Source organism: Oryza brachyantha, chromosome 6 (assembly GCF_000231095.2).
Source record: "Oryza brachyantha chromosome 6, ObraRS2, whole genome shotgun sequence".
Lineage (NCBI taxonomy): Eukaryota > Viridiplantae > Streptophyta > Magnoliopsida > Poales > Poaceae > Oryza > Oryza brachyantha.
Genome location: NC_023168.2, coordinates 10,890,885 through 11,010,518, shown reverse-complemented (window position 1 = coordinate 11,010,518; position 119,634 = coordinate 10,890,885). Strand labels below are relative to the sequence as shown.

The window sequence follows — 119,634 nt, the reverse complement described above, 5'->3', positions numbered from 1 at the left end:
CCTCCCTTCCCCGGCCAAACCCGCGTCACCGCCGTGTCTGAGCCGGACACCGCCGCCACCGCGCACGCGTGCGTGACCCGGTCTCCAATGGTCGTCCCGTCGTAGCCAGCCTCCCCGCGCCATAAAACCCCGCCTCTCCGCCTCGCCGCCACTTTTCCCCTCGCTCGTTCGCCGCCGCACCCTCGCCGCCAATGACCGATCTCGCCGCCGCTCGTCCTCATCAACCCCTGTTCCGTCTCCTCGCCGACCTACTGCCGCCCCCCATCACCGCCAATGAGCTCTCCCCTCTCCTCTCCTTGTCTTTTACCGCCGCCGCCAGGTATCCTCCCACCAGCGTCGTCACCGGGCGAGCACGCCGCCTCCCCGCCGTCGCCGCGTCTCCGCCCGTCGTCGCTGTCGCCGCGTGATTGTTGTGTCGTCGCCGTTGACGCCTGTCCTCGCCTTCCACCGCCACGTGTCGTCGTCGGCTCGGCCATGCGAGCACGCCATCGCCGTCACCCCACGCCGCCTCCTGCGTCAGTGCACCACCGCCGCATCGCTAGTCACCGGTCGTCGCCGCCCTGTCATGTCTCATCATGCACCATCACCGCGCACCGCCGCTGTCGCCGGCCGACGTCGCTGGGGACCGCCGCTGCCGGGCGTCTCTCCTCGCTCCCCTGCCCTCTCTCTCTGCCAACGGGACCCACCCATCGGCCTCACCCTCTCTCCCTTGCCACGTGGACCACCTGGCCGCCGCTAGCTGGCCACCCCCCCTCGGCCACCCCCCCTCTCTCTCCCTGCCGTGCGGGCCTAGCCGCCAGCCGTCGGCCCCTTTCTCCTTCCCGCTGGACCCGCCTGTCAGCCGTCGCCTCCCCTCTCTACCACCGACCGATGGCACCCACCTGTCGGCGCCGCCTCCCCCTCCGCTGACGTCATCGCCTATTTAATTGCGCAATAATTGATTTAGGACTTTTCTGTTTAGTCAAAAAACCCAGAAAACATCTAAAATTCATAACTAATTCATCTAGTCTCCGTTTAGGTCCATCCAAATTTCATTAAATTCATAAAATTGTCAAGAATCCATTAAAAATAATTTATTTCTTTGTTTCAGTAGTTTTATAGCCTGTTTTGCTCTATTTGTCGTAGGTTTTTCGCCCGTCGAAGCGCCGATCGTCCTCGAAGTCGTCGCCGATGTTCCTCGTGGGTCAGAGCAAGGCAAATGGCACCCTTCTTTATATAATTCCCTAGCTTTACATTCAAACATGAATTGTTTTAATCTATTTATTTTATTTACCTATTGGGCAATTACCCTTATTAATACCCCTTGATTCCCACTCATTTTTATTGTCATCCTAGGGTTAATTTGACTAGAATTAGGGTTAGTCAATGCTTAGCCATGCTTAGTTCAACTAGCTCACCGATTATTATTTAATTATTGATTATACTTTGATAGACCGTTGTGATCATGATTAATCTTCCATTGTGGATTAAATACAACTAAAATATTGTTTATGGTGGGCTGTGGGTGCATGGTTTTGAGAGTCGTGCTCATGGCAATTAAGGACTGTTCTCGGAAAACCCTATAAGTCTTACCCATACTAACCACAAGCCGTAAGGTAGGATTTGGAGCATGGCTTCGAGCTATTTAACGTACCAAGGCAAGTGTAGGCGTGATGTAGTATGGACGGACAATCGTGTTGTAACGAAAGCCTCTCCTGCTTCCGGATCTACCAAGGCACAAGAGGGGACTGCCCGACTTGGTGTAAAGGAGGGGGTGAAAGCTGAAATGCGGTGTGATTGAATAGAGAGGGTTATGTGACGGGTCCTTTCGCAGTTTCCTTTCCGTGGTATCATGGTGATACACCGGCGCAGGTTCAAGGGTAGTGGAGCTGTGTCTTGTGGGTAAAGTTATACACCTCTGCAGAGTAAAACTATTCGAATAGCCGTGCCCACGGTTATGGGGCGAACTTACAAATTCACTGGGATTAGTCAAACCTTTTAATAACTTGATAAACTTGGAACTGGTTTGACCCCGCGCAATGTGGTGTAACATTGGCATTGGTTCGGGTCTATCGCAACGTGGTGTAACGTTGGGCAGAGGGTTGACCCTGTTGCAGTGTGGTGTAATGCTGGATAGTGGTTTGGACCTGTTGCAACGTGGTGTAACGTTGGACAGTGGATGATTTTTTTAAATGTTACTTTACTCTTTTTATTCAGTCTATTTTATCTACTGTTTTGCTAAATTACTGCTGCTTTATGCAATTTAACCTTAGTCTGTCCTTAATCCCATGTTGCATTCATTATTTTCCTCTCTTCGGTGAGTACGGTGGTTTGTACTCAGCCTTGTTTAATTTTTTCCCACCAGAGTAAGCGCCAGAGTTTTAGTCAAAAGGTGTTTTCGAAGGTTGAAGTGAGGTTCAGTCCGCCATTAAGAATGCCTGTGGTGTGGAGCTGTCATCGTCAGCTGGAGCTTAAGATTAGATGGTTTAGTTTGTTTTCTTTTTGCACTGCATTTCAATAGATAACTATTTTTATTTGTTTTTAAGCCTAGATGGTTGAGTTTTTAACTGTGTATTAATTTGTCATAGTGTGTACTCGGGCTGATTCCTGGACCGAGATTTAATGCATGCTATTGTTCAGAAATTTAGTGTAAATTTCTGGACGTGACACCGAACTACTAAACGGTGTATTTTTTTGCAAAAAAAATCTATAGAAAAGTTGTTTTAAAAAATCATATTAATCTATTTTCTATAGAAAAGTTTTGCAAGAAATACACCGTTTAATAGTTTGAAAAGCGTGTGCGCGGAAACGAGGGTCTAAGATAACTTAGCCCTTCTGTCGAACTAGGGGTGGTTATCGAGCCATCTCGGCTCGGGCTCAGTCTAGCTCGTTAAGATAAGCTCGTTATCGTAACGAGATAGAAACCTAGCTCGGCTCGACTCGTTGAAAAGCTCGAACTGGCTCGTAAGCTAATGCTCATAAAATTGGTCCCAAACAAATTTGCAGCAAGTTATACAATCAAACATACAAATAAACATGCAAACCCATCAGCGATTCAGCACGCATGCACGTATCGCCATGAACGACCAACCAACTAACCAAACACGCGCATGAATGCATGATCTGCACTTGGAGGAAGCAGTCGTGGTCTCATGGATGAACATGCGGACGATGCCGGCGCCGACGCCGGGGTTCTGCCGAACGGCCTTCCCGACCACGTCCCTCAGGAACCTCACGACGTACTCGGCTCTCAGCCACACCTGGCCGTCGCCACCATGACCAGCACGCACGCCACCCAATCGATCTGGGCCCTGGGAGAGCCGGCAGCAGAGCTGGGGGCTTGGTGCCTGGCCACCTGCGATAGGCGGTGGCGCGCCGGCGGCGGAGGCGGTGGCGCGCCGGCGGCGGAGGCGGCGCCGCTGGTGGCGAAGGTGGGAGATCCGGCGGCTTGTAGCTGTGGTCGCACGTCGGGAGGCTGGGTCTGGGTGGGAGGAGAGGGACGAGCCGAGGAAGACTGGGGCGGCGGCGGCGGTGGACTGCTGGAAGTGTACAAGCGTAGTACTTTGCCTAGGGTTTTCTCTTCCTTATTGGGCTATGACCTCATTGGGCTGTGGCCTGTGGGCCTGTGGTATGTGTGGTGGCTCGTTAACGAGCTAAAATGCTAGTTTAGCTTGTTAGAAAAATAAAATGAGTCGAGTCGAGCCGAGCCGTGCTTGGCACGAGTCGAGTGAGCTAACGAGCTACGAGTTTTCTGTCCACCCCTATGCCGAACGCGGCCTAGGGAGGTCGGTGGACACCCTATTTGTGTTTGGCACAAGGAACATGGGGGAAGCCACAAGATGTGGATTCAGTAGGTTGGTGGAGAAGAAGGCGATGCATGGAAGAAATCCTATGAACTTGATGTTTATACATAGTCAGGTTACACAAAATGTTAGATATATAGTTATATACGTTCAGAGATAATAAAGTCGTATAGAAAATTTAGAGATAAAGGTAGAATCATGGAGAAAAAGATAAAAAAATTTGTCTTGTACTCTAAATTCTCTCATATATAGACCATATATACACCCATAAGGATTAGTGCAATATATGATTGAATGCATGAGATTTTTACCTATCCAAAATTTTCCTCATGGTATCAAAGAGGTATAAATATTTTCCAAAAAAATTACTATCTCTTAGTGTTTTGGCCATTGTAAAAATATGGTAAGAGACGAAAGGCTGAGATACCTTGTGCTGGAATGTTAGAAATTTCCAAGTAAAAGCGTGTTGTACCACCGTCTTTTGGACCATGTAACATCTTAGAGCCTATTAGGGGCACATCTAGGGGACACCACGTCCCAGACATTATATTTAGTTGCTACCCCGCGTTAGGTTTTTGGGTTTTGGTTAGATTTATTTGCTATCATGTGCTCAACAGTGATTGGTAACCGTGATTGGTTCAATTTTGATTAATAATTGTCAATGTTTTTCCTTTTGCCAAAATAAATGCTTTATAAATGTTGTTTGTGTAAATTATCCCTTGAACCCTTTACTCTATAGTCCCAATGTATTATTATTGTATTTGTTCAGTGTATCTTGTTGAGTACAGCGGTTGTGGTAAGCCTTTCAAATTTTCCCCCTTTTCCATGAAATGCTTGAGCTACATCAGATGAAGATTCTTCGGTGGTTTTAGGAGAGTCACTACGCAAGGATTGCCTGTTGAATTTACGGAAAGATAATAAGACCAACTTTCCAATCGATCTAGATGCTATTGAAAATTTTGTCTGTCTCAATGTGAATATCCAGAATCTATCAAGATGCTACATCACTGTCTTTTTCGCCATGGACCTTCTATCATGTTGGAGTCAGATGTGGAGGCGTACAGGGGTCGTTGGCTGAGCTTAAACCCTTCATATTTAATATCCATTGTCGAGTCAGGGTGGGTTTTGTTGAGATTATTTTATTATCGTATTTTTGCTGCTAGATCAGTTTGTGGAACCCACAATTCATGAGATTAATCTTTTATTTGCAATTCAGGTTGGTTTTTCCTTGTTGTTGAATTTTTTAAATTATTTTCTGGAAAACAAAACTTTGTGATGATATTGACTGTGTAAGAGCATGGTTGATGATGACTAGACATGCAGGTGTGGGGCTGCGATGTAATGATCGCTGATTGGAATTCTCAAAATGTGATCGTTTTCACATTGCAAAATCAAAACTATTGAAAGAACAAACATATAATCTCATATCAAAGTTTTATGAATGTCTATACAGTTGTATGTGATGATAAATCTGCATTATTGTATTTTAAATAAGTATTGGTGTTTGTTTGGTTGACATTGAAAAGGTCAAAATACATTTAATATATCTTTCTACGAGTTTAAACTACCTACGTAACAACATTTTTTTTCTGATGTTGTACATCTTGTTTAGTTATTCGAAATGAATATATATTACCATTTTCTTGAATAATTTTTCATGCTCATCAGAATAAACCATAAATTATATATTTTACAAGTTAAAACATAGTCAATATGGGTCTTATGTCATGATTTTAATCTGAGCTAACACAACTTTACAAACTGATCAAAAAAATGGATGTCCAATATAAAATGTTCATGATTCATTGAAGTTTACAAAAACAAACAATATATAAAACACGGAGGAAAAAATAAAGAGGAAAGTGCATTAATGGGATTGTATCATTGTGACGAGCCGAGAGTAGTTGTTGCAACTCCCAGACATGGGAGGTGGAAGTTGATGTTTTTCTGGACCAATGTAATAGAACAATTTGTAATATGGGACCCACCTATTTAATTAAAAATTGAAGGTTAGTGTTTTGCTCTCTTCAAAATATTTAGTATTATTTCTAATTCATAACATGTGAGTCGAGAGATGGCACTGTAATACGTGAAAGCTTAATTAGGAGTTCTCTATAGACATTTAAATCTTTTATCATTTTAACATTCTTAGTTTTAAATTTTAAAACTAAACCTTTAAATGACTTATATTCAAATCTAAACCTTTAGAGTATCCCGGTAACTCATCCAAATTTGATCATCTATATGTTTATTTGAATGATAATCTAAAATAGTTTTGTCCTTCCTATCTTTTTTACTCCAACACATCTTTCATACATGAAACCCCTTTTAGCATGGAGAGAACATAAAAATATTCTCTCTTCTAATATGAATGACATCTAAAAATATAGGGTATGATGGATGTTCTGTTGAATCTTAATTTTTACCCTTCATCGTCTACTTTCTATATGGATGATGTGATGGATGAGGTGCTGGGATACTCTAGGGCCACCTCAGTCCACTTGTGTGGCAGAACTCATGCCAGTCATACGATCCCGCCTTAATCCATTCAAGTTGGAGGGTTTAGTTTTAAAAATAAAATCCTTTAGGAGCCACGAAACAACCTGCACCACCGTTATCGTTCTTCCCGCCTATTCCGTCGGCTGTAAGAGGAGTTAAAGCAACGACTCTCGAGCACTCAATAAAAATCCCGCACATCATACCCACTCATTGCTCTACTGAACAAGCTGAACCACCGTAGGAAGCCCCCTGGAATAATTAACTTTTTGTCACTCTTATAAGCAGTGATAATAAATTTATCGTTGAATTCATATCTCATAGACATACGAGAGCTCACATGTCATAGACAACAAGTGATAAATCTGTTATCTGTCAATTTTAAGTGGCAAAACGTTAAATGCCCCCTAACCTGTGCATTCATTGGCGTGATCAATGGATACGTAAACAAAGCCAATCGGACCCTTTCAAGCCTCCCCACCCTCCACGGTTCCACTCAAAGCCTTTGTGACATATTCAACTACGTATACTTATAAAGTTATTTGTGATGATATCTAGCATTACCATTTTTTTAATGTGCCATTGCTATGCGGATGACATGCAAAAGGTATATATCTGTATTTGTTAGAGAGTAATAAATGGACAAGATCGAAATTATAATATCTCTACATTGTATTTGTACCATATAGTGCACCGACTTATTTTACTAATTCTTCGTCCTTCACATTCTTCAAGTCCAACGTCTAAAATCAACTTGGTCAGATCGAACAACTAGATGGACTTCGCATCTCCTTGCATAGATTTTCTATATATTGAGATTTTATAAAATAGAAATTATCTTACCAATTATAGAGTTTCCATGTGTTTAAAATTATCTTTCTAATTAGAAACAAAGCAAACATTTATATATTAGAGATTTCCTATAAATATAAATATATAAACGTTTTAATCATAAATTTTCTATAAATATGCATTGTATATCTTTAAAATCAAAGTTCAATCATAACATTGACACGCCATGTGCAGTAGCTCAAGTCGGCACAAGACAGTAGCTCAAGTCAGCACAAGACAGTGTCAGAACACTGACAACAATACCAAGACAATAAAGTTTGTGTTTAACACTATGCCACAGTTACACTAATCATAAGATTGAACAAGACAGTAGGTCACTATTATTAGATGCCGAAATAGAAAAATTACTAACGAAAAATCAAAGATAAATATTTGACAAATATGAATGAGTATATGGGGTTCTAAAATTTTGTTGGCACCATCTTTTTATGTGAAATAACTATATTCCTTGATCTATCAAATTATGTATCACTGAAGAATATTTTTTAATCGTTGAAAGATACGTGTACTTCATGATAATAACGAATAGAAAATGCAAACAATGGAAACTCATTAGTAATTTAATTTTGTTAGAATTTTCAATTATTTTTTAAAACTGAAAAGAATTCATTCGATAAATATTTTCTAGATATTATGTGACCAATTAATATTTGATTTAAATATCTTTTTATGTAATAAAAGAAAACACAACGGAATTTGTGTTTAATCTCATAAAAAGTTTCGACTTAGAATTAAGTTTTATTTCAGAGGTGTGCAGTTGTTTTGTCTGTTTGTTATATACAAACATAGCTATTATAGGAAGACGAAAAATTATATTAGATGCAAAATATATGTGTGTAAAATAGCTTCTATTAATTTTAGCTTTATAGGCTTTAAATTTTGTGTTAATATTTGACAATGTTAATCAGTTAGTTAATTAAAACTATCCTTGGAATGTGTGAACTTGATCTTCTTGAGATTCGCAAATTAGTATGTGAATTTATTGTAGCAGTGTTTCTAAAATTAGTGTATAAATATGGACACACAAGTTGTAGAATTACCATCCAAACTGAAAAATTGTAATTACAATGTGTGCCAACATATAATCAATTACATAAAGTTACAATAGTCACTATTAACTAATTGTTCGCTGCTATTAATTTGTCAGACTTTGTTTAATCAATAATAAGATTAACAAATGTTGTATAGACAAACAGGTTCGTTTGCTTAGTTTATGTGATTGTATTTGAAAGAGTTTAAGATATCATATTTGCATTACTAAATTAAGTTGTGTCGTTAGTATGAGTATACTACTAGTGGTAAATAGGTAAACATAGAGAGGGACAAGTGAGGATGTGTGAGGGAGAGATAGAGTGCAAGAGGGAGGGGGGCGAGGGGGGGGGGCATTCGTACTCCTACATGCAAGTGACATGTAAGGAGGGGGTGTAGATGGGAAAGGTAGTTTATCTTTTTAAGATTGATCTAATGGCACATAATATTGGGTTCACATGTTTAAGTGAAAACCAATCATTAGGTGTTCTTTCTCTATTTTAAAGGATTTTTTAATTTAGTAAACCACCAATTGATGACTTATGAATGCTCCATAGTATGTTTAATGTTAATATATATTGCATCCACTTAATAACTTAAGACTTTCTAACTTTATGTAGATTCATACGGATGGTTATGAATGTTGACATATATATAGACAACATACATTCATATATAGATGAATCCTGCCATAGCTAAAACGTTTTCCGTACAAAGTGAGCTATAGATATATAGTTTCATAAAGTAATAATAAAATTAGGGGGTCTAACTGGTTTTTTAGTAAAAGCAACGTTCTAGATGCAAACGAGTTTCTAAACCATACTAAAATGACTCTGTGGTGGCAGTGAATCTGCCACCATCACTAGAGTTAATAATGTGTGGGCCGCGCTTGTCAGTGTCATCAACTCAACCATGCCGGGAATATCGCCGTCGTGCCGTCACGTCGTTGCGCCACCGTGCCGTCCCGGTAGAGGCCTCGGCGCCCCGCAACAAATGGTGCAGAGAGAGAGAGTAGGTGGACGACTCACCGTCATCGGAGAGGAAGACAACGCCAGCCGTCGCGATGTCCCTCAGCCTCGCCGGGACGCCGTGCCATCCCGACGCCACTAGCCCGCCCCGCCGCTGCCAGCCCACCGCCGGCCACCACTCGTCGTCGCTGCGCGCTCGCGGAACTGCCGCTGTCGTCAAATCATTAGAGGGGGAGGGAAGGAGCGAGGGGGAGCGCTGGCCATCCCTCCTTGCGTCGTGGGCCAGGCGCCATCAGCTCCGCCGCCTTGCGCCCCACCGCTGCCAGATCATGGAGGGGAAGGGAGTGATAGTGGAGAGAGAGAGTTAGAGAGTAGGGTTAGGGTTTTTTAAATGGGATTTTGGGATTTTTTTTAAGGTCAGATGCGCTTTTATTTTTACTGGGCCATATATCAGTTTTAAAGTTTATAATACCTCCTCGTTTATTTGTACTTTATTTTTTTAAGAAAAAAATGACCGTGGTTTACATGTGTCAATCACTCCCAGTTATTCTAATTCTTGTGATAAGAAAAAAGACTATGAGTATAATGTGCTTATATTGGTAATAACATATTAAAAATATTTATAAAATATAAAATCCGTTTGCAACGCACGGGCATTTTGCTAGTACTGGTTAATGAAATCAAGGATTTCATGCATTTACATCAGCTAAATATTTTTGCTGAAATCAATGTTTTGGGAAGGCTTAATATTGATATTAATTTTTTGATGAATAATTTGGTTCATATATGCCAGACAACTTCTTTCATATTAATGTTCAGCCGACTGACCATTCCCTCTAAAATTACCTTCAAAATTAATTACTATGAAGTTTTAAATATTCTGACTCTTGGCCCAGAACCGGGGGATGTCGGCCCGGAGGAAGCCTTTTCTATGTCTCAAAAGCTAGCCCAAGAGGTGAGAGACTCACCACTTTTAAGGTTGTTCAACTCCCCATAAACTTTAGATTTGACACAATTTCCAACAATTAATCACCCCCGTTATACATTGGTGCTCCTCTGTACTGACCGCTATACACACGAGCATATATGAGCCTCACACCCGTAGTCCACTGAACGACTCAACACATAGGCACATACGGGCCTCCCACCCGCAGTCACCGGGCTTTAGGCTTGCACCACCCGAGTGTGCACAATACTAAAGATTGTGGACCGAGCTCTGATATCACTTGTTGGACCAAAACAGGGAGACGTTGGTCCAACTAGGAGGAAACATTTGTGCACTCCAAAAGCTAGCCCAACAGGTGAGGGATTTTAAGTTGGTTTAAGTCCCCCAAAAATTTTAACGTTAGACTATTTCCAACACTAACCGGTTTTACTGAAGGAAAAGAATTAAAAACATGATAATACGACATGAAATGAAAGACTTCTGGACTGAAAAGAATAGAAAATTAGTCCTTTTTTTACAAGAATAAGGGATATATATATATATATATTTGTAGGTTTTCTTAGTAATTAAAATTGAGATGAGGGATACTTGGTTGGGATGAAGTGAACAAATATGAAATGATCATCATTGTGATTAGTTGAGATAAAAAATAAATTAGAATGTGGGCATATTACGGAACAAATTTTAACCTAGATGTCCTGGAAAGCTACAGTCTAAAATTAGGAATAATTAAGTTTTGCTACTCTTATATTTGGTTATAACAAATTTGTCATTGGGCCCACATATCATAAACACATAAGGGCCCACGTGTCATAGACAGTGAGTGATAAATCTGCTATTGTCTATTTTTAAAAGTGATAAAAAGTTAAGTGCCCCCTAAAAATGCTACTCCCTCGGTTTCATAACGTAAGATGTTTGACTTTTTTGGTTACAGTGTTTGATTATTTGTCTTATTTAAAAAATTATAGAAATATCATTTATTTTTCTTGTGACTTACTTTATTATCAAAAGAACTTTAAGCACAACTTATTATTTTTTATATTGACACTTAATTCTTGAATAAGACGAATGGTCAAACGTTGCAATCAAAAAAGTCAAACATGTTATATTATATTATGAAACGGACGTACCAGTGTTCAACACACACATACACAAACTTCTGGCACTGCAGATCACGACCGCACAAATGAGTTTGTGCAGGAGGTCATAATGGATCGACGTTAAGTATGGATCATGTCGCGAAGGCACGCAGATCTCATAGATCACCACTGTTGACTACTAAACTGCAGATTAGGGTGTGAGAACGGGCTTGCAGCAAGTAGTACGACACTGTTAGCACAGGTCTAGATTAATATATCATGCAGGTAGATGGTGATACATACTCCCTCCGTTTCGTAACGTAAGAGTTTCTAACTTTGCCTAAAATCATATAGATACTAATGAATCTAGACACATATATAAATTATATAGATTTATTAATAATTGAATTTAGACAAGATAAAAGTCTTATAACATGAAACAGAGGTAGTAGAATAGAACGGATGAGACACATATATACAGATAGATAACCTCTAAATAGTCTCTCAGATAAAATGAGAAAAATCTATATGAGGCATTATCGTGTAATAGAGCTTACATATAGATGATGTATTATATGTGTCACTTGTTTGCTTACCTACAAAAAAATAAAGCAACATTCGTCTTAATTATTAAATTTGCTCTTCTCGCGGTCTTGGACGTGTCCTCTTTAACTCCCGCATAAACTAAAGCCGGAACACTAACACCGATGCCAATAGATGTACTCTCCATGTATGTGTTGCACGCATGTACACGAAATTAACTTTGGAGATAGCGAGCATCTCAGGCTCCCCAGCGTGGATGTATGCTGTACATAAAAGAAATGAATTTACTTATATTGTACAGTACATATCGGTTACTCCATCGTTGATTCTTTGGTTATTATTGAACACAAAACCAGGGATCGCTGGCACTTGGGTGTCAATGGACCTCCTCCCTTGCCTGAGAATCGTATGATCACTAAGTCCAACCCAATCAGACCCAGATGATGGATTTTATGATGCAGCACATGTAACAACAATGACAACAGGCTGTCATTGTTACTGCCGCCAAGAATTATAATTAGCATCAAAACCCTCAACCTCATTCGAAACTACCAGAATTTCTTTTGAGTCCAGCCCCCTTCCTTTCCCAAATCAAGAACAACCAACCCAATCAAGGTGAAAGATTGATTGCTCACCATTGAGAAGAAGCTAAACACGCTACAATATCAAGAGAAGGTCTCTTTTGCTGCACATCAACCATTGGACCCCACCGCTGCTTGGTGGGATAACTTTCTTGTGACTACACCTATTGGCCCAGAGGTCACTTGGGTGGAATTCTGTGAGATTTTCCGCAAGTCACGGATCCATGTTGGGATAGTGGAGAGAAAGAAGTGGAAGTTCCCATGCTTTGGCGCAAGAAAACGGTTCTATCATAAAGTACCGGCATGTGTTCAATCGCCTAGTGCAATATGCACAGGAGGACTTTCCCGTCAACACCGAGTGCCAGAGCAAGTTATTGGGTGGATTTAATGATGAGATCAATAATAACCTAGCCTCGGGTGATTATGCTGACTTTGAGAAGCTAGTTGACAATGCTATTCACTAGGACGATTAGTAGAACAAGGTGGACCACAAGAGGAAGTCTGGCTAGAGTATTAGTCATAGGTCAATGATGTTGTTTGTTCGGCATGGTGCCCCTACAATGATGACAATCTGTCACGCTTATAAATTTATACCAATTTCTAAACAATAGTATGTATTCATTCTCGATCCAGGACCAGCCCGAGTACACAATATGACAATTCGGTATAAATCCATCATCTTAATAGACAAATCAAATAAACAGACTTAACAACGCAATGGAAAAACAAAATTTAATATAGTTTTTCTAAGAAGCAATGGCATTGGCATGAGCCCATAGGCAGCACTTGAGCATAGCAACTCACCCAATTTTCGAATGATTCCTTGTTTGATGCAGCTTTGGCTTCTAGGGAAATGTGGAAAAAGCAACGCCAAATACAAGCACCATGCTCAACAAGCCACCAACAAGTGAAAGAAGAATGCATAACGGGTGTATAAAGGAATAACCTTTAAGGGTCACTTTCGCAAGACAACGGTTAAAACAAGAGCAAAAGAGAATAGATAACTAAATAAACAGCAATCAAATAACAATATTAAACCATCTACTGGTCAGTGCTAAACCACACCGCACCAGAACCAAACACTAATATTATGCTAAATCACACAATACTGGTGTTCGTACTAATACCATGTTAGACCACATGATACAAGCTCCGCTATTCAACGATGTTTACATATTCATTTAATTATGAAAATGGTGAAACTACTCATAGCGAATCTATTTGATGGCCCAATAACCGTTGGTGCGGCTATTTGAATAGTTTTTCTCTAATCAGAAGTGTACAACTTTACAAACAAGACACAACCCCACGTATGTATACGCACGCCAGCATGTCATGATGACATCACGTGAAGAGGCTGTGATAGAACCGTTTACATAACACACTTCTATCCATCCACACCACACTGAGGTTGCATCTTCCATACCGTAACCCTGGTTGGCAAGACTACCCCTTGTGCCATGGCAGATCCAACAACCGATCAATCCATCCCTGGACCGACCCAACTTCTTCACTTCCACCCTTGTCTGGGTGCCTCAGAGAGGATTGATCTATATGTCATGTTCAGTAATTGCCCATGATGGCCTCCAGTAAGTACGGATATGTCTCATTAGGATTTTGTGTGAACCGGTCCTTAATTACCATAAGCACTACTTACAAAACCATTACACTCACAGTCCACCATTGGTCATGTTTTAGTTGTTTAGGGCAAACACATAACTACAAATATAACCAGAATGAGATAAAGTGTCGACTAATTAAATGAGAATGAATATGATGTCCCAACCCAAATTAGTGAAGTATAAACTAAGCACGGCTAAACAAATCTGCTTACATAAAATAAAAACCCAACTATACCAATTTGCTCTAAACCGTAGCATAGATTAACACCTAAGCATGTAATTGTAAAGAAAAAGTTAGTTATGATTTTTCGTAGTAGACCAGAGCTGGGGTTTCGCCAAAATTTAGAACAAGCAATTAAAAACACTCAAAATAGTACAATGGGCAACCGAAACAGTAAAATCAAAACTATTTTTAATGGATTATTTACAAAATTATCAATCCACTTCTATTTTAATGGGCTTAAACGAAATTCGAATCAAATATTTATGATTTTTTGAGGTTATGTTATTTTCTTGCTTAACTGCACAGAGACAAATTAATGACCAATGCCCGAATCGTAGATTTGCATGATGAACTCGTTAACGGCAGGACTCGAAAACACCGGCCGAAACATGAATCAGCATGACAGGACAGAAATATGCACGAATCAATGATTCATAGGACGAATTAGTACCGAAACATGGGTTGTGAACATACGGCAAAAAACAATGATAAGGCTAGCGATAGAATTAGTGACTCGTTAATGACAAGTTTTAACAACCTATTAAACTAAAATTTAAAGACTCGCTAAAAATGGAAAATTAATTACTCGTTAACGGCTTTAACGAAAGATAAACTTACACGTACAAAGCGGAGAATTCGCACTGTAGATTGAAGATCTATTTAAACGACTCGGTAAAAACATAAGTGGCAAACATGATCTAATAGATTAGATCAGTTTCATACAGCTATGATCTGCGCAAAACAGCGACTAGCAAGGGTGATCTAGGCACAAACAGCAACAGTGAGCAGCAGGAGCGAAGCATGCATGAACACTGGTTTTCGCGCGGCAAAATGGGGTGGTGGCAGCAGCCACTGGGTGGCGACCAGGGCCGGGGTGATGGAAGGCTGCAGCAGCGGCTAAACTCCGCACAAAACAGAGTTTCGCATGGCGTAGCACAGCAGCAAGCAGGGTGGCTGCGAAACGCGACACCGCACGGGCGCAAGGGAGGCAGGAGGAGGGCGGCGGCGATGTTGTTGGTTTGGGGCTGGGGTCTCCTCTATTTATAAAGGATTAGGGATAAAATTAGATTAGGAATCCATTCCCTATAAAAAGGGAAGGGATAAGGTTGCGGATAGATTAGATAGAGTCCATATGAGTTTATAACTCGTATGAGGTTAGGTTCAGGTGGGATTTGGGTGGAGTTTTGGCCGGCTAGGGGAAGGAGGCAGAGGCACGCAAGGGAGTGAGGCAGACGTGCATGGGAGGGAATGGCGGCTGGCTATGCCGGGATTGGCCTAAAGGCTGGTTCGGCTATGGTTTTGTGCTGGCTAGGCCAGGGAGGAGGAGGAGGACTTGGCCGGCCACGGCTTTGGGTGAAATCGTGCACGAACTCAGGCTTCTTGCCCAAGAATAGAGAACCAATGGCTAACAGGGGAAAACAACTTGAACGGTTGCCGATTTAACCAAAACTTTGCACGATTTTTATTCGGTGGTTCCTTAATCCGTTTTTTTCTGAAATTTAAGTCTAGTTAGTTGATTTCTACCCGATGAAATACTAAAACACGTATTTGTGGCCTTTTGGATGGATTAATTGAATAAATCTTTTGATTAATTAACTGCTGGCTAAACTGAGACGTTTTTTTGCAATAGGATTTTGGAAAATGATTTATTGAGTTAGGGCAAAACTCAGTATGTTACGGTCTATCGTTAGTGATTATACTATCTAGGGAACAACCAAGGAGGACACCAGCAGCAGCCACCCAGGAGCGTCAAGCCGTGCCTTGTCCTCCCAAGGCACCATCTTCATGAGCACCCCCTCATCCTCAAGGTGGAAGGACCCTTGTGTGCTACAACTGCAATCCACCTGCAAGGGACATTGAGTTCCCCATTGATCTAACCCATGGTATAGCTCCAATCTACCTGAGACTTTATCGATAGGGACCAAATAAATTGGAGAAAGTTAGGAAACAATTGGACGAACTTCCAAAGAAATGTTATATCCGACCGAGCATGACACCTTAGGGTGCTCCTGTTATTTCTGTGAAGAACAAGACCAAGTAGATATGTGTGGAATATCATGCCTTGAATGATGTTACAATGAAGAACAAGTATGCTCTACCAAGGATAGATGGCATGTTTGACCAACTCAAGGGTGTTGCAGCTTCCTCAAATATTGATTTAAGATTAGGATATCACCGGTTGAGGATCCGAGAAGAGGACATATCCAAGATGACTTTTACTGCCCTTTATGCCCTATATGAGTGCACGGATATGTCATTTGGTCGTGAATACGTGTTTCGGTATTTTGTCAGGTCAAAATCCAACAAAGGAGATGTATACTGAAATTTCAGAAGAAATAAATTAAAAATTAACCAAATAAAAGTCGTTTAAAGTTGAATTAAAAATCAGCAAACCATTTGGTCGTTTTTCCTGTTTTTAGCCATAGGTGGTCGCTTCATGGGCTGAAAAAGCAGAGTTTGCGGGCTTGAGGCCGAAACCCAGGCCAGAAAGCCTCCTCCCCTCCCTGGTTTGTTCAATTAAAAATCCAGCACCCCCTTGACCTCCCTTCTCTGTGGCTGATAGTAAAATTGTATGGACTCTGATCTATCTATTTATTTGATATCTATGTTTTCCCCTTTTACAGGAAGAGAATTCCTAAATTGTTTCAATCTCTGAACCCACCCGCTCCATTTTCCCCTCAAATAGCTGACCTCACCCGTGCGATTCCAGGTTTCGCTTATGCCGCTAGCCGCTGCTGGCAGCCCATCCCTGATCACTGCACGCTGCTGCTTCCCACTCCTACCGTGCCTCCCTGCCTGAGCCTCTGTTGCCCAGCGCCACGCCGCCCCTACTGCTCCCTGCACTGCTACACCGCGAGCCAAGACAACCGCTGCCGCACCAGAGCCCCAACCATGCACCTTGCCGAGCCGCGCGAAGTCATTGTTTCGCGCACTGCATAGTTGCATGCTGCTGTGGTTCGAATAGATCGCTAATGGACAAACCCAAACCAATCTATAGATTGTGTTGCAACTTAAGTTCGCGTGTGATTTTTCTGTTTTAAACGCATAAGTTGATTGTTTGTCAAAGCCATTTAGCGAGTTGTTACTTAATCATTTTTAGAGGTGTGACACCCTGATAAATTCACCCCATTTAAAAATCACATTTTAAATGGAATAATAGAATTTATTAAAACATTCAAGAAGTCCCAGACCTAAAATACATCCAAGAAAAATTCAAACGTGGCTTAGACTATTTTTATTAAATTCTCCATGTTCTAAAATGGCTCCTCAATTTTTACTTGAATTTTCAGAGGATAATAATTAATTTCAATGCAACAAAAACAAAGTTCAGATTTATAATAGAAAAATTAAAAGAAAATATCTTTTTTCTCTCTAGGCCTAAAAGTCAGCCCATGACCAACTCTCCCTCCTCCCCTCAGCCCACATTCTATCCCCTCTCCCTCTTAGGCCTTCCCACTCCAGCCCACATGCCCGAGCCGTGGCCTAGCTTCCGCGCACGAGCATGGCCGTCGTCGTCTTCCTCCTCCAGTCGGCTTCCTCCTGTGGCTGTGGAAACCTAGAATGCGCGCAGCCCCTCCAATTCATCTTCTGTGGTCCCGTTTCATCAAAATGATTAGGGGAATAAAATCCCCATTCCTTTCTCCCCTTTTCCCCCATAATTTCCCACTCAGGCCTTGTTCAGTTAGAGGGTAATTGGGCCACAACCCCCGTGGATCCCCCCCCGGAATAACCAGGAATAAATCCTGGCCCATAGAAAAAACAATGTTCGGTTAAACCTAGTCGGGGTTCTAGACCGGCACATCCATTGTGTTGGCCAAGGAATTAATCATCTCCATCGGTGGTCTGGAAAAAATCCCGTCATCTTATGTGATAATGTGTAAAATCCCAACCTGCTACTTTCTATAAATTCTTGCCAAAACAAACGGATGTTTTTATGGAAGAGATTATATGAAAGTTGGGGATTCAAACCCCACAGGTATTGGGTGACATGGGAGGGGTTCACCCAATCCTTCTCACGATAGATTCCTCTTGGGGATTAAATCCCAACTAACCGAACAAGGCCTCAATGGTGACTTTAATCGTCGTATCTCGACTGCCATTTTCCCGCTGGCCATTGATGGAGACAATCAAGAAACTCGCCATCCATTTCACCTCCCCGGCAACCTTCTACCTACCGGGACCCTATAAAATGGAACCCCTCCATCCTCTCCTGAGTTTCCCGGCCATAGCTCGAGCTCCCTCACCTCTGTTCTACCTCCCCATGTCGCCTCTACTCTCTACCTAGTCCCGGCAAACTTTGGCATAGTTTTGCCACTGCTCCAGACCACTTCAGAGGATCTCATCTGCACCGCTGCATTCATCTTGTTGAGGAGAAGACCGACCAAGTGTCTATTTTGCTGCACTATCAACTTTGCCAAGGTTCATCATCATCATCAAGCCAAAGGCCGTCGACCATCGCAATGTCCTTTTCCGCCGTTTTCTCCAGTTCTTATGACCCGCAAGACTTCATCGTCTTCGTCATCTTGTGAAGTCATCGCTCCAACTTCATCTCCTTGTCATGCAAAGATCGTTCAAACGGTCGATTTGTTAAGCTCTTGTCGTCGTCCTTGTCATCCTGTGAAGCTCGTTTGTGTTCGTCAGCGGCCGTCGTCGTTGTCCCTTATTGTTGCGGCCGCTTCGGTGAGTTTCTCGGTTTCATGACAATCCTTCCTGCCTGCTTGCTTGTCGGCCATTCCTTTCGGTTAAGACGTACAATCCGCATTAGTAGACCCATGGGCGGTCTCAGCAAACCTAGTCCACCGTGGTCTTATAGCTATCATGTGGAGCCCGCATGTCGGTAGCTCAGCACACCTCTCCCTTTCAAGAGACTGATGCTATAGTCATGGTTTTCTAGTTGAGAAATAATTCAATATTTCAAAAGTCTCCACTTAAACTACAATTAAATATCGGATGGTCTATCTTGGCCATATGGACTCCAAATTGTCTCGTTAAATTCTCTATTTTAACTATTAAAAGTTAAATAATCCAGTTGTGTGTTTTTGTGTGTTGTTGTTGTCGTTTTCTTATGTCTAGCCTTGTTCCATTCGTCACAGAAGTTTTGGAAGCCCTTTTACTTGTGCAAGGCAAGTCATACCCTATTCCTTGAATATATTGAATCCCAGTATTTTGAAAACTATGTTGTTTTACTCCTATATGCATTGTTTTATAAAATTATATAGCGTTCACTAATTTATTTAGTTATTATTCCTATAACCCTTGCTTTATAGCCAATTTGATATTCTTTATCTCTACCTTGTAAACCGTAGTAAAATTGCAAAATATGACTCCCTATATGATGGACTTACTAGTTGCTTTAGGTTCGGCTTATCGATGATTAGATTCAACATAGAAGCACTCTTTTATAATTAGACCATGCTAACAACTAAAATGTGATTCAGATAATGGAATTATGGCTAGTATAGCCGAGACATGATGGATCTCTTTTTAAAATTGTCAAAATTGTTTTTGGTGGGGCACGAGGTGCATTGTATTGATGGAAGCACCTTGGCCAATATAAGGGCTGGTCGTCGTGTCTCTATCACGAAGCATATCCGTACAACCACATGTCTAATGGTTTTGGATTGATATGGGCCCAGGGGTATCCCCTGCGCACGGTTGGCGCGTGGCAACTGTGGGCCCAACACCCAAGCCCCCAAAGAGGAGGGGGCAAAAGCGGCGGTCCCATCAAGACCGCGCACCCCGTTTCGGGGCCGACCCTAGGGGACAAAAGTGGTGTAGATCGTTGTGTGAATCGCTGTTTCGCATAGATCGTAGCTACACTAAACTGATCTAATCTATTAGATCATGTTTGTCAGTTAAGTTCGTGATTTATTTAACCGATCATCGATCTACCGTGTGAATTCTCCATTTTGTACTTGTAAGTTATACCTTCGTGAGTCATTAAATGGGTCATTAAATCTTGTCATTAACAAGTCGATAATTGTGTCTTTTTTGCATTGTTTTTGGCCATGCATTTCATGACCGTGCATGTTTTTGTCCTTTCGTGCAAGTCATGTTTCGTCCAGTGTTTTCGTGTGCTATCGTTAACAAGTTCATTGCGTTTTGACAAAAAAGATCCGCACGATGAAACTCTTAATGGCAAGACGGAAAAACATTGGACGAAACATGACTTCGCACATCAAGACAGAATGTGCATGGACCAGAGACGAAACACGAGTTGTGAAATGTAAGGCCGAAATAACGACAGGGTTAGCCACATGACAAATGACAGAATTAATGACTCATTAAAAATAGGATTTAACGACCCAATAAACAGAATTTAACGACCACTTGTCATGCCAAAAAATGTCATTTTCCCGAATGCCAGTGTATTTCCTCGTCCTAGAAAAAGCCAGGGTACGCCAAACCAAAATTGATAATCATGTCCATCTTTATTAAATCGATAATATTTATAATTATTACAAAGAACCATAAGGCCTGACAAACAAATAAACAGCAGTGGACTTACGAGCCTACGACTCTAACTTCACAGGCGCTCAACTAGGGTATAAGATGAGACTCCACCTATGACTTTTTCTCGAGAACCTACTTCTAAGCTGGAGAAAATTGAGCAAGGAGTACTATAGACGGTGCTCAGCAAGAACACCCGAAAATGAATTATAATGCAAATGGAAACAAGGAATTGGAATAATAGGGCTTATTTTTGTATAAAGCTCGAGTTGCCATAATTTAATATTTCAAAGCATGGTTATAGATCCGAACCTATTTGAAAGCAATATTATCGTTGCTGCGCTAAACCATGCAATGTCGGCCTTAAACCTTGATGTGACAACGGCTATTATAGATACAACCATGGCTCACTTCAAGATCAAGATACTCAAGTGCTGGAGTCTAATTCGACCACCCGCTACATTGCTGTCTTCAAACGGCCGCCAAATTTTTATACGAGTTCCGTTTTGGCTCCATTAGTACTTGATGGAAAGCAATCGCAGAAACAAGGTGGACCTCGGCCCAAGAGGAGCCCAAGTGAGGTGCGCGCCAACCTAGTGGAGCATGACCCTAGAGATCCCTAGGACGTCCTACTACTCCTATAAATAGTTAGTTACTCCCTTAGAGTTATTCGGGTTTTGTTAGATTGAAAATTACCTACTTGCTACTTCCATGTAATTATGCATCCTGCTAGGATTCCTGATTACAATGGGAAAAAAGACACAATTATCGACTTGTTAATGACAAGATTTAACAATCCATTTAATGACTCACGAAGGTATAACTTACAAGTACAAAATGGAGAATTCATACAGTAGATCGATGATCGGTTAAATAAATCACGAACTTAACTGACAAACACAATCTAATAGATTATATTGGTTTCGTGTAGCTATGATCTATGCGAAACAGCGATTCACACAGCGATCTACACAATTAGCAATAGTGAATAGCAAGACACGTGCGAACAACACTTGAACAGAGGGTTCACACGGTGCAGGACAACCGGGCCCCACCAATGGCAGTAGCAACAAAAGCCCCACGTGAACTGTGGCTTTGCACGACAGCTGCTGGCATTGGGCAAGTTGGCTAAAAGTTGCGACTAGTGCCAATGCCGAGTACAACCACCGTAGTCAATAAGTCACCGACAAACGTTAGACAGGTGCATAACTGTGTACGAAGAAAATATGGATAAAAGCTCACTTTTGCAAAAAACAATAGTTAAAAATAGTTACTTTTGCAAAAGCAGAAAACAACAGTTAATAAACATTAATTAAATAAATGTATTAAACCAACCATTAGTCAGTGCTAAACCGCACCGCACTAGGCCATCACCAATATTGTGCTAAACTACACAATACTATCGCACCAAGTCAAGGATGGATTGATCGTCTACTAGATCTACTATGACATAGGGGGATAGTCTTGGTGTGCATGAGAGATGCAAACTCAGTGTGGTGTGAATGGGTATGGACGGGTTATGTGAAAGGTCTTGTCACGACTTCTTCACAGGAGGTTGTGGTAACATGCTGGCGTGCGGGTACATACGTGGGGCAGTCTCTTGTGGGTAAAATTATACTCCTCTGATCAAAGTAAAACTGTTTAAAATGGTGTAAAACATGTTGAGATGATCGAGCTAGTATTATATGGTTTAACATGGTATAAGTGGGAGCACTACTATTATGTGGTTTAGCACGATATTGGTGTTTGGTCAGGTACGGTGTGGTTTAACACTAACCAGTGGATGGTTTAATAATGTTATCTAATTATTGTTTATTTAACTATCTATTTTTACTTTTGCTTTGAACTGCTATTTTTGTAAAAGTGAGCCTTGCATTTATTAGTGTCTTGTTGATCATGGTTGTTGCTTTTTCCCCGTTTCCCTAGAAACCAAAGTTGCGTCAAACGAGGAGCCTTACGAAGATTACACCAGTTGCTACGCTCAAGTGTTGCCTGTGGGGTTGTTTCTATGTCGTTGCTTCTTTGAAAAGCTACATTAGAATTTGTTTTTTCACTGCATTATTAAGACTATTTTATTTTATTTGTTTTATTTAAGACAATGGATATGTACTGTTGATCATAGTGTGCTTGGGCTGGTCCTGGACTGAGATTTAATGCAAACTAATGTTCAGAAATTAGTGTAATCTCTGGGCATGACACCTAGGCACCCAGTTGAGAGTACGCGTGAACGAGTTGTCTCAATCGGGGGATGGATTGAATAGTTGTCGAGTGAACTATGGCACAAGAGTGTAGTCTACCCAACCTAGGTGAGGGTATAGGGGATGCAATCTCAGTGTGGTGTGAATGGTTATGAGTGGGTTATGTGAAAGGTCATGTCACTACCACTTTGTAGTGTGTTCTGGTGACATGCCGGTGTGTGGATATGTTCATGGGGTTTAGTCTTGTCTTTAAATAAGGTTGTATACCTCTGGCTAGAGTAAAACTACTTAAACAACCACACTTGCGCTTATGGGCAATTGAACGAGATTCGCTGTGAGTAGTTTCACCGTTTTCATAATTAAATGAATATGGTAAAATTTAATTATTAAGATAGATGGGCACTGGTATTGTGTGGTTTAGCATAGTATTGATGTTGGTTGGGCTGTTGTGGTCTGGTTTAGAACTAACCAATCCTTGATTTAATAGTCTTACCTAATTGTTTGATTGTTTTTGTCTTTGCTAAACTAATTGCCTTGTAAATGATGTGTGGAATACCTGTACTAGGGTATCCATAGACTACATGTATACATATAGTCGTAGGGGTACCGAATAGGAAGGAGATTATATCTGTATGGTTTCAACCGGAGTTTAGTTACGGCTGGATTGCATGCCGTCTATGCCGGATCCGAGTTATAACCGAATTAGGATTGATCTTAGTCTCATCAGATTAGGACTCTATCTATAAGACCTATCCCCGACTATATAAGAGGGATGGGGGCACCCCTCAGGGGGACGGCCAGATAGACGGCATATTCAGATCGGCTATCTTCTAATTGATCTGCCCACAATCCAATACAATCGCCAAGTAGGAGTAGGGTATTATCTCGCTGGTCGAGAGCCTGACCCTGGGTAACCCTGTGTCTTCGTCCAAACCATTGATCTTTACGCCTCGCTAGCCACCCCATATATATTGCCGACGTCCCAATTGTCGACAGTTGGCGCGCCAGGTAGGGCAAGCTACTCCGAGGTCTTTGACGAGATCGATGGACCCAAACTCGAAGATCATGAAGACAAAGTTTGTCCCGGGGCAAACCTTCAAGTTTGGCGGCATCAGATTCCTCGCCGATCACGGTGGTGCGCTCTCCTACACGTGTTCAGATTCATCTGGGCTGGAGGAGGACGTGTGCCGCTTTGAACCAAATAATTCAGCGTTGTTTCAAGATGAGATCCAATCTAGATCTCACCTCACTAAGCTGTCGTCTCCTGAGTTGGCACCTCCGCTGCTCGGGATCGAGGTCAATGCAAAGCCGACTACTTAAGTCGCCGCATCAGACACCTACAGCAGCTCGGGAAGCTTCGTCTCCCAGAGAGGTCTTCACCATCACTCAGGCAACAACGAACGGGGCTGAGAAGGAGCGCCAAGAGAAGCAAGCAGCCAAGCTGGCCAGAGAACAGCGGCGGGAAGACGAACGCCATCGACTTGAAGACGAAGCCAGACGCCAACATGAGAATCAACCTCATGAACATCTAGGGAGCCACCCGCGCAAAGTGCAACGCGATCTACTCCACACGGGTTGAGGGGCATGCAGTTTTTAACACCCCTCAACAAAATGTCCAAGTGACGGCAGATCTACTCGGCGACGTCGTTCAACAGCTACCTCAGCGAGATCTACCGATGGTTGAAACCATCAACAAGATCAAGGCGATGGTGACAACAGCTGCGATCCAACACTCGTTGCAACGCAACTCGGGAACACCACCGGTACGGTTGGAAGCTCAGTCATCTAGGTCAACCCGATCTAGATTGAATGTTTTCAAAAGACCATCCAGATCTCGGCCACCGACTGATAACAGATCACGTCGAGCATCTCCCGACCCAGAACAGAGGAAAGACATAGCCAGTAAGCAACGCCGCCTCAATGACGAAATTCGCCGATTGGATAAACAACACCAAGACCATGAGGCCGAGCGTGTCTACCAGGAAGATAGCTTCAACCTCCGCTGAAAGATCGAACGCCAACGTCAAGCCCGCCAGGAAGGTTGTCGTCGAGACCGCGAACATCGGAGCCATAGCCGGGGGTCTAGGCATCGATCACCCGAGAGCTCAGACATCGACGTGGTCAACGGTGTAGCGGCCTTCACCAAAAACTTGAGCCAGCTTACTTGGCCGACTGGTTTCAAGTCGACTGGTATTAAGAGGTATGACGGCTCCACTGACCCCCAAGGCTTGGCTAACGGTATACACCATGGCTATCCGTGCAGCCGGCGGTGACACTAAAGCAATGGACAACTATCTACCAGTCGCTCTGAATGACTCGGCTATACATTGGTTGTTGGCACTCCCCAAACAGTCTATTGACTCATGGGCAGAACTCCGCAATCGGTTCATAGCCAACTTTCAGAGTACTTACGATAGGCCACGGCCCAAATACGACCTATACCAGGTCCAACAGAAGAAGAACAAATCTCTACGGGCCTACATCAAACGGTTCTCTGAGGTTCGCAATTCCATCCCTGACATCAAGGATGACGTGGTCATCGCCACCTTTCACAAAGGCGTGAAAGATGAGTCATTTATCACGAAATTCACTCACAAAGAGCCAACTACAGTTAAGGATCTCTTTGAAATGGCTAACTCCTATGCCGCATCGGCAGATGCAGTCTCTGCATCTCGTTTCGATCGGCACGACGACTCGGATGACATGAACCAGGAAAATTAAATCTACTGCTCATGAACTCTTCATCTATTTACTGGATCGACGTTTGGTGCGGTTATACGACTTCGAGGCTACACCCTACTCACCGTACCGAACCGGGTAGACGACGCTACACTCCGTGCTGGCTAAGTCCGCCCGGGGGCTGTCGGGATGGGCACATGCCGTGAAGCCAACTCATCTCACGACTAAGAGACATACAACAGTAAAAGACTACTAGCAAACAAATTAACACCGAACATGATTGAAGTCCGTCGAGTGGTCAAGATGAAACAAGTGGTCATCAATGAGACAATGACCCTAGTTTCCAACAGAAGGTCGTAGGTACTTACTCAACTTTGTCACCATCGCCTAATGGAGATCTCTTCGCCAAGTCGGCCACACCCGACTTCATCCTCGCCGAGTGGTGATCCCATCACCACACCGAATGCATGCACCGTCACAATGTTGGACGCATCGACTTCATTGCCACTAAGTAGTAATCTATTTACCATGTCGGCCATGTCTCTCGTCGACATCAGGATTGTCACCACCAAATTGTGATCACATCCATATGTCGGCCATCATCATCGCCATCAACGAGAGAACTTGTGGAATATCGAACAGCTAAGTCTTGTTCGTACTTAGTACTTTTTTCGTAAAAATTTCCTCTTTCTCCATCCTTCGACTGCCCACGCCGAGTGGTTTTCACCCTCAGCAAGCCAGTCGGGGGGTTACACTGTATCATGTCATATGGTTCTAATAAAGTCTATTATTTAAAAGCTCTTTTTCGATCACGAGACCAATATCTGAATAAAGCTAAACAAACTTCGAGGCTACGCCCTACTTACCGTACCAAACCGAGTAATACGCTATGCTCCGCGCTAGCTAAATCTACTCGGGGGATGTCGGGATGGGTACACAGGACAAGTTTACATAGCTCATTTCAGATTCCGAGATCTAAATCAGAATAAGGACTTAAAATAATAGCAAAACAATTTACATCACAGACAAACAAATGTCTTGCAAAAGACAGGTTACTGCTAATGGCTATATTTCCTATTTGCAGGTCAAAGGTCCGAACTATGGAGTCGGCACTGGCTTTAGCCTCCACCACTAGCGCCAACACCTTCTCCGAGTTGCAATTGGCTATAAAATCTTCGATGGTGGCTAAAAAGACTACCTAGGGGTAAAGGGACTTCATTATGATGAAGGGTTGACGAGCTGCAATCTCACCATGTCCCTCACCTCCTCGGCCACGCGCTCGGGTACCTCTTTGAAGCCTCTCAAGGATTTTATTGGGTTGCATGGAGCTGAAGCTAGTCGCCATAGTCTCAAACAACCCGAAGATCGCCAAGGCTGCAGAAGCAAACCGGTCCCGAGTAGCTTTGACTACATTAAGTCGAGCCCCGAGATCGGCTACTGTGGCACAGGTGCTCTATCGCACCAAATCTCCAAAATCGCCGAACTGAAACAGTTCAACGGCTCAAAATCTCCAAAACCGAGTAAGTGTTACTATGTCCCTTCGTGGGCCTAGCGGACCGATGCGTAAAACTCGGTGCTGGCATAGTTGATACCATGTCAACGAGGATATTGCGAGTTTATGTTTCGCCCAAATGGTGACATAAAATTTGTGATTTCTCACATTTCGGAAATCAACGGTACGCCTATGTTATGGGCCCATGGCCGCACTTGTATAGGTGTCAGTTAATATTGCCCATGGCACTTAATTGTGCTTTTTAGCCTATGCCTAAACTTTGAGTAAACCCGAATATACTTGATACTAACTACTCGGTTGTAACGGTTAAGCCAGTTAGCGTAACCTACCCCACGGGAAGAACATAGCCGAAGGCTGTATGTCTGGGGAGACATGGCACAAAAACCATCTCCAAACCACTCGGGTTCAAATCGCTCAAAGAGAGGACTTAGAACAGTGTTGCTCGAGTCGGAAAACTCAAAACTTCGAGAAACATCTCTTGGGTAACAGTCCATAGAAGACTCTATGTTTAATTGTCACGCATTTAAGCATAGAGTCGGGGGCTACACCTATTAGGTAAATCACCGATGAACCTAAGCCTTTTTTATACAGTCTCGAAAAGACTCTATGTTTAATTGTTACGCATTTAAGCATAGAGTCGGGGGCTACACCTAAAAGGTGCATCTTCGATGCACCTCTTCCTTACTTCCATTCGGAGGCATCCACAACCTCTACAATCATCACAGAGTACTCGGGATCACTCAGGGACCACTCGGGGAGCGTCCGGGAAGCACTCGGATAACGTCAAGCATACTGTGTGAAGATACGTCTGATGATCAATAATCTACATGGACAATTTGCGTGGCTATGTATGACTCCGGGGGCTGCTGTGGAATACCTGTACTAGGGTATCCATAGACTACATGTATACATACAGTCATAGGGGTACCGAATAGAAAGGGGATTATATCTATATGGTATCAATCGGAGTTTGGTTACGGTTGGATTGCATGCCGCCTATATCGGATCCGAGTTGTAACCGAATTAGGATAGATCTTAGTCTCATCAGAGTAGGACTCTATCTATAAGCCCTGTCCCCCACTATATAAGGGGGACAGGCGTACCCCTCAAGGGGACAGCCAGACAGACGGCATATTCAGATCGGCTATCTTCTAGTTGATCTGCCAATAATCCAATACAATCGCCAAGCAGGAGTAGGGTATTATCTCGCTGGTCGAGAGCCTGAACCTGGGTAACCCTATGTCTTCATCCTAACCATTGATCTTTACGCGTCGCTAGTCGCTAGCCACCCCATATATATTGCCGACATCCAAATCATAAACAAAGGCGGTAGACCGGAGGCATCGGCTGGGATGGGGCTGTCCGGAGCGAACAGCCTGCGGGCTTGCGATCGGACATCCGCCGGCCGAAGTGTCTGCGCAGTCTCCCGAGTTGGGTCGTCACTCCCGATGTAGTTGAAGGCAAATCGAACCCGGTCCTTGAGAGGCTGGATTCAGTGATGGATGAAGTGCAGAGTTACCCAAATGCCGGTTAGGCCAGCGGTCTTCAAGTTTTCGATCAGGTTGAGGAGAGAGTTCACCTACGGCATCTCCTTAACAGTCGGAAGAGACGACCAGGCCTCCCGGGCTACTGGAGCATAGCTGACGAAGGAAGGAAGGGAGTCGGCAAGATTGGAACAATAAAACCATGTCGCGTGCCAGCCCTTGAGAGACGTTTTCATGGGCAGGGAAAGCCAAGCTTTCTTGCTCCCCTCACGGAGCTGAATGTCGGCGCTGCCCACCACCGATGGATGACTTCGGTTTGGTTGGGGCTTAACGGTGAACAAATGGCGGAAAAGGTTGAAGTGAGGGGGGATCCCAAGGAAAGTTTCGCAAGTGTATACGAACACCGCGATCTGAAGAATAGAATTGGGGTTCAAATGATGGAGTTCAATTCCATAAAAATCTAACAGACCCGGAAAAAGGAAGACATCGGAAGCCCAAAACCCCGCTCAAAGAAAGGCTCGAATACTACTACCTCTCGCGAGTCGGGAGTGGGGAACTCCTCGCCATAAGCACTACGGTATACGGCTACTTCCTTGTTTTGGATCAGGCCGGCTCCGGAGAGAATGAAGAGGTTTTGGTCGGAGATGATGGAAGACTGTCAAGCGTGCAGTAGTAGCACCTTCCCTGAATCCACCGGGGAAACCATCGGGGGCTTTCTTCAGTGGGCTAGAGGAGAAGCGCGGGTGTGATGGGTGGAGGAGAAGCTAGAGCTCAGGGCGTGGAGACTAGGGTTCAGTGAGCCCGAGATCGCTAGAGCAAATTGGGGCTACAGTGGTTAGCACGGTGGAGAAGAAGATGAATGGACAGGGTAACGGGAGGCTTAAATGGGCTGCTGCTGGGCCTAACGGCTAGAAAATTCCCTTGCCAGGCTAAGTATTGTTATGTTCCCCTACGGACGGAGTAGGCCGAAACTTTCGGTGTTGGCATAACGAATACCATGCTGTGTTTTAAGGAACGTTACGAGTTTTTTAACGGTGATATGAAATTCGTAATTTCCTTCAAATCAGGAATCGACGGCACACCTATGTTGTGGGCCTATGGTCGCACTCGGGCAGGCGTCAGTCGATATCGCCCACGGAACTTAATTGCGGTCTTTAGCCTGTGCCTAAACTTTGAGTAATCCCGAATATACTCAGTACTAACTACTCAGCTGTAACGGTTAAGCCAGTCGGCTCGACCTATCCCATGGGCAGAACGTAGCTGAATGCTGTATGTCTGGAGAAACATGGCACAAAGTCACTTCCAAACCACTCGGGTCCGGGAGCATTGTTAGAGTGCAGCTCGAGTTGGTGAGCTCGAAAACTTCGAGAGGAAACCTTTGGGGTAACAGTCCATAGATGACTCTATGTTTAATTGTTACGCATTTAAGCATAGAGTCAGGGGCTACACCTATTAGGTGCATCTTCGATGCACCTAAAGTCTTCTTCCATTCATAGCCCTCCACAGCCTCTACAATCATCACGGAGTACTCAAGATCACTCGGGAAGCACTCGGGGAGCGCCTGAAAAGCACTTTTATAGTATCGAGCATATAGCGCCATAATACGCCTGATGATCAACTATCTACAAGGATGACTTGTGCTGCTATGGACGACTCCGGGGGCTGCTGTGGGATACCTATATCGGGGATATCTAGAGACTATACAAATACGTACGATCAACGAGGTACCGAATAGAAAGGAAAATATATATGTATGGTGTCGGCCAGGAGTCCGGTGCGTACCGGATTGCATGCCGTGTACTTCGGACCCGAGCCATAACCGAATTGAGATAGATCTTAGTCTTACTAGATTAGGACTCTGTCATATCTATAATCTTTCCCCCACTATATAAGGGGTACGGAGTGCCCCCCTTGAGGGCAACGGAGATCCATCGGTGCAATACAATCGCTAAGCAGGAGTAAGGTATTATCTCGCCACGTCGAGAGCCTGAATCTAGGTAATCTCTTTCCCTCTTCATCATTAACCATTGAATTCTGAGCTTGGTAGCCACCCTATAAGTTTATGCCGACACCAAACGTCGACATGATGTTTTGTGCAAAAGTAAGCCTTTAGCCATTTCCTTTGTACACCGCTATGCAACTATTTTATTGCATTTGTTGGTGGCTTGCAGAGTACGTTGGTTCTTTTCGACCTTGCTTTCCCCCCTTTCCCTATAAGTTGAAGTTGAGTCCGATGAGGAGTCTTTCAAATATTAGGCGAGTTCCTACGCTCGAGTGCTGCCTGTGGGGCTGTGCCTATGTATCACTTCTCTAAAAAAATTGCATTAGATTTTTTCCGCTACTATTTATTTTATTTATTTAATTAAGACGATGTATCTCTATTGAATTGTTATAGCGTTTACAGGGGCTGGTCCTACACTGAGATTTAGTTATGCAGAAATTGGTGTAAATGTCTAGGCGTGACATGGGTCACACCCGTCCTCCCTCCATTTGGATTCTCAATTTGTAGAGGACTCTATCTCTAATCTATTCCTTTTATCTTCATCCTTCCTTTTTATATGGATTGGATTCCTAGGTTTGTTAGAACTCTGTCTCTAATTCCCCTATAAATGGAGGAGCCCCTCCCCCACCTTTTTCCACCCCAATCGAACCTGCCTCCCTTCTCAGTTGTGCACCTCTGCCCTCTGCCGAGCCTCAACGCTGAGGACTACCCAAGCCGCTAGCCGCGACTTCCCATGTCTTCCCTGCCGCGCGCCCTAGGTAGTTGCCACAGCCATGCACCTAGCCGCTGAGCTAGATGCTGTTGCACTCAGCCGACATCATGCAAACCTAGTCATTTCTCTAGATTGCCACTGTCATGTCGTGTTAGCAAGTTCAGTGAGTCACCGCTTCGGTTGCGTGATTTGTTAACAAATTATTGATCTACGCTGCAATTCTTCGTTTCATATGATAAGTGGATCATTCCTTAAAATTGTTTTAACGAGTCATTAAATTACCATTTTTAGTGAGTTGTTATATTTTTTTTAACTAGTGAGTCGTTAGTCAGGTCATTTCTATCCAATGTTTTTCTAGACGCATGTCTTATACGTCTAGATGTCGTCTAGAAGCAAGACGTTGGGTTAATGTTCAGTTTATGCCCTAGCCACAGCTCTAGAGATCAATCCCGTCAAGATGGTCAAAAATGGTCTAGACAAGGGTTCTAGACGAGCACATGATGTGTTTAGATGGTGCAATATGCATCTAGACCTATGTCTCATTGATGCACAAATTTTGGCATAGTGAGTGCGAGATCTTTACCATCCCACCTGAGTAAATATAAAAATATTAGGGTTATGATCGACTTGTCAGTTTGCGTCTACAATTTATGGCATTTGTTGATAACTTAATATTTACTGAGTGCACTTTCACTGTGAAAATCTATGATTCGCGCACATTCTGTCTTGTCGTGCGAAGTTTGGTTTCATTTGGGTTTTCCATTCTAGCCGTTAACAGATCTGCCGTGCAAATCCGGGATTCGTATGTAAGTCGTTAGTGGGTCGTCTATTTAGTGTAAGTTATATTTTTTCCGTTTGTTTTCTAGTTTCATTCCGGTTCCATTAAAAAGTCATTATCTCATTTTTCATGTTTAGCAGGAAAACCATAGAACTTCTAAAATGCATAACTAATTAATCCAAAGTTGGTTTAATCCCACTGAAATTGCATTGGATCGATAATTTTGTCAAAAATACGATAAAAATAGTTTCAATAGCATGTTATACTATTTCAAGTGTTTTGAATTATTTGTTCTAGATTTCGGTGAAACCCAAGGCCTAGTGTACTACGAAGTGGTAGCCCAAGCCAGTCCGGAGTTGCAATTCATGTCAAATTCTTAGAAATTCATATTACTAATCCTTGAGCATGTTGATCCTAGGTTTTAATTTTTTTATGCATTGTTACTTTATAAACATGCATTGTTATCATAATTATATGTTTATGGGTTTTACCTATGCTTCGCTATGTTTTATTTACCTTGTAAGATGGGGTTATTATCTTTTGTTTAAGCTGATGTGCTTAGCCATGCTTAGTTCTCTACCTCTCTTAATTTGGGTATAGGAAACTATATTCATTCTCATTAATTAGTCAGGACTTTTGTCCCGCAATGGTGAGGTTTTCACTAAGCAACTAAAACATGACTAATGGTGGTTTCTAAGTGCATTGATTTGTTGGCAGTGTTCATAGCACTTAAGGACCTATTCACATGAAACCCTCATGAGACTTATCCGTACTTAACGTAGGCCAGCGTGGGCAACGGTTGAGCTTGACATACTCAATACAAATGATAAGTTGGGCTTCCATGACGAGAAAATGGTGATATAACCTATCACAGGATTACATAGCAATGAAGCGAAGGTAAACATTCATCCAAACAAAATCCGAGAAACCCTGAAGTGCTACCTAAGTATTTAAAGAGGTGAGAGGACAGCCACGAGGTACCTAGGGTGATGCTCCACTAGGTTGCAGTGCACCAAACTTGTGTCGGGGTCCCAGATAAAATTACAAGCCCTATGCTCATTATACGTTACACAACAACTTGTTTTTTTGATTGTGGTTGACCGATATGTAATTTTTAAATGGGGTTGGATCCGATGGAAATACGACTCCGAAAGCTTTTATTCAAGTACTTGTAGACCTAAAATGGAGCTCATATGTATATTTGGCGGCTGTTCCAAGACATCACTATAACAGGTGGTCAAATTGGGTACAAAATTTTAGACAGCTCGATATTGATAAGCTCAAGCTGACCAATGATATGTGCCATAGTTGCACTTTCAAGGGCCTTGTCAACACAAACGACAATGATTTTGGCCGAAGCAAAGAAATAAATAGGACCTAACAAAAATAGCACCAAGAATAATTTTTATAAACTTGCCCTTGACCGGTATCAATTTAGAACTAACCATCGTCATTTCCTTATGTTAGAACAAGTATGAGCCGATGGCGGGTAGCATGTCGAATATGGTGCAGTGGTATCAGTTGTGGAATACCTATTTCTAGCACCTTTTGGTATGTGCCGATTTGTAACTGATACAAGATAGATATCATATTGTTTTATTATCACATCTGAACTGGTCCTTGTTTTACTCTTATCAATAATCGCTCATATACTGCTCTAGGAATTACTCTTACTAAATTATGATGAGAAATTTCAGTTGTTGTCTGGTTTGAGAGTTTTATATTTGAAGATAATATACTGGGAACATTATTATTTTATATATCATACTAACATAGCGTTATCACAGACATATAACCAGTAACCTTTAGTATAGAGATTGCTGGTGTAGAAGTTAAAGGAAAGAGCCATAATGACAATATTTTTATCAAATCAACTGTCAGGCTGTTAAAAGTGCACTCAGCAAGACAAAACAGAAGCTGCTAGGTACCTGTACTTCGGAATATGCACATCCAATTTCATTGCTGGAACGTGCGCGTCTTGCAGGCTCTCTCAATTAGACAACCCGGTGGTAGTTGCAGGCTTGAAGCTAACCAATTTTGATAAGCTATCCTGTTCAATTATTGGAATGGCTCCAGTATATCTCTTTACTCATATACGCCGGATCATGCGGGCACCGCGCATGATGGCCCACGATCTACAAAAAATCAGCAAATGGTTTGTCAAAACTGAACTTGTCATCAATTGGTTGGATGAGACGAATTTCAAAGCAAGAGTACTGCACCCTCTACATGATGTCGTTGATTATTTTAGACGTATTTGACTATTTATTTCCTTGTTTAAAAGTTTTGTATAAATATGCAAAAAGTATAAGTTATGGTTAAGTAATAAATCCAATAAAAATAATTTATAATACCTATGTTTTAAAATGAATGTTCAAGCGTGTGCTAAAAAGTTAACAATATCATTTATTAACATAAAAACATTATTATTAAAGTTGCAAGCACAGACTGTACATGTCCTGGATATGAAAAGGGGACAAAGAATAATTCCATTCCATACGACAACAGCTGACGAACAATCATTCAACTAGGTAATTGTTTGAACGACAACGCTACCAACTACCAAGTCCCAATTCGATGCTTATGTTGAAGCGCGGCCAAACCGCAACACCGGATCATTTTTTTTCTTCTACCGGAAGCTCCCGAGATGAGGCGAGGAGAAGCGAAGGGTTCAAGGGGCGCAAATCGATCGTCGTTGTGGTCATGGAAGAGCAGCTATATTGGATATGGCTTAGTTGTTGGCTTCGTGTTGATGCTGCTGTATTTGATGGTCTCCGCGCAGTTCAGCAGCAGCCCAAACGGTAATTATGGTGTTACCTCGTTTCCCAGCTTGCTTAGTTATCATATTGTTCTACTTCTGTTTGCCTTTGAGACTCAATAAACTCTAGAGCTCTGCAATGGAGATTCAAGTGTTCGATCCTAGCAACTTAATATTGTTCATAAATACCTTTTGCAGCTTATTTAGGCGGCCCAGCAAAAATCAGTCAAACCGAATCGATTTCTTCTGCAAGGCATCAAGAGAATCATGCAGGACAAGGTATATCTGCTGCGTGAACATGATTAAGAATTGATTTTAGATCATTTCGTTTCATTTGTTTGCGGAACTTGTGAACTCGCTGTAGAAGATGGAAACAGAGAAAACGAGGAACCCTACAACGAGGAGGTAGCTAGAACACACACGGAACCATCAACAGGTCAGTGTCAAGGTGAACGCCAGTTAGTAGTACTCCCTCAATATTTTTTTCGTATAATGCCGTCGACTTATTAATTCACATTTAACTATTTGTTTTATAAAAAATATATAATTATTAATTATTTTGTTATAATATGATTTATTATTATAAGAACTTAAGTATGCATAATTTTGCCTATTTGGATATAAATTTTGAATAAGACAAACAGTAAAACGTATGTTCAAAAGTCAACGGTGTCATATAAAAAATATAAATATAAAAAATATAAAAGAGAGTAGGAAATACTCCTTCCGCTTTTTTGGTAGTGCTCCGTATATGATGTTTTACAAATGTTTAACCATTCTTTTTTTTGAAAAAGCGTATTTAATTATCATATATTTTGCTATGGTTAAATTTATTACAGAATGTATTTTAATTATACCTTGTTGCATATTTGCATAAACCTTTTGAATAAATTATATATTAAAATATGAGGACAGTGCATTTTTATTTTGTTTTTATTCAACCGACCCGTCACATTATCGCATTGTCTTGTGTGTATGATGTCAGGCAACGAAAGGAACTCTGATATCACGGAGGAAAGACACCAATCCAAGAGAAAGGACAATCTCGGTATTATTCCTGCAGAATGTGTTATTGCAGGCCTACAATACCTTCTCCCAGTAGTCAAGATTACACGTACGTTAACTTGTTGATGTGATCAGGAGGAGGAACGGGCGATTTCCACAATGTCGCCAACACCAAACCGATCTGCGACACGTCGTTCGGCAAGTACGACATTTGCGTGCTCGACGGCGACGCACGGGCACAGGGGGGCACTGCAGCCACGGTCACGCTCGTCTCACCGCACGCTGCGCCGCAAGAGTGGAAGATAAAGCCCTACTCCCGGAAGTACCTCGACGGCCTCAAGGCGGTCACGGTGAAGTCCGTCACCAACCCCGAGGACGCCCCACAGTGCACGACACGACTCAACGTCCCGGCAATCGTCATCGAGCTTGGCGGGCTGACCGGCAACTACTGGCATGACTTCACCGACGTGCTTATCCCCCTCTTCATCGGCGCGTCTCGCTTCAGCGGGGAGGTCCAGCTCGTCGTCGTCAACCTGCTGCCTTTCTGGGTCGACAAGTACAGGAAAATATTCAGCCAGATCTCACGCTACGAGATCATCGACCTAGACAAGGACCACGGCGTCGTGCGGTGTTACCCGCATGTGGTTGTCGGCTACGGCAGCCGCAAGGAGTTCACTATTGATCCATCCCTGGATGACACCGGCGGCGGCTACACCATGCTAAACTTCACTGAATTCCTGAGGCACTCCTACTCGCTTCCGCGCGACCGTCCGATCAAGCTCAATGCAATTGGCCCCCCTGGGCTGGCACGGCCGCGGCCACGGATGATGATCCTGGAGCGGACCAACAGCCGCAAGTTCATGAACCTCCCGGAGGTCGTCGCGGCTGCCGAGGCCGTGGGGTTCGAAGTGACCGTCGCCGGCCGTCCAATGGCTAGTTTTGATGAGTTCGCCCGGGAGGTGAATTCCTTCGACGTGATGCTGGGCGTGCACGGGGCCGGGCTGACAAACTGCCTGTTCCTCCCCACGGGGGCCGTGCTCGTGCAGATCGTGCCGTACGGGCGACTGGAGAACATTGCTCAGACCGATTTTGGCGACCCTGCACAAGACATGGGACTCCGGTACATCCAGTACAGCATTGCGGCCGACGAGAGTTCTCTGATGGACGTGTTCGGCAAGGACCACCCAATGATCAAGGACCCTATCGCCGTGCACATGAGCGGGTGGGGCAACGTTGCCGAGTGGTACCTTGGGAAGCAGGACGTGCGGGTCAACATAGACCGATTCAGGCCTGCCGTCACCCAGGCGTTGGAGTACCTGCAGTAGTGATCGATTCTGAATAAACAGGCTAATAATGTAAGTACGTTTGCCTAATCTTATTCTTTCATTTTCTTAATTCAACTTCTGAAAAAACATGTTTCACCACGGACCCCTATCATTTTTACAGGCGACTCAAAAAAAAAATGTATACATGTGAAAATGTACAATGCATTTTTCATCGTGGATCACATGTGAAAATATATTTTTATAGGTGGTTAGGTTAACAGGGTCGTATGTAAAAGTAACTCTAATTTTATAAGCAGTCCTATCAGAGAACCGACTGCAAAAAAAAAATTCACAGCCAGTCCCCACACAACTCCTCTCTCCATGTGGAAAAATGTTGGTCCACCTAGCGCCTTTATCAACCGTCTGAGCACGCCACCCATTGAACCACGACCTTTCGATCCACAACACGAACCTTAAGTCCATGTCTCCTCCATTGATCGAAGAAATAAGCCAGAACAAGATAAAAGAAATATAATATTATGAGTAGTAATTGAATGCAAATAATAAGTTGGAGTTCCATAATCAGAAAACAGTGACCTAACTGATCATGACTTTATCCAAAAAAATAGCAATGGCTAAACTTTAATTTAAACAAAATTTTATAAACACCGAAGGAATATCTAACTATTTAAGGATCGGGAAAACGACCCAGAGATAATTAGGGTCGTGCTCCACCATGTTGGGGTGCAGCCCACTTTGGCCCTACTTGGGCTAGAATACTAGGTGAAGTTACAAGCCCATGGACCTATTATACGTGATGCAGCAACTTGTTTCTGTAATGGAGGCTGACTAAGATGAATTTTTGAGATTATGTAGGATCCGTTATTATGATCTGTTCAATACCAAATACAAATCTCAGCAGGAGTTGGGTATTATCCCATCTTGAGGGTGTGAACCTGGGGAATCCCCTATCTACTACATAACAATTGATTTATGATCCTCTATTGTCACCCATTATTACTACCAATCTCAATCATCTACGGTTATAGCAAAGGAAGGTATCTATGAAGATGATTGATGGTTTATAGTTTGGATGCAGATATAGTTTGTTAAACCTATCAGGATGCTTTTGTCCTATACATATAACTCTGATTAGTTGCCTGCAGCCGAATTAGACTCAGGTTTTACCCAAGAGTATAAATATGTTTGCCTGTAAAGATAAATCAATGTCAATACAATTTTAGTGCATGTTAACGCCATATTTTGGTAAATTGCTGTTATGGATTGAAACGCGATTAAAGACCAAATCGAGCAAGAAAGAACGAATCGGCTGGAAACAGAAGATTGAAGATGACACGGATGCAACCGATAGAGTCTGAATCGGACAAGGGGATGTGTCCGATTGGGCCTGGAGGTTAGAGACAAATTCGGTATTAGTCACGAGTCCGTGTAAATTAGTTAGTTGTTATCTTAGGGTTTGTTTAGGATTTTGGATTTAATTATAGTCTGGATGTAATAAGTTAGTTACTAATATGGATCCTTTTCCCGTTAGGTTAGTTAGATCCGAGGGTATAAATATATGTGCCTGGGGTCATTGTAAATCATCAATCAGATCAAACACACAATTTCGGCGCATTGTCAAATATCTCAACTTGCTTGAGCTCTCGGCACGAGGTTTGTCAACTTTGCAATGTAAGTTTCAAGTTCGTCAAACTCGTCAATCGGTTAGAACAGGACTGTCTCAATTAAGTTTGATTTCCTGCCTTGCTAATCGGCGGTTTGAGTTCTATTTCGGCTTTAATCTATTCATAGTTTGGAGTAGTGGTAGATCTCGATCAAGTCTTTGCGAGTTCCTTTATTCGATCTATTAGTACGAGCCTGATCAGCTGGATTCTGTCTCGATCAATCTAGTTGAACGAGTTTGTGTTGTCAGATCAAATCAAGTGCTCGTGAGAGCTTATCGCTGGAGTTCTAGCCAGCATTATCCCAAGTAGTCTACTGGTTTGTTCGTTAAGTTTACCGATCTTCATGTTCTTACAATTCTACCGCACTTGACTGCATATTGTCTTGGTTAGGTCCGATCTATGCATGTTTGGTTTGATCTATTTTATAAGGGTCTGTCCGATCGGCTGACATTAGTGAACAGATTAATGAATTACGCTAGTTTGGTATCCTGTTACTCATATACTGATTCCATACATGATTGTGCTTAGATCTGTACTGTCTTGGTTGAGTCTGATCTTGTAGATCTAGCGTGAGTATGATAGTAATTGGTATAGCAATCCAGTTTATCTTAAATTCCATGTTTGGTCTCCTATCGGCTGCCAATTTTACGTGCGATAAGTACCGGATCGGTCCGATTGACAAATTAATCTTAAAAATGTCTTGGTTAAGTCCGATCTTTTAAGAATAATTAGTTGATTGGTTTATTTGGTGGTTATCCTACCTCTGATTCAAACGATTGAGCATATTTATACCCATCATAGTGAAATTCATGTAAAGCCGATTGTCTAGTTCATCGGCTAAGGTCCTGGGATGAAATCCATGTTATACCTTGTTAGTTACAGGATTAAAACTGACTGGCACGCCCAACATTCTAAGAATTACGTCCTGCACTAGAGTGGTCTTAGAGTAACTCCCAGGCCTATGTGTGTGACACGTTGTTATTATTTTCAGCGTCAACAGTGCATCACCACCTTAGTTCGTGAATTTTGTCGGGGGCTCTTGGCTGGGTTGCATCAGTTAAGTTCGATCTGTAGGTCATGGCTAAGTTTGATCTTCATAGCGTGTTGATCGGAAGCTAGATCACATATGTCAATTTCCCGCCAAATCAAAAGTTATCTTCACCTAATGAAAGATCAAGAAATCCACTGCTATCAAGTGGTATGAGAACTTTAGGAATACCGTTAGGTTCGAATTTACCCTAGTTATTTTCACTGTCATCCAATAGTCCATGAAAAAGCTAAAAATAAGTAATAGTCTTAGGATTTAGTTTCATTGTCCTAGAACCATGTTTAGCCTGTTGAATAATCCTATTTCAGAGTCCTTAATGTTGTGTTTGTGTCATAGATCAAGTTTGTGGTCGTTGGTTATAGTCATATTTGTAGTTCCAGATCTATCTGTTGCTTTGTGCGAGAACCTGCTTTGGGAGATCAAATTCTACTATGTTTCGATTTGCTAGCCGCCTTGAATCTATAACGTGTCTTGGCAAGCCACTTAGATAGGTTGCAAACCACCTTGAGTCAATCACCCTACTTCGCTAGCCTCCTTGTCGGCCTTGAATAACATATCTACATTGTTTCACCCTCATCGTCCGTTGAAGAGGTGTTGCGGAATCCTGATTTGAAACACCTTTAGTAAAACAACCATAACTTTCACATACATAGTCAAAATCATGCAAGTAAAGACTGCAAACATCTACGAGAAAAATTTCCCCTCAAAATATTGAGATTTTGAGCTACGGCGTTCTATCACGAATATAATTAAGGCACGCTCCATAAATTCCACACGGTCCACCTAACATCAAATTTGGCTGCTCTTCTAAATTTTTGCTATTCTTGTATCCCTAGTTGAGGAGAAAATGAACATAAAAAACAAAAAAATAGAACTCCAAATAGGAAGAAGAAAGGAGTATATCAATGTGATGTAAACACTGTATTCTGCTATCCTCAATCTGTTTTATTCTATCTTCATGTTACTTTGACTAACTTGGTGAGAGAGTGTCCTATTTCCTTTGTGTCGGATACCCATCCATGGGGTATCCATATCCCGTATGTATCCGTATGGGGAAGGGGCTACCGAGTAAGGGAAGATAATATAATCTTCTATCGAGTCAGTTAGGAGTTTGGCAACATCCGGATTGTACCCTTGGATTGTTGAATTTAACTATATTTGGACCGGGTAGGCTTGATCTTATCAAAATTAGGATTCTATCTGTAACCTTGTCCCTGGGTATATAAGGGGGTAGGGGGTCCCCAAAGGGCACAGCTTATTAGATTGGTGAGTTTATTGTTTATCTATTTTCCACCGAAATACAATATCAACTAATGGTACCCTGACCTCAAATCTATCTTTGAGAACACTGCAGCGCCCAGTCCAGGGTTGGGCACCTATGTCCTTGGTAACTTGTGATGAGGACATTACTACTTTGGATATACACAATACTCCTCAAGTTATTATACAAGGTCCCAATCACTAGAGCTTGCGTCCGCCAATTAAATTTACAGGTGAGCTCATCATTAAGTACTTGTTTTCATATCGTTGATAATAGATTGCTAACTAATGATGTTATCATTCTTAGGAACATTGGAGAGGATCCCAAAGTACTTGGAGAGATATCTGGAGTTATAGATGACCCTCATTAGGTTGGGCCCTAGTCAGGGGCTAGATCCCAGCTTTGGAGCGCTAGGTCCTTGAATCTTCATCGATTGATCCCATAGGATCAATGTTTCTTCATACCTTGCAAATTAATTGAAGCATACTCAAGATGACAACAAAACCTTTGTTGGAAACACTCAAATAGGTTTGGAGTCAAAGTTACTTAAATGTTTTGTTTTTTGAAGTTGAACTATTTCCTCACCCACTAGAGTGGTGGAGGGATTGGAGACCTAAGTCGGTTGCGGACACCCGGGTCCTCCAGTGAATCGGTTGCCTTGAGCTCAGCATCTGGGTTGAATGATCCCTCCTTGGCAACTGACTCATCTGCCGATGGGAACGTTGGCCTCTTCTTTCTCTTAGGTAATACTCATCCGGGAGGATAGCATAAAATACATAGTGTACCTAGAAGCAAAAAATCAACAAGACAAATATATACAATATTACAAATAGAGACAACATTGCAAGAATCGATAATCGTGGATAAACGAACTACCAGAGGAGGCTGGAAGGCGGCATTTTAGAGAGACAAGAATATGTATGCACAAGTTAGGATTTCAATCCCTCAGGGAAAAAAACTTGCCGAGTCAGGTAGTGATGACTGCTGGCTTCATCAGGACCCATTATCCAAGGAAAGATGGATGCACTCCTTGAGGGGTTGGATGTGGTGGTGGAAAAAATGGCGAGCAGCAACTGCTTGTCTGCATAATTTGGGGAGGCCATTCCTCATGGGGAGAAGCGTGGTAAGCAATGGATTTGTTGGCGTGGAGGACAGGAGCCATGTGGAGATTGGACGAACAGAAAAGATAGGATATATCCAATCTCAAATAGACCAAAGAAGTGGCCTGTAGAATTTTTGATGTTTCTATCAAGGGTTCCAAAGCTAATCGCCTTGAAAACAAAATTTTGCAAGGGGAATTTTGCAATTCTAATTTATCGAACACAACAAACCAGGGGAGAAACAGATGCATTTTTTGTGTAGATGTATGTGGATATAAATTTTGCCAAATTCCGGTCCGATCCGAATGAAAAGGTTAGGGTTATTTTAAGTAAACGTACTCGTATTAGTGTTTTTATGTGCGATGGGATACTCAAAAGTCAATTAGATTAGAAAGACAACCGGACTCAAAGGAAGGAAATAAATTGAACAGAAACAGAAAGAATGGAGCATAATAGATCACGCAGAAATTGAAGAGAGATTTTGTGGATGGCAGGGATGAACGTGGCAATAACTCAAAACTAAACGACAACGATGAACTAAAAACTCAACAAGGTAAGACTAAGTAGCAACAAGTAAAAAGGCTGAAATTTGTGTTGGATCATAGACAAGCTATTCTATATTTATTTTGGGCTTTTTGTCTCCCATAGGTAAAAAATTATGAAAAAAAAAATCTCTCATGGAGCAGCGAAAGCTCTTATACCACTTGATGTGCACTAGGGTTTTCAAACTTTCAATGAGATGATAAATCAAATGAATGAAACAACATTGGGCTGTCCTAGGATGTTGTGCCTTAGCAATCGTTACACCAATTCCTAAAATAGTCGTGAACTCAACAGATGCATGATCAATCTAACCACGAGGGTATTTGTTCCTATAAGCAACTGAAAACCACCAAGAAGAAGATAAACAGGTAAGTAAAATTGCAGAATAAAGATGTATGATTAAATTGGCAAAGGTATCAAATGGTGGGGTTCTGAAACGAGCAAACTAACGATCTAACCAATCATGAGATTATATGGGAAAGTTGTTCTATGGCAGCTAAAGGAAATATATAGGTGGGAGGACAAGATTGGGTCATCCTCAAACCCTAAGACGTGTCTCTAATAGACTCAACGTAATACATGGGCCTATGGACAAAAATTTGTGGTGCAGCACCAGTAGGTTCTGACATCGTAGTACTGTTTTGGCAATTGTGGCCAATTGGATAGGAATCTAGAGATAGGTCCAGATCTGGTTGAAAATATACTTCGATAACTTTCCAGAAAGTACATATACGCCCAAACAGACATTTGGATCGATGGCTCTGCTCATTTGAATGCAATGTTATACAGGAGGTGAAGGAAGAGATGATATTTCTTCATCTTGTCCTTTGTTCCTGAGCATAGTAACATCATCACAACATTTAGGAGTACCTAGATCAATAAATCAAACATGCAATCCGAAGAATGCATTCACCTGATAACTAAGTTGGCGAGCACGAGCGCGTGTAATTGGTCATTGTAACACATGTTCAGTTTGTGGAGTTGGCGTAGTTATATTGTTGGTGGAGATTTCCTCATGCGTATGTGGCAAGAGCTAGTATTCTATATCTGAGTTTTCATAACCAGTCAGGCATGGTTAGTTCTGTTATGGTAGATGTTGACTCATATTCTATTCATCTATCTCTTTGTAACCCTACCCTCATATAAGAGGAGGTAAGGGCGTCCCTCGAGGATGAGGCATATATATATATATATTCACACATCGTGCTCATTGTGTTGTGTTTTAACGAATCAATCTACAGTCAAGCAAGACTATGTTATTTATCTCAACCTTAACCGCCCGAACCTGGGTATTCAATATTCCTTGTATACTATCAATATTTGAGTCTCGCTTGTCACCCTATATATTTAGGGCCGATCTAAGACATCGACACATGATTCAGTTATGTTTCAATGTTTTAATATATTGAAACACCTTTTGATACAGTGGTTAAACATCTTAAAGATCGATGTTTTATCTTCAAAAAATATTGTGTCATACTTTTAGGCAGAAATATTTTAAAGTATGATATAGATGTGTTTATTATTTTTAATGGCCCGCAGATTGCACGGCTGGCATCGATATAAAATTTTTTTACATAATACAATGATACTTTTATATTTTATTGTGAAACAATATGGTACACAGTAATATAGTTTAAATTTTAACCCGATCAAAATTATATGTATGATATTCTAATTAATATAGTAATTCGTATGTGCATAAAACAAATATGATGGATGCTTTATTTTTCTCTTAATAATACAGTAAGTTAAAGATATATAAAATTTATGGTATATTTGTTTATCGATCTTCTTCTCTCAATATTTATCTTCACAATATAATAGTAGTTACTCTCACTATCCCCAGAGACACCATTCCACCTACTAAAGATGACATATTATATAAATTATCCATGATAACTTATAATTTGATCTTAATGAAACGATGTACATTGTAATCAACATTATTTTGTTACCAAGTTTCTTATATTTTATTTCGTTATTGTTTCTCACAGTTTGGACTTTAGCTAGTAATTCTATTATTACAGTGGTATAGGTTTGAAGATCCAATCTAATTAGTTAGTTATGCTTTTTTATGTGGGTAAAAGGATCCAGTTATTTTATTTTTCATTGACTAAGGCGCTAATTCTAACAATTTTCACTTGATGTGAGAATTTCTATCAATTGTATCTTGTAGGGTTAGTATGTGGTTCCTATAAGAGTCCTCAATTAATATAGTTAAAATATTTACCCTTCTCTCAATATTATCTACTACCTCCGTTTCATAATGTAAGATGTTTGACATTTTTTGGTTGCAACGTTTGACCATTCGTCTTATAAAAAATTTAGTTCAAATATAAAAAATGATAAGTCGTGCTTAAAGTTCTTTTCATAACAAGGTAAGTCACTGTTGACGCTGAAAATAACAAACAACGGTCACACATATAGGCCTGAGAATCAATCTTAAATCATTCCAGTGCAGGACCTAATTTTTAGAAATACTGAGCCTACCAGTCAGTTTGATCCTGTAACTAACAAGATGTAACATAGAACACAGTTAACCGAAACCGCTATAGGCCAGATAGCCGATACCATCCTAGGACCCTAGCCGATGGACTAAATGATCGACTTTGCAGGAATTTCATGATAATAAATGTAAATATACAAAATCGGCTAAGTCAGAAGCAGGATAGATACTAAACGGACCAACCAACCAACTAATCTTAAAAGATCATACCTAAAGACAGTCTTGAGATTAATCAGCCGATCGGACCACTTCAGGACCTATGTGTGTAAAATTGACAGCCGACACGAGACCAAGCATGGAATTTAATATAAACCAGAATGCTATATCAATCACCAGCATAAAACAATAATAATTAACAACACGCATGCTCATATTAGATCTATAAGATCGAACCTAATCGAGACAGTACAGACCTAAATATAACCATACGTGAAGCCAACAATTATTGTAGCATGCGAGCAACAAATCAACAAACCAGCGTGATCTACCGACTTATTTATTAAACTTAGCCGATCGGACAAACTTCTATGTGCGGATCGCACAAAAAATACATAGATTAGACCTAACCGAGACAGAATGCAATCTAGCACGATATAACCATAGTAATATGAAGATCGATGGGCTTAACGAACCAATCAACATATTACTTAAGATAATGCTGGCTAGAACTCCAGCAATAAGCCCTCGTAGGTCCCAATCAAATCTGACAACCCAAATCCGGCCAACCAGATTGATCGGACCGAACCGAGACAGAACCAAGTTGACTAGAACCGTGTTTAGCAGATCAAACAGAAGAACCCACGAGGATTTGATCGAGAACTACCACTATTTCAAACTAGTAGATCAAAGTAATAATAGAACTCAGCCCGCCGACCAACCAAGCAAGAGATCGTACTTAACCGAGACAGTCTTGTTCTAGTTAATCGACGGGTTTTGACAAACAAGAACTTACATTACGAAGCTAACAAACCCCGCACTGAAAGCTCAAGCAAGTCGAACATTTGAGACGATGCGCCAAATTTGATTGATCTAGAGATAATTTGCAAGGACCCCGGGCATACATATTTATAGCCCTAGGCATTAACTAACCTGACCAGATAACACTCCGTTACTAACTTGTATTGTTCAAACTTTAATTAAATATAAAAATCCTAACCAAACTTTAAGATAAAGCCTAATTAATCTACACTTACTCACAACTAACACCGAATCTATCTCCAAAACTTGGATCCAATCGGACTCCAATTCCTGTCCGATTCGGACTTCATCGGCTACAGCCACACCGCGTCAATCTCCTGCCTCTAGTCGATTCTCCCCTTCTCGTCCGATTCGGTCTTTAGTCTTGTTTCAATTTATAACGTCGATTTGCCAAAATCTGGCGTTAACAGTCACAAGCAAAATAAATGATATTTTCATAATTTTTTGAATAAGATAAATGGTCAAATATTGTAAATAAAAAAGTCAAACATCTTATATTATAAAACAAAGGGAGTACTTTTTTATCTAGATTTGAAATATTTCTAATAAAATCTTTTCTCATTAGTAATTGTTTCTAACCTGAATTTAAGATACTTATAAATTATATGTCCACATTAAATTTTCTCTTTATATTTTTATTTTTAATTCAAATTTAAATATTTCTATTTGTACTTCTTGATAAGCTCTTAATATTTATTTTTTAATTCAAATTTAGATACTTCTAGGGCCGCATTTGGCACCGAGAGTTAGATATGTAACTCATCTTTTTTTCCACGCGCACGCTTCCCGAACTGCTAAACGGTGTATTTTTTGCAAAAATTTTCTATAGGAAAGTTGTTTTTAAAAATCAGATTAATCTATTTTATATTTTTTTAATAACTAATAATTAATTAATCATGTACTAATCTATTACTACGTTTTCCGCGCTGGATAACTAACCCACCTCCCACAACTTCCGAAGGCGGCCTAGATTATATTTCCATAACATACTTATTTTTAATTTGATTTTTAGATGTTTTTATATTATTCCTACTTGCACTATTGTTTTACTTTTCTTTATTTTTTCAAAATTGTATTTCAAATTGTTTTTTATTTTTTTATTAGTATGTGATTTGCTTAGACCATGAGCGCACGCAATAATTTTTTTCGTTTATCTGCCAGGCAACGATAAATGATTTTCTTTTTCTTTTTCTTTTTTCCTGCCAGCGATGATCCAATAATCTGTTTTCCCGAGTTACAGTTGTGCGCTGGATTTTCAGTTGAATCCGATGTACTACCTCCATCCCTAAATGTTTGACGCCGTTGACTTTTGATGCATGTTTGACCATTCATCTTATTAAAAAAAATTTAAAATTATTAATTACTTTTATATCATTTCATTTATTGTTAAGTATACTTTTATGCATATATATAGCTTTACATATTTTTAAAAAATATTAAATAAGACGAATGGTTAAACATGTATAAAAAAGTCAACTGGGTCATTTAGTAACGGAAGGGAGTAGCTGATTGACGGAATCCTCCCTAACATCAGAGACCCAGCTCAGCCTTGGTGGAGTGTCAAAGCAAGCAACCAATATTTATCTTCCGAACGACTTGTTCCATGCTTCAATTATTCAATCCATCCCCACGATCTGTCTACATCCCAATCCCCATCCCCGTCTACATCCCAACTAATCCATCATGGAAATTAATAAAACCGAAGTGAGCGCCAATGTAAAAATTACGAACATGGACTTCCCTACTGTCCAAGATGGAATTAGGTGGGCAATCCTAATTATTGTGCACTTGATCCAGAATAGTCAAACAAAGGGAGGGGGCGAGGGAGGAAGGAAGCAACCTCGCCGTGCCGAACTGCGTAGTGTGCTTGTATTACCAATCCACGCCGACCCCAACGAACCACAAAATACAGAACTAATTTCCGACGAGAGTAATCATCGCCTACATGTTATACTCGAGGCTCCATGTGCCGATTTAAGCCTTAGAACAAAATTTTGTGTATGCTAGGTGCTAGCTGGTCGGTACCTCTACGCTAAGCTTCTCTCGGGGTTTTTGCGTGATGTCGTCGACGGCGTACACGCGGCCGTCCAAGCCACCAGGGCCGGCCGGAGAGCGGAGGCCGCCGCGGCTAGCCAAGGAGCTCGGTAGGATTGAACCCAAGAAGCTCGGGATTGGGCTAGTCGCCGGCTGTTGCCTCGCTCTGCTCACCTACATCTCCTTTGCTCGGCTTTTCGCTATCTACTCGCCGGTCTTCGGTGCGCCACAATTCATTATTGTTCCTTTCATAGAAAGTTCGTTTGTTTGCATGCTAACTGATATGAATTTTCGAAATTCTTGTTAGAGAGCACGTCCTTGGTGATGAAGAACGCACCACCCGGGTCAACTCAGCAGAATCCTGTGATGCCTAAGCAACAGAACAAATTAGAGGATGAGAAAGATATTGGTGAAGATGAGACGGGCCGGAAAGAGCCAAGCTTTCCGGAGGCGACAGAAAAGAAGGAAACAGTAACGAAATCATGTAAGACTTTTTTTTTTTTTTTGGTATCGCTTTAGCATCTCGAAATGGAAATCAAAGAAAGCATGGTTCGAATTCGGTTCTGTCATCTTGTTATTTCATTCCTGTTAGAATTTCGTCCGTGGTAATTTTCATCTGTGATTCCGGCAGCTGGTGACGAAACTGAGGCGACCATCTCCTGCGATGAGAACGGCGTCGATGAGGGCTTCCCATATGCCCGGCCACCGGTCTGCGAGCTCACCGGTGATATCCGCATCAGTCCAAAAGAGAAAACCATGTTCTTTGTAAACCCATCCGGCGCCGGCCCGTTCGACGCCAACGGGGAGAAGAAGATCCGGCCGTACGCTCGCAAGGACGACTTCCTCCTCCCCGGTGTCGTGGAAGTCACCATGAAGTCGGTCTCGTCGCCGGCTGTCGCACCGGCCTGCACGCGGGTCCACAACGTCCCCGCCGTAGTCTTCTCGGTGGCCGGGTACACCGACAATTTCTTCCACGACAACACGGACGTGATGATCCCTCTATTCCTCACGACGTCGCACCTCGCTGGCGAGGTGCAGTTCCTCATCACCAACTTCAAGCCGTGGTGGGTGCACAAGTTCACTCCGCTCCTCAAGAAGCTCTCCAACTACGAGGTGATCAACTTCGACGAGGACAACGAAGTGCATTGCTTTCGGCGCGGGCACCTCGGGCTGTACCGTGACCGCGACCTCATCATATCACCGCACCCGACGCGCAACCCGCGCAACTACTCCATGGTTGACTACAACAGGTTCCTCCGCCGCGCGTTCGGCTTGCCGCGGGACAGCCCGGCGGTGCTCGGTGAGAAGACCGGCGTCAAACCCAAGATGCTCTTGATCGAGAGGAAGGGCACCCGCAAGCTGCTCAACCTGCGCGACGTGGTCGCCCTCTGCGAAGAGCTCGGGTTCGCGGTGACCGTGGCTGAGGCCGGCATGGACGTGCGTGGGTTCGCCGAGAAGGTCAATGCTGCGGATGTGCTCCTGGCGGTGCACGGCGCTGGGCTAACGAACCAGATCTTCCTCCCCACTGGAGCCGTGCTCGTGCAGATCGTTCCGTGGGGCAAGATGGACTGGATGGCAACCAACTTCTATGGGCAGCCGGCGCGCGACATGCGGCTCCGGTACGTCGAGTACTACGTCTCGGAGGAGGAGACAACGCTCAAGGACAAGTACCCAAGAGATCACTACGTGTTCAAGAACCCCATGGCCATCCACGCGCAGGGCTGGCCGGCGCTCGCCGAGATCGTCATGAAGCAGGACGTCATGGTGAACGTCACAAGATTCAAGCCGTTCCTGCTGAAGGCGCTCGACGAGTTGCAGGAATAGGGGGACAACGTTGGGTTGGTTTGTGTGGCTCGCTTGGGACAAGTTTGCATAGGCAACCAGTGGGAATTTGGAGATTTTTGGTTTTATTTATCAGTTGATTTTATCAAAGTTATTTATTGCAGTGGGTGTCTATATGGCAGTCGTATGACATTTGTTGATAGCGTCAGTCGATGTGCTAAGACAGATGATATAGATGTAAATTGACGGAGAGGAAAAAAGTTTTTAAAAATCAGAAAAGTTAAAGGCCAGGAAAGAATCCTTGATTTTCTGTTGAAAAAGAACTATCGGGCTGTTGCGTTGCTCCGCTGCAATATTGGACTCGGCCTTTCCATGCGACCCCTATTAAGTTGGGCTTTTGTTCATGCCAGTAGTTGACCCAGCTGGCTAAAATTCTCAAACCCTCCGTGATAAATCTATACCTATATCTTATACCTATATACCTATTATAAAAAAGTGAATATGATATCGGTCGGTGCGCCGTGACCCAATCTTTTAGAGCATCTCCGAAAGAATGGCAAAATTTTGACTCTTTAAATCAAAATTTAGCCATTCAGGTTAGTTTTGGCAACTCAAATTCACATATTATCTCCAAAAAACTCCCCATCTCCACTGTCCAAATCCTAACGGCTAGTACTGGATGATGCAAATGCACTCATTTTATTTCTCAGCAAGCAACTCAATTTGTGAAATACCGAAGAGAAACATGTAGCAGTACTGAATGATGCAAATGCAAGCATAAACCTTCCATTTTTTTAAGCACTAAACCAACAAGTTATACCGGTAGATGGATCGATTCCAGAAGAATCCATTTTTCTTGTCTCCCAGTTGACAGCGCCAGGTAGCGGACGCAACACCGTGGAGCAGGTGAGGAAGCAGCAGGGGGTGGCGCAGGCTGGAGGCGGCGGCGAGCTGGCCGAGTGGAGGAGGAACCGGAACCGAGTAGATGCGCCGTGGTAGCGGGGCATTGCCGGAGCTGCGCGTCGCCGGAGAGCGGCAAGCCGCCAGAGAGCACGACGACGTTGGGGTGGAGGAGCCGGCTCCGACTGGATGCGCCGTGGTAGCGGGGTGGCGTTGGAGAGTGGGGCGTCGCCGGAGCTGTTTCCGTCGCTGGAGGGCGACAGGCCGCCGGAGAGCGGGGCAACGCCGGGGTGGAGGAGGCTGCGCCAGGGTGGAGGGCTGACTGTTGAGTTTCTCTGTGCATATACTAGTACCATGAGGCATGGGAGGATCATAAGTGGGTCCTACCCACATGGGATCCACGGATAGCAATTTTGCTAGTGGTAGAATGGGTTGCTAGATTTGGCTATTGAGAACTCAGATTTGGCCATTCAAATGGCATGACAAGTCAAATGGAGCTGCTCGCGAGCCTAACGAGCTAGACTAAAGACACAAAATTCACCGGCGTTTATTGATTTCACCCTAGAAGACATGTGTTTAGTACTTAATAGGTTCAACATGTGATTTGTTGGTTCAAACTTTAATTAAATACAATTTCATATGATTTGCATGTTTGAAATGAAAATTTGCTTGTATAACATATTGAAAAATTGTTTAGGTTAACTTTTTATGCATGGCTCACAAGCCTAACAAGCCAGCTCGAGCTTTATAACGAGCCGAGCCGAGCTGGGTTTTTAGCTCGTTACGACAACGAGTCGAGCCGAGCCAGCTCGTTATCTTAACGAGCTGGACCGAGCCGAGCCGAGCTGACTCGTTATCCAGCCCTAGCTGGAGGGCAGAGGGGTGAGCCGGCGACGCAAGAAGAGAGGCCGGCGGCGGAGTAAGCCGAGGCGGAAGCGGGACGCAGCTGCCGCGTGGTGGCGAGCCGGCAAGGCGCAGCGCAGGCGGGCGTCGGTCGCCAGGTGGCCCGGGCGGAGGCGTGGCCGCGCGGTACACGGCGCTGCAGTGGGCGAGCCATCAGTGGAGGCGACGCCGTGATGGCGAGCTTCGGCCGCCGACGAGGCCACTAGGCGTAGGCAAGCACGCCGAGCAGGCTACAGGCGGCTGGCCGGCCAGCGGCCAGGCGTAGTGCCGGCGTGCTGCTGTCCAGTCCAGTCCAGGCATAGTGCTGTTGTCTAGCCAGAGCTGATTAGCTGAATATTTTGAATCCGCTCTGATTAGCTTAATATTTTGAATCCTTTATATTTGTTGCACAAGTATGGTTATATATTTATATGAACTTTGATTTTGTGTGCATTGTCAATTTGGTAACTTACAATAATTGAAGTATGAATGGTTGATTGAATGATTGGTTTTATTTTCACTTCAGATCTCAAAATGAAAAAGGAGGAGAGGGCCTACGGTTGATATGAAGGCCGTTTTGCAAAGAACTACTTCGAAGAAGACAACCTAATAAAAATCAAGATGATATAATCAAGGTGAGGACAATCGCTTGAAATATGACTTTAGGTTCAATTTGATTTTGTGTTATATATGATATGTATAGTATGGTCGCTTAGTGTTTGATGTTATACATGTCAATTAGTAGAATTTCGGGTAAAAAAACATTTTTATACCATATCATTTCGAATAGCCAATGTCTAAATCCTACGCCCGCCACTGGCTACTGCGGTGTGATCTTTCTGGTGTTTAGGGTTTTGGGGAGGTTGGAATGGGCAAAAAAAAGTGCCTGCTAGCGCCGCCTAGAAGACTTTGCTTTTGCTCTAGATTGGGAAAGCCTAGCTTTATGCCTTTGACGAGGGGTCAAAAAACCTTATAATTGAGCCAAACATGTCTCTGTTTTCTGCCCCAAAATGGCTTCGTATAGGATTCTTTTCGATTCTAGATTAGACTTTGTTCCATGATTACTTATTAATGCCAAAACTCGTGTAATTACTATGCCATGTATGCTTGCTTTATTTGGCTGATAGGAATCACATTAACAATTAACATTTCCCCCTTCTCTGCCAGGATTTTATATATGTTTCGGCAACTGTGAGTGGTATAAACTAGAACTTCCAAAATTTGTCACTTTCCCCTTGATCGAGATTTTTGTGGATGTGCTACTAGGGCAACGTTCGGCTCTCCCACTAAGTTAACTTATACCCCTCGTTTTCCGCGCGTACGTTTTCCGAACTACTAAATGGTGTATTTTTTGTAAAAAATTTCTATAGAAAAGTTGTTTTAAAAAATCATATTAATCTATTTTATATTTTTAATAATTAATTATTAATTAATCTTGTACTAATTTATTATTATATTTTTCACGCAGGGGTAAGTTAACTTACAGCATCCCAAGCGAAAGCAGCGTAGGTTGTCTTGAGTTTACATGCTTGGGAGTTCGTATGACAAGGCATGTGCAAGGTTGTTGCTGATGTTTTGATGGTTTGGGTTGTTCTTGTGCTAGGCCCATGCAGCCCTCTCAGACAAAAATGGTGGGAGAAGAATGCTGGTCCAAATATGATCGACATTCACTCCACACAACTGACACAAGAGTTCCTGGATGCACTGAGGGATGCAGGTGACAGGCTTGTAATTGTCGAGTTTTATGGAACTTGGTGTGGTTCTTGCCCGGCACTCTTCCCAAGGGTAATTATCATTTTCTGCTGTTTCCATAAATATTACTATTTTCCATTTTGATTTTCTCCCTGATTCAATTTGGTTCTAAAGTTCATCTTGTGAGTAGTATCAAATTTCCTCAAATAGTTAGGCTAATAATTGATATTTAGGACTGCATGGGTTAGATTGGTAGTATTTACAATATTAGCCCTGAAGAAGTGCACAGAAGAATGATGTAGCAAGCATGGTCTTCAGATAAAATATCAATATTAGGAGGGAATATACAAAAAAAAAGAGATATTCGTGATTTTCTTAATTGTGAACATACCGCCTTAGCTGAATTCACTCTTCTATTTAGTACTCCTTACATTCTAAAATATAAGGTGTAGCTTTTGATACTGTCTCCAACATTGTACTTTCACTATCAGTTTCTCTCATAATAATTATCAACAGCTTGAGAATTGACATCATATGAAAAGTTTTCAAATGTTGATTTTCCTGAAAACAAGGTGCCTTATATTTTAGAACAAATGGAGTAGTCAACTCGTTTTAAATCATGCATGCCTTTTTGCAGTGATCCCCTGCTGCGATCTCCTCGATTTCCAGCCGGACGCCACCATCGCCGTCCCGTCACCCGCGAGCTCTGCGACGCCACCACTGGTGGAGGCAACCTCCGCTCTCGGCTTCGAGACCAAGCTGTTGAACTGGGGAGGAGGAGCCCACCGATGAGAACGCGCTCGCCTTCTCCTGCCAGATTTGGCGGCATTTCCTGCTTTGAATACCAACACGAACAATGGAAGGAGAAGCCCGAAGCATCGGATTGGTTTATTCGATTGGTACCTTCACGATCGCCTTGGTAGTGACTTGGATAACCTCCGGAAGCATCGGAGTGTCGCAGGGAGGCAGGGAAGCATTTCGGTAACAACAATTAATTATCGACTTAATCATGACCTGAACTTCAATCGGCACGCATACAGAAGCACGAGGAGAGGATAGCGAGTCGACCCCATCACTATGCTTGCTCACTCTTGGCTTCTCTCTTCATCTTTTCGGTAATTTAGTTAATCTTTAATCAAGGCTAGATATGTAATTAAATGTTTTTACTAATTAACCTTTATATATTTTGCAAGTGTGCACATTAACAAATCATTGTACAACCTGAGCTACACCTGTGTGACCACAGGGACTGTTTGTTTATTCTTTGTGGCAATCTACCTGCTGGTTAGTTAGCACTAATTAGGAACTGAAAATTTCTTGAACAGATATTTGCTAAAATATACTAATAGGAAATTCTATACTTGAAACATAATTTAGAGCTTTGTTTCTTCAATGAAAATTCCAGATTGTGCCATCCTGATATATTGCACTTTGGTAAGAATGAATGCTAATTAACATTAAATTGTTTGGTCAGGTGGACGTGAAAGAGTACAAGAGGCTGGCTTTTCCCATGGAGTGGATGGTAAAGCATACTATGATGATCTTGTGTTCTTGTAGCATGCAACATTGTGCCAATAGTTGTTCAGGGCTTCTATTGGAAGGAGCCCAGAAATACCCTTGTAGGTGATCAGAAAACCAACTGTTTAATTAATACTGATGTTAATTAAATTGCTTTATTCTTAATTGCGTCTGAGAACGAATGAATTTTATTTTGTGGGGACTTAATCTCAGAAACATGGACTGCATCATAATTTGTGCTGTATAAAGTTTTGAACACTTGAAACTCATTCGAATAGGAGGCTAGCTGATGAATAAATATATATCTTGCCAATGTTCATGAGAGGGGAGCTGCAAGCACGCAAGATCATCAATTAAAGTATAGAAGCACTGATATATTTTCCAAATATAAAAACTGTTCCAGGGATTGGCATAGAAGCAAGGCAAGGCTAATAAGATTAAAGTATATTACTTCGGTTTAACTTGGCTAAATATGTTCTTCTCAATGCCGTGAGTCAATTAAATATAATACTAAGGTTAGCGTGAATACAATTCAAGTATGTAGTTATGAAGTACACGTGCACGTTTAGTGGCAAGTGGCAACATGACATGCATGCCAACCAATGTTTTAGATTCAGTCAGAATATGTTCAAATTTCAGAGTTAACATGCGTTTGGTGCGTAGGACTTTCTTATCTCTATGAGACCCACACGGAATAAAAGGAAAAGAAGGAAGAGGAAAATAAAGAAGAAAAGTAGAAAAGAAAGAAGAGAAGAGAGAAGAAAACAAAAAGGAAAGGAAAGATAAAATAAGGAGCTAAAAATTCAGAAGTTAAACTAGGAGAGAGAGTTATCATATGGTTCACATAATTAATTAATTATTACTGAGTTTTATATATATTTTAGTGGTTTTTTTAATATGTAATAATTCTTTTTACCTGTAGCAAAGCATGGGCATCGTTGTCCCTGTCAATATACAATGAGATTGATAAAGAGAATTTGTTTGGACTCAACAGATGGCTGATCTGATGGATGAAGTGCGAACCAATATTGCAGTGGCATCGGCAGACTTTGACACACTACAATCAGCACTCCCTCCGTTTCTTGTTTGACTTTATTAACTTTAAGATATACTAGCAAAGTACTCATACTTTGTGACGGTATCAAATGTTTGATATATTCTTTAAGAGAGATAAACTTTAGAGATGAAATAAGATATTAATAATATATAGGAAGACTATTTTTCACTAAAAGACATAGAGTAATTGGCAAAGAAAATATAGGTGGTGGGGTGGTAGATCCATTGTCACTGCCATTGTCTTCTTTTAAAGTAGTATAGATATTTGACTATTCATCATATTTAAAATTTTTGCATGAGTATGTAAAATTGTAAGTAATGCTTAAAGTTTCTTTAGTTATAAATCAAACCATAATGAAATAATTAATACTTATATAAATTTTTTAAGATGACGAATAGTCAAATGAAGACAGTCATCAGAAAGCCCAACAAAAATGGGTACTACTATGAATACTAACAATTAGGTTGGACTCTTAATAATTCTTAAAAAAATACTGCATTGTTTTTGCAATGTGTGATAATTATAAAATAAGACATTCATTGTTTTGCTAATTTTCAGACAAGTCCATCTTCTGAAATTTGATGCATTCACTAATTCCGAGAAAACATATATACCAGCTATATCCGTAGAATTGTAAATATGTTATGTCTCATGTGTTGTTTGCCAATCAACACATAGCAAATCAAATATATTAAGGGAATCAATAGTTGCATAAATTGTAACTGATGTTGTAAAAAAAAAATTTCCATTGCACATGGTTGAAAATGACAAATCCGATAATGGAGTGCAATCTTGTTGTATAAGTGCTCATTATGACTTCCTAACCTTGAAAATTATAGGGGGTGATTGGCCAAACGTTATATTTGCAAATGAAACTAGTTTGTCAATAAAACTTTTATATGTATAATCTCATAGATCTAAAAGCTAAGGTTGAAAAATAAACATTGGTGAAAAAAACCCTAAAATCATCTTTAAATACAAGGTTGAAACATCAAATTTTTACTTATAAGCATAATCAAAAGCGAAAATACAATGGTAATAACATAATCAGTCCAGTTTTGAAATGTGATGCAGATGGTTAGAAAAGCAACTTGTTCGAATGGATGGTTTGGTATACTAAGATTAATTGCCATGGGAGAAACATTCACGTCGCTAGATCTTACAAAAATCTTTCTAACACTAGTTGGAAATTTATAGGGTCCATGTGCGTTTGTGCGTTTGTAAGCGATATGCATAGCACTGCAAATAAAAAAAAGGCGAAACAAAAGACAGATTACAAAATGTAATGTATAACGAGAATCAACGTATAACGAGAATCAATATGCTTTTTTTACCTGTACGAGAATCAATATGCTTGCTAACCATCACATTTCAGATCAGATGAATGTACTGCTAATCAATAACTACAGTATTTTAAAAAACAAGGCCTATTATCCCAGACTTCCGCACAAACTTGAAAGTTCAAGAAAACTATATATTATGCACTAACAATTCAGATTGACTCCTAACAGTTTTGGAAAGCTATGAGCACGTCCAAAACCTAGGTGGTGTAACGCTCCGAGGCATGTCAGCGCGAAATATCTAGATGGATGGGTCTCAGATAAAACCCAAATAGTTACGGTAACCATCCAACCTCATCGCAGACCCCGACATGTCTTAAAGAGGGCACTACAGAGGTTCTAAGCTATCGGATATGAAATAGAAGGCACAACCATTGGAGTAGCCACACCAGTCATCTACGTCATACGTCCGTCAACCACTTAATGGTGGCAACCAAAAGCGTACCCTAGACACTCGATATCAACAAAGGCATATCCCCCGGTTATTGTCATGCCCAGAAATTCCTCACACGAATTTCTGAACTTAATTGTGTATTTGAATAAATAAAGCGGGGAATTTGCAATAATGGGTTCAATATGATCAAAGATGAGTGTCACTTGTCTTGCTCTGGCCCCTGGGGAACTTCGGCGACGATCTCGAAGTAAACCGACTCTTCGGCGGGGTCTGAATCTAAGCGACAAAGCACAAAAATAAATAAAACAGGCACAAACTCTACTGAAACAGCAAAAGAAACTATTTTTAATGGATTCATGACAATTTTATGAATCTAATGAAATTTGAATGGACCTAAACGGAGACTAGATGAATTACTTATGTATTTTAGAAGTTTTCCGGGTTTTTAAGCTAAACAGAAAAGTCCTAAATCAATTATTGCGCAATTAATGGGGCTGCTGACGTCAGCGAGGAGAGAGGAAGCGCGGATGGGTGGGGGCCACTTGTCGGTGGGAGAGAGGGGAGAGGAGAGGCTGACAAGTGGGTCCCACGGGAGGAGAGAGGGAGGAGAGGCGCGGGCAACTGACGGGTGGGACCCGTCGGTCGGCGAGAGGGGAACAGAGAGGGGAGCGAGGAAAGCAGCTCGGGCGGACGGTGGCAGCCGGCAGCGACGACGGGGGCGGCGCACGGCGACGACGGCGCGACGGCGATGACCGGCGTCGCCAGACGGCGCGTGGCGCGCGATCGAGGCGGCGGCGGACGCGGCGCAGCCGGGCAAAGCGGCGGCGACGGACTGGCGCGGCGATGATGAGCGGGCGACGAGCGCGGGCACGGACGGGCGCGGGTGGCGGCAACTTGGCTACGGCGTCGCGAAGGCGACGACGACAACAGCGAGCGGCGACGATGACGAGCTCCGCACACGTCCGATGAAGGAAAAGAGAGGGGAGGAGGAAGGAGATGCTCACCGGCGGCAGCGACCGTGCGGGCGAGTCGGCGAGGTTGAGGCGGAGGTGGCGACGCGGGTAGGAGCGGAAGATCGGCGATGGCAGCGGAGATCGATTGGTGACGGTGAGGAGGCCGGGCGCGACGGCGACCGGGTGACGAAAGAATGCGCGGCGCTAGGGATGCTCACCGGCGACGACAGGGGCGGCAACCAGTCGGTGACGGCGGCGCGGAGGTGGTGACGCGGCTGGACTGCGGCGAAGACGTCCGACAGCGAGATCGAACGGCGGCGGCGAGGAGCGGTGGCTGCGGGAGCTTCGGGCGGAGAGGGGAAAAGTGGGCGACGGCGCGGCGGCGGGGGGATTTATAGGGTGGCGGCGCCGGCTAGGGCGCGACGGAGGTTGGAGACCGAGTCGGGCGCGGCGAGGTCTCAGTGGCGGTCGTTGCGGCGGTGGTGGTTGCGGCGTGGCGGCGGACTCGGACTCGTCCGGCGCGGCGCAGCGCGGGCTGGGGACGGCTCGGTCGTTGACAGGTGGGCCCCCCCTGTCAGTGGCGTGAGGGAGGAGGGAGCGGCAACGGACCTTGCGGGCGTGGCGCGGGCGAGCGAGCTAGGCCGAGGCGGCGGCCCAGGCGGAGGCGCGCGCGCGGGGAGGAGGAGAAGGCCGGAGGCCGGTCGGCTGGGCCGGCCGAGGGGAGAGGTGGGCCGGCTCGGCTGGGCCGGCCCGGGAAGGAGGAGAGGAAAAAGAAAACGAAAAAGAAAAGGAATGGAGGAAAATTGGACTTCGGCCCAATTTGAGAAGGAAGGGAAAAAGAAAGGAAAAATGAGGGAAAAAGGAAAACCCCACTTTTGCCGAGTTTTAAATTAATTTTTTTGGCGAAATTTTATACTTCTGCAATTTGAATTTAAATCCAGTTAATTGATTTGCGAGCCTCGATTTAATTAAATTAGGTTCTTTTAGAGGGATTTTTCCTGAGTTAATTAAGCCGATTGTTGTTTACGAATTTCTTCTTACGGTTTAAGGCTTAGGATAAAACTCCGGGTGTGACTGTTATCTCAACCATTTCAAACACATCCTTATGTGGGACTAGTCGCTCGGGAATGCAACATAGTCTCACATAAATCATCTTAAGGATGATATCTAAATAATAAGTGATTCTAAGCATAAAGCATAAATAGTCTTAATAAGGTTCTAAGTAGTACTTGGTGACAAGCTATACATATTGGTTCATACGATAAGTGTGCTACCCAAAAGTCCATAGGCAAACCGGCTAAGGTAAATCCCTAGTTAGAACCATCCTGAAAATCTGCAACATCACAAGCTGTATCAAACTCCTCATCCAAATAGTCATTATCGGCAGCAGGGTCTAAGCCAAAAAAAAGTAAAAGAAAGTAAGAAATCAGTACATTAATCAAATTAATATACTGGCAAGTCGGGAACAAGCCTAGCATACTACATGTTGGCCAAATTCAAGGATAGGCTGTGTATAGGTTTATTTGCATAAATGCCAGTTTTAGTTTACAATATATTTCGCAACAGAATTTTATAACAATAGTATAGAGTAAATAAAATTGGTAATGTAAATGAATAAATAACACTCATCTACCCCTAGGTAGATCATCACCACTTACCATCATCTCATCACCATTCATCGAACATCATCTCATCACTATTTATCGAACTTTACCCAAGTTCACCAACAAAACATTCCAACCATTTTTCAAGTTCATAAGAGTTTATCAAAATCAACAACTATACTCATGACACTTCACCATGCCGCTCATGACCGTGAGCACGGCTAATCGATTAGTTTTAGACTTTGCAGAGTTTGTACAACTTTTAAGCCCATATGATATGGATCGCTCTAGTTTGTCCGATACCCGTCGGTATCACCACACTCTAGACATTGAGTGTGATCTAGAGGTTATAATAAAACCGTTACATTGTTTGTTGTCTAGTCTTACACCAGCACGATGTGTGTTTTACCCACGCTACTAGTAAAGTAGCGCCACTAGGTAGCGGGCCCACGCTTTAACCTAGCGTCGTAAGGAACCCAGCCCGGAATCCCTCACGAGGCATGACACCGTTGTATTGGACAGACTACCCGCTCAAATCATCACATACCACAAGTCATTAATCAATTTAATCACAAACCATAGGAAGTTCGATAAGTTACCAAAACCCGGTAACCCATACTCTTCGCCCTACCAAGATGCAAGGCTAAACTCTAAACAACTTAATAGGTTAAGGCCAGCCCATACTTAGCACATATGGTTTGTACTGTTTTTATTAGTTGGTGACATAGAGTAAGGTGCTTAATCGACTCCGGCGAACGCTCCCCCTATCGGTGTACAACTACCACCATATGTACACCACTCGCCGCCCAAGTCTAAAAATAAGTTATCTCTATTTTCAATTCACAATACTCATAGATTTAAATTACTGTCCAGCAACATCAAAATAACCATTTTCACATATAACATTTATCAAAAAGAGTAATTTGGAAGGTGGTAACCGAACATAAGCATATAGCAGCAATATAAGGATAGTATAATCCCAAAGAACACAATAATTGCATTCAAAAGCACCCTATGGTTATAACCAGTAAGGATTCAATATTTCAAGGTGGATTATGCAGCAAATAGGTCATATCTACCATTCCCACATTTATATAATTTCTTTTTACCAAAATTAATATTAGCTAACGTATGCATGTTTGCAATAGAATCATTTAGCCCAATAAAACATAGGATCAATATGTTCAAAGGAGGGGCAGACTTGACTTCGTCCGCAAACCCGTGAACCTGGTCGTCAACAAACTCACCCTCTTCTTCTTCGACGTATTCTTCCTCTATGCAAAATACGCGTATACGGTAAATACAAAAATGCATAAAAACCAAAAATGCATGAAAATGAATGAAACTTATGCAGTGAGTGTGTGCTGGTCTCAGGTGGTCTCTGGTGGAGGAATTGTTATTTATCACTTTGTTTTACAGAGATATGTATTTTATAATTAAGAAAGTCTAAAAAGGGCTAAGTTTTATTAAGCAACATTTTTGTACAGAAGTGAACAAAATTCCTTTTACAAAGTTACAGAGCATGATTTTAAAAAGTCAACAAAAGTGGTTTCACAATTTTTAGAGTTATATTCAATTTGTTATGGATTTAACAAGTTCTAGGCAACATTTAGGGAAGAACAAAAATAAAGGAAACGTTTGTACATAAAGTACCGAGTTTTATATTTTTGTAACATAGTTCACAGTTTTACGGATCTAACAAAACTGGTTTCATAATTTTCGGAGTTAAAGTGATTTTTTTACAAATTTTTGAAGTTCTGCTCAAATTTAGCACATGCTGAATACAATTTTCATTAAGAGCCCTCGAACTTCTTGGATATTACAGATCAGTCCAAGCTACAGCGCTCTTAGTCTTGTTGTTTTCCAAAATGGGTCCTAGCTTTAGTCAAATTCTCCCAAAGAGGTCCCTGGTCGGGCTCACACAACAGGCAGCCATGGGTGAGTTGGATTTTCAGCTCGCCGGCGACGATCGGTGGCCCAAATCGATTCGAGCACAAAAAAGAAAATGTAGAGGGGGTTCTTGCATATCCATTAGTGGTGGTGGTGAGGGAAATGATGGTCCGTAGCCCATGGAACATGAGCAACAACGACGGTGTGTCTAGGTATGCCCATGCATGTGCATACAATGGCTTAGTTAGTGCATCCAAGGGCTCAGTTAGTACAAAAGGGTTAGTGCATGAGCTGTCTCAAGGTACCACGGTGCTCACCAAGCGGAGAAACAGAGGAAGCAATGTCCACGGGAGCGGCGGGGATGGTGGCCAGCGGCAAGGTCCATAGGAAGGAAGAGAGAGGAACATTCCGGGGATGCAGAATGACGACGGCTAAGTTGCCGGAGCCGGGAAAGATGGTCAAGCTCCAGACATTCTAGGCATGGGGTGTGTTTGCTTGGACTTGGAACGTGATGTGGGGATGTGCCCTTGCTCCTAGCATGCTGGCTTGGTAAATAAGGAAGAGTGGAGTGTGGGGGAGTGAGAGAGAGAGGTGGCTAGTGCTCTCATGGGGTTTCTTGGACACCCATTGGGCATGGAGGACGGTGGATGCTGTGAGGAGAGAGTGGGAGGCTGCCATGTGGGTCCTAAGGGGTGTGGAGCCCACTTGTAAGTGAAAGAAATTCGAAAACTGGCTTGGAGGCTAAATCAAGGAAGGTTGTCTGCCAAGGATCTTTGGAGGGGATTGAAGAGAGATTTTGTGCAGCAAGAAACCCGGGCTAGTGATCGTCTTGGTCAGGGGTGATGTGAAGAATAAAAGTGCTAAAGTGGTTTGGGTTAGAAGTGTCTGGTTTAGACTTGATGGAGTGATAAACATGGGTTGAGAGTATTGATTAGCAACAGTTACAGTGCATATAGCAGCTGATTCGATTTTCGGAGTGAGAAAAGAAAGGGTTAGAGAGTGATTTAGGGCGTGCCGCTCCTCAAAGTGTTAGAAGAAGGTTAGTAGAAGACTTTGGCTGAAACCAAACTTCAAAAAGATGTTTTAAAATAAATTTTACAGAGAGAGCAAGAGCATGTTTCAATGTGCTAAGCAGTTTTTCAGGATTTTGGAGAGATTAAAATAGATCAACGAGTTAGCAAACCTTAATGACAAATTATGAAAATTTGTGGGTTGATTTGTGACATATCAAGGTATTTTTCAGAATTTTTGCAGAATTTTTGGATGCATACAATTACCAAATTAATTGTTTTTGTGACTCTAGGCCTATCATTGCATGTGATGATGAGATGATTAAAATCCAAAAACAATTAAAAAAATCACACCATAACCACATGATGCATTTAAGTTAAATTTAGTTCTCAGGTTTACAGGCTTGGGTATGTTACAAAAACTGAATATGATAATTTCTATAATGTGTGGAAATTATAAAATACGACATCTGCTGCTTTGCTAGTTTTCACTTTTCAGATAAATTTATTTTCTAATTTTAAACAATTTTTAAACTCATTCACTAAATTTTAGCAAACATACCACCGATATTGGTAGAACTAAACATAACATGTATGATTTAGTGATTTTCCAATCATAATCATACAACAAATCAGATTTATATAAAGGAATCAACAGTTGCACCAAAATTATAACTGAGGTTGCATAGGTTTGAAATTTCAGTTACACATCATTGAAAATGAAAACTGTAAAAATAGGAGAAGGCAATTTTGTTGTATAAGTGGCAATTGTGAGTTCCAAATTTTTATAATCACAAATATAATAAGTGTAGTTTTATGTAGGATCAAAATAAAGTTTAACAAACCTACCGGAGGAGGGATGAAGAGCAGGTAACAAATCCAATTATTTTGTGGAATTAAGATTTAACTCAGACCGACGGCAATAGCGCACGGCCGCGAGCGGCGCGGCATGACACAGGGATTAGCGGCGAACTGCGTGGACAATAGTGACGGTGGCAAGTGCGCGTGAATGCGCTCGCATGCGCGCGGTGGCTGCTACGCTAGGCGAGCAACGGCGATGGCCACGGCAGCGAGGCAGGGGCGACGGACATGACGGTGTGGTTGCGGGGTATTTAAAGGGGTGGGCGGCGGTGGCGAGGCAGGGGCGACGCGCGCGATGTCATGGTTGCGGGGTATTTAAAGGGGTGGGCGACGATTTGGTGGCAGGATGGAAGCGGGGTGGCGGGTGCGGGCACGGCCGTTGGCACGCCCGGAGAGATCGAGCGGTGGTTGCGGGTGGAAGAGACAACAATTGGGGAGGTGGTGGCCTTGGCGAGTTCGACAGGAGGAAGGGGATGACAGGGGACCTCGGGTCCCACCTGTCGGGAAGGGAGAGGGGAAATCGGGAGGGAGGATGAGATGTGGACTTTGCGAGGGGGGTACGAGCCAGTGACCCAAGGGGGAGGGAGGGGGACGAGCGGGTCGAGGAGGGGAAAAGGGAGGACTTGGGCCGGAACGACCCAAGGGAGAGAGGGGATTTTTAATTGGTTTTTCATTTTAATTAATTGATTAAATGAACTTTGTGCTCTTAAAATTTCTTCTTGAGCTCCAAAGTTCACAGGAAATTTCAGAGAGTATATTAGGTATATTACGGCATAGGGAATATTACAAAAATATTTCTGGCCATGATTTTGAAAGGAAATTTTAATTTCCTCTATTAATTCACTTGATTAAATTGCTTTCACTTTTATTTAATTTCTAAAAAATGAATTATTTAATGATTTTATAATCCCAAAAAAATCGGGGCGTGACAGATATGACCAAGGGAATGTGTGTTCGTTATGTGCATTTAATGAAGTTACCATCAAGAATAAGTATCTTTGGTCAAGGATTGCTGATCTGTTTGACTAACTAAAGGTGCAAGGCGCATCAAGGTTTTCCAAGATTGATTTTCGGTCTGGGTACCATAAGTTAAGTATTTGGGAAGAAGGCATTCCTAAGACTGCGTTCACTAATCAGTACGGTTTATAGGAGTGCACGGTTGTGTCGTTTGGGCTCACCAACGCCTTGACATTTATCATGAATCTCATGAATAAAGTGTTCATGGACTACTTGGATAAGTTTGTGGTGGTTTTCATCGATGATATCCTCATCTATTCCATGTCACAGGAAGAGCATGAGCAGCTTCTTCGGATAGTGTTGGAGAAACTAAAGGAACATGAACTTTATGCCAAGTTTAGCAAGTGTGATTTTTGGCTGCGAGAAGTCAAGTTTTTGGGTCACATCTTCAATGCTCAAGGTGTTGGCATGGATCCAACCAATGTGGAGTCAATTACCAAGTGGACCCTACCACAGACAATTTTTTAGATTAGAAATTTCTTGGGACTTGAGGGGTATTACCATCGGTTCATTGAGAACTTCTCTAAGATTGCCAAACCAATGACATAACTGTTAAAGAAAGAGGAGAAATACTAGTGGACAACTGATTGCAACAAAAGCTTTGAGGAACTCAAAGAGAAATTGGTATCGACACCAGACTTAATTTTGCTGAAGCAGACAAAAGATTTCCAGGTATATTGTGATGCATCCCGGCTTGGACTAGGTTGTGTGTTAATGCAATAAGGAAGAATGGTCGCTTATGCTTCTCGTCAGTTGCGACCTCATGAGATTAATTATCCTACTCATGATCTAGAGTTAGCAGTAGTGGTTTATGTCCTAAAAATCTAGTGGCATTACCTAATCGACAATCAATGTGAGGTCTATACGGATCACAAAAGTTTAAAGTATATCTTCACGCAACCGAATTTGAATCTTCACCAGCGAAGATGGTTGGAGTTGATCAAGGATTATGATTTGAGCGCCCATTATCATCCGGGCAAGACCAATGTTGTGGCAGACACTTATTTGGAAAAGTTATTGCAACACTTCTCTAGCAGTGGGAGTATGTGAACAGCTCCCATTGGAGTTCGAACGACTAAATCTGGGTTTAGTCAAGGAATGGTACGTGGCTGCCCTACAGGCACAGCCCACGCTTGTGGATTAGGTTCAGCAAGCACAAGCTAATGATCCTGAAATAGTCAAACTCAAGAAAAACATGAGGGTCAGTAAAGCATGTGGATTTACTAAAGATGAACATGGGGAAATTTGGATTGGAGAAAGATTGTGTGTTCCAGAAAATAAGGAGGTTAAAGAGCTGATGCTCCGAGAAGCCTATCAAACTCAGTACTCCATTAACACCGAAAGCACTAAGATGTATCAAGACCTCAAAGAAAAGTTCTGGTGGGTCAGCATCAGAACAGAGATAGCAGAATTTGTCGCCTTGTGTGACATTTGTCAATGAGTAAAGGCAGAGCACCACAGACCAGCTAGATTGTTCCAATCTCTCAAGATTCCCGAATGGAAATGAGAAGAGGTCGGAATGGATTTCATTAATGGATTGCTACAGATGTCTACAGGACATGACTCTATTTGGGTGATCAAGGATCACCTAACCAAAGTGGCATATTTCATACCAGTACACCGCACTTACTACGAAAAGAAACTCATCGAGATTTAATGCATCTATTGTTTGAAAATTGGTGTAAATTTCTGAGTGTGACAAAATTAGAGGTAAAATCCCAACCACTTTAGAAATCCTATTCCTATAGTAAAAGAAAGGATACATATAAAAATAATATGTTAGATATAAAGTATGTATGAATTTGGATGCGTAAAGAGGGAGAGAAACGAGGGGTAAAGCCAACTAGGAGGGAGAGGGTGGTGCTTAGTGGGAGGACGGCAACCAACTGGCCGGCCTAGGCTAGGCCTAAGACCCACGAAGCAAGCTTCCGGCCCATGGAGGGAAAACCTACTACTAAAAAGGTAAAAGAATGTGTGAGATACCTGTACTAGGGGTATCTGTAGACTACACATGTACGTACGGTCATAGGGTACCGAATAGGAAGATAATAATATCTATACCGGATCGGTTAGGAGTTTGGTAATCTCCGGATTGCATATTGTCACGCCCAGAAATTTACATAAGTTTCTGAACAATAGCATGCATTAATCTTGGGCCAGGAATTAGTCCGAGTATACACTATGACAAATTAATACACATTCCACGACTTAAAAACAAACAAAAACAATTATCTGTCGAAATGCAGCGGAAACAAGAAAACAAACTAAATCATCTAATCTTTAACTTTAGCTGGCGATGACGGCTCCACACATAGGCATTCTTGACGGCGGGCTGAACCTCACTACAACCTTTGGAACTACCTTCTTCTGACAAAGGCTCTGGCTCTTGCTCTGGTGGGGAAAAAATTAAGCAAGGCTGAGTACAAACCACGGTAGTCAGCAAGTAACACTTAAGAGAGGAGAATAATGAATGTAATAGGGTATTAAGGATAGGCTAAGGTTAAATTGCATAAAAGCGGCAGTAATTAGCAAAATGGTAGATAAAATATACTGGAAAAAAGTAAAGTAAACAGTTAAAATAACCATCGACTATCCAACGTTACACCACGTTGCAACAGGCCCAGACCGCTGTCGAACATTACACCACGTAGTGGCAGGGTCAACCCCTCTGCCCAACGTTACACCACATTGCGACAGACCCAAACCATTACCCAATGTTACACCACATTACGCACCACATTACGCAGGGTCAAGCCAGTTTCAAGTTCATCAGGTTATTAAGTGAATCTGTCAGTTCGCCCCATAATCGAGGGCACGACTATTCGAATAGTTTTACTCTAATCAGAGGTGTACAACTTTACCCACAAGACACAACTCCACTATACTTAAACATGCGCTGGTGTATCACCACGATACCACCGAAAGGAAACTATGATAGGACCCATCACATAACCCTTCGTATTTAATCGCACCGCACTTCAGGTTTCACCCCTCTTTACACCAAGTCGGGCAGTCCCCTCTTGTACATTGGTGAATCTAAAAGCAGCATAGGACATCGTTATACCACGACTGCCATCCATACTCCATCACGGCTACCCTTGCCTAGGTACGTCGAATAGTTCAAAGCTATGCTTCAAATCCCACCTTGCTCATACTCGACTTGTGGTTAGTACGTGCAAGACTTCCAAGGTTTCTCGAGAACCGGTTGTTAATTGCCATGGGTGCGACTCTCAAAACCATGCACCCACAGCCTGGTGTGCATGAGGGTGGCCCGATCTTTCGGTGAGTTGTGATAACTACAATTTGAGAGAAACGTTGATGATCTGACTACAACCATACAAGACGTTGTGTTACACCTTAGCAATCGATACACCTCTCCTTGGGTTTTTGATCTTGCCAGTGCAAGTCAACCTTATTCCTGCAAGCAAATCGAAGAAACAAGCAAGAACAAGATAAAAGCAATCTGATATTGCAAATAGGAATTGAATACCAAAGATAAGTTGGGGTTCCGAAGAACAAGTATCCGAGTGGTTGCACCAACACACACGTATACAAGCAAGTAGCAAAGGCTAAACTTTAATCTAACAAAACCCGAGAAACCCTGAAAGGGTACCTAGCTATTTATAGGGGTGCAGGAGGCCTTAGGGGCATCCTCCCCGTGGTTGGGGTGCAGCCCCCCTTGGGCCCCTCTTGGGCCAGTGTACCAGACAAAGTTAGAAGCCCATAGGCCCATTACTGGTGACATAGCGCATTGTTTTCATGATTGTCATTGACTCGGGTGAAATTTGACAACGAGGCTGGATCCGTTGGAAAGAGGGCTCCGAAACCTTTCCATCAAGTACCCATGGGTCAAATACGGAGCTCGTATGAAGATTTGGCGGCTATTTGAACTTAGCAATATAGCATGTGGCTGAATCGGATTCCAGCACTTGATCATCAGGATCTTGATGTGAGCAATGGTTGTATCCATGGTAGTCATGGTCACTTCACAGCCCACCATAAGTAATATTTTAGTTGTATTTAATTCACATTGAGAGATTAATCATGATCATAACCATTGAAGATCTATCAAAGTCTAACATTAATTAAGTGATAACAGGTGAGCTAGTTGAACTAAGCATGGCTAAGCATTGCCTAACCCTAATTCTAGTCAAGTTATCTCTGGGATGACAATAATATTTGGGAAATCAACGGATATAAATAAAGGTAATTGCCCAGTAGATAAATAAATACAGTAAAGTAAGTTTGCATAAAGTAATGCATGTTTGAATGTAAAGTGGAGAATTTTATAAATATAGGTTCAATATGATCAAAGACGGGTGTCACTTGCGTTGCTCAGACCCACGAGGAACTTCGGCGATGACTTCAAGAACAATCGGCGCTGCAACGGGGTCAAAACCTACGATAAACACAATAAAACAAGCAAAAATAGGCTATAAAACTACTGAAATAGAGACAGAAACTATTTTTAATGGATTCTTGGCATTTTTATGGATTTAATGAAATTTGAATGGACCTAAACAGAGACTAGATGAATTAGTTATGAATTTTAGAAGTTTTCTAGGTTTTTAAACTAAACAGGAAAACTTTATTTCGATTTATTGCGTAATTAATTGGAGGCAGCAAGAAGATAGGAGGTGCTGACATTTGGGACCCACTGGACAGGGAGATAGGAGGGGAGAGAGGTGCTAACAGTGGGACCACGGGTATACAGAAAAGGACAAAAGGAGGGGAAGCTGACACGTGGAGGTTACGGGTCATAGACTCAGAGAGATAGAGGAGAGGGGACATTGGATGACACGTGGTGTCTCACGGTTAAAAGACAAGATAGGGAGAGCTGAGCTACTGGGAGCAGGGCCCACAAGGCAGAGGGAGGAAACAAAGAGAGGAGGGAGGCATCGGCTCGACCAAAGGCACAGGAGGAGAGCGGGGTGTCGGTCAGGGCATCAGCTTGGCCGATGGCGGCCAACGGTGTCGGCCGCCAGCGGATGGTGGAGTAGTGGTCGGCGGTGGATGGCGGAGGCAGCGCGACCGGCTGGGGGGCAACGAGTGGCGGCCGATGGACGGTGATCGGCTCGGGGAAGCAACGATGACAGCATGGTGGGAAAGGACACGCACCGGCGACAGCGGCACCACATCGACGGCGAGCGGCGGTGAACGAAGGTCGGAGGCACGAGACGGCGCAGCATCTAGCAGCGGCCTGGCGCGCACAGTGGGCAAATCGACACGGGCGGCGTGGCGCAGCTAGAAGAGGTGACGCGCGGCGATGGCTATGAGCGCACGTGGAGGTGGCGGTAGCGCTGAGGAGGGCACAGGTGGCGCGCGGCAACCGACGATGACCGACGTGGAGGTGAGCATCGACGGTGGCGGGGACACTATGGGAGGCAGCGACGACGACCGACGCATGGCAGCGTGCAGCTCGCGGCGTCACGACGATGAGCAGTGGTGCTCAGCCATGGCGGTGGTGAGCACATGCATGAGGCGACGACGAGGCGACGCTGGCGGTGGCGACGCAAGAGCTGCGGACGCGAAACGGCAAGGTGGCGATGGCGGCGCGAACTGCACGGCGCGATAGGCGGTGTGACGGTGAGGCGGTGAGGAAGCGCGGTGACGCGGGCGACAAGGCAGAGGCGAGGCAGCGAAGAGAGGAAGGGGAGTAGAGTGGAGAGAAAGGCGGCACACTCCGGCGGCGGCGGCTTACGCGCACGGAGGCGACGGGAAAGAGGATGGAGGAGGAAAGGGAGGGGAAAATGCTCACCGACACAAGGACGATGATGGCGAGGAGGGGTGGCGGCACTCGGCCGCGGTGATCGGCGATGCGATCTTGACGGCGGCAGTGACAGCACGAGGACGACGACGCGTGGGCGGCGATCGGCGTCCGGCAGGAAAGGCGTGGCGCCCGTCGGTCGGCGATGAAGACGGCGGCGTTGACGAGGCGGTGGCGCAATCGACTGAGGAGGGGGAGCAGCGGCGCGGGGGCGCAGCATGTCGACGGTGAGGTAGGACGAAGATGGTGAGGGGGAGGAATGGAAACCAGCGGTGGTGGTGTGGGGGAGGGGTTAAATAGGGGAAGGATGTGGCCACTGATTAGGAAAGGTCGGGGAGACAAGGAAAACGGAAATTTAGCCTTGACTAGGGCCGTGATTCGTGGCGGAATTTGAGGCGGCGATTGCACGCACGCGGCCGGCGGACACGGACGCGGGGCGGGCAAAGCAGCGGCGCGGCGGGATGCGCGCGTGAGTGCGGCGCAGCGAGCATGCCGGCACGGCTCGGATAAGAGGTTAAAAGGGGCGTCGATGGGTTTTTGGAAAGGAGGGGAACATGGAAAGCGGGGATTTGGGCATGATCTGGGGGAGTGATTGGTCGGGCGGTGATTGTGGTGGAATTTGAGGGATTGACGGTGAAATTTTAGGATGTGTTTGGTTCCAGGGATGAGATGGGTTGGGACAGAGCCAACCCATTCCTGACCCTTTTTGGTTGGTGGATGGGTGGGATAGGTTAGACCCAGGAGAGGAATATTCCTCCCAGATCCAGATCCAACTCATCTCACCAAAACGGTGGACGGATCCGTCCCAGGATGACTACGACGCATAGAGAGGTGTTCATTTTATTTATTAAATTTATTTAAAATATATTACTGGTATAAATATACATTCAATTACTTTAGGTTATTCATATATTAATCCTAATATTTAATATTTTATTTTGGATATGAGAGGTGACCTTTATCCATCTCATTCCTTCAACCAAACAAAAAATAGGTCCAACTCATCTCATCTCATCTCATCCCTTCCACCAAACAAAAAACAGGGTGCAACCCATCCATCCAACCAAACAGAAAAATAGAACCAACACATCCTACAATCTAAGGACAGAGCTAACCCAACCCACCTCGTCCACGGCTTGCGGGAGGGATTGCGGGCGTGGGCACGGACGCGATGACCAGCGGTGCAATTGCGCAGGCGACGACGTGAAGTGGGCAACTAGGTGGCGCAACGGCATGGGGAGGCGATGTCTCGGGAAAATGCGAACAGAACATGTATTTGCAAAACAGAACCAAGACATGCACAAATCATAGACTCACACGACGAATTAGATCCAAAACACGAAATCGTGAATTGTTAGCAGAACAATGGCAGGAGTTAGTGTCACACCCGGAGTTTTGTCCTAAGCCTAAAATCGTAAGAAGAAATTCGTAAATAACAATTGGCTTAATTAACTCAGGAAGAATCCCTCTAAAAGAACCTAATTTAATTAAATCGAGGCTCGCAAATCGACTAACTGGATTTAAATTCAAATTGCAGAAGTATAAAATTTGGCCAAACAAATTAATTTAAAACTCGGCAAAAGTGGGGCCTTCCTTTTTCCCTCATTTTTCCTTTCTTTTTCCCTTCCTTCTCAAATTGGGCCGAAGTCCAATTTTCCTCCCCTTCCTTTTCTTTTTCCTTTTTCTTTTTCCTCTCCTCCTTCCCGGGCCGGCCCAACTCCCCGCTCGGCCGGCCCAGCCGACCGGCCTCCTCTTCCCGCGCGCGCCTCCCCTCCGCCTGCGCCGTCGGCCCAGCTCGTCCGCTCGCGCGCCCGCGCTCGCCGCGAAGTCCGTTGCCGCCTCCCACCTCCCTCGCGCCACTGACAGGTGGGGCCCACCTGTCAGTGACTGCGCCCGCGCCGCGCTGCGCCGGCCGAATCCGAGCCTGCGTTGCGCCGCCGCCGCAACGGCCGCCGTCGAGTCCACCGCGTCGCCGACTCGGTCTCCACCGGTCATCCCGCCCTAACCGGCGCCGCCACCCTATAAAGCCCCCACCTCTCCGCCCCACCGCCACTTTTCGCCTACTCCGTGCACCGCCGCTTCCTCGCCGCCGTCGATCGATTCCGCTCGCCAGACGCCGTTCGTTGCCGCGGGACCGCGTCGCCACCGCCGCCTCGTCCTCGCCGCCTCTCCGTCGGCCTTCGTCGCCACCGGTGGTCGCCGAGCTTCCTCGCCGCCTCCTCGCCCTTTTCGCTGTCGTGCCCGACTTGGTCATCCGTGCGTCGCCGTCCACGCTCGCGACGTCGCAGCCCCGCTCCGTTCGCCATCGCCCGTTCCTCCTCCTCGCCGACGTCCTGCCGCCTTCCATCACCGCTAGGGAGCTCTCCTCTCCTCTCTGCCTCTTTCTTTCCTCTTCGCCGCCGCTGCCGACCTCCCCGTGCCGTTAATCCATTAAAAATAGTTTCTTTCTCTGTTTCAGTAGTTTTATAGCCTGTTTTTCTTGTTTTGCCTTGTTTGTCGTAGGTTTTGACCCCGTCGTAGCGCCGTTCGTTCCCGAAGTCGTCGCTGAAGTTTCTCGTGGGTCTAAGCAAGGCAAGTGGCACCCTTATTTGATCATATTGAACCTATGTTTATACAATCCCCCGCTTTTACATTCAAACATGCATTGTATTCAAATGTATTTACTTTATTTATCTGTTGGACATTTACCTTTATACCCGTTGATTCCCATTCATTATTATTGTCATCCCCAGGGCTAATTTGACTAGAATTAGGATTAGTCAATGCTTAGCCATGCTTAGTTCAACTAGCTCACCAATTCTTATTTAATTATCTGATTAAACTTTGATAGACGTTTATTGGTTGTAATCATTATTAATCTCCCGATGTGGATTAATACAACTAAAATATTGCTTATGGTGGGCTGTGGATGCATGGTTTTGAGAGTCCTGCCCATGGCAATTAAGGACCGGTTCTTAGGAAACCCTGAAGGTCTTACACGTACTAACCACAAGCCAGAATGGGCAACGGTGAGACTCGTAATCTAGCTTGTCCCTATTCGACGTACCCAGGCAAGGGTAGGCGTGATGGAGTATGGACGGGCAATCGTGGTGTAACGAAAGCTTCTCCTGCTTCCGGATCTACCAAGGCACAAGAGGGGACTGCCCGACTTGGTGTAAAGGAGGGGGTGAAACCTGAAGTGTGGTGCGATTGCCTAGGGAGGGTTAGGTGAAAGGTCTTATCATGGTTTCCGTACTGAGGTATCGTGGTGATACGTTGGGGCATGGTGACATGCTTGGCAGCCATGTCTTGTGGGTAAGTTGTACACCTCTGCAGAGTAAAACTATTCGAATAGCCGTGCCCGCGGTTATTGGGCGAACTGACAGACTCACTGGGATTAGTTGAACCCCTTTAATAATTTTATTAATCTTGGAACTGGTTTGACCCCGCGCAATGTGGTGTAACGTTGGCAGTGGTTTGGGTCTGTCGCAACGTGGTTTAACGTTGGGCAGAGGGTTGACCCTGTCGCTACGTGGTGTAACGTTCGACAGTGGTTTGGGCCTGTTGCAACGTGGTGTAACGTTGGACAGTGGATGTTTATTTTAAATGTTACTTTACTTTTATTTCAGTTTATTTTATCTACTGTTTTGCTAAATTACTGTAGCTTTTGCGCAAGTTAACCTTAGCCTATCCCTTGATACCCTATTGCATTCATTATTCTCCCTCTCTTGGGTGTTACTTGTTGAGTACGGTGGTTTGTAGTTAGCCTTGCTTAATTTTTCCCCCACCAGAGCAAGTGCCAGAGCCTGCGTCAGAAGAAGGTTGTTCCGAAGGTTGAAGTAAGGTTCAGTCCGCCGTCAGGAATGCCTGTGGTGTGGAGCCGTCTTCGCTAGCTGAAGCTGAAGATTAGATGGTCTAGTCTTGTTTTCCTTTTCCGCTGCATTTCGATAGATAATTGTTTTTATTTGCTTTTAAGTCGTGGAACTGTGTATTAATTTGTCATATTGTGTACTCGGGCTGATTCCTGGACCGAGATTTAATGCATGCTATTGTTCAGAGATTTGGTGTAAATTTCTGGGCGTGACAAGTAGGCAAGGGAAAAGGACAGCAAAGGCAAAAAGGTAGAGGGAGGTTCTAGCTTCAATTTGGTGCAGAAGAAGAACCCTCATGCATCCCACAACAACAAGAAGAAAGTCAAGCCTGACGTCAAACCAAACGCCACTACTGTCACGCCCAAAAATTCCTCACACGAATTTCTGAACTTAATTGTGTATTAAATCCCTGTGCAGGACCAGCCAGTGTACATAAAAAGACAATGTTGATTACATAACCGTCGTTCTTAGAAACAACTGAAAATTACACTTATTCTAGCGGAAATGCAGCGGAAAGAAAAAGGTAGACTAGCTCCAGCGGGTACGGCCCCAGTCCACAGGCGAAGCTTCGACGGCAGATCAGCTTACTCCTGAGAGGCACCTCCATCGGACTCAACTTCCAGCTCTGGGGTGGGAAAGTTAAGTAAGGCTGAGTACAAACCACCGTACTCAACAAGTGACACGGACAAGAGAGCAATAAATGATGCATAGGGAATATCAAGGGCAGGCTAGGGTTAGTTGCAATAAAGCAGCAGTTAAACAAATAATAGAGATTAAAAAAAGAATAAAGGTAATTGAATACAATAAAGGATAAGTAAATAACAGTTGTAAAATACCACAACACTGTCCAACGTTACACCACGTTGCAACAGGCCCAACCACTACTCAACGTTACACCACGTTGCAGTAGTCCCGAGTGAAAACAGTTTACTCAAGTTATTAGAGGTCCACTACTCACAGCGAAGCTGGGAGCTCGCCCGTAATCGTGGGCACGGCTATTCGAATAGTTTATACTCTGATCAGAGGTGTAATACTGTACCCACAAGACACGACTCCACTACACTTGAACGTGCGCCGACATACCACCATGGTATACCGGAAAGGAGACCGTGATAGGACGCGTCACATAACCCTCCCTATTTAATCGCACCACACTTCAGGTTTCACCCCATCCTTTACACCAAGTCGGGCAGTCCCCTCTTGTGCCTTAGTAGATCCGAAAGCAGCAGAGGCTTTCGTTACACCAAGATTGCCCGTCCATACTCCATCACACCTACCCTTGCCTCAGTACGTCAAATAGTTCGAATTCATGCTTCAAATCCCACCTTACCCATTTCGGCATGTGGTTAGCACTTAATTACTTCCAGGGTTTCCCGTGAACCGGTCCTTAATTGCCATGGGTGCGACTCTCAAAACCATGCACCCACAGCCCACCATTATCAATATTTTAGTTGACATTAGCCCGAACCAGGTAATGAAACATTATCTCAGCTTATTCAGAACTAAGCATGATTAAATGTGATTCCAAGAGCTATTTGTTCCAAGCACGGCTAAGCATTAACCTAAGCCTAACTCTAATCAAGTTACCCTTGGTCCAGCATGGATAAAGTTGGATAATCAACGGCATAATAATAAGGTTTACCCGAAGAAAATAAATACAGTAAATACTTTAATTAAAACAATGCATATTTGAATAAATAAAGCGGGGAAATTTGCAATAATGGGTTCAATATGATCAAATATGATTGTCACTTGCCTTGCTCTGGTCCCTGGGGAACTTCGGCGACGATCTCGAAGTAAACCGGCTCTTCGGCGGGGTCCGAATCTAAGCAACAAAGCACAAAAATAAATAAAACAGGCACAAACTCTACTAAAACAGCAAAAGAAAGTATTTTTAATGGATTCTTGACAATTTTATGAATTTAATGAAATTTGAATGGACCTAAACGGAGACTAGATGAATTACTTATGAATTTTAGAAGTTTTCTGGGTTTTTAAGCTAAACAGAAAAGTCCTAAATCAATTATTGCGCAATTAATGGGGCTGCTGACGTCAGCGAGGAGAGAGGAGGCTGACGGCTGACAGGTGGGGACCACCTGTCGGTCAGAGAGAGGAGGAGGAAGAGACTGACACGCGGGCCCGGGGAGGAGAGAGAGGAAGAGAGGCGCGGGGGCGACTGACTAGTGGGGCCCGCTCGTCAGCGAGGCTGGAACAGAGAGGAGGGGAGAGCGCGCGACCGGCGGCGGGAGCTGCGGGCGGCGAGGCGGCGGCGGCGCGTGGCGACGGCGACGACGGCGCGACGGCGACAACGGCGTGACGACGGCGACCTGCGTCTGGCGGCAGCGCGTGGCGCGGGACCGAGCGCGGCGCACGGCGACGACGGCATGGGGAGAGCTCGGCGGCGACAACCGGGCGACGAGCGCGAGTGTGGACGGGCGCGGGCGGCGGCGGCTTGACGACGGCCTCGGGAGGGCGACGACGACCGCAGCGGCGCTGGCGAGGAGGAGCTTCGCACGCGTCCGGCGACGGCGTGCGGCTCGGCGGCGGTCGGCCGGGAAGGGGGAGAGAGAGGGGAGGAGGATGGAGGCGCTCACCGACGGCGGCGACGAAGCGGGGGAGTCGGCGAGATCGAGGCGGAGGTGGCGACGCGGGTAGGAGCGGAAGATCGGCGGTGGCGACGGAGATCAGTTGGCGACGGTGAAGAGACCGGGCGCGACGGCGACAGCGCGGCGGCAGCTCGGGATTTATAGGGTGGCGGCGCCGGCTAGGGCGGGGTGGAGGTTGGAGACCGAGTCGGGCGCGACGCGGTCTCGGCGGCGACCGTTGCGGCGGCGGCGGTTGCAGCGGCGGCACGGACTCGGACTCGGCGGCACGGCGCGGGCGCGCGGGCTGGCGAGGAGGCGGTCGCTGACAGGTGGGCCCCACCTGTCAGTGGCACGAGGGAGGAGGGAGGCGGCGCGGACTCGCGGCGCGGGCGAGCGAGCGAGCTGGGCCGGGCGGCGGCCCAGGCGGGGCGCGCGCGAGGAGGAGAGAGCGGCCGGTCGGCTGGGCCGGCCGAGAGGAAATGGGCCGGCTCAGCTGGGCCGGCCCGGGAAGGAAAAAAAAGGAAAAAAAGAAAAAGGAAAAGGAAAAAGGAAGAGGGAGGAAAATTGGACTTCGGCCCAATTTGAGAAGGAAGGGAAAAAGAAAGGAAAAAGGAGGGAAAAAGGAAAACCCCACTTTTGCCGAATTTTAAATTAATTTGTTTGGTCAAATTTTATACTTCTGCAATTTGAATTTAAATCCAGTTAGTCGATTTGCGAGCCTCGATTTAACTGAGTTAATTTCTTTTAGAGGGATTTTTCCTGAGTTAATTAAGCCAATTGTTATTTACGGATTTCTTTTTACGATTTAAGGCTTACGACAAAACTCTGGGCGTGACAGGTGACAACGAGCTCCGCAGACGTCCAGCGACGGCGTGCGGCTCGTCGGTGGTCGGCCGGGAAGGAAAAGAGAGGGGGAAGGAGGAAGGAGACTCTCACCGGCGGCGGCAACCGTGCGAGTGAGTCGATGAGATTGAAGCGGAGGTGGTGATGCAGACAAGCGGTGGCTGGCGACGCGCGGTGACGAAATTCGCGGACGGCGGCGAGGCGACGTGGCACGGCGGTGGAGAGGATGAAGGGGCGGCGAAGGGCGCGGGGTGTCCACCGGCGACGACGGGAGCCGGAGGAGGGTTGGCGACGCCGAGGCGGAGGCGATGGCGCGGCTGGACGGCGACGACGGGCGGCCGGCAGCGAGATCGAACGGCGGCGGCAAACGACGACGACGCGACGGCGACTTGGGCTGAGAGGAAAAGTGGGCGACGGCGCGGCGGCGGTGGGGATTTATAGGGTGGCGGCGCCGGCTAGCACGGGGCGGAGGTTGGAGACTGAGTCGGGCGCAGGCGAGCTGGCGAGGCTCGGTCGCTGACGGGTGGGCCCCACCTGTCAGTGGCGTGAGAGAGGAGGGAGGCGACGCGGACTCTGCGAACGCGGCGCGAGCGAGCGAGCTGGGCCGAGCGGCGGCCCGGCCGGGAGGAGGCGTGTGCACGCGCGGGAGGGGAGCGGAAAGCCGGCTCGGCTGGGCCGGCCTGGAGGAAGAGGTGGGCCGGCTCGGCTGGGCCGGCCCGGGAAGGAGGAGAGGAAAAAGAAAAAAGAAAAAAAAAAGAAGGGAGGAAAATTGGACTTCGGCCCAATTTGAGAAGGAAGGGAAAAAGAAAGGAAAAAGGAGGGAAAAAGGAAAGCCCCACTTTTGCCGAGTTTTAAATTAATTTGTTTGGCCAAATTTTATACTTCTGCAATTTGAATTTAAATCCAGTTAGTCAATTTGCGAGCCTCGATTTAATTAAATTAGGTTCTTTTAGAGGGATTCTTCCTGAGTTATTTAAGCCAATTGTTATTTACGAATTTCTTCTTACGATTTTAGGCTTAGGACAAAACTCCGGGTGTGACAACTACTGCCTTTAAGAAGAAAGGCAAGGGAAAGGCCAAGGGTGACTGCTTTGTGTGCGGTAAACCTGGGCATTGGGCCAAGAACTGTCCTGATCGCAAGGACAAGAAGGTTGCCAACATGGTCATTAGCGACAGCGGAGGAACATCGGGGTATGGTAATCTCTTACCTACTGTTTTCTCTGTTTTTCGTTTACCTGATTGGTGGATTGATACTGGTGCTAATATTCATGTGTGTGCTGACATTTCCCTATTTTCTTCTTATCAGGTCAGGTGAGGTTCCTCCTTGTTGATGGGAAACGGGTCACTTGCGGCTGTTCATGGTGTTGGTACGATCGATCTGATGTTTACTTCGGGAAAGACCGTGCAACTCAAGAACATGCAGCATGTCCCTTCAATAAAGAAGAATCTAGTTAGTGGCTCTCTAATGTGTAGAGATGGTTTTAGACTAGTGTTTGAGTCCAATTAACTGTGTTGTTTCAAAATATGGAACTTTTATTGGTAAAGGCTATGACAGCGGAGGCTTGTTCCGCTTTTCTTTGGATGATATGTGTAATAGTAAAGTTGTGAACCATATTTGTGAGAATGATGAGTCCAATGTGTGGCATTCGTGACTCTGTCATGTGAATTTCGGTTGTATGATGTGCTTAGCCAACATGAGTTTAATTCCAAAATTCACTTTAGCCAAAGGTTCTAAGTGCCATAATTGTGTTCAGTCGAAACAACCTCGCAACCTCACAAGGCAGCAGAGGCGAGGAATTTGGCACCTCTGGAACTTGTTCATTCAGATTTGTGTGAAATGAACAATGTGTTGACTAAAGGTGGAAAGAAATACTTCATGACACTGATAGATGATTGCACTAGATTTTGCTATGTGTATTTATTAAAATCAAAAAATGAAGCGCTGCATTACTTTAAGATTTATAAGGCTGAGGTAGAAAACCAACTAGAGAGGAAAATCAAACGTCTGAGGTCTGACAGAGGTGGAGAATATTTTTCCAATGAATTTACATCCTTTTGCGAAGAGCTTGGAATTATTCATGAGAGGATGCCTCCCTATTCACCCCAGTCAAACGGAGTAGCCGAAAGAAAGAACCGCACTCTAACTGAGATGGTGAATGCCATGTTAGATACCGCGGGACTATCTAAGGAATGATGGGGTGAGGCAATCTTGACTGCTTGTCATATCCTGAATAAAATTCCAATGAAGCACAAGGAAGTAACACTATTGGAGGAATGGGAAAAGAAGAGGTTAAATATCTCCTACCTACGCACATGGGGCTGTTTGGCAAAGGTGAATGTACCTAAAGTCAAAAAGCGAAAACTTGGACCAAAAACCATTGACTGTGTGTTCCTTGGTTATGCTATCCACGGCATGGGTTATAGATTCTTAATAGTAAACTCTGGTGTACCAGACATGCGTGTAGGTACAATTTTTGAGTCCAGAGACGCTACCTTTTTTGAGAATGAATTTGCCATGAAGAGTACACCTAGCACTTCTAGGCAAGAACCTATTCCATCCCATGGGCACTTTGAAACGATAGAACACGATGATCAAACTGTTGAGGAAAATCCCGAGGAAAATAACATTGTAGATACTCGAAAAAGTAAAAGACAAAGGATTGCAAAATCTTTTGGAGATGACTACATTGTATATCTCATAGATGATACTCCAAGAACCATAGAAGAGGCATATTCATCTCCTGACGTTGATTATTGGAAGGAAGCGGTACGCAGTGAGATGGACTCTATTATGTCTAATGGTACATGGGAAGTCGTTGAGCGTCCATATGGGTGCAAGCCTGTTGGATGCAAATGGGTTTTCAAGAAGAAGCTTAGGTCTGATGGTACAATTGAAAAGTACAAGGCAAGACTTGTGGCCAAGGGTTATACCCAGAAGGAAGGCAATGATTTCTTTGATACTTACTCACCAGTTGCTCGCTTGACCACGATTAGAGTACTGTTAGCCCTAGCAGCCTCTCATGGTCTTCTCATCCATCAGATGGATGTTAAGACAGCTTTCCTAAACGGAGAGCTAGAGGAGGAGATCTATATAGATCAACCAGATGGCTATGTACTAGAAGGTCAGGAGGGAATGGTGTGTAAATTGTTGAAATACTTGTATGGCCTCAAACAAGCACCTAAGCAATGGCATGAGAAGTTTGACACAACACTCACGTCTGCCGGCTTTGTTGTGAATGAAGCTGACAAATGTGTGTACTATCGCTATGGTGGGGGAGGGGGAGTAATCTTGTGTCTATATGTCGATGACATATTGTTGTTTGGAACCAGCCTCAATGTCATTGAGGAGGTTAATGACTTTCTGTCCAAAAGCTTTGAAATGAAGACTTGGGAGTGGCTGATGTTATTCTTAACATTAAGCTACTGAGAGGAGATGAGGGTGGGATTACACTTTTGCAATCTCGCTATGTGGACAAGATCTTGAGTCGCTTTGGGTTTATTGACCGCAAGCCAGCTCCTACTCCTTATGATCCTAGCGTGCTATTAAGGAAAAACCGAAGGGTAGCAAGGGATCAGTTGAGATTCTCCCAAATCATTGGCTCATTGATGTACTTAGCTAGTGCAACGAGGCCTGACATCTCATTTGCTGTTGGCAAACTGAGCCGGTTTGTTTCAAATCCGAGAGATGATCACTAGCAGGCTCTAGAAAGAGTCATGCGCTATCTAAAGGGGACAATGAGTTTTGGAATTCACCATACTAGGTACCAAAAAGTGCTAGAAGGGTATAGTGACTCTAATTGAATATCTAATGCTGATGAGATAAAGGCCACAAGTGGATATGTATTCACACTTGGAGGTGGTGCTGTTTCCTGGAAGTCTTGCAAGCAGACTATCTTAACGAGGTCGACATGGAAGCAGAACTCACAGCACTGGACACTGCTGTCACGCCCGGAGTTTTATCCCAAGCCTAAATATATAAAAAAATTCGTAAATAACAATTGGCTTAATTAACTCAGGAAAAATCCCTCTAAAGAACTTAATTTAATTAAATCGAGGTTCGCAAATCGACTAACTGAATTTAAACTCAAATTACAGAGTATAAAATTTAGCCAAACAAATTAATTTAAAATTCGGCAAAAGTGGGGTTTTCCTTTTTCCCTCCTTTTTCTTTCTTTTCCCTTCCTTCTCAAATTGGGCCGAAGTCCAATTTTCCTCCTTCTTCTTTTTCCTTTTTCTCTTTTCTTTTTCCTTCCCTCTTCTTCCCGGGTCAGCCAGGCCGCCTCAGCCCAGCCTCCCGAGCCGCCGCTCGGCCCATCCTCCCCAGCGCGCCTCCTCCCTCCCTTCTGGGCCACCGCTCGGCCCAGCCCGCGCCGCGCCCGCCCGTGAAGTCCGCCGCCACCTCCCTCCTCTCTCGCGCCACTAACAGGCGGGGCCCACCTATCAGCGACTGCGCCCGCGCCGCGCCGCGCCGGCCGAGTCCGAGTCCGACGCCGCGCCGCAACCGACGCCGCCGAGTCCTCGCCGCGCCCGACTCGGTCTCCACCTGCCGCTCCGCCCTAGCCGACGCTGCCACCCTATAAAGCCCCCACCTCTCCGCACCGCCACCACTTTTCGCCTCACCCGTGCACCGCCGCTTCCTCGCCGCTGCCGACCGATTCCGCTCGCCGGACGCCGTTCGTTGCCGCGGGACCGCTTCGCCACCGCTGCCTCGTCCTCGCCGCCTCTCCGCCGGCCTTCGTCGCCACCGGTGGTCGCCGAGCTTCCTCGCCGCCTCCTCGCCCTTTTCGCCGTCGTGCCCGACTTCGTCGTCCGCGTGTCGCCGTCCGCGCTCGCGACGTCACCGCCCCGCTCCGTTCGCCATCGCCTCTTGTTCCTCCTCCTCGCCGACGTGCTGCCGCCTTCCATCGCCGCTGGTGAGCTCTCCTCTCCCTCTCCCTCTTCTTCCTCTCCGCGAGCCGTCGCCGGAGATGCCGCCGCCGCCGCACGCCTGCGCGCCTTGGACGTCGCCGCCACCCCTCCGCTCGCTGTCACCCCTGCCTCGCCGTGCGCCGCCGCCTCACTCCCTCCCACCGGCATAATCACCACTCCGCTTTCCCCGGTCGCCGTCAAATCCGTCGCCCGGCGTAACCACCGCCCCGCTTCTCCCGGTGCCGCCCCCTTACCCGCGCGCCGTCGCTGGGTGTCGTGCGCTGACGGCGCTCGCCGTCGCATCTCTACCCGTTGTCACCGTCGCCGCACGGTCGCCAAGCCACCGCTGCCGGCGTCCGTCATCGTCTCTCCCTCAAGCGCGCCGTCGCCGTCGCCCTCGACACCGTGCGCCGCCGCCTGTCACCTCGTGCCGGTGGTCACCGACGCCGTCGTCGCCCTCCGGTCACCGGTCGATGCCGCCGACGTCGTCGCCCTCGCGCTGCCGGGCTGGCGCGTTGTCGCCGGCTCTTCCCTGTGCCAACGACGTCCTCCGTTGCCCTCCTCTTGGTGCGGCCGCCATCTCCGTCGTCGCCGCCGATCGCGCCGTCGCCGTCGCGCTCGTCGCGTCGTGGCCGTCGCCGAGCCACGCCGTCGCCGCCCGCCACCACCGCTCGCTCGTCGCCGGTGTCGCCTTCCCCTCCTCCTCTGATCTGGGCCACTGACGAGGGGGCCCCACTCGTCAGCCGATCGCCCCTTCCCTCCTCTCTCTCCTCCCCAGGTCCCACCCGTCAGCCTCTCCTCCCCTCTCTCCCTCACCGATAGGTGGACCCCACCCGTCAGCGGCTCCTCTCTCCTCCGCTGATGTCAGCAGCCCCATTAATTACGCAATAATTCAATTAAGGCTTTCTGTTTAGTTTAAAAACACAGATAATCTTCTAAAATTCATAAGTAATTCATCTAGTCTCCGTTTAGGTCCATTCAAATTTCATTAAATCCAGAAAAATACCAAGAATCCATTAAAAATAATTCCTTTCTCTGTTTCAGTAGTTCTATAGCCTGTTTTGTTTGTTTTGCCTTGTTTGTCGTAGGTTTTGACCCCGTCGCAGCGCCGTTCATTCCCGAAGTCGTCACCGAAGTTCCTCGTGGGCCTAAGCAAGGCAAGTGGCACCCTTCTTTGATCATATTGAACCGATGTAAATCTATTTATTTTATTTACCCATTGGGCATTTACCTTTATACCCGTTGATCCCCATTTATTATTATTGTCATCCCAGGGTTAATTTGACTAGAATTAGGGTTAGTCAATGCTTAGCCATGCTTAGTTCAACTAGCTCACCAATTATCATTTAATCATTATTCATTTCCCGATGTGGATTAAATACAACTAAAATATTGCATATGGTGGGCTGTGGGTGCATGGTTTTGAGAGTCGTGCCCATGGCAATTAAGGACCGGTTCTCAGGAAACCCTGCAAGTCTTACACGTACTAACCACAAGCCAGAATGGGCAACGGTGAGACTCGTAATCTAGCTTGTCCCTATTCGACTTACCAAGGCAAGGGTGAGCGTGATGGAGTATGGACGGGCAATTGTGGTGTAACGAAAGCCTCTGCTGCTTCCGGATTCACCAAGGCACAAGAGGGGACTGCTCGACTTGGTGTAAAGGAGGGGGTGAAACCTGAAGTGCAGTGCGATTGTCATGGTTTCCGTACTGAGGTATCATGGTGATACGTTGGGGCATGGTAACATGCTTGGGAGCCATGTCTTGTAGGTAAAGTTGTACACCTCTGCAGAGTAAAACTATTCGAATAGCCGTGCCCGCGGTTATTGGGCGAGCTGACAGATTCACTGTGATTAGTTGAACCTTTTATAATTAGATTAATCTTGGAACTGGTTTGACCCTGTGCAACGTGGTGTAACGTTGGCAGTGGTTTGGGTCTGTCGCAACGTGGTTTAACGTTGGACAGAGGGCTGACCTTGTTGCAATGTGGTGTAACGCTGGACACAGGTTTGGGCCTGTTGCAACGTGGTGTAACGTTGAACAGTGGATGATTATTTTAAATGCTTACTTTACTTTTATTTCAGTTTATTTTATTTACTGTTTTACTAAATTACGGCAAATTTGTGCAATTTAACCTTAGCCTATCCTTGTACCCTATTGCATTCATTATTTTCCCTCTCTTGGGTGTTACTTGTTGAGTACGGTGGTTTGTACTTAGCCTTGCTTAATTTTTCCCCCACCAGAGAAAGTGCCAGAGTTCCAGTCAGAAGAAGGTTGTTCCCAAGGATGAAGTGAGGTTCAATTCGCCGTCGAGAATGCCTGTGGTGTGGAGCCGTCTTCGCCAGCTGAAGCTGAAGATTAGATGGTCTAGTCTTGTTTTTCTTTTTCCGCTGCATTTCGATAGATAATTGTTTTTATTTGTTTTTAAGTCGTGGAACTGTGTATTGATTTGTCATAGTGTGTACTCGGGCTGATGCCTCGACCGAGATTCAATACATGCTATTGTTCAGAAATTTGGTGTAAATTTCTGGGCGTGACAACTGCCACAGTTGAGGTCGAGTGGCTTCGTGAACTCCTGATGGACTTGCCGGTGGTTGAAAAACCAGTAGCAGCAATTCTAATGAACTGTGATAATCAAACAGTGATTATTAAGGTGAACAGTTCAAAGGACAACATGAAGTCATGTAGGCATGTAAAGAGAAGACTGAAGTCTGTTAGGAAATAGAAAAACTCCGGAGTGATAGCACTGGATTATGTCCAAACGGCTAAAAACCTGGCAGATCAGTTCACCAAGGGACTATCACGTAATATGATAGACAATGCATCGAGGGAAATGAGTTTGAGACCCACCTAAAGTTGCACAATAGTGGAAACCTATCCATTGTGATCGGAGATCCCGTGAATTTGGATGGTGAGACAAGCTGTTGTATAACTGAGAGAAGAGACCCTTAAAAGGACTCATTTCCATAGTGCATTTTTCTTCTACTCTGTATGGTAGGATGGCTTATGCCTTAATGTGTTCCAAGAGGCTTTTTCCAAAGCAGAGATGTTGACCTACAGAACATCTTAGAAGGAACACACCTATATGAGTTCGACTGCTAGTCACATTTTATAAGATTTGGGTAATCTCTAGATACTCATGAAAGGGCCTGGAGTTTGACTCATATGCTCCAAACAAGAGGGGATGCAAACGGCAACCTAGTATCAGTAAAAGGTTCTGAGTGAAACCTAACCGCACGACTGACAATTCAAGGCATAGTCCATTGTTCAGTTGTGGTCTGATGTAGCTTCTTACCTAGGTGAAGGTTCAACTTAACAGTCTTCACCGAAACAATGGTATAATAAACAAGATAAGTCTTGAAAACTTTCCTTGTGGGCTATGAAATTTGGTGGGGATTGTTAATCAAAATGGGCTAGGCCCAAGTAAAGTTGATTAAAATTCCACTAGCCCACAATGAATGGTAGAGACAATAATACCATCTTGGAGATTTAAAGTGGAGAAGCTCAACTTAAAAAGAGAGGTTAGTAAGACTCTCCGTTGACTGGTTGAGATGGTAGGAAGACCGCCATACGTGCGCGCGCGCGCCGGCCGGCCAGCCGGACGGACGGTCCGTGGCGCGGCGTCGGCTCGTCCGGTCGCTGTGCCCGCTCATCCCTTCCTTTTTGCAACGGCTGGGAATTGAAGGAAAGAATTTTGAATCCCCAGAATTTCGAATCCCCGTAATTGCGTAACGTCCGCAGCGGTAATCATGCGATTTGGTTGCGCGTAACGTCCGCAGCGGTAATTACGCGATTTGACTGCACAGTAATTCCGTAACTGAATCACAGGATCGGGGGACGCGATTCGGGGGGTTTCTATATTCCTCCTTCTTCTTCCCGAGGGCAATGTGTTCTTATCCATAGCTTTTCTCCTCTCTGGTGTTTTCTTGAGTTCTTGCGCTTCCTCTCTCTGTCTCCCCGATTCTGGCCGCTTGCACGCACAAGCGATTGGAACGAGCAGGCCTCCGGAACCCCTCTCGCCAAGAGTACCTGCACGGGTAGGCGGGTGCTAAGGTTTTTGGGGAGTGCGTTCGCACGACTGCTTGAACCATCTGACGATGTCGACCGACGGAGCCGCGCACGTTGATGGCGATGGCAGCAGCGGCGGCAACGGAGGCAACGGCAGCAACGGGAATGGCAACATCAATGGAGGCAGTACTGTCTCAAATACTAGCGGAGGGCCATTTTCAGGGTATACCGTCTTCCTACTCTTTCTGTTTATTGTTTTTGAATACCTGCTAGCAATGGTTTCATTGCTAAATATTCACAAACTGGATATTTATGCTTATTACAATTTAAACATGCTGTTAGACGTTCTGTTTATATATTCTAGATTATTCTCTATGAATGTCATGCATGTTATTCTGTTTTGGATTAAAATATGCCGAAATGTGACCATATTTCCAACATAGGTTACATTTGTTATCCCTCTTTCTTAATATAAGACACTGGCTGAATTGAGCCTACTCAGCTCACCCTAGTAAATAAGACGGTAAGATCAATGTTTGGTAGTACCCAGACATGTCTATATAGAACTATTGACTTGGCTGAGCTGGCCGTAATATTTAGACTTGGGTTTGTTCTTTTAGCCCTATTATGTTCCGAACTACTAAACAATATATTTTTTTTACAAAATATATATAGAAATTCATCATCTCATATTTATAGAGTGTTATTTATAGTACTCCCTCCGTTTCATAATGTAAGATGTTTGACTTTTTGTTTACAATGTTTGACCATTTGTTTTATTCAAAAAATTATGAAAATATCATTCATTTTGCTTATGACTTACTTTATTATCAAAAGAAACTTAAGCACGACTTGTTATTTTTTATATTTATACTAAATTTTTGAATAAGATGAATGGTCAAACATTACAATAAAAAATCAAACATCTTATATTATATTATGTATTAAATAGTTATAAATAATTCAATAATGTTTTATCATTTATCAACCACAATTCGGTAGACCAGACCGCTAGCCACTTGGAAGCCTGCCCTAAGCGCAAAAACGGTACAGAAGTCAGTGGCTTGTTTTCGTTGTCACGCTAGCAGGCCATAGGGTCGAGCAGACCAGATGCCGAAAGGCCAAATTCTCCACCACCTCACTCAAACCCTAGGTACTCATGGTGCAAGAAGCACCCAACATCATCACCCCGGACGCCGGTCACCACTCCCCGCCGTCCCGGCTCCTCTCAAAGCACCGCCCCCGCCGCCGGGCCGCAGCTCCCCGGGCGACCCTGCCGCCCCCTTCTCCCGCACCCGGCCAGCCCGACATCAACCTTTGCCACTGCTGCGGTGTACGCTTCCCGCCGCCGCCGCCGGGGGCCAAGCGCCGACCTGTCCGCCCTCTCCGGTCCCTCTGGCGCATCGTCCTCCTCTGCACGGAATGCCTCTATCTTGTCCGCTCCGCGGCTGTTTGCTCGTACTGCCTCTCCCTCGACAACCTCCCACCCGAGGACTGTTCTGTCACTTGCAGATTCTGCAACCGCTGCGTCCACCACTACTGTATCTCAGGTGAGCATCGCACCTCGCTAGTCCAGCCCATCGATGTGGAGAATTTTGTCTGCGTCGATTGCTGCCCAACCGTCAAACCGGGTGGGAAGCAGGGGGGCGTCGCTCCCGTGCATATGCTGCAGGCAGTCGCCAGGGAGCCGAGGAAGGGGGAAATCGTGGCTGAAGCAAAAGACAATGCCGTGAGGAAGGCTATGGAAGTTAAGCTGGCTTCCAACCGTGTAAAGGAGGCGTTGGCCCCTGCTGCTGCTGGAGGGGGATCTCAGAGGACAGCTGGTTGTAACCCAGATTTGCCAGATGAGGAGTTGGCGTTGCAGCTGCATCTGGCGATGAATGGGTCTCATAGGATTTCACGTGCCGGGAACACGTCTGGTGGTGACTCAGCTGTGCAGGGCAAGTGTCACAAAACTATGGTTTGTGGGAAGAAGGTTTATGGAGATCAGGAACTTTGTGTGACCAACATGATGGATCAGCTTGATGATGTTGAAACTGGAGTAGAGCCACTGTGTCGGATTGGGAGGCCTGCTAGGCGACGATTAGATCCATCAGTCACTATTGTTCTCGCACTAGAGTGTGTGGTTGGTAAACATGTCAAGGAGAGTATGAAAGTTAAAAGGAAGGGTCACCTTGGGACTAAGCAGGAGAATGAGTTGGTGGATCGATATATGAGAAAGTATAGCAAGAGGAATTCAAGTAAGCAGACAAAGAATGGAAACCCTCAATTCAAGGACACCGCTGGTGGAAAAGATAAGGACGGCGATGGTGGTAATGACCTAGCTCCTGTGAAATAGAGCTTCTTTGGAGGTATGCTAAAAACTTTAGTATAATTTAGTTTAATTTCTGCCTGCCGAAATATATGACGTACCCCCTCCTTTTGCTTGATAGTTTAAACTACAGCATTAGGCTGCTATTCTATTGCTGTTTAAACTACAGGCACTTAATTTTGTGTTATTGCTTAAATTTATATGCTTCCAAATGCCATTGCTATGATGGTGCTGTGATGGATGCCAATACAAGCATGGATTCACTAGTTTGCGAAAATGCCACTTGAATATTTTTCTTTTCTGATACTGACTATAGTGATAGGAAGCATGCAGTCTCCAAATATCTTTTTGTTGCCTAGTTTCTAGTTAGTTGTGACCACAATATCGCCTTATGGCAATGTTAGTAGTCTCTGTGAGATGTTGCTGATGCAAACCCCTCCTGGTGTGAAAATGGTGGTTGGTGACCACACACATATAACCACTATTTTGTAGAGCGATAATAGTTGGCCGTCAGTGGTGATAAGTTGACTGATGTGTGCAGCCAACAACTAGTGGAATGGTATCACTAAACCATGGCTAAGGTGTATTTTCTGTGAAAACAATGCAGGGGTTGGTGGGGGCACTTAGTGCAGGGATAACAACTGCGGAGATATGAACTTAAATGTCTCTAATACTTATGAAAATCTGAACAGCCCCACTCAGCCCAAATCCTTCTTCTAGCTGAAGAAAAAACTGCTGCAACACACAGCCTATAACTAGTATCATAAATAACTATGTTTATGTACTACATGATTTTGGTTTTGGTATCATATCATAGAGCTTCTTTACTCATGTGAGAAGTGGCCTTCTGAAAATTGCGAATCCAATTAGGGCCCTGTTCGTTTGGGAGGAGGTAAGATAACTTACCTCGACACGGAAAACATAGTAATAGATTAATACATGATTAATTAATTATTAATTATTAAAAAAATATAAAATAAATTAATATGATTTTTTTAAACAACTTTTCTATAGAAAATTTTTGCAAAAAATACACCGTTTAGCAGTTCGGGAAACGTGCGCGCGAAAAACGAGAGGAGTTAGATACCTTATGCAGGGTGGCGAACGCAGCCTAGGTATCTATACAGAACGAGATTTTACAATATGAACATGTATGGTGCGGTTCACACTCTAAGGAAAAATTTCATCTATTTTGTTGGTGCACTTAGCTCCCTAAACTATGTTTTTGCTCAGTTTACCCCAAAAACCAATTAGAACAACTCACTCTACTCCCTTATGATATTTCTCTTGATACAAATCCTATTTTAGGTTGAATTTTTTTAAGAAACAGAGGTGATGATGACATAATCTGTATTATGAAATAATTAGAAAGTTTACGTGACAATCTGCATACTGTTTTAAATATAGATATTTAAATCAGTCTTTGGCGCTTCCAATATGCAAACAATTATAAAGTTTACAATTTTTTTTGACATGTAAAGTATAATATTATCTATCGCCCCACAAAGTTTCAACTTAGGCTGAGGTTCAGTTTCCAAAAATTTTCAGAAGAGAGGCCACATCGACGCGTATGGTCACACATCTAAAGTACTAAACATAGTCTAATTACAAAACAAATTTCAGATTCCGTCTGGAAACCGTGAGACGAATCTTTTGAGTCTAATTAATCCGTCATTAGCCCATGTTGGTTACTATAGCACTTATGGCTAATCATGTACTAATTAGGCTCAAAAGATTCGTCTCACGATTTCCCCCATAACTATGTAATTAGTTTTAATGTTCATTTAGATGCCTAAAGATTCAATGTGATGTTATTGGAAAAAGTTTTTGGGAACTAAGCAGGGCTTTAAGATACACCATGTACGAAAAGAAATAGTAAAGTAGAATACTGTTACGAAGGAAAGTTAGCCATGTTCAGTAAGTTAGGGGGTAAAGTGAGCCAAACCATTGTTTAGGCTAAGTGCATCGGCTCAATAGGTTTATGGAGTAAAATTCACCTTTTTCCTACTCAAAATTAACTCTGAACTGATAAATATGTTTCTTGTTTGCAGGATCCAATGACGAAGAGTGAAGTCAAGCACGCTTGATCAGATGTCAGTGACCTACTATAAGAAATGTAGGTATCAATAGAACATTTATATTTTATCATCTCGTAATGATGGGATAGACGATGTTTTTTGACGTTGCATTGGAAATTTTTTCGTGCCTCGTTATATTTCTCTAGGTTTACAGTGGTAGCAGTCTTCTGACATCATCAATCAGACTGATGTAACACAGCATGTACTAAGCAGGGTGTTGTAAAGCCGCTGATTTTTGTGCTAGATAATCTCTCCAGTCATAAATAAATGTTGTTTCAGACATACCAGTCAAGACATTCTTAATGCATGCTTTTACATAGATCGAAAATTAGTTGCATAAATGTAAATATTAAGAAAGTTTTCTTAACCCATGGTTGTTAAGGCGTCACTATAGCATCAAGGCGTTTGCAGGGGAATGTCTAATGTGTCATATAAACATCTCGAAGCTATGTCTAGACCCAACAGCACATTGCACATGCGTGCAGTAACAATTTGGTTTGTGTCTTTTGTTATTTAAGATGAATGTATATATTTTTACTATTACTGATAGGAGTGACAAACTTTTATATTATGTGAATGATAAGTAGATGGTCTATGAAGTTTTCTGCTTACTTGATGTTTTCTAACTATATTTACAAACAAACATGGCACAGGGTCAGTATGAGTTATTTTTTAACTCAAACATGCTGTAAGATTTTGGTTATCATTGACTATGGTTAACAAATAATTATCTTACACAATAGTTAATTTTTAACTTATCATCTACCGAGCCATGTAATTTGTTGATTTGGTGCCGATGGGCGTGTGTTAGTTATTTTTGTAACCAAATAAATGTTAAGCGTGGACGAAAGTATTTTTGTCATGACCATCGACAAGTTATTTTTTATCTCAACAAGTACAGCATTGCAATAGTTAGGTTATTTTCCCAGGTAGCAATCTCACGCAGACATTTTGAACGATAGTTAAAATTTAACTGCACATTGAACAACTATAAATGAACCAGTAAATAGACATATTCCTTCCACGTTATCATTAGTTATTTTTTAACTCCGTAAATTTTCATGGGAACTAAATTCTATGGGTTCATCGGTTAATTTTTAACTCAACCAATAAATACACACATTCCTTTCACACTATCATCAGTTAGATTTTATCTCCATAGTGTATCATACTAAACACCCTCACACATATATAAGTTATTTTTTAACTTAAGCACTCGTATCTGTCAGTTATTTTTTAACTCCACTAGCTTTATTGGGGTGGTGGTGGTGGGAGGGGGTGGGCAGACGTGGAGGGTAGTTGGTTGATCATTGTGTGATACGCTACGTGTTTCGTAACGCGCATAGTCTCTACGGTGTACTGTGAGCGTCACCATATATACATATATATAACATAATTTAATTTGTACCGCATAATACTCCATTGATTATTTATAGTAGTGTATAATATTCTAATTTATAAATAAATATATTTGTAGGATGGCTATGAGATAAGCGGACATTCGTTTAATAGACTGGCATACCAAGAGAATGAATTTGAAAGGAACATATCTGGTGTTGCACGAAATATCCTTATCGCTAATGCTAAATGTTAGATTAAAATAATTAGCTATATTGCATTGACCATGTTGTTACTGATGCCAACAACATGTTATTTAGTGTTGTAACATTACATCATTTTTTCTATGTGAACATATTTTGTTCATAGTATGAAAATGTTATAATTCAAGATACTAGCTTCTATATAGAGAGAGATCAAATTATTTACACTTTGTGTTAATTATATTTGATACACGATGTGGATTGATTTTAAGCTTGAGTGTATTTTATATCAAAATAAATAATTAATATGGTGGCAATCATATTCTGAGACTATAACGTTATAACGTTAGCACAGACGCATTACTAGTCAAACTTAAGGCAAATGGTTAGCCCAATGATTATATTGTCATTCATCAGCAAAACATAAACGAATGAGGGCACAAAGTTTTCAATTCCATCCACGTATCAGACATAAAAACAACCTTGAGTTTACCGGTTCCTATGTAATGCACCAGCATATGTCGTCTATTCCATTTCACTCAACAATATGCATCGGCAGATCGGAAGAGCAAGTCTTAGCAAACATTGCCTTTTCCGTCTGGCACCACAGGGTAAATAAGGTTTTACGCAAGCTATATGTGCCAACTGCGTGTCGTTTATCCACCATCACACATCTTTCTTCGGCCATGGTGCACTTCGACCATTGTGCACATGTTTGCACAACGTCGACGCGACCGCTACTGTGAATGATCTGATTCAGAAGCGTCAATACTTTTCGTTCATGTTCTGTACTTTGGATATATTCATTTGCAATGATTTCTACAGGTGCATACATTTTCAACATATATAATTTTATTTTTATGACAATGAATTTCTCTTGTACGCTAACTTGTAGGAAAATATAATAATACAGCTGCGAAACATCTGATAGTGTCACGACAACGTAGCCCCAAATAAGTTTTCCAAATACTATGTTTTGTCACATGATACACCGAAATCCAACGCTGAAAACTTACAGCAAGTACCACCAAGTGTTGAAATCTGAAGTTCTATCGGATCCCTCGTGCTGTCAATTCTCATGGGTGGCCAGTCATAACAACATTGGGTGTAGTCTTGTTGATTTTTTTGGCAGCTTGGCTTGTCGATTTTGTGTAGTAAATGTAGAAGTATACGTTCAATGTCATAGTGAATACCACGAAGACTGCTCCTGCAATAAAAACTCCTTTGCGCAGAGACTCGCAAGTCCAACTCCCTGCGTATACCATATGTCTATACTTGGTATGGTACGCATTCTTTGTTGCTCCAGCAATCAGACATGACTCGGCAATTATGAATGAGACCCTGACAATGGGCAAGGACATCATCTAAGCGACCATAAAATGGGAACGACTTGAAACTTTTTTATTGGTATTCTCAGAAATTACCATGATGAAGCAAAGTATATAATTGACCAGGCTCTACTTCCACCAGGTGCAAGTGGTTTGCCGAAACACATGCACTTTGTAACTACCACAAGCAGTGACTGACCAGAAAGGAGAAACAGGAATGCACCAACACCGTAGCCAGTAGCAATGTCAGAGTCATAAACACAAAATGTGGAATTGAAGCTGTCCGTAACAATTGAACCCTGTTATAACAAAGTAATTGACAAGACATGTCAGCAAAAGTGCTCACAGTAGATAGCACCTCTTCCGATCCAGTGAATATGTTCAAAATATATAAAAAAATAACATTAATGTAGCAATACTGCGGTTACAACAGGATGCTTGTTAGAGACAAAATATCTATATGTTGAGATAAAATAGTCCAATGGAATCTTTGGAGACAAACATAGAATACTATAGACATATGATAGAATATTTGTCCCCCAAGTCTTATCTCCTATGTATGCTATATATACACTTACGAGGGTCAGTGAAATATATAACAAATCTTATAATTTCTTCCTATTTAATATTTTCCACATGATATCAAAACCCTAGACCAACATCATTGGATCCTTGGTCACCGTAGCCCTAGGGAGATGATTTCCCCATAACTCCAACTCCAATTTTTGTTTTGCCTTCGGCTATATGCTGCTATATCAACTATCATGCCTACAGCGATCACGTTTACCATATAATCAGCTACCTTGACGGACATTACAACAAATCATCATCGATACTCCCGCTATGATTGAGGAAGGGAATAGAGAAGAGAGACAAGGGACGACACAGAAGGGGACGTAGTCACTGGTGTGGAGAACCATCGGTCAAAGATGCAATTGATGAGTTAGTGCACTATGTTAGTGATATGTCATAGAGACAATCATAGAGATATTCTATCCCACACTATGTTTACATATTTATCATGCATTGTTCTTTGAGATAGATAACTTATTATTGATCAATGAATATGTGATTCGTTAATAAGACTATTTATGTTGTAAGCTACTATTTCTTCAAAGGTTCCTTGATTAAATATTATACATGTCCCATGTATCATGGTACGAAGATACCAAATCGATCATGTGGAACATGTTGGATAGATTCAACGAGAGACGTTGCGAGAGCTATATGTGATGTGTCATCAGTGTTCTCACTAAGTGTTGATGTATGATCCGTTGACTTGAGATTATCTCGATTCTCAACATGCTTAATAGGTTGTTTAGGGTCTACTAAACGCTACATCGTGACTGGATAGTTATAAAAGTAGTCTTCGGGTATACCATGAGACATGTAATGGGATGTGAATAATCAAGATAAAATTTGTTCCTGGCCCCTCGGTGTTATAGATTATGAAAATGCATGGTCATGCCAAGGATGATTGAGCAGTCAATCACAAGTAATCTGTTATAGAATCGAGAGAATGATTGAGCTATTGGAAAGACGACACATATCTAGCCTTCAGCTTAATTGATATTGAGAGACAAAGGGATTAATACAAAGATACACTATAAATTCAGTCAATGTGATCTTATGGATGCTCGATGGTTCAATATGTTATGCCATAAGTCGATGTTGGCACATGGACCAAAGAGAGTTTTTGGGTTGCAACCGAGTAATTATGAACCTATGTTCATCCAATACGGGCTCGGTTCGTATAGGCATTGGAGGCCCGATTTCAGGTCTTATATAAGGACGAGGAGGTTGGTTTGTTGCATGAGAAATCTCTAACTGTCCTCCTCTCGAGGCAAAACCCTAGCCGCAGCCAGATGTTGCATGGTGTTCCTTCCCTATAAGTGTGCATACCACTAGATTGCGGTGTTGATCGACTAATTCCTCTACATAGATGCACGTCAGATCGCCGACTTTACTTTGGCTTTTTAGTACCTTCTTCCGCTGCACAACGCGTTGTGTGGTAATGATCCATGATACTTTACTTGCATGGTTTCTGGTTTACTTGGTAGAAAATTTTCTTTTACGCTATTATAGTCACCCGTATCCTTACACAATATACAACAGATCTTAGGATTTCTCCCTATTTAATATTCCACAATGCCAACAAGTTAGCAACAAACAAGTAAAAGCTTGTGAAAACTAAAAGGTTGAGTGTGTGATTTCGATCTAAATTGGCTTCAAAACCTAGTTGATAATATTTTAAGACTAAGAGATGATTAATATTGTGCATAAATTTTTCAGTTCGAATTCTTTGTAAGGGCAATGAGTCAATATAGCAACCGATGAAAATGGATCTTTGTGATAGGGTGCAACTGTTTCTCAATGTTGAAGATCCATATAGTATTATCATGAAGTGAATCGATTAGTGGCGTTATTTTCGTAAATAAAGAACGAATTTGTAATTTGACCTTTGAAAGACAACATGACTGTTGATTCTTATCCTTCCATTGTTACAGTATCCAATAATAATCTTTCTTGCTGAAACACAAATATGCACTGAAACAACTCCAGGCTCTATCTCAATGTGCAATACCTTACTTTTGATTTCAGTTAGTGTATAGATTGGTTAGGAAACCTGAATTGTTTGGTAGTTAATTACTTATGGATAACATAGCTTTACAATATTTTGTAGGAAAAGCTACAGTTACCTAGTACGATTGTTTGGTATTAAAATTATTTTGCATATTTTTTGACAATAACATAAACCCTAGGCAAGCTGCACATTACAAATGAATAGTTCTTTTTCCATAGTCACTATCCATAGTATTATACATGTAATACTTATTTATATGATGCTTAGCATGCAGTAGATCAGTTCAGGTCCAATATAGTTGTGTTAATTATACTGAGTACATGAACCTAGGAGTCAGAACAACTATTTCATTGCATCACCCCAGTGACCCTAGCAATACATGGAGGGGGATAAACACGGACATAAAGAAGTGATCAAGAGAACCTTTGAGATTACTATAGCATTTAAATCTAAGGAGCAATTCGGTGATCACAGCCCCTAATCTTATTTAAGTGACAAATTTTGGGGGGATAGAAGCTCCTAAGTAGATATTTGTCTTTCTATTACGTACTTCATAAGGCACTATGTGACATATGTAGACATCTTCAACGTACACAACAAATTAGGTCCATTCTTAGATTTCAAGCACTTACGTAACTTCGGCTGTGCCTTGGAAGATAAAGGGGATTTCGGGATTTGCCACAATTTTAGTATTTAAATCCTGAATTTTGCCAAGATAAAACATGCCATATAAAAAATCCTAGGTAAATGCTATAGTATAGACTCCATGTGCTTCTGGATATTATCACTATAGTTATTATATGATAAAGTCAAAACCATATTTTGTTATCATTCATATTAGAAATGAGTATTGCCGAAGCTGCAACCTTAATCAACCCAAGACCTGAGACAGTATAACTGAATTAAACTGACCTGAAAAATGTGTAGGCTGTTTTAGTTAATTTCTTACGTTGGGCACAATTCTAGTTAGTTATAACATTGAAGTTCTGTTCACTGATATGTGTATGTATGTATATGTTATCATACTACATTGGATTATATGTTAAATGAAATTAGCTTGAAATCGTAGATCATATTATCACATTACTGTAAATATTGCAGAAACTAAGTCATCTAGATACTTAAAAACAATTTAAAATTCAAAATTTTAGCCATTTATATGAGACAAAAACAAATAAGTTCTGGAATAATTCTTTTAACAATTTTCCGCTGATGTTAAACACTTAAACTCCTTTGCTACTGTTGTAAAAAGTGTTTAAGAACTGAATTCCAACATATAGGAATTTAAGAACGGAGCTCTACCATTTAGGAAATAACAGATAGTAATACCACCTATCATTCTAAACACAGCAAGTCCACATAAGTTGGTATCTTTCTTTTCAAATCTTTAGATTCTAGAGAATGTAAATTGAATTCTTGTTAGTATTGTTGTGCTTGGATGTGGGATAGGGCTGTTAACATTCAGAATGAGTTTCTTAGTAATCTTACAATCAACTGACATGTTGGGCTTGTCAAGAGAAATATAGTTTTGTTCAATATTTGGAGGCCTTACGTCCTATCCAACATCAAAATATTTAAAGAGCCGAAAAGCCAAAAATTTGTTGATCATGAAACCTATTTGGGTAACTGGATTATGGACTGCAATAATTAGGATTTAGTTCAAACTACATCCCAAAAATTCTCAGAGCAATTCCCCTAAACCCCTCACCCCTTACACGTTAGCTTAGAATTTCTGTAAATCTAACTTCAACAGTAAGCACTTTAACTTTAACGTCCGTACATCTGTCAAACAAATACTAACTTGCAATTCCCATCACTAACAGTTACTCCGGACTCGGATTGAGATCCTCTATCTTCAAACTAACCTCTGGATTCACCACCTAGTACCAACTAGCTATGCACTCCATAAAAAACCTAGGACAACTTAGGATATCCAATATAGCAACTAAAACGCAAATTCCTTATTCAAAGACAAACAATTGGAATCGAGAGTTTCCGTCAACTTTTATTCGTTAGCCAAATACCCAATCATCAGTACCCCTCGGTAAAAGTCTAAAGTTCTACACTACATTTAGGTGTTGATCTGTTCGAATCCTTCCGACTAGAGTCCTGCCACTCGGGAAGCTCGATACTTTGAGGGCGCTGGAAGGAAAATAAAAGGAAGACAAGAAAAAAAAAAAGCAGGAGCATAGTACCGTGCTGCGGCGGTGCTCGGCGGCGATGGCAAAGCCAAATGCGGTGAGGCAGAGGGCGACCACTAAAATGTGCACCAGTATAGAGCTCCTCTCCGTGTCGCCCATCTCTCCCTTCGTCCTCGAGGAACTTGCTCAGTGGATTTGCCTGCTCTTCACTTCACTGGTGAGTGAGCACGGCTGCACGGGAGACGGGAGTACGGCGGCTGCGAATGGGGAAAGAGAGCACTGGTTAAGTGGTGAGTGGAATAATTACCTTTTTGCCAATCAGGAAGGAGGGCTGGCAGCGGACGGGTCTGTCGGGTCATCTTCTTGTCTTTGAGAGCATCTCTAAGGGCATCTTAGTTTATAATTTCTTACTAAGTTTTATTTTATAAATGGACATATCATAATGTGTTAGTTTGGTCAAGAGTGTTTCAACGTTTACACTTATATAGCTTAGATTAAGGTGGGACCCACTAAGATAAAAAGATATTATCATTTTCACCTTTACCCACCATACAATATTAAATATTTAGCTAAAATATTTTTTTAATCTTAACATTAGTTGCCTAAATAAGCAATGGGTGCTTAGAAAATTAGCTTAACACCCTCCCTCCAATTTATAGCATCCATCGCATACATTTTTTTCTCCTCTCTGCACCTTCTTAGCATATACATTGGAGCTGCTCTAACTTTATCTTCATTTTTGGCTCTCTATTTATATATTTAGCTAATTAGTCAAAAAATTATCTCTGTATTAACTACGTAGTTTAACAACATCTTTATTTATAATTCTATAGATGTGTAGATAAAGGCAATATGTGTGAAGCCCATAATTAGCAAGACAATTTTAAATAGTCAAATTTGGCAAGTGGGAGTGGTACTTTGGCCAGTTGGATGGCCAATATAGTTGGCAAGTCTGTTAGAGCTTAAATTCTTATCATAATTGCTAAATTTTGGTATAGAGAGTCATGTAGCAACTATGATGGAGATGCTCTTAATAAAAAAGGGCAAATACCATAGCCGCAGACAAAACATAATTTGTTAATAAAACTTTTATATATGTGTTCTTATTGATCCAAAAGTCAAGACTGAAAAATAAACTTCGATAAAAAACTCAAAGTCACATGAAATTTAAGGTTACAAAATTCCAATTTTTGCTTATAAGCATAGGTAGAAACGAAAAGATGAGAATTTAGCATCTGTTTCACTAGCAATGTGCCTGAAAAGTATCAGCCTAATCGTTTCACGTCCGATAACTCTTACAAGCCAAAATTTAAATTTTTAACTTTAAATTTGAAGCTAATTGTGATATTTGTTTCATCATCGTTTATTTTTTTTAAGCTTTGATATTGTACGTGCCTCTTTGTATTAAGAATATATAGCCATGTATAAGGTTTTTTATCATTTATTTCCTTGTATACTCCTCTAATTGAGGATCCAGTATATTGGAAAGCCTATATTAATACATGGTTAGCCCTCTCACTGGGGTGTGTGGTGTTCCCTCTATTCTACATGCTATCAGATTCCGAGATTATTTTCCCTCTTCCGCTCCTATGTAGCATGGTTTATTTCCTGTAGTTGCACATCTCCCCTGTTTTTGCATCTCAACGCGTTCTCTCGAAGACATAGGTGCATTCTCTACTGGACGAATCACGCTTGTCAACGATATCTCCTAGACATCACGAGCCACGTTCACCTAGACACCATGCCCTACCTAAAGACGTCAACATCTCCTTCTGTGTCGCATCTTCCTAGACAACATGTCGTTGCGACTTCTCCTAGACCCCGCCATGCCCGTCACCCTTCTAGATGTCGTCATGCCCGTCGCCTACCTGGATGTAGTGTCGCCATTTCGAGCACCTCTACGACCTTAGGTGCCCCTGAGTCCTCCACGGTGTCTGCCTCCTACATCAATCATTGTTGCAACCGTCTACGTCAACCTATACACCATCGTCTCAATCAGGACTCATGTTTCGATCTTTGTAGTCCTAACTTCAACAAATGGAAAACCTTCTTTCATTCGCTGTGTTGCAAGTTCGATCTCATTGACCATCTCGATGCTCCTCCACCCACCGACCCTAATGGCTCCTGGGAGGAAGCCGATTTCTGCATCCGCAATTGGCTCTTTAGCTCAGTCATCGACGCCCTCCTTGACCATGCCATGGGACCAGATCAGATGGCCAGGGACATCTGATTGCCATCGACAATGTCATCCAAACAAACAAGGAACCACGTGCAGTCTTCCTTCATCATGAATTTCACTCCATGATGCAACGCGATCTGTCGATGCTTTCCACCTGCTCTCTTCATCATGAATTTCACTCCGCCTATTGCCATGGCACAAAGACAACAGTAAATACTCTCCACTGCGTTAGCCATCCTATCACAGAGTCTTGATTGGTCCTCAACCTCCTATGCGGTGTCAACTCTCGCTTCTCCAGCATGGCAGAATCCGTTGCATGTGCACGTGTGATCCCCCGTCTTCACCTCCAGGAACACTCTCATCCTCAAGGAACTCCGTTTGGCCAACAAGGCAAAAGTCCAAAGGGAGACAACCCTCATTGCGCCCAGCAAAACCATCTTCTTGTGTTGCTATGTGTTATGCTTCTCTGGCAGTAGCAACAACACAACAAAGGTAACGACAAGGGGAATAAGAAGAAGCATGGTGTCCACAACAACAACTCCAATGGCAGTGGCCATGAAAGTGGTGGTGGCACCAGTGGCGGCCATGGCAATAGGGCCAACTGTCTCGGCGGACAGAACATCAGGGGCAGCTTTTCCTTCGCCGTTCCACGTACCACTAGACCATGGGTCTGCATCTCACCATGGGTTGTTCAACAGTACCCATGGCGCATTCCTAACAAAGACATCCTTCAACCCTATCCCAGTCTCATACTGCCTTTGCCAGCCCGTATTCCTCGCCGACCACCCCCGCAGCCTCATCGGCTTGGGAACAGGGTGGACTAGTGGCTGCCCTCAACCAGATGACAGTCCACAGCCCCATCTCTTGGGTCCTCGACACCGGCGTGACCTCACACATGTATTCCACCAATGGTATACTGGTTACTCACTTACCCAACTCTCCCACTTTTAGTTACATGTCATTGTTCTTCTTTTCTACCTATGGGCACGACCAAGCAGCACTGGACAAAAAGCCCCAAACCCAAAGACCGAACCCAAAAAAACCAACCCCGCACCCGAAAGAACCGAAACCCGATGCCCGAAATGTATTTGCGGGTTTTATGTTTGAAAACCCAAATTTATTTCGAGTAAATCGGGTTTATGTCTCCGATACCCGAAATACCCGACTACCCAAAATAAGAGTAACAATTTCTTGATTTCTTTGGTTTGAGCCTACCCCAAAAGGTAAAGCCCAAAATCGTGCAATGTAAGTCTTCGTTGTCTAATCCAACAACTAATTGGTGATTAGTTATCTTTTCCTTTGGCAGATTGCCATCGTGAATGGTGATGTAGTTGTCACACCCAGAGTTTCTATCCTAAGCCTAAATTCATAAAAAAAATTGTTAAATAACAATTCACATAAGTAACTCAGGAAAAATCCCTCCAAAGGAATTAATTTAAGTAAATCGAAGTTGCAAAATCATTAACTGGATTTAAATTCAAATTACAGAGTACAAAATTTTGCCCCAAAAGTTAAATTAAAAATCGGCAAAAATTGAGGCTTTTCCTTTTTCCCCCTCCTTTTCCTCTCCTTTTCTCTCTTTTCTTCCTTTTCCGAATTGGGCCACAGCCCAATTCTCCTCTCTTCTTTTTTTCCTTTCTTCTTTTTCCTTCCCCTCCCTTCTTTCCCCTTAGGTCGTCGGCCTAGCTGCTCGGCCTGTCTCCCCTCTTCCTCCCGCACGCCCTCCTCCCTCTCCCTCGGGCCGGCCTAGACGAGCATGGCCAAGCTCGCCACCTCCCTCCTCTGCCCACAAGTCTGCCTCCCCTCCTGCTCTCTCCCGGTATGACTCGGCCCGTCACCGCCATGGCCGAACGGCATCCCGCCGCCGCCGCCGCGTTTGCCGCCGCCTACCTCGCCCGTGGCTGACGCTGTCTCTAACCACCCATCCGCCCTAGCCAGCCGCACACCTCCCCTATAAAATCCCCCTCCCCGCTCGCCGCTGCGCTCGTTTCCCAGAGCTGCCGCCACACCTCAGTCCGCCGCTACCGATCCGATCTTGCTGTCCCCAGCTCGTTGTCCTCGCTGCCGGCCGTCACCTCGTGTCCCGCCGCCTCTCGACGCCTCCCTGCCTTCACCGCCGCTGGTGAGCGTCACCACCTCTCTCTCTCCGTCTCCTTTTTTTCGCCGTCACCCCACCCATCGCCGCCCTTGTTCCATCGCCGACCGTCGCCGTGCGCCGTCCCCGTCCCCGTCGCCGATCGCCGGTCGTCACCGCCACCCAATCCCGGCTGAGCGCCACCTCCCCGTTCCCTCCCTCTCTGTTTTCTCTCTCTGACCGACGGGTCCCACCAGCCGGCCACACCCTCTCCTCCTCTCTCTCTCCCCCCTGACCAACGGGTCTGACCCGTTAGTTAGCACTCCTCCCCCCACCCGCCGATAACTGGTCCCCACCTGTCAACCGCCACCTCCCTCCCTTCCTCTCTCCCCTCCGTGGACCTCACCCGTCAGCTCTCCTCTCTCCCTCCGCTGACGTCAGCGCCTCCTTTATTGCATAATAAATGCTATTTAGGACTTTCTGTTTAGCTTTAAAAACCCAGAAAACTTCTAAAATTCATAACTAATTCATCTAGTCTCCGTTTAAGTCCATTCAATTTTCATTAAATTAATAAAATTGCCAAGAATCGATTAAAAATACTTTCTTGTGCTGTTTCAGTAGAATTTGTGCATGTTTCATTTATTTTCTATGCTTTGTCGCTTGGATTCAGAGCCCGCGACGCGCCAATTAGTTCAAAATCATCGCCGAAGTACCCTAGGGACCAGAACAAGGCAAGTGGCATTCATCTTAGATCATGTTGAACCTATTATTGCAAAATACCTGCTTTATTTATTCAAACATGCATTGTTTTAGTTAAAGTATTTATTGTATTTATTTTTCGAGCTACCTATTATTATCCCGTTGTTTATCTATATTTATTTGTGTTATACCTGAAAGTGCATCTAGCCCCTAAACAAAGTTTTGGATGATTAATGACAATGTTAGCCAAGCATGTTTTCGCTAATGAGCTGTGGTTGCAGAGATGTTTAAAGGATCAATTCGATTGAAGGATTACGCGACTTACTTGATGCATGTGTGACATGGAGCGATCGTTCTATGAAGACGAAGGAGATCGAAGGAGATTTTATTTTTTGTTTTGAGTCATACGAACTCCGTACTATTAAGAGGGGTGACCAGAAGCTAAGCATGCATCCAAGAGTGGTCAGAGTTGTGTTAAAGTCAAGGGGAGTCTCGGCGTTGTTTTTCCAAGCAGCAGGGGCCGGACGGTTGGGCCCCCTGGCCGGACAGTCCGGTGGCAGGACGGTCTGGACCTTGGTCCGGCCCCTGCTCTGAGTGAGTGAGTTAAGTATCGGCCGGACGGTCCGGCCCCCTAGCCGGACAGTCCGGTTAGGTTTCTTTTTCAATGGCTAAGTAACGTCTGCCAGCCTATAAAAGTGGCTCTTGAGATCTAGCCGTTGGAGAGGCTTTCTGTTCGAGTTTTCTGGTTGCTAGTGCAAGTTTAGTACCTCTCAAGCCTCCCCACTAACCCAATACACCTCCTAGAGAGATTAATCGTTGGATCACGTCTTAGAGAGAGTGTTAAGGTTAGTGAGTGATAGAGTGTTCATTCTCGGACGTTGATGGATGCATGTGGAGTCAAGGTGGCTTATTACTCTTGGAGATTGATGTCCTAGATGGATAGGTGTCGCCCGCGAGCCTCCGATTCGTGTGGATCGCCCGGGAGCAAGTTGTGAAGGTTGGTGCCTAACCTCCGCAAGGAAATAGGTAAGATTGATAGTGAATTCTTGTGCTTTCTCATAGAAGGCTGCAGGGTAGAGCGAATTGCAGTCTAGGGCTGGGCAAGCCGCCTTGATCTTGACCTTGGTGGTCGATCGGAGGGGTTGCTAGTCCCTAGGTGTGAATTCGGAGACCCGTGTTGGCCTTGTGAGAGGAAGCCAAGAGAGGGAAAGGATCGCAGCAGCGCCTCAACGGAGAGTAGGATCGAAAGATCCGAACTTCGGGATAAATCTCTCATGTCTTTGTTCTTGTGATTTCATGTTCTGTTTGTTCCTGCGATCTTTTTGTTGTTTTATTCCACACACAATCACATCACGTTCCTAGGAACATCACCGAAAAGGTAGACTGTCAAGTCTGCATTTTTCACTGACCGGACGGTCCGGTGTTCTAACCAGGACGATCCAGCCAGAGCTCTCGGCCCAACCCGAGAGTGCCGACCGGACGGTCCGGCCCCTGTACTGACCGCTGTGATTTGAAAGAATTTTTCAGGACACCTATTCACCCCCCTATAGGCCGTCTCGCTGGGACTTCAATTGGTATCAGAGCCTATTCTTCTGAAAAGGCTTAAAAGGTTGAAGTGATCCAAGATGGGAGACAAGACTAGCGACGTTTCCAACAGCAACCGTAAAGATGATGATGGTGGAGAAGGCTCTACCAAAAAGGGAGCCTCTATTGAGTTTGATTACTCTAAACTCAATACTTCCGCATCTAACATTTCTATCTCTTCCGGCCGTGCACCTTCCTTTGATGGTACTCACTATAGGGCATGGAAACATAAAATGAGACTTCATCTAATCTCCTTGCATCCAAGTGTTTGGAAAGTTGTGTGCACAGGTGTGAAGGATATGCCGGAAGATGAAGAAGATCTCACTCCAGCGCAAGAGCTCCTCATCCACCGCAATGCTCAAGCGGCAAGCGTGATTTTTAACTCCTTGAGCCCGGAGGAATTCAACAAGGTTGATCAACTTGATGAAGCCAAGGAGATTTGGGACACGCTCCGCATTGCTCAGGAAGGATCAAGAGGGGTTCGAGAATCCAAGATTGAACTTCTTGAAGGGAAGCTAGGGAGGTTTGTGATGGAAGATGACGAAACACCTCAAGAGATGTATGACCGGATGATGGTCATAGTGAACAAGAGCCGTGGCCTTGGGAGTAAAGACATGACGGATCATGTGGTGGTGAAGCGCTTGCTACGTCAATTTCACCAAGAAATCCTACCTTGGTGACTTTGATCCGTGAGTCAAGTGGTTTCAAGAGAATGACTCCAAGTGATGTGCTCTCAAGGATCATCTCGCATGAACTCTTGGAGGAAGAAGCCAAGGAAGTTAAGAAATACGCCACCAATGCCGCCCAAGCCAAGAACAAGGAGATTACATTCAAGGCAAAGAAGACTAGCTCCAAGCTTCAAGAAGAGAGCTCAAGTGACTCAGAGAGTGAGGATGAAGAACTCGCTCTCTTGGTCCACAAATTCAAGATATTCCTTCCCAAGAAGAGCTATGGAAGAAAGGATGAGGATCGGTACAAGAGGCAATCCAAGAAAACATGCTATGAGTGCAAGGAGTTTGGGCACTTTATAGCGGATTGCCCCAAACTCGCTAAGAACAAGGAGGGCAAGGGCAAGACCAAGTATTTCAAGAAAAGGCCCGAGAGAGCTCACATTGGTGAAGAGTGGTTCTCAAGCGACAATGAGAGCGACAAAGAGGAGGAGCCCAAGTCAAGCAACACCAAGAGCAAAGGCGTCGCTACCATGGCCATATCGTCATCAAGCACGGAGCGGCTCTTCTCCAACTTGAGCGACGACGACGGTGATCATATGCCATTGTGCCTCATGGCGCAAGGACGCAAGGTATATCTACCTCCCAAGCATCATGTTGACTTTAGTGATGATGATGATATAGACCATGATAATGATGATGCTTTGCTTAGAAATTTTAGCAAACCCACTCTCATCCATATCGCTAAACTCATGAAAGTGCTAGAAGAAAAGGAAGGATCTCTCGAGAGGCAAGAGTATCTACTTATTCAAGAGAGGAAGGATAAAAAAGTGACTCTCTTGAAAAGGTCCTTGCCGGAAAGGATGAAAAGTTGGTTGATTTGTCTAAGGAGCTCACGCTAGCAAATCAAACCATAACCAATCTTAAGGATGTCAATGAAATTTTTGAGGAAACTATTGTGTCCATGAATGTGAGGCACAATGGTCTTGAGAATGAAATTGACAATCTTAAGCACAACCTCTCCAACTCTAAGGACAACACAATAGTCAATACCATTCTTGATTGTGAGAAATGCAAAACTATTGACTTAAGTGTTGTTGAGACTAACAATGCAGCTCTCAAGGAGTTGAAGAAAGAGAATGAGAGGTTGGAGACCTTGGTAAAGTTTGGATGCATTCGAACTTATCAATCCAAGGATGCTCTCTTCAAGACAATCACCTCTTATAACAACAAGGATAAGAGGGGTCTTGGATATTCCCCAAACTCAAATGCAAGCCCAAAAAGAGTAATGATCAATGGTAAACCATGTGTTGCATTTGTGAAGGAAAGAGAGTCAACTGCTGAAGAGGACACAAAAATCAGCTCTGAGGACAGACAGTCCGAACAAGGCCAGACAGTCCTGCCTGAGTCCTCTGTTCAATAGAGAAGGCAGGTCGGACAGTCTGGTCCAGCCCTGGCGGTCTGGTCCGGCCCCTCTGTTCAACAGAGAGGGCAGACCAGATAGTCTGGTCTGGGTCGGTCAGTCCGGTCAGACTTCTCGGTCTGGCAGAAGGGTCCGTCCGGACGGTCCGGTCCCAAGAACCGGACGGTCCGACCTGAGCTGTCTACCCGGCAAAGAGTACCAGCTAGACAGTCTGGTCCTACGGGCCGGACAGTCCGACCCCAGTAGGGAAGAAAGGTTGACTTTGAGCTCTCCTCAGTTCATGAGGATCCAACTCGGATCAGGCTTATCTATGGCTCTCATGTGATCATGAAGAACAACCGTGGAGGTGTGGTTGCTATCTTTAGTGGATCAAGTCAAGAGAAGCGAAGGCCAAACATATGGATCCCAAAGGAGTTGATCACTATTGTTAAGGGACCCAAACTTAAATAAGTTTAGGTACCTAAATTACATGCTTGACCTATTTCTTGTAGGCATACTCCTCCGGTGGCTCGAGTTGGGTGATCGATAGCGAATGCACTAATCATATGACCGGAGAAAGGAGTATGTTTATCTCACTCGACGAGAATGGAGGAAATTGTGATGACATTATCTTTGGAGATGACAACAAAGGAAAGGTAATGGGCTTAGGTAAAATTGCTATCTCCAAAGACAATTCTCTTTCAAATGTCCTTCTCGTTGAGTCCCTCAGCTACAATCTACTCTTAGTTTCTCAATTATGTAAGCTTGGATTTAATTGCCTCTTCACCGATATAGATGTTACCGTCTTTAGGAGAGATGACAAATCGGAAGTGTTTAAGGGAAGATTAAAGGGGGATCTCTATCTTGTCGACTTCGACAATGATAGAGTTAACTCTGAATCTTGCTTAATCGCCAAATTGACTCTTGGATGGCTTTGGCATCGACGCCTTGGTCACTCCGGGATGAGAAATTTGTCAAATCTTCTAAAGGGGAGCACATTCTTGGCTTATCTAATGTCATTTTTGAGAAAGACCGAGTTTGCAGTGCTTGTCAAGCGGGGAAGCAAGTTGGAACCTTCCACCCCACAAAGAACATCATGATGACTACAAGACCATTGGAGTTATTGCACATGGACCTCTTTGGACCAATAGCCTATCCCATACTAGTTGATGATGATGGTGACAATAAAAACCTTGGGGATGGGATTGATGTCGTGGGCGCATGTGAGCAAGAATCGGCTCCGGCCCCCTCGGTGCACTATCCTCGAATTCATCAAACAGTACAAAGGGATCACCCGGTGGACAACATCCTTGGTGATATGAGAAAAGGGGTAATGACTCGATCCCGAATTGCAAGTTTTTGTGAAAATTACTCGTTTGTCTCATCTTTGGAACCAGTGAGAGTGAAAGACGCGCTTGGAGACCCGGATTGGATAATGGCCATGCAAGAAGAGCTCAACAATTTCAAAAGAAATGAAGTTTGGTCTCTAGTGGAAAGGCCCAAGCAAAATGTCATCGGGACCAAGTGGGTTTTTCGGAACAAGCAAGATGAGCATAGGGTCGTCACAAGAAACAAAGCACGGTTAGTGGCTCAAGGTTTCACTCAAGTCGAAGGACTTGACTTCGGTGAAACCTTTGTGCCAGTTGCCCGTTGAGTCCATTCGTATTCTATTAGCTTATGCCGCTATCCATGATTTTAAGTTATACCAAATGGACGTCAAGAGCGCCTTTCTCAATGGACCAATCTTCGAATTGGTATACGTGGAGCAACCGTCGGGCTTCGAGGATCCAAAGCACCCCTACCATGTCTACAAGCTACACAAGGCTCTATATGGGCTCAAGCAAGCACCAAGGGCATGGTATGAGTGTCTTCGTGATTTCCTAACCAAGAACGGTTTCAAAATCGGGAAGGCCGACACTACTCTCTTCACCAAGAAATTTAAGAATGACTTGTTTGTATGCCAAATTTATGTCAACGACATAATATTTGGCTCAACTAATGTTTCATCTAGTGAAGAGTTTAGTAGGATCATGACCAAAAGGTTCGAGATGTCCATGATAGGAGAATTGAAGTTCTTCCTCGGCTTGCAAGTAAGGCAACTCAAGGATGGCACGTTCATTTCACAAACAAAGTACCTGAAAGATGTCCTCAAGAAGTTTGACATGGACGGCACCATACCCATCAAGACGCCAATGCCTATAAATGGACACCTCGACCTGGATGTAAATGGTAAGGAGGTAGATATCAAGGTATATCGCTCAATCATTGGCTCTCTACTTTATCTTTGCGCATCTAGGCCCGACATAATGCTTCGTGTATGCATGTGTGCTCACTTTCAAGCTGCTCCAAAAGAATGTCATTTAGTGGCTGTTAAGAGAATCTTGAAGTATTTGGTTCACACCCCAAACCTAGGGCTTTTGTATTCAAAAGGGTGCAATTTTGAGGTTGTAGGCTACTCCGACTCAGACTACGCCACGTGTAAGGTTGATAGAAAAAGTACATCAGGGACTTGCCAATTCCTTGAGCGGTCTCTAGTCTCATGGTCATCCAAGAAACAAAATTTCATAGCCTTATCCACCGCCGAAGCCGAATACATAGCCGCCGGTGCGTGTTGTGCACAACTCCTATGGATGAAACAAACTCTCCAAGATTTTGGATATACCATGACTAGGACCTCCCTCCTTTGTGACAATGAGAGTGCTATCAAAATAGCCAACAACCCAGTCCAACACTCAAGAACCAAACATATCGATATCCGACACCATTTCTTGAGGGACCATGAAACCAAAGGAGACATTTCCATAACCCATGTGAGAACCGAACACCAACTAGCCGACATCTTCACCAAGCCCTTAGACGAGAAAATGTTTTGTGAGTTGAGAAATGAACTAAATATCTTGGATTCTCGCAACATTGCATGAAAAACGGCTTGACTTTTCAAATAGTTAAGTCAATTTCATACACATGTTAGAACAACATGAGTCTTCGTATTTCTAGAGGTCAATTCTTAAATAGAATTGGTCTTAAATACTAGGAGTAAGGCTCAATCATTCCCAAACAAAATTTCAAAATTCTTGTTTTCCAAACTTGGTTGCGAAAATTGTTGAGTGCTTTGTGAAAACTTGATTTCTAGATTGCGAAAATGGTTGTTGAATTAAGAATCATAGTTTTGTACTGATTGCTTGATCTGATTCTCAAGTTGAATAGCCAAATTTTCTTAGAGTCAGTTTCACTTCAGCCTCTTTTACTTCCTACAGAGTCCAGTTTGGACCGGACAGTCCGCCCCCAGCTGGACTGTCCAGCCAGCCCCCTCGGCCTGCTTCACCAAGTCCCAGCCGGACGGTTCGGCCCCTATCCGAACGGTCCAACCGACAACTCCCTTAACTGCCCCCAGGCTGAGCAAAGAGAGGAAATCTCCCTCATTTCCTCTCTCCCTCAAACCCTAACTCCCTCTCACCTCATAGAGGCGATTTTGGGTTTGCACCGTCGAAAAGGCTTCGGATTCCATGTTTTTCACTGCATTGGTGGTAAGGAACTCGCCCTCAAACGCGGATTCGACTTTCCCCAACTCCAGGTATTGGTTTCAATCTTTTTCTAGGGTTTTCACATTGTTTTAGCCTGATCTCTAAATCTGTTAGGTTCTAGTGTCTTTCGACCATAGAAAACCACTTAGTTAGATGTCTAGTTTACCAATCTACTGGCTAAAATCACATGCACAACCATCTGTTCTTACCCGGACAGTCCGTTGTTCTAAGCCGGACGGTCTGGCCGGCCTTCTCGGTCGGGCAGAGAACTTGGACCGGACGGTCCGGCCCCCTGGCCGGATGGTCTGGATCAGCTTCTTTGGCCCGATAGTGAGCGCCGACCGGACTCTCCTGTGTATGACCGGACTGTCCGACCCATAGCCAGTTAGTATCGTTCATTGGCTCCACCTTCCACCATACTTCAATTCTTTCATGCTTCTTGATTCTTGCACTTTTTGTCCTCAGTCATGACTTCAGAAAAGCGTCAGAAGGCTCGTCAGGAGCTATCTACAGAGACAGACAGTGAAGATTCCCCTCCGGTTGAGTGGCCAAGAGGGAAAATGACTGAGGGCAAGAAAGTGGCAACCAAAGGGGGAGGCAAGCGAGCTGCTATCTGTAAGTGCTCCATGGGGATTGTGATTGAGTCTCCTCCGCATCCTCGCACTCGTAGTCAGACAGGGCGAGAGACCGCTTCACTGTCTCTCCCTCATCCCCTCCTGCCAAGAGCAAGAAAGCCAAGAAAGCTAAAAAGTCCAAGAAATCCAAGAAGCCGAAGGGGAAGGAACCAGTTGGTGGTAGCTCCTCTCGACCCCCGTCGTGAGTCGAGCGGCGACCCTCTTGAGCTAAGAAAAAGAAGGGTTGTGGTGCGATGCAGCCAATTCGAGATCCCCAGGAAAAGTGTGGACTACATGAGGTGCATGGGAAAGACCAGAGTTCATCGTTTGAAGGCTCTAGAACAGCAGTACCTGTGTGAAGCGAATTACCATTTCAAGACCCAGGTGCAAGTGGATTGATACAACTCAGTGTTCCTCGGCAGGACCAATTCCCTCACAGAGATGATATCGGTGGATTGGGACTACTTGCAGGCTTCTACTAATCCGGTAGCTAAGCAAGTGATCAAGATTTGCATCGACAAGGATGTCGGTGGCATCATGTGCTTGGAGAAGGATTGGAATGAGGAGCTAATTGGGCTGAACAGCAGATGCGATGGGACTGAATAGCAGATGCGATGGCTGACTGAAGGGGAAGAGTATACTGTGACCTTGTCACAATTTGCCACCATCTTGGGACTCGATGCACTCGATCTGAACAAGCCCAGCATACACGCAGAGTCCCCAATGTCTTCGGTGGTGGTTCATACTTTGTACATGGATCGGATGTCAGTTGGGGCACTTGGCTCGACCAAGGGGCTCCTTCCACATTATGATATGCTCTTTAAGTTGTTGAAGACCACTATCTCGCCCAAGAGCGGCGATAAGACAGCTCTTACCTCCTGTCACCACACCTTGCTGTTGCGTATGCAAGAAAATGCGCCTCCATTCAGCATCATGAAGTATATTTGGTATGAGTTGCAGCAGATCATCTTGAATGCTTCTCGTGGCTTGGGTTATGCTCCTTTTCTGCATCTGATGATTGAGACTATCATTGGACTGAGGTTTGTGGCTAACTGTGCTCATCGGAGTTATAAGCTCATTCTCCCCAAAGTCAGCAAAGCGAAAGGAAAGTCCAGTACCTCAGCTCGCCCCTCCACCTCGCAGATTCCCGAGCGCCCATCTTCAGGATCGCTTTCTCCTTTCAATAAAGCGCTCTTTGCCATCTTTGGGATCTGCAAGAAGACAGCCGTGAAAGTAAAAACCAACGAAAGAAAGATCAATCAGCTTCTGCATGAGTCTGGACATGAGATCCCCTCTGAGTCCGAGGATGAGGTCTATGAAGATCCTTTTGCTACCTATGAGGCCACTCGCACCATAGTCGGAGACGCCGGCCGCTCGCACCATAGCAGAGTCTGATGAGGAAGAGGCAGAAGTAGATGAGGAGGTAGAAGCTCAGGCAGAGGGGGAGCCAGCGCAGTAGGCAGAGCAGCAGCGAGCGCAGCTGCCAGAGCAGGAGGCCCTAGAGCCTCAAGTTTCAGGTGGCCACTCTACTCAGCAGGAGTTCGTGTTTGGTGCGCCTCAGGTAGAAGAACCAGCACAGCCCGAGGTTGCTGCAGAGGCAGAGGTCACTGAGAGTGACGGCATCTAGACAGAGGATGAGACTGCGAGCGTCAACTCCAGTGCCACTGAGATTATCGTGTCAGATGATGATTGACCATCTCATTCCCCTGCTTGTTCCCTTTTCTGGTGTATTAATGCCAAAGGGGGAGAAGTTGCAGAATTAAGAGAGGGGTCAAATTGTTTCTGAGTCTGTGTCGACCGAACCGTCCGCCCTGAAGCCGGACAGTCCGGCCCCTCCATCCTGTTTCCTGAACTTTTGTGTCGCTAGGATGTTCTGATTGTAGGATAGATCGTACTTTTAATCCCCTGCCAGTGATGTGTGATTATTGCATGAACTTTGTTGCTTTATGTTGTTTTTGGTTAAAGTTCATGCATATTTGTGTATTGATGTTGGCATACATCTAGGGGAAGTTAGATTTATTGTATCTCTGCATATATTCTGTTTTATTGTCATGCGTTGACTAGTATTGTCATCAATCACCAAAAAGGGGAGATTGAAAGTGCATCTAGCCCCTAAACGAAGTTTTGGATGATTACTGACAATGCTACCCAAGCATGTGTATGCTAATGAGCTGTGATTGCAGAGAAGTTTAAAGGATCAATTCGATTGAAGGATTACGTGACTTACTTGATGCATGTGTGACCTGGAGCGACCGGTCTATGAAGACGAAGGAGATCGAAGGAGATTTTATTTTTTGTTTTGAGTCATAAGAACTCCGTACTATTAAGAGGGGTCACCAGAAGCTAAGCATGCATCCAAGAGTGGTCAAAGTTGAGTTAAAGTCAAGGGGAGTCTCGGCACTATTTTTCCAAGCAGCACGGATCGGACGGTCTGGCCCCCTAGCCGGATAGTCCGGTGGTAGGACGGTCCGGACCTTGGTCCGGCCCCTGCTCCGAGTGAGTGAGTTAAGTGTCGGCCGGATGGTCTGGCCCCCTAGCCGGACAGTCCGGTTAGGTTTCTTTTCCAATGGCTAAGTGACGTCTGCCAGCCTATGAAAGGGGCTCTTGAGATCTAGCCATTGGAGAGGCTTTCTGTTCGAGTTTTCTGGTTGCTACGGCAAGTTTAGCACCTCTCAGGCCTCCCCACTAACCCAATACACCTCCTAGAGAGATTAATCGTTGGATCATGTCTTAGAGAGAGTGTTAAGGTTAGTGAGTGATAGAGTGTTCATTCTCGGGCGTTGATGGATGCATGTGGAGTCAAGGTGGTCTATTACTCTTGGAGATTGATCTCCTAGATGGATAGGCGTCGCCCCGAGCCTCCGATTCGTGTGGATCGCTCGGGAGCAAGTTGTGAAGGTTGGTGCCTAACCTCCGCAAGGAAATAGGTAAGATTGATAGTGGATTCTTGTGCTTTCTCATAGAAGGCTGCAGGGTAGAGCGAATTGCAGTCTAGGGCTAGGCAAGCCGCCTTGATCTTGACCTTGGTGGTCGATTAGAGGGGTTGCTTGTCCCTAGGTGTGAATTCGGAGACCCGTGTTGGCCTTGTGAGAGGAAGCCAAGAGAAGGAAAGGATCAAGAGAGATCCCGCTTGTAGGAGCGCCTCAACGGAGAGTAGGATCGAAAGATCCGAACTTCGGGATAAATCTCTCGTGTCTTTGTTCTTGTGATTTCGTGTTCTGTTTGTTTCTGCGATCTTTTTGTTGTTTTATTCCACACACAATCACATCACGTTCCTAGGAACATCACCGAAAAGGTAGACTGTCAAGTCTTCACTGACCGGACGGTTCGGTGTTCTAACCAGGACGGTCTAGTCAGTGCTCTCGGCCCAACCCTAGAGTTCCGATCGGACGGTTCGGCCATAGGCCCGGACGGTCCAGCCTGTACTGACCGCTGTGATTTGAAAGAATTTTTCAGGACACCTATGCACCCCCCTCTAGGCTGTCTCTCTGGGACTTCAATACCAGGGGTAAATTGAATAGATATTAAGCCTAGGTTAATGCTTCGCCATGCTTAGAACAAATAGCTCATGGGATCACACATTAATCATTACTAGATGTGGATAGTTGATGATGATGATTCAATACTCGGTTCGGGTTAATGCCAACTAAAATACTAATAATAGTGAGTTGTGGGTGATTGGTTTTGAGAGTCAGCAGCCGATTGGAGACTAAACAGGGAATTCAAGATAAACTAGATTGCTATAGTAATTACCAACAAGAAACAATAATAACTAAAGACATACATGTTCGCGCTAGACATAGAAGATCGGACTAAACCAAGACAATTTAGACCTAAATGTAATCATGCATGAAATTAGTAAAACATTATAGCGTATGAGTAATCAAATACCAAACTAGCGTAAACCATCAATTTATTCACTAATCTTAGTTGATCGGACATAGATCGGACCTAACCGAGACAGTATGTAGTCAAGGACGATATAACTATTGGAAACATGAAGGTCGATAAGTTTAACAAATAAACCGATGGATTACTTGAGATAATGCTGACTAGAACTCCAGCGATAAGCCCTCATAAGCACTCGATCCAATCTGACAATGCAAACCTAGTCATCTAGATTGATCGGACTAAACCAAGACATAACCAAGTTGAATAGATTCATATTGACAGATTGAACAAAGGAACTCGCAAGGACTTGATCGAGAATCTACTACTACTTCAAACCAAGAATAGATTAAAGCAACAATAGATCTATAATAGACCGTCGACCAGCTAGGTTCTAGCCGATCGACGGGTTGACGAACACGAACTTACGTTGCGAAGCTGACAAACCTCGCGCCGAGAGCTCGCTCTATCGAAAAGGTTGGTGATGCGCCGAAGTTGAATAGATGAACTGACTGTTATTTTTACAAGGCTGCGAGATAGTCTATTTATACCCCAAAATCTAACTAACCTAACCGGATATGGATCCATACTAACAACTAACCTAATACACTCGGACTCTAATTAGTTATAAAATCCCAAACAAACTCAAAGATAAAAATAAAACTAAATTACACGGACTCTAATTAGTACCGAATCTATGTATAGGCTTTTGGGTCCAATCAGACTCCAATTCTTGTCCGATTTAGATTCTATCGGCTGAATTCGTATCCTCTTCAATTTATTCTTCCAGTCGATTCCCCTTTTCCTGTCTAATTCGGTCTCTAATCGCGCATTAACCCATAACGGCAATTTTCCAAAATCTGGCGTTAACACATGCCCCCAATTTCAGAATAATTTATTGTTTCGAAATTTCCTCTGTTGTAACCGATTTCCGCCATCGGCTCACTTCTATTTTAACCGTCCTCCATCATTGGCTCAACTACTGTTCCAACGGTACAGTTAACGAATCCCTTGTTCTCGCGCACTATGCTAACGGTCACTTTCCCGTTGGCTTCCTCTATAAGCTCTTGTCTTCTTGGACATAGCCATTCTCGCTCTTGCTCTCTTTCCTTCTCCAAACCCCTTGCAATCCCTCGCGTCCACTTCTTGGCGTCCAGCTCGCCTCGAGATCATCGTGGTCACGGAGCTTGTTTCTGCCTCACACCAAGGATTCCACCGCCGTTCAGTTGTTCGTTGTTCCATGGCCTCATCAAGCATTCTCTTGCTAGCAACAGATGCCCTTCCAAGATTTTGAGGTAATCCTCTTCTCTTTCCCTTTTCTTACTCCGCATTTCAATTTCTGCCTATATATGCCTTGCTTTTCGATTGCCTAGGGTTTACTGTTTCTTTCCCGCTTCCTGGATGTTTTCAATGGTTAGTCGATCATTTTAGTGTTCATATCAGCATGTTTGCCACCTCACTACAACATCTGCATGATAGCCCTTCTTTTCTTCTAGAACCAGAAATCTTAGATTTTCACTCCTTGTCCCAACAACCCCTTTCACTTCCTTGGACCCGTAGGGAACCCAGACCCTACTGAGATTATATGTTCAGAAGCCATCCGTATTCCTTTTAGGGAATCCAGTCCTGCAGATCATTTCCCACTTCCCTATCAGGATGGAGGAACTGGCATGATAGGTTTACAAGGCCAATGGGACCCAGTGGGAAGAAATGCATATAAGGCATTGCATCGGCCTATCTCTGTCAGAAATGGAAAAAGATGAGGCTCTCTTAGCAACTGCATCTTATTTCTGGTCCGATGTGCTTAACACATTTCTTTTCGGGCATGGGCCAATGACTCCAACCCTGATTGACGTGGTCATGCTCACCGGCCTCAACATCACAACCACCATCAACCCATACAAGATGAGGAACAACTTCCAGCATTAGCTGCAAACAAAAGTGGCTGGTGGATGGAGCAAGTATATTGACAGCCACCGGAAACCAGATGGATCGGTTGAGCACAGAGAACATAGTGCATTCCTCAACCTGTGGCTTGAGAGATTAGTATTCTGCGGGCAAACTCTCGGTCCAACCACCAACATGGAATGCTTGGCAGAATACCTAGCCGATAGCAACATCCTCCCGTTAGGCTGATTCTTGCTAGGTGCAGTATATCAGATGTTGCACCAAGTTTCCTCAAAACTATTGGCCGGTTAGCCTATTGGACACATCGCCGGCCCGTGGTGGTTTTTACAACTATGGTTGAGATTGTATTTTTCCAAGGTGCTAGAGATGTATGTCTTTTGGCGAGGCCTTATCCTCCTTTCCAGGACATCTTATGTCCGTTGTACGTCTGGCCAAGATCTTCAATATTTGTTATTCTAGCCCAGATCAGAATGTTTGCATATGGTTTACGTAAGCGGCTCTTGTGAATTCCCCAAGTACTTTGGTCCTTGGGAAGGTTTTCACGGATAAATGCTCCTGGGAGACTTTCATGATTGCTGATACACCCTGCTTGCTCCCAGTGAGCTTCCACATGAGCAGATCGGCCAAGCCCTCCTATGAGTTCTATCACACAGCCTTGGCAGCAAGATAATTCTGCTGTCGACAAGTAGTGGCCGATCTCTTCTTCATTAGGAAGATTGAGATGAGAGGATCAACTAACTCGGCTTTGGAGTATGATTGGATCATTAATCTAGTCGACATCATTCCATTCGGGACAACAAAGTATTTTAAGTATGGTGTCTCAAAATTCCAGAGTTTCGATGTTTGGTGGGGCGAGATGCATCAACAGCTCTTTGCTGTCCCCGTTAGCTTTTACTGCAATCGGATTGATTCCGATTACGACTTCTCATACTTCGAGGTACTTATTCTGCCTTTAGCTATTTTAACTCTGATAACTCCCCTTTTTATCAGACTAATGTTTCTGTCTTCCCTTGTAGGCTTCTTTGGCTGCCCGGACTATTAGTCGCAATAGGAAGCCGATCGAGTACTATACCTCAGCCATTCCATCCCTTGGGCATGGTGCTCCCTCCCCCTCGGAATATATCAAGAACTTCGCTGGACCACCAAGCCCTCCGAGGCGGTTGAAGAGGAAAAAGAGAGCCAGCAAAACCACTAGGAAGAAGGCCAAGATAGCTGTCGAAGCTATACCCATGGTGACCTCATCGGCCGATATTGACGCGGCTATCGATCCTGCGGCCGATGAGCAATCGGATGACGGTGCCGATCAACAAGCGGCCTCTTCTCAGCCTCCTCCAGCCAGCACCACAACCGACTTGATTCCCAAGATGGCCAGCAAACAGAAGGTGATAACCCATCGGCGTTACCTTCGGAAGCCCGAAGTAAGTTTTAACGCTGCTTCTTAGCTCTGCGTATTTACTGATGCTTACTTTTGCTTTTGACAGCCTTCTGCAGCGCTTGCGGCTACTGACGCGACAACTTCTTCAGCCGATCCTACTCTTGATCCAGCGTCCACTACTGAAGAAACTACCGTGTCAATCGCTACGCCGCCTATCATATCGGCCGATCCCTCACCGCCTATCCAGCCAGCTGATGTCGCTCCCTCTACCTCCTTGATGTAGGTAACTTTGCTGTGACTTTTATCTTGTCTCGTTTTCTCTTCAACTCACCCGTTGTCTTTCGTTTCAGGACCTAGACAATTTATTCTCATTTGACATCGGCCAATACATCGATCCAACTCAAGCTGATGTCCAAGTTACATCTCCTGTCTCAACTATTTATGATGACATTAAAGCCCGTCTGGAAGACATCCTTCAACGCATGGACTTCCCCATCGACACCCCTCATAGAAGATATTCAAGATCGGCTGCCAAACGACCTCATCGACGCCATCGCCCCGGCCGGCTACAACGAGTCTCACAAGCTCCCGGTTCTCAGGGCTTCCCAACGCAGGGCCGATCGAGTCTCCCAGGCTTGCGCTCAAGGTTATCTTCAAGCAAATTAGCATCAAGCCTTATCAGAAAAGTAGAAGATAAACAAGCTCAAGTCGGCAGCCCCGAGAATCTCTAACTCCATTGAGAGGCTACAAC

At 43.9% G+C, this 119,634-nt stretch overlaps 5 protein-coding genes across 11 annotated transcripts; 3 read left to right on the top strand and 2 right to left on the bottom strand.

The window, feature by feature from the left end:
- The first annotated feature begins 34,417 nt into the window (after positions 1 to 34,417).
- On the top strand, positions 34,418 to 41,717 carry LOC102716879 (beta-1,2-xylosyltransferase XYXT1-like). 4 transcript variants are annotated; one of them, XR_005811998.1, is made up of 7 exons: positions 34,418 to 34,738; positions 34,894 to 34,974; positions 35,060 to 35,143; positions 35,681 to 35,743; positions 35,836 to 37,055; positions 41,053 to 41,191; positions 41,266 to 41,717. XR_005811998.1 is itself a non-coding variant. In XM_040524793.1 (5 exons), the coding sequence occupies exons 1-5, from the start codon at positions 34,585 to 34,587 to the stop codon at positions 37,023 to 37,025; spliced, it is 1,569 nt and encodes a 522-aa protein (XP_040380727.1). In that variant the 5' UTR covers positions 34,418 to 34,584; the 3' UTR covers positions 37,026 to 37,619. The 4 variants fall into 4 exon arrangements, 3 of the variants coding, with proteins under 3 accessions (XP_040380727.1, XP_040380728.1, XP_040380726.1); XM_040524793.1 differs by lacking the exons at positions 41,053 to 41,191; positions 41,266 to 41,717 and having other exon boundaries at positions 35,063 to 35,143; positions 35,836 to 37,619; XM_040524794.1 differs by lacking the exons at positions 41,053 to 41,191; positions 41,266 to 41,717 and having other exon boundaries at positions 35,060 to 35,131; positions 35,836 to 37,619.
- A 6,107-nt stretch (positions 41,718 to 47,824) lies between these two features.
- LOC102716602 (beta-1,2-xylosyltransferease XAX1-like) lies at positions 47,825 to 50,068 on the top strand. Of its 2 annotated transcripts, XM_015837932.2 has the most exons (4): positions 47,825 to 48,019; positions 48,097 to 48,344; positions 48,431 to 48,607; positions 48,755 to 50,068. In XM_015837932.2, exons 2-4 carry the CDS (start codon positions 48,149 to 48,151, stop codon positions 49,945 to 49,947), a joined length of 1,566 nt encoding a protein of 521 aa, XP_015693418.1. In that variant the 5' UTR covers positions 47,825 to 48,019; positions 48,097 to 48,148; the 3' UTR covers positions 49,948 to 50,068. The 2 variants fall into 2 exon arrangements, with proteins under 2 accessions (XP_015693418.1, XP_040381420.1); XM_040525486.1 differs by having other exon boundaries at positions 47,825 to 48,344.
- Positions 50,069 to 67,278: 17,210 nt separating this feature from the next.
- On the bottom strand, positions 67,279 to 83,557 carry LOC107304349. The gene is made up of 4 exons (XM_040525155.1): positions 83,445 to 83,557; positions 70,782 to 71,106; positions 69,354 to 69,422; positions 67,279 to 67,414 (listed from the first exon to the last, which is right to left on the bottom strand). Exons 1-4 carry the CDS (start codon positions 83,555 to 83,557, stop codon positions 67,310 to 67,312), a joined length of 612 nt encoding a protein of 203 aa, XP_040381089.1. The 3' UTR covers positions 67,279 to 67,309.
- A 4,513-nt stretch (positions 83,558 to 88,070) lies between these two features.
- On the top strand, positions 88,071 to 93,034 carry LOC102716222. Of its 3 annotated transcripts, none has more exons than XR_001550470.2 (3): positions 88,071 to 89,336; positions 91,348 to 91,412; positions 92,852 to 93,034. XR_001550470.2 is itself a non-coding variant. In XM_006656010.3 (2 exons), exon 1 carries the CDS (start codon positions 88,145 to 88,147, stop codon positions 89,321 to 89,323), a length of 1,179 nt encoding a protein of 392 aa, XP_006656073.1. In that variant the 5' UTR covers positions 88,071 to 88,144; the 3' UTR covers positions 89,324 to 89,336; positions 91,348 to 91,949. The 3 variants fall into 3 exon arrangements, 1 of the variants encoding a protein (XP_006656073.1); XR_423594.3 differs by lacking the exon at positions 92,852 to 93,034 and adding an exon at positions 91,521 to 91,951; XM_006656010.3 differs by lacking the exon at positions 92,852 to 93,034 and having other exon boundaries at positions 91,348 to 91,949.
- Positions 93,035 to 93,804: 770 nt separating this feature from the next.
- On the bottom strand, positions 93,805 to 99,253 carry LOC102715947. The gene is made up of 3 exons (XM_006656009.3): positions 99,023 to 99,253; positions 94,340 to 94,542; positions 93,805 to 94,256 (listed from the first exon to the last, which is right to left on the bottom strand). The coding sequence occupies exons 1-3, from the start codon at positions 99,125 to 99,127 to the stop codon at positions 93,992 to 93,994; spliced, it is 573 nt and encodes a 190-aa protein (XP_006656072.1). The 5' UTR covers positions 99,128 to 99,253; the 3' UTR covers positions 93,805 to 93,991.
- Between the last annotated feature and the right edge of the window lie 20,381 nt (positions 99,254 to 119,634).

Bases quoted from the DNA above. Each gene is read 5' to 3' on its own strand.
- LOC102716879 (XM_040524792.1), top strand. From the start codon at position 34,585: ATGAGGCGAGGAGAAGCGAAGGGTTCAAGGGGCGCAAATCGATCGTCG. The intron at 35,144-35,680 runs GTGAACGCCAGT...GTATGATGTCAG, and splicing joins ATCAACAGGTCAGTGTCAAG to GCAACGAAAGGAACTCTGAT. The intron at 35,744-35,835 runs GTATTATTCCTG...TGATGTGATCAG, and splicing joins CAAGAGAAAGGACAATCTCG to GAGGAGGAACGGGCGATTTC.
- LOC102716602 (XM_015837932.2), top strand. From the start codon at position 48,149: ATGTCGTCGACGGCGTACACGCGGCCGTCCAAGCCACCAGGGCCGGCC. The intron at 48,345-48,430 runs GTGCGCCACAAT...AATTCTTGTTAG, and splicing joins TATCTACTCGCCGGTCTTCG to AGAGCACGTCCTTGGTGATG. The intron at 48,608-48,754 runs GTAAGACTTTTT...TGATTCCGGCAG, and splicing joins GGAAACAGTAACGAAATCAT to CTGGTGACGAAACTGAGGCG.
- LOC107304349 (XM_040525155.1), bottom strand. From the start codon at position 83,557: ATGGCGGCCGCACCAAGAGGAGGGCAACGGAGGACGTCGTTGGCACAG. The intron at 71,107-83,444 runs GTGACCGGAGGG...TTTCCTAATCAG, and splicing joins GACGTCGGCGGCATCGACCG to TGGCCACATCCTTCCCCTAT. The intron at 67,415-69,353 runs GCAAGTGACACC...TTTCCCCACCAG, and splicing joins TCCTCGTGGGTCTGAGCAAC to AGCAAGAGCCAGAGCCTTTG.
- LOC102716222 (XM_006656010.3), top strand. From the start codon at position 88,145: ATGGTGCAAGAAGCACCCAACATCATCACCCCGGACGCCGGTCACCAC.
- LOC102715947 (XM_006656009.3), bottom strand. From the start codon at position 99,127: ATGGGCGACACGGAGAGGAGCTCTATACTGGTGCACATTTTAGTGGTC. The intron at 94,543-99,022 runs GTACTATGCTCC...TTGTTATAACAG, and splicing joins CCGAGCACCGCCGCAGCACG to GGTTCAATTGTTACGGACAG. The intron at 94,257-94,339 runs GTAATTTCTGAG...GCCCATTGTCAG, and splicing joins ATATACTTTGCTTCATCATG to GGTCTCATTCATAATTGCCG.